Source organism: Malaclemys terrapin, chromosome 17 (assembly GCF_027887155.1).
Source record: "Malaclemys terrapin pileata isolate rMalTer1 chromosome 17, rMalTer1.hap1, whole genome shotgun sequence".
NCBI lineage: Eukaryota > Metazoa > Chordata > Testudines > Emydidae > Malaclemys > Malaclemys terrapin.
Window position 1 is genome coordinate 10,153,406 of NC_071521.1, and position 129,172 is coordinate 10,282,577.

The window sequence follows — 129,172 nt, forward strand, 5'->3', positions numbered from 1 at the left end:
AAGGGGTGGGGGAAGAAAGCGGATCTGAAAAACAGGATGCAGACCTGGAAATACCATATGAATAGGTGAGACATCTGCATATTCTGTTACCCCCCCCCCCAATTTGTGCAGTGCCAAGGCTCCCTTTGCAACAAATTAACAGATAAATAAAACAGCTTTTAGAACTAGCTGACACAGCACTTTGCATCATGATGTACAGATGAGAGGACCCTAATTTTCTTCTTCTTAGTGAATTTGGTGCTAGATGGGCAGCAGCAGCATATGCGTCTCCTGCCAATGTGCCACAACTTGCAGCGTGAATGGAGTTCAGGCTCCATGGCCCGTTCAGTCCTTGGCTTCTCTGCAGCAACTGACAATAAAGGCAGGAGGGTGGGAATTGGTTCAAACTGAAGTGATGTGGATGTGTGTCCAGGAGGACCTGGAGTGAGGTGCACCAACTTTCTTTTGAGCAGGCCACCAGATTGCAGCAACTTTTTGCCCTTGGATTCAACCTGGCAATCTAGAGGTAAAACACTCCACAGTCCATTACCCATCCCCTGAGCCAGCCAGTCCCCTTTAACACTCTCTTTTATTTGACTCAACCATTACTTCTTCTTTCCCTCATATTCTATGTTTGGCATCTGATACCCACCACTGTAACAAGCTCAGTATTCCAGCTGGTATAGTATAGTATAATATAGTAGGCAGAGGTAGCTAAACCCCTTTCTTTTCACAATTTCATATGGTCCAGCCTTGCAAGGTGTAGAGATTGCCTAAACCCTATTAACTTCTATAGGAGTTGAGGGCACGCAGCATGTGGGATCAGACCCCTGGAGCTTAGTTCTAGTCTCCTTTTCACCATACTGACTTTCTGTAAGCCCACAGCACTCAAAGAGCATTCGTTAGGGCCATAGAAAGTTTTTTTTTTTTTAGCCCGGCTCTAATGAAGCCCTTCTAGGGAGAGAGATGTTATTACCATGGTCCTTTCCCCTTTCACCCAGCCTTCCAATGAGCTGACAGGTCACTTTACGTGGCCAGGGAAGTTGTTTTCCTGTTGTTGAATGGCAGGTTGTGTATGAACCTAATCCTAGTGTATAGATGACAGCCTGTTGCTAGGGTTTATTAGATGCACAGTTGCTTGGCTCCAGGATTCAGGTTATAAGCCAAGTCACTTTTTAGCCAAACAAGACATTTAAGGCCCAGCATTCTTCCTCCCCAGCGTGATGGGAAAGATCTCTTGTTACACCCAACTTCTCTCAGCACATCACATCTTGCTATTAGCCAGCCAGCTACTTCAAATCTGCTCTATTAAGAGACCCACACTAGACAGAGGGAAGTATATAGAGCACCTAGCTCAGGAACTGGCCTTTTATCTCTCTTTCCAGGCTTAGCTGGGCTCAGGTGTGCTCAGGGTGGAGCCGTGAGGCAGACACTCCCTTATATGAATGGGTAGTTAAGCAGCAGCTGCCCCTAGGGGCAGGACCACTTAGAAATCTCAGACACAACACACCAGGCCTAGCTTGCCCCAGGGAGCTGCCAGCGTAATGGACTCATCCCTCCAAGGTAAGAAAAGTGCTTGTTTATTCCTAATGTCCAGATCAAAAATCCTCACTATTCATGCAGGACTCTGTCCCATTACGCATAGGTTCAAGAGGTCAGGCTGGAAAGCCTGATATTCTTAGGTGGAAGTCCTGTGCTGGGCACCAGTTCTGGAACCATCCATTTGATCTCTTGGCTGGCTTCACGCCCACCCAGCTCTCTATTAGAATTGTACACGGGGCTCGGTGCTGTGAGGATAAAACACTTGAATGATTGTGAGATGCTAAGGAACTACAATGATAGGACCTAGTTTGATAGGGCCACTCAGTGAGAAAAGAATGATGCAAACAGATGTTTAAAACATTGTATTTAAATATATCTGGTACAACATGAGACATGTTAATAGAGCTGAGAAGCAGAAAACACAGGAGTAATTCATTATTCAGGGAATAGTTTTTCAGAAGAGCAATTAATAAGAGCATTATTCAGAGGCACTTTCTTAAGGTGATACATCCCACTGGGAGTGGCCTTTTTTTAACTTGCCAGTGTAAATGCTGCTCTTTAGGGGCAGGTCTGGGTCTTCATATGTGTTTGCACAGTGTCTAGCACGATGGGGCATCTAAGTGTGTTACTGTAATGTGTATAGGAAATAATAATAATAGTCATTACTCGTACTGAGGTTGGGTGAGCTTGTAAATTCATTTGGCAGGCCTGTGGAAAACAGACAGGCCTGATTGCTACAAAGAGCCAAGAGTTAATCATGTACAAATGTCATCATTGTCTGGCTTCAAGTAAAGAGTTACTTTGCACTAACGCCTCAATTCAGCAAAGTATTTAAGCACGTACTCAAATCCCATTGAAGTTAAACACACCATTAAGTGCTTTTCTGAGGTTGGGCCTACCAGAGGACATATTTATCAATTGGAACATATTGGAAAATATTATATAAATGATGATATAAATCAGGGAACACGGGACTGTTACTCCTGTCTAATGTACTATGAAGGAAAGAAGAGCTATCTTCAGTGTAGTCATGCTATATAATCAAGCTGGTAAGGGTGGCTTTGTGCTACCATTTTGAATCCAAGGGAGAAATGCACTGTAGCATTATTAACCTGACCACAGTAATGAATTTTTTTCCTGTTTGCCAAAAGCTGGGAATCGGCGACAGGGGATGGATCACTTGATGATTACCTGTTGTGTTCATTCCCTCTGGGCCACCTGGCATTGGCCTCTGTCGGAAGACAGGCTACTGGGCTAGATGGACCTTTGATCTGACCCAGTCTGGCCGTTCTTATGTTCTTATTTGATATGATCAGATTGGTTAAAATGCATGCATATGCTCCTAGTGACGAAATGTATATGGAAGCCGGAAACTGGTAAATGTTCTGATTTATTCAGTTACATCAACATGAATGTAGCCTTTCTAAACTTGAAAAAAGAATTGTACATTAGAATAAAAATCTATCTTATATTGCTAACACAGTACTCTAACATGTTACATTGTTCAGTAATTGACTTCTGTAGAGCTTTCAGGCAGCTGTATATATGCCCTGGGCAAGGGGACCACATCTCACAGGTATTTCTGAGTGGTAGACACTGAACGCCTTTTTATGAGCGTCACGGTCTGGAAAGGTACTGAGATGAGGACCAACCTACAATGAAAGAAGCAGATATATGATTGGTTACAGCGAGCAGAAATTCAAAGAGAAGAAACTTGTAATATAAATTGAAAACAGATTACAGTTTAGCTCATCGGCTTCAGTCTTTTTCAGAACATTATTCCGCACTCTAAAGAAAGTTGCTTCTGAAGAAGTGGGTTTTTTACCCACAAAAGCTTATGCCCAAATAAATCTGTTAGCCTTTAAAAGGTGCAACCGGACTCCTCGTTCTTTTTACTCTAAAGAAAGTCAATTAACAACTTTAAAATTAAGACTAACTCTCTGGTTGGCTGATGAGTATTTAATCATGGAGATAATCTTGTTAACATTCCAGAAACAAGTCCTATAACCTCATTACAACAAATCACTCATTTAAGCTGACATTTTCAAATGTCCCTGGCTAAAGGTTGGCACCTACATAAGTGGGCTCATGGTCAGAGGTGTGGCATGCATTCCACTCCTCACACTGAAGACAAGAGGAAATACTGTTGTTGTTATGGTAGCACCTAGAAGATCCAGTCAGGATCAGAGCCTCCTTGTGCTAGATGCTGTACAAACGTACTTAAGAGACAGCTGTTGCCATGAAGAGGTTACAGCCTAAATGGGCAAGAAGACATAGAGTGGGGGAAAGGGATGGAACAGATAAGAAGAGTGATCAGGGTGATAGTTGGCAGATGACATATTAGTTCCCATGACTTTTTTGAGAGTGGTGGTGGTGTTTGTACATATACATACACAGCAAATATATACAATATCTATGCATGTATGTGTGTGTATGAGATTGCCTATTTAGATTATAAATCCTTCCGGGCAGAGACTAAGGCAGACAAAGGGTGGGTTTAGATTATCAGCAGCTCTGAAAATATGGCATTTAAGTGCTTTCGTATGGATTTAAGTGTCTAAGTGCAGACACTCAAATTTGAAAAATTTGGCTATACTAAGTGTCTCAGCATCACAGTTGTAACACAATAAATCTCTCTATGAAAAGAAAATGTGTCTGAGAGAGATATCCAAGAAGCTAATGTGTTTTCTCTTAAAATATTTGATCATTTTTTCAGTTTCTTTCAAGAGTCAGAGCTTGGGATTCTCGAACGTGTTTATTGTTGGGCTAACTCTGCTCCTTTGGAAAACCACGAGAGTTTTACCCCTGCCTTGAACTGAAGTAGAACTGAACCAGGGCTGTGTGCTTTTTGAAAATTCCACTCAAATACTTTAGGGACAATGACATCGCTTTAATGTACTTGTTATTTCACATACAATGGTATTCATTTTCCATTGGACTGTGTGAAACTGGACGGAAGTGCTACATTTTGCAACAATTCTAGTTTATATATAAATACTTGTTGTATTTCTCTACCACCGCACTTCAAGTCCGGAAGCTCAGACGCCTGACTTGACTTCCTCCACTCCAGCTCTTTATTCCCCAGCTGAAGTCATGCTATCATTTGTGACGTTGGCATTGCATACTGTGAGAATGGCTACCACTAGCAGAACACAGAAGCAGGGGAATGCATAAGCGGGGGAAAAATCCCTCTTTTCATGCAGGGTCCTTTGTTCATAAATATAAAGATGACAGAAGAGAAATAAAGTGTTATTTAAGCAGATTTGTAAGGATCTCCTACAAGTGAACAGCAGTACTCTGGTGTCCAGTGTATAAACGACAATAAAAGTGGATGCATTCTATTAGCATTACCCAGGGTAAATGCTGATTATGGTTGAATGCAACTAGGCCTAGAGTCAAAATTCCTACATTAGCTTCCTGGCACAGGCTGACACCCTAAACTTGGACGGCTACTTTTCACAGGGGTAATAGTTCAAGTTTAGCAGCTTCCAGAGCATCAGAACATGTTGCAGTTAGGTGGACCTGGAACTAGCCCTCCTGACCTGTAACACATCAACTCCTGGTTGCGTTTGAGGCCCTAATGAGAGAGGCGGGCTGCTCATTCACTAGCTCACCTGGGAACTTTGCACTGAGATTGCGCCCTAACACCACCCAAATGTAGGAACAATGGGCAATAAGAACAGTTAGAGCCCTCCACAAACTTATGAACAGCCTAAGGGGTCTGACCTCAGCATGTATAAGTGGGGAAGCACCAGGTGTAAGTTAAAGCAAAATTTGCCCCTAAAAAATGAGAAGTCCTCTGATAACAAGGGTCATTTGAGAAGTATGGATTAGTCCCAGGACAGTAATTATAGTCAAGACTGGGATGGCTTTATGTCAGAGGTCATAATATGACAGAGGTTGGAACAAGAAGTCAATGCTAAACTGGTGAATCCTAATCTCTGGCTGTTCCGCTTCTAATTCTCATTTTAAATGATGGACCAAATAACATTTTCTCTAGAGAACTCTGATAATCTAAACCAATATTCTGATGGTGTTTGAACTGTAATACCGAAGTCTCACATCTGATACACAAATTGAAGCAAGTCATGTGAGCAGGTGCTAATGTACAAAGTGCTTTTTTAAATGTCATATGTTGTAGGGTTTTATAGTTGTAATTACTTTCAACTCAGCTCATTAAAAGCAACTTTTAACTGAAACCATATTTTAATGTCAGATCACACCAAGAATCCATACAAGCCTTTTGTAGCTGGATTGTATTTAACATCTGACCTCACATTCAAGAATTACAGGGGAAAACCCTTGTTATGAAAAATCAGAGATGCATATGTGTGGGTTACTTCCACATACATTTCTCAATTACACAAAGTCCTTTTAGTTGAGAAAGGAGAATAATATAAAGAATCACCTACCGAGCATTAGCATTGTTGTGCAAAAGTCATTGCAAGTAAAGGCCGATCTATCTTTTTAATGGAGGGTGGAATAAATAGTACGAAAGACACAAAAAGGCAATAAATACTGAGTGAGGGCCTGATCCTCAGCTGGTGAAAATTGGCAGAGCTCCACTGGTGTCAATGGAGTGACGCTGAGGATCTGCTCCGAGACTTTTATTTTGCTCCAAGTATATAGGAACTAAATTTGTTTGTTTACTAGAAATCTACATTTATATTACCACTTTAGCCCTTTGCATGTATAAAGTGATTAGTAGTATTTATTAATGAACAGGGCTGCATGGGAGACTGGCAGAATATTTGATTGACATAACTGGATTACATTATTTGATATGATTTGCTTTTGAGAATGAACCTGTCAAGGGATGCTAGGTGGGGAATGAATGGGGTCATGGCTTTTCTTGCCTCAGTGAAAGGACCTGCATCCAGTTGCAAAGAAATGTAGTTTTACCTATTCCTTTTGTAAGCTCTAGCCTCAACTGTACACGTATGGGGAAGTAGCATCCATTCCTTGTATGACTCTTCATTTTAACAACAGGGATGCCCCCAGACTCCCCCTCGTTTCCCCATCCCCACTTGATTTAATCCCTTTAGCAGGTGACAAACCCCTTTTTTAAGTTTCCATCACAGGAAAACAATCTTTACTCCCTTTCCAAAGCATCGCTCATTTACAGGATCCTAACAAAGGCAGGCCCTTTTGAGTTTTCTTAAAAAAATAATATAAAAAAAAACTACACAAGATAACACTGTCATATTTATAGATTTCTTTCCAGTGGAGAATAACACAATATGGGAGACAAGTACACACGTGCACTCTCACCTATATATACAATATCCACACACACACACACACACACACACACACACACACACATATATATATATATATATATATATATATATATATATATATATATATATATATATAGATGCAAATGATTTCCGTGAAGCCATCACTTGTGAAGCTTGACAGAAAATAATGAGAAACACTAAATCTTTTATAAGGTCAACACTCGAGCAGCTGTCAAACAAGAAAAGAATTTAGCGAAAGAGCCGCAAAAACTTCCATCGCCTCATTAAACCCAACAGGGCCCGGGCCTGGCGTGGTGAGGAGACGCCGGGGCGCCTCCGTTTTGTGTCAGTAATTTGTGGCGGAGGAGGAGTGAAGACGAAACAGCCAGCGCCGAAGGGGCCTAGGGGGAGGCTGGGGAATCGTTAGCACGCCAGGAGCGGCCTCGGTTCCTAATTGGAAGCATTGGGCATTATCAACGGAGGATTTGCCTCAGCTCCCTGACAGCTATCTGGGCCTGGAATGATAGCCCACTTGTCAGTGTAAAAGACCATTAAAAACAAACCATTTTGATTTAATTGGAGGCGGTGCGCTGGGGGCCCAGGTGAGGCGCCTCATCAGCCGATGCTGGCTGCTGATGCCTTTTTCCCCCTGTATTGATGGTTTCCCCCCCTCACCTCCCTTTCAAAAACTGTCTGGGAAAGAGAGAGAGGTACTGAAAGATCCTTCACAGTCACATTGAGAGCTGCTTTCAATAGGGTTGTCAACAAATGCCATGACATGTTACAGAGCAGGAGATATTTTTAAAGCAGATGTTATTCTGTCCACAGCTGAACCAAACTTAGAGGGTTTTGCATCTAGATTATTAGGGTTATAAATACTGTGGCTATTACTGTAGGTAGAGTGGTTAGCAAGTTAAATAAATGGAGGGTTATTTCCCTCCTCATACTCCACATTTTCTTTTCTAATGAAAAGGAAAATAAAGAGATTAAAATGGCTTGTGTATGTGGGAGGGGGAATAATTCTTATTTTGCTTCAAAAACATGAAGATATTCAAAAGTGCCTTGTGATTTTTTTTGTTTGTCTGTCTTGAGACACTTTAAAAGGGGCTGATTGGCCGAATGCAGGTGCTGAGCACTTTCTGAAAATTAGGGCCCTTTAAGATGTCTTAAGTTGAGCACCAAAAGTCACATGGCCTTGGGAGGGTATAGGGCAGTGGTTTTCAACCTTTTTTCATTTGTGGACCCCTAAACATTTTCAAATGGAGGTGTGGACCCCTTTGGATATCTTAGACACAGTCTGCAGACCCCAAAGGTCTGTGGACCAAAGATCGAAAACCACCGGTCTAGAGGAATTCATCCATTTGGACCTTCATCCAGCTCACCTTGACAAATGATCCCACTGGATTCATATAACTTTTACGTTGGCTGTCAGAGCATACTGGGGAGTTAGCACGCGTGAGGTCCTGGGCCTAACTGGGAGCCTATTCTCTAGACCAACAAACCTATTGGTAAATGTGTCCTGTGTTGAAGGTAGAAAGGGACCCATGGTATGAAATGTCAGGTGATTTTTAAAAAGCATTTGCATGTGCTTAGTTCATAGTGAAAGTAGTGGTGGAGGTACCCTGCAGTGCATGCTGAGGACACGATTTGTATTACATTTGCAAAAAGATGTTGAAAGCAAACTGGTCTGAGTCCATTTGCTCATGGATAAGTGTCCCCAGCACGGGAAACACCAGCAGAACAGGCATCAGCTGCCAACCCTTGTTGGTAGCCAATGAGGGGGACAAGAATTGGAATGAACATGGATACTGAGTTTACTCTCTCAGCCCTGGAGGTGTTAGTATGGGGAAGATTACACATTGCCTGTGCTCTACCTTATCCTATGGACACTTTGAGGCCTTCAGTCTCCAGAGCTGTCAATCTGGGATCTTCCACCAGCACTAAAATCACTCAATTTATTTTTAACAAAATGTGGAGGAAAAGCAATTTAAAACATAGATTTCCCCCCCCCCCATCAAAAACAAGAGCTGGTCTGAGCTGCAAAGTTCAGTGTGTATGTCTGGATCTCAGATTTTGGCTTGGTTCATTGAACGTATAGTGGAAGTGGACCAGTTGCAAATCAACTTCCAAATGGTTCTGAGGTATTTGGGTTTAGGTTTTGGATTGGGCCTATCTCTGATCAGAAGGTAACCCCTTTTAACAGAGAACTTCAGGACCCGATCCGGCTTTCCCTTACATCAGCGTCAATCAGGAGAAGTGGAAGGAGTTGGAAGAGTAGTTGAGGAGGTCAGAGGGAAAAGCACCGAGGGCCATCAGTTCACTGGGAAGGAAGGGTAAACTGAGGATTGCTGAAGAGGGCTTAGAGACGCAAGGGGAGAAGTTACTAATTACACTGTAGACATGGAAAGGGATACTGGTGAAAATAGGATTACTGAGGTTATTAAATATATGGGAAGGGGAGTATCAGAGGCTGTGATCAGAGCTGCCATGCTGAGTGAGGTATCGGCCACCATTATGCAAAAGTGTTAGTGGAAACCAAAGTGATTTTAGTGCTGGTGCCAACACTGGAGACTGAAGTCCTCAATTTAGCCATAAAACAAGGATTGCGCAGGCAGTAGTAAGATTCCCTCATGTTGCCCCAACCCAGATCTGGAAGGATCACCTCTAAGGGTAAAATGGTAGTTCCATTTTCCATAGCCCATTCAATCTTTGGTGCCTCTGCTGAGATTATCTGCCTTAGGATTTTATATAGCGTCTATTACAATGGCATCTAAATTGCCTACAAGGTGCCAATTGCTCTGTCCACTAGGAACTGGACTGAGACCCACCAATTCATTTCACATAGGCCGCAGAACAACCCTCAGATGATATTGACTCTTGGTCAGTCAATATTCTGACCTGAGCTAGATTTCAACTGGCAATTTAGCATGGAAAACTCTCTTGGCCATTTCTCTATTCTCTAAGCATGATCTAGATCTCCAGGAGATAAATTTTATAACACCCTGAATGTGTGAAGTTCTTTGCTGTCCTCCTCAAACTTCTGAAGATAAATGCCATATCTAAACAGCTAGCCCAGTGTGTATTACATGTATCCAACACTGGTTATTTAAGCTCTGGCTAAGGCTTTTCTGACAAGACAACAATTGCAGGATTACATGAGCTGTGCTTGTCAGTTCAGTTCCTTAGACAGAAATAGAGGTGCAGCATAAAAAAACAAACTCTACTCTTTTTTTTTTTAATTTTTTTTATTAAACCTCAACTGTTAATTTTTGCGAAGGATCAGGCTGTGAGCAGATATCAGATCCCTGGTGAGAATCAAATACTGGAGCCCAGAATTTTGCTGCAAAATTTATACAGTGGGGATTCCTTAATTACTTTCACTGGAAATTTACCTGACAGTGCTTTCTCAGGTAATGCAAGGCATATTCAAGGAGAGCTGCTCATCCGTTGACAGTGTCTTTGATTTTGTGCTAGGTTGCAAATTAAGTCTTTTGCCAAGGTATCCTAACACTTGCTTGTCAATTGCTTATCGCTTATTCATATAGCGTATTGAGTGCAGCTTATTTCCTCTGTTTGGGAAAGCAGTGTATGTTGACAAATGTTTTGTCCAAAGTTGTTGTGGGATTTCTCTTTTTTCTTTTTCTTTTGTGCCCAAGTAAACAAGAATATTTTCCCTGGAAAGCGAGCCTGCATTCCTATGCGAGTTTAAACTTCTAATGAGTAAAGAGACACTAATGCGTGTCAATGACAGTGTGTAGGTTTATTTATTCTGACAGGGACCAATTCTTCTCTTTTATATCAGTGCAATCTGGAGTAACTCCACTCAAGTTGACAGCCATTCTGGATTTATACCAGTACAACTGAGACTAGAAGCTAGTCCGGACTGTCCAATTTTGGCTTACTGACATGCTAGATTATTATTATTATTAAACATTTATGTTTGAATAGAGCCAAAAGGCCCCAATGAGGACTGGCGCTCACTGTGTTTGGTGCTGTACAAATGCTACATTTCAACAGCAGCTTCTTACCAGAATCAGAATTGACACCTAAGACTAAATTCTGGTTAAACCAAAACAGGCAAATTGTGACCCTTAAACAGATAAAGGGTCAGATACATCCGTGATTGAGCTATGAGGTCAGAAGCCAAGCTGGCCCAGTGCATTGTAGAGAGCTAGTCATCTTTGGAGTTGTCACTGACTAGATTGCTGTGGGTAAAAACTTACCCCTTTCATAGGGTTTGGTTTTAGTTGCAAAAGAAACTCAAAATGAAACACAAAAATCAAAGCCAAATCCTTCTCCCTGGTTCTGGCTGTTCCAGGGTTCCTCCCCCAGGACTGCTCAGCCTGCATCCTGGGTCTTCTTTCTAGAAAGCCACTTCCTCCTTCCTTATATCTAGTGCATATCAGGAAAACACAATTCTTTCCAGCAGGATCCTTGCCTGTTAACAAGGTGATGTTTTAGGCAACCACTGTCAGATTATGCCAGCATGATTAATCAACTCACATGGTAATATTCAAGGAGGTGAGTCCAATTTATTTAGGTCTCCAAAATTACCTTAACCTCTTTTCTTCTTCTGAAGCTCAAGATTTTCATGACCTCTTCCTTTTCAAACTATTCCATATAGCAGCACGGTATTAAAACAATAAAAGGTATTAAAACAATAAAAAAGGCTTTGTGAGCAGCCCCTACAGCATAAATACAGAGATGTCATTGTGTGCTCCTAACGTGGGAGCACAAGGTTCGTTTGTATATGGGGGACACACAAGAACTGTGTGGTTCTGTTTGCTTTGACTTGCAGTTCGTTAGCACTGCAAAGGGTGGACTGGTGCCGAACTTCTTTAAAGCTTGGGAATGTTTGGATCTGGGATTTTGGTTTGGGCCCCAAATTTCCTCCTTATACATTTAATTATCTGGCTGCTGCATGGCGTGTTTGCAAAAAGCGCATTGCTGGAATCCTGACCTTCAGGTCCACAAGGAAAAACATCCCTTATAAAATAATCTGAATTTGGTTGATTTAGAGGCAAAACAAATTTATGGCCAAATTCTGGGTGGTCATGGGCATATATGTGCTAGCCAGTGAAACAGCTCACATCACCCCCAGTCCCGGCTCCTCTGATAAGTTACAGAAGAACTCATTCTGCACATCCTGTACGATCAGCATTGCAGCGGAGCATAACGGATGCTACCAATGGGTAAGGGAGGTGGTCTGCGAATTTATGCACGTGCCCCTTCTGAGTGGCTGGCCACTGTTTACAATCCCCTGTGTATTTAGTCCCATGTCTAGAAGGGACAGATTGTCTAAAGGGGGCAAGGTGCATTTCTCTGGGCTGTACATAGCTGGAATTCCCCTGCGTTCTGCAGCATATGTATGTAGCTATATCTACTAATCACACACAGGTTTGTTTCTCCCTGCACTCCCTAGAATGTGGTCCCTCAAGGCTAAGTTTTAGCAAGGAGAAATAAAATGGGTCACAAAGGAATTCTTGGACACACAAGAGCTACATTAGCAAAACCGGAACCCAGGAACCAAACCGAAACTAAAACAAATCAACTGAAAAGTGTCCTTTCCCTTCTTTGGGTGGGTGGGTAGAGGCTTCCTGTTGGGATAAACAAGGGGTTAACCCTAGAGCAACTGCCTGTTGTGTCTTGTAAAAATACCACAAATCAGCAACTTTCACTAATGAACTGCACCTTGGTGTGTCACTGGCTCCCCACTACCCTGTTATATCAGCGAGCTGGGCAGCGACTGCCGAGCTGGGGGGCCCAGGAGACAGGAATCAGGGTTAGTCTTCCACAAAGAGCTGTTAAGTAAGAACAAACTGTACAGTGCATGAAAGCTTGTAAATCAAATGGTTAGCTTAATAGCATGTGCCATTATTCTAAAGCAGTGGGGCTGAAACCTAAATCCAAATGAAAATATAGTCAATTTGTCTATACTTTAGTGACTGAATGACTATGTAATGTCAAGGAACCGTGGAGCTGTGGAGAATGGACAGAGGCAATTAGTGGAAAAGAGCAAAGCTCCTTCATTTTCTCCTCCTCCCTCCCTCTCACCAGGCACTCGTTTGAGGTCAGGTGAAAGTCCTAGGTGGATTCAGACTCCAGTCTCAGGGCTGCTGAAGATCTGTGTGCCCAATTTCTGCAGCTCTCTGCATGAGACCAGGGCAAAACGTATAAGAAATTTTCCTCTCGTTTTCAAAGGCTTAAAAGAAGAATGTCATTACCATAGGGTTTATTCTTCCATTACAAGGATGTGGCGCTACAGGGCGCTCAGCACTCTCATTTCCCATGGAAATTAATGAGACATCATGCCCGATGTTTGTAAAGCACCTGGAAGGTGACGTGCAATGACAAAGTCTGATCATTAAGAGAGAGGAAGCTTCACACCACTTGCTCTCCCACTGCCGCGGTCGAATATCCTTCTCTTCTCTGTCCCAGCTTTGCCGCAGGAATAATATCCACCTCCTAGCAGTGCTGAGGCCTGATTAATGCTTGTCAAACTCTATGTGAGAGCTAAGTATTAATACAATATTGGTGTCCACTCAGGGTGTCTTCCAGAGGAGGGTCTCAAAATATTTTACAAACATCAGTTGAACCTTACAACCCTTCCACCCTCCTTCCTCCCCTCACTGAGATGAGAAAGCATTATTGTCCCCATTTTACAGATGGGGAAACTGAAGCATAGAATTTGCCCACATGTCTCGGCAAGGCTGTGGCAGACCTGGAGTGGAACCAGGATCTCCTGCCTTCCAGGCTTGTATCATAGCAACCCTTCTCCTGAATCCCAAATTACCATTCACAGTTAAATAACACAAGACAGTATATTAAGTGCCCTGTGTGTTATGGGGCACATTAGACCAAAACATTATGCTCCAAGGCCGAGAACCATTTGCTGCACTGCCATCACCCTCTCTCCTTGCCATTCCCTGGGCTAGTGTGGCTGAGAAGAATACGCCTTACCCGTACGCTCTAGACAGCTGCCATAAACTGGCTTTAAATGCTCCCCCTTCCTTGGGGGAAATGTAGCAGTGGCCAGGAGGTGTAGGGGTTCTTTTGAGTTTCCCCTGGGTAATGCAGAAGCCCCCAAGAACAGAGGGTGGAGCTGGAGAGCCATTATAGTTAAAATCCAGCTGTGGGCTGTCTGATTTGTGGAACTCCTTATCTCTGCTGGAGTACCTCCCTGCTCAGCTGGACCTTAGGAACCATGCAGGGCTGGTTTCTGCTCCAGAGGCAGAATTCTGAAGGTGTGCGGGAGTGGGGCATGGCGAGACCAGGGTGGGCTGGCTAAGGAGCAGTAACGAAGATTGCAGGAACTGGTGCTTGGGAGAGGGTTTCTTGAGAGAAGTAGGAAGCCTGGGAGAAGGGGGTTGGGCCAGGGGAGCCATTAGAGTTTAAACGGGTCTACAAACAGTTCTGAGTGCATAGAGTTTCTTGCACTAACTGATAGGATCCAGTCTAGATGCCGCTTAAGCCTTATGAGAAGATTCTCCTAACCTCTTATGGGTTGGAAATCTAATGAGAAGAGACTCTTGAGATTTACATTGTTTACTAACTGATTTTTTTATTAACCCCAGCACCGAAGCATCAGGACATATGTATAGATTAAAGGTAGCATCATGTTAAACTGCCTACAGTGGACAGCACTATCTGCTCCCCTCCCTGTGCCATCATATTCAGTTTTCACTAAGACCGGAGCCAGTTAACCACAACCAAGAAAGTGCTTGAGTAAAAAGATATCTTGCACCATGCCCAACAAACGCTTAGGTTCAGTGTGGTTCAACTGTTGGACCAGTTCGTATTTTAATGGAACTGTTTCACCACCCCTTATCTGAAGTTATAACTAAGGGAGATATGTATGAAGGCCAGGGATTGGAAACCATTGAGTAGAGGTACCTGGCCATGGAACTGTCAGCCGTAGGACCATGCATCTCCTTTGTTTTATTATTATTGCTGTATTAACTAGGTAAATAGTTTCATGGCCGCACAATGGAAATATTTAATTTCCCTTTATGGGAACCATGCTCTGAAGCCCTGTTGAGCATTGCCTTTCCCAATCTAAGTTCTCATATGGACTGATAGCAAATCATATCCGCAGCTGGGGAGAAGCAACACTTTCCAGATGAATGTAGTAAGGAATAGAAGGATGATGGGATCGATGGGCCTCTGTAGAAAACTGGCTAAGGCCTGGATCCCACAGATGAAACAGTCCCAGCGGACCAAGGGAAGAGCGGAGAGAGAAGAGCTGGGAAACGAGAATGCATGAGACTGCCTGTGTGGGCAATATATAAAAACCCAACTACTCTCACAGCCCAAACAAAAGGGAGCGAGTGAAAAAGAAAAACAGAGAGAGATTGAAAAATGAATAGTGATGGAAAGGTCCAGGGTGAGAGGAGCTATAAAGCAAAGGCTTGCCCCAGTATCTCGTGTGACTTACACAATCTGTTTAACAGCGATCGGTCATGTTCTTTCCCTGACATTAGCTGCAGCAGCAGCTCTGTGCTGACAGGCAGCTGGGATAAATTATTACTGACATATGCTAATAGGACAGACTTAGGCAGGACGTAAGAGGCATACATCAAGGTGGTGCAAAACATATTTCCTGGTCGAAACTCTGCAACTTGTTCAAGTAGATTAGCTTCAGGAAGCCACGAATCCTCTTCGTTGTTTAACCTGCAGTTTAAATCAACGTAGAGGCAAAAACTACCCCTCCCCACCCAAAAATGTTGGCCCATGATGAGGGGTTCTTTATAATAGTATCTATCAATGCCAGATGTGATTTGGGCCATGTAAACTCCCCACAGGTTTTGGATATTCAGTCTTTCAGTTGTTTTCCCCCTTCAGCCTAGCTCCCTTCTTCCCTTTCTTTGTAAAATGCCCCCTGGCTCTGTACTTGCAGTTTCTTTATAATTTACACCACAAACAAAGATCCCAGAATTCAAAAAAGCACCCAAGAGTGCAACAGGGTGCATAGATTAATACAGCGAGGTGTTTAGATCCCATGCTAGGACATGAAACCTTAACCTTGACTCTTACCTGGATCAATTAGGTAAGTGTCATGTGGTTCTATAAACCTCAGCAGACCCTTCATTCAATCTCAAGGAGACTATTGTCAATCAGACAGTTTAGAGAAATACCAAGAGTGCAGACTTTCTGGAAACCTGTGATTCTCAGGGTAACAATACTTCTTGAACCAAATTAACCCCATGTGATATGAATTATTTATAGAACAAAGCAACAAAATGGCGCACTTTGTAAATGCCTGTTTTCTGTACAGTATTGCATGCTCCTTTCAGGGGTACGTTTGAAGTTCAGATATTAATGAAGAATAAAAGATCAGTCTTGTATTAAGAGTGAGGCATAAAAAGATGTGTTTCTAATCTGGCGAAGCTGTTGAAAGCGTTCACAAGAATTTGGCAAACAAATAGGAACCTCCAGGTCACACCTTCCTTCCAGCTGTCTCCTCTGTATCTGTCTTCTAGGCCCCTATGCTGCAAACATGCACATTCTTAACTTTACCCATGTGAGTGGTACAACTGAAGCCAATGGGGCAATTCACATGCTTATCTTAAAATGAAATATGTGGCAGTGTTTGCAAAACTGGGGCTTTAGATTGCAAGCTCGTCAGGGCAAGGGCTGTCTTCATTGCTTGCTTTGTACAATAATACCAAGGACACTGTTGTATAGTGTTAAATGGGGTACACATGTATCTGTGCAGGTGCCCAATCATACCTTCTGAAAGTGGGGCATGTGCCAAAGGGAATCCAATTTCACAGGCGGTTGTTGTTTTCTGAGAAGCGTGGTCCGAGTTTCATAGACTTTCTTTTTCTGCAACTAAAGGCAAATAAGATGTGGGAAATAACCACCTAGGAACAAGCTTACTCCAGTGAATAGATGCCTTCCTGGATAAGGTGATCTCCAATGTGAAATGGCAATTTAGACCTCATCCCGACAGAATTATAATAGTGTGAATTAGACATTTCTTGATAAATCATTTTTGGATCGATGGTAGATGAGGCAGCCTTTGGGTAAAGGGGATACTCATATTTAATTGATCTGGGTCTTCCTCTCATATTAACTTTTAACTCTAGCTGGCATTTATACAGAGAACATTTTGCTCAAGAAAACCTCAATGTTCCACAAATGTAATAAGCTGATAAAACTATGCAGAAGCATCATTTCCCTTCTCACTGTGATGCAGCCACCTCTGGAGTGAAACAGGGCAGCTGTTCCAAAGAGAAAATTATCCATATTTAATTGAATTTCAGAGGGATTTTAGATAAGCAGATGATGTAGTTCTGATCTAAGCAGGGCAAAAATGTTAATGGGCCTACTCTTGCAGAACCGGTTATGGGATTCTTAGTGAACAAAACCTCTATTTTATACTCCATCCCAAAGGGACCAGCACAGAGCCCGATTCTCCATGCTAGAGCAATGGTTCAATACTAACCCAGGAGAAGAGTCCACCCTGCAGGGTGGGGATTTCTTGACTCTTGCCCATTCAAGTACTATGCTAGCATGACCATGCTTAGCTTGTAGCACCTGATAGACTCATCACACAAAGTGCTACAGGTTTTGTGAACATTTTTGGCTCTATGGTGAAACTTGGGATTCTGTATCACCTAAGTGCCGTCTAGTATTTAGGTTTGCATTCCTTAATACAATAGGAGATGCCTACAGATTTCAGGAACTCTTGATAAAATGGAGGGAAACACAATAGTCTCTCTCTGATTTAAAAAAAAAAAATCAGTCATTAATAGATCAGGTAGCAATGTATTTTCCAACATTCCAGACAGTGCAGCCGTAAAATAGCTGCTAATTAAAAACACTGTATTCTTGCACTTCAACTATAAAACATGCTTTGTAATGGCAATAATACCACTGAAATTGGTCATTACCATATTAACTCAACTCTTCCTTGAGCCATTAACTAATAAACCAGTCATTGGCTGCTTTTAAATGTTATTACAATATTGCTGCATATAATGGTGCTGTGTTTCACACTCACACTACCACTCTGACTGCTGGAGACAGACAAGCAATGCCTAGATCAGGGTTGGTGCCTTTACTCATTTTAATGTATGTTAGGATGGTCACTGGTCCCAAGTAACTTGCAGAGAGTCCATCTCTAGGGGTGACATTGTTCTGAGATCTTTCACTGGGACTCCCGGGGTGAAGATAAAATTCCTTGGAGGACTCTTGAACCTCAGAAGACTTTGGGCCCAATTGTCATTTACAAAAAGGCCGCTTCACACAGCAGCGGCAAAAAAGAGGCCTTACTGTTAAGGACAATCAAGCCCATTCACCTTAATTGATATAAGGGTTTTAAATCAAAGTGGGAACCTTGAGCTTGATTTTAAATGGTATTTAGGCAACTAAAGATGCAGATTGGTACATAGTAGGCTTTTCAAAACTGCCTAGGTAGGTTAGATTCCTAATTCCTATTGAGTCATTGGGAGTTAGGTGCCAAGGGGCTTTTGAAAATCCCATGAAGCATCTATCTGCTTCTTTTGGTGCCTAAATACCTCTAAAAATCTGGCCCCCCCCATCCCTAAAATATATACTCAGTTGTACAAATCTTGAGATTTGCACTGTGGTGGTGTAAGATGACATAGAACAATGCTCTAGATACCTGCTAGCTGAAGCCAAGCTGACTTTAATGGAAAGGAAAAAAGAGAAATACAGACATTTCTGCAGAGGGAAAATGCTTTGCCGCAGAAAATGCAGTACTTTAAGATCTTTTTGCTTTGTTTTGATGGCGCTATTAGCAGCCAGGGAACCAAAGCTTCCTCTTTAAACTTATCATTGATTTTATAGCAACTGACATTTAGGGCATTGCCTTTTGCCCTGAAAAATTCCGCAGGTATTTATAAAAATAAAAAGGGGATGTAGGGGCTCTTGTTCTCCAAATGCATTGCCTACATGAAGTCGCTCTGTAGGAAGAGTCCAAGCCCAACCATGGAATCGTTTTGAGCCGCTAGGGGCTGAGGCGTAACCCTCAAGCCCTACATTCTTAGGGAGTGAGGTAAAAGCCCTGTGCCCTCCAGCCAGTATCATCTCACCCTTATTGAAATGTTTCCAACTCTGGGGAGGAACAAAGCAGTGGCTTAACAGCGGTCAGCAAAGCCACACAACTTTATGACAGCAAGTGAGGGACACTACGTCCAAAGTGCTGTTACCTTTTTTTTTTCCACTTGCTTGGCCATGGCTACTGCCCTCTGTTGCTCCATCCACACCTCCTTGTACCTGTGCTGGAGAAGGTCGAAGAAGGGAGTGGAAGGCCTACAAAACATTCAGAAGATAATGTCACAATGGGCCAAAGCACCCCCCCGGTACACCCATTCGGTCCCTCTAATAAAAACTTTGATTTATATCCGCAGAGGATGGAAAATGCGACTGGTGAGAATGCTACGGCTCTATCATCTCTGCTGGAAACACGAAAATCTGTTTTGATGAGCGGGCCCAGCTGCAGAAAGAAACAGTATCATGTCCACTCACACAGCACTAAGTGCCCCAAGTATAGTATTTTATAGATTCATAGATTCATAGATTATAGGACTGGAAGGGACCTCGAGAGGTCATCGAGTCCAGTCCCCTGCCCGCATGGCAGGACCAAATACTGCCTAGACCATCCCTAATAGACATTTATCTAACCTACTCTTAAATATCTCCAGAGACGGAGATTCCACAACCTCCCTAGGCAATTTGTTCCAGTGTTTAACCACCCTGACAGTTAGGAACTTTTTCCTAATGTCCAACCTAGACCTCCCTTGCTGCAGTTTAAACCCATTGTTTCTGGTTCTATCCTTAGAGGCTAAGGTGAACAAGTTCTCTCCCTCCTCCTTATGACACCCTTTTAGATACCTGAAAACTGCTATCATGTCCCCTCTCAGTCTTCTCTTTTCCAAACTAAACAAACCCAGTTCTTTCAGCCTTCCTTCATAGGTCATGTTCTCAAGACCTTTAATCATTCTTGTTGCTCTTCTCTGGACCCTTTCCAATTTCTCCACATCTTTTTTAAAATGTGGCGCCCAGAACTGGACACAATACTCCAGCTGAGGCCTAACCAGAGCAGAGTAGAGCGGAAGAATGACTTCTCGTGTCTTGCTCACAACACACCTGTTAATGCATCCCAGAATCATGTTTGCTTTTTTTGCAACAGCATCACACTGTTGACTCATATTTAGCTTGTGGTCCACTATAACCCCTAGATCCCTTTCTGCCGTACTCCTTCCTAGACAGTCTTTTCCCATTCTGTATGTGTGAAATTGATTTTTCCTTCCTAACTGGAGCACTTTGCATTTGTCTTTGTTAAACTTCATCCTGTTTAACTCAGACCATTTCTCCAATTTGTCCAGATCATTTTGAATTATGACCCTGTCCTCCAAAGCAGTTGCAATCCCTCCCAGTTTGGTATCATCCGCAAACTTAATAAGCGTACTTTCTATGCCAATATCTAAGTCGTTGATGAAGATATTGAACAGAGCCGGTCCCAAAACAGACCCCTGCGGTACCCCACTCGTTACGCCTTTCCAGCAGGATTGGGAACCATTAATAACAACTCTCTGAGTACGGTTATCCAGCCAGTTATGCACCCACCTTATAGTAGCCCCATCTAATTTGTATTTGCCTAGTTTATCGATAAGAATATCATGCGAGACCGTATCAAATGCCTTACTAAAGTCTAGGTATACCACATCCACAGCTTCTCCCTTATCCACAAGGCTCGTTATCCTATCAAAGAAATCTATTTGCTCAAGATAACCATGCAATATATAGTGTAAGCTTCCCTAGTGCATTCACTACACTCCGAACACCAAATATGCCTTTCTTCACAATATTGGGACTGCTTGATCTCCAGCAATAAAGTCTCTAGTATGGTGGAAGGATCGCAGCAGCACCTTGCATGACAACTTAGTCTGGGACCCAGCTAAGACTTAGAGACAACACATTCTAGCCTTCTGGACTCGGGGCATCCATTTTGGAAACCAAGTAGCTCAGGGGAAAATGACCAAAGGCTGTGCTGAGCCTTCACATCAATATCTGAGAGCTCTGAACTGTGATTCTGGCCCTGACAAGCCTCCAGAAGTCCTCCCTTTGTCAGTATGTTCCCCATGCAACTGAGTGGTAGTTGCCTCTGAATTAACAAGGGGGCACAAAGAGTGAGGTGGTGTGACGAGAGGATCTGAAGTCCATCAGAGCTCCCATGTGCCAAAGAGGCTTGAACAGGCAACAGCAGGGCTGGCAGACTGGGCCTGGGAGGGGCTTCTAGCTGTAGTGGGACAAAGGGAAGATGCTGATAAACACCTTGCCCATTAAGCAACTTAAACGAGAGTTGAAATGTTCCATCAGAAAAATGACCCATTTGTGCTCAGAGAGGAAGATCTCGAAAAGCAAAACCAACAGACTCCTCCTCATTGATGAAGAAAATGGACATTCAGGCCAAGGTCCCCCAATCTCATCGTTCACTGACCTCGATCCCTGCAATCAGTATACAGAGGAGCCAGAACTCATCACACAAGCTGCACAAAGATTCACAGATTCCAAGGCCAGAAGGAACCACTATGGTCATCTGGCCTGATCTGCTGTATATCAGAGGCCATGGGGCTGCCCGCGTTTAATTCCTCTTTGAACTAGCTCAGATCTTTTAGAAAAACCTCCAATCTTGATTTTAAAATTTCTAACGATGGCAAAGCGACCCCACCCCCACCCCATGAATCCAATCACAGGCCTTGCATAGAGTTTCACACCCTGATTCCTTGCATGGTAGGTGCTCTTTTAGTTTTTTGTTTTTCTTTGTTTTGTTTTGTTTTTGTTGTTGTTCTCTCTCTCTTTTTTTTTTTTACCTCCTCCCCCCACTTCATACAAAACGACGACAACTATATCAGGGAAGGAAATACAATTAAAACAAAAGAGAGAGAGATTCCGGTATCCCTGACACTGCGGTTTAGTGATCATTACAAGTGATGATGGCTGAAGTGGTGGTGTACTCAGGCCTAAGTTTTAAGCCCAACCCAGACCTAAACTGGATCCAAGCCCACATGAGCCAAGCCCAAAAGAGTCGAGTTGTTTTCTGACCTGACTCCGACTTTTCCCCCTAAATTTAAGTCAGTGCAGCTGCCACCTCTGGCCTATGGGGTTGGCCCAGCGGTGGCTCCATGCTCTGCTCCTGCCAGCCGCTGCCCCCGCCTGGGCTGTGTGTGTTGTGAAGTGAGAGGTGCTGTGACTCCTTGGCGCGCACACTCTGCAGTGCAAACAGCAAGATGGTGCTGGCTGGCAGGAACATGGCATGAAGCCGCCCCGGCACCACCCCCAGGGGCAGAAGGAGAAGAGCTGACCCGAACCCAGCCCTTGTAGTTGGGTCCTGTTGGGTTTGGGTTGGGTTGCAGGGCTCTGCTCTGAAGCTCATACAGGATTTTAATTTGTATAACTACTGACAATAGGCCCTAACTGAAATCAGGGCCCCATTGTGCTAGGCCCTGTACAGACATAAATAAAAGAGCTTAATAGATAAGACAAAATGTGGGAGCAGGGAAGGATTATTATCCCCATTTAACAAAGGAGGAACTGAGGCACCGAGATTAAACGAACTTGTTCAAGGTCATGTAGGGAGTCCGTAGCAGAGCTGGCAACTGAGCCCAGATCTCCTGGGTCCCAGTCCAATGCCTTCTCCAAGTGCATCAAATACATCCTGCCTCTTAAAATAAAGTTTTTAAAATTGGCAAATAAATTGGAGAACCTTTTTTTGGGCGGTGGGGGGAAAGGGAGGGATGGAGTCTTACTAGTAAAAGTCTGACTTTAATATCGCACTAAATACACCTCTTTTGATGTGGCTTCCCAACGGGCTCCAATACACTAGCTGTGTGACACTGGATACAATGGTGAAATGCTCCAGCCAGGAGACATGTACACTGCCTGTATGAGGCCAGAGGTAACATGCTCAGCTAGGCCTCGAGGAACAGAAGATAAAGAGAGTAAAAAGGCATCTGCTTGTCAGCTAGTCTCCGGGCTAACCAAATCGAGCTGATAGTAGCCAGAGCGGCAAGCTGTTAGAATCAGAACCGTGTGTGTGCGTCCGTCCGTCTTTGTGCCTTTGGTCCGAGGTGGCAGGACAGGTTTAATTTCACCAGCCAATATGAAAGACGGGGACAACCAGAGCAACAGCAATAAAGCAGAAAACATCCTTTCTGTGAATACAGCTCGTTTCCTCAAGGTGAGTTTCATGATGGAGAAATAGTCAGAAGTAAACAGGATGAAATTCAATAAGGACAAATGCAAAGTACTTCACTTAACAAGGAACAATCAGTTGCACAAATGCAAAATGGGAAATGACTGCCTTGGAAGGAGTACTGCAGAAAGGGATCTGGGGGTCATAGTGGATCACAAGTTAAATATGAGTCAACAGTGTAACACTGTTGCAAAAAAAGCAAACATCATTCTGGGCTGTATTAGCAGGAGTGTTGTGAGCAAGACACGAGAAGTAATTCTTTTGCTCTACTCTGTGCTGATTAGGCCTCAGCTGGAGTATTGTGTCCAGTTCTGGGCACCATATTTCAGGAAAGATGTGGATTGATTGGAGAGAGTCCAGAGAAGAGCATCAAAAATGATTAAAGGTCTAGAAAACATGACGTATGAGGGAAGATTGAAAAATTTGGGTTTGTTTAGTCTGGAGAAGAGAAGACTGAGAGGAGACATAACAGTTTACAAGGTGGTTACAAGGAGGAGGGAGAAAATTTTTCTTTAACCTCCGAGTATAGGACAAGAAGCAATGGGCTTAAATTGCAGTAAGGACGGATTAGTTTGGACATTTGGAAAAACTTCCAAATGTCAGGGTGGTTAAGCACTGGAATCAATTGCCCAGGGAGGTTGTGGAATCTCCATGATTGGAGGGTTGTTGTTTTTTTTTTAATGATTTTTTTTAAGAGCAGGTTAGATAAACACCTGTCAGGAACGGTCTAGATAATCTTAGTCCTGCCTTGAGTGCAGGGAACTGGCCTAAATGCCCTCTTGAGGTCCCTTCCAGTTCTACGATTCCATGATGGTTTTTCCAGCAGCAAATGTTAAACTATAAAAACCCTAAACGATGAGTAAGTGAAGGGATCTTGATCTAAATATTTGTATAAATTCTCCTCCCCACACACCCTTCCGATGAGGAACTCCTCCATTGCAGCAGTAGTAGCCTATCACAATATGTAGCTACCAGACACCCTGCTCTGCCTACACCTGTAGCATAGTCCTAGTTGCCACTACTACAACAGCAGTGCTCTCTCTTCCCTGCCTGTCCAGGCCAACTGCTAGGTGGCATTAACAGCAAGAAACTACCACCACTGGCTAGCAATCAGGGCTACTACTGCATTCTCCTGCACCAGGAGATTGTCTTCTGTGGAGAGAGCATGTCCTCTGGTCCATAAAGCCACGCCCTTCTTGCGCTTCTAAGCTTCCAGCAGGACTCGGTCTGAAATCAGTAGCAACCAGCTTTTAAATGCCACTCGTGCTTGGAGAATCTTTTAATAGTGCAGAAGGATGCCAGCAGTGCATATGCAAATAGTAACTCTTCTGTTTCGGTTTCCTTCACCCCTGCGGTGACTTTTATTACTTAATTATTGCACGCCACATGGTTCAGAACAGCCTAATCTATGGTCGTGTTTTCTAATGATGCTGGATGCCCCATCTAGCAATATATACCCCCAGAGGCCATTTGTATGAGAAGAGACATCTTTCTACAAATCTACCATTTCATAGATCACATGCTGCCGGGGTCGGTCTTTTCAAGCATTTGCTTACAAACCAGCTGCTGACTCCAACCATTCACCAGCTGGCTAGCAAGGGGACACCATGACACAAAAGATTACACTGACTTGTCCCTTGGTTTCCTTTTCTCCCTCGGATTTGAATCTACATTCTGCTCAAGGAACGTGGCAAATTAGATAATTTTTTCACATCTTAGCTCATAGAGCCGAGAAGCGATAAAATAATTTACTAAAAGAAAATGCAAAACGGAGGTCTCATTGTGTGAAGTGCTGAGTGCCCTTTATCCACAGAGAGGGCCCCCAGGGGAAAACCGGCAACTCTTAAGCAGGTAACTTCAGTTAGACAGCCTGGTTTAGTAACTCAGTCTATCTGGGTGCATCTGTTTAGTCTTGGCAAAAACACAATACAAAGTCACACCCATTAACTTGTTTGCTGCTTGGCTGATCACCCTTTATTTACTGTTTGGATGGTATATAGTGCAAGCCACTGTCCCACTGGTGTGGTGCTTGCATATTGTGTCATCAGAAAGCGGCTAATACAGTGCCCTCCAGTATGACAACAGGAACAGAAAGCATCACTGATCACAGTGGCTTGCAGTGTGCAGAAAGAAAAATTTGGAACATAGAAATGATCAAACTGGGGACAGAGCAATGACCCATCTAATCCACTCCCACAGGTGTGTCACTTCATGGCCATTATCTTCCTGGTTGACTGGGATTCCTTCCCCGCATTCATTGTTCAGAAGGGTTGCTGCTGTGTGATGTCCCTACCCACCCTGCCCCTGCTCCCCATCGGACAGAGGGTGCTGCCCCACTGTATATTCAACTCCTCTCAGCCTGTATATGAAATCCAGGAAAGGGTCAAAGCACAAGACTGAGGGTGGGAAGAAGCTTGTGCTGCCAGTGCCACTGCTCTACGTGTTAAGAAACAGAGGGATTTAGTCTCCAAGGCTGTCAAGACTTCACCTTCTACCAGCACTAATTTCACTTCCACATGGTACATAGGGGATAAAGGTGTAAGTGTGGTAGGTATTCAACTAATACAGAGGGTGGTTATTCATTTTGCAACAGAGGCATATCTCATAGCTCCATGGAGGTGACTATTTAACTGTGTTGAACGGAGTGGTTGAAAGATGAATTTGGGTTTGATCCTCTTCTTCAGAGATCCTTCCCTCTTGTGATTGATTACACTGGGGTCCTGATCCTGCAAGGCTCTTAAGCACATGTGTAACTTTAAATCTTCAATGGGATGACTCCCGTGTTCAAAGTTACACCCATGCTCAAGTGCTTGGCGGGAGCAGGGGCTTTACGATATCTTTTCATTGTGGATGCTCCACCTTGTTTCTCCAAGATCCTCTATGAGCTAAATGTGGAAAAGGGAGTGGAGGAGGGGGGAAAAAGAACAGTTCTGCAACAATAACTTTAATCAGAGACACTTTAGAGGGAAACCCACTCTTTGTGGGTCAAATCCTGGTCCCACCAAAGTTGATAGGAGTTTTGCCATTGATTTCAATGGGCCCAGGATTGGCACTAATGCAATAACTCTCATCTGCAGCAGACCCAAGGGGCAATTCACTCTCATATTAGTGATACTGAAGAAGAGGCATCTCTCTTCCTGTAGCCCTGCCTAAATGTCTGGAAACAGATGCTATCGTTCTAAATCAGGCAGACTTTTCTGTTGTTGTTTTGGGGAGCAGCCAGTTAATCCATTTATTATGGATTAAAACAAAGCTCCTTCACAACAAGCGAGATCTTCTTTGTTTTGGCACAAGGGCCCTGCCATGGGAAGGAGAGGAAAGAAAAGTTTTGATATGATGTAACAAATTATTTATACCTGTGGAAAAAACCCAGCCTCTTCCGTTTATAGTCACCTTGTTCGAGCCATTTCCAATGTTGACATTTCCTACAGAGTTTAAAATTTATTTATGCACATTTTCAAAACTATTACCCTTGGAACATTTTCTGTGTCTTTAATAGACTCTTCTGCTAAATTATTTTCAAGAGACAGGATTTAGAACTACATTCAATAGAAATGACAGGCTCCTGCTAACTTGGTTATATGATGTGGTAGACTCTCCTGCCAGAAATCTCTTGGAAAAGAAACTTTCAGCCTTTTAATGGGTTCTTTTTACTGTACAAATAATGCTAAATATAATAAAGTATTAACACGCATTAAAATAAAATGGTGTAGACCTTAAATGAGCTACAAACTAGTTAAATCTATTCCACTCAATGCGATCCTTCAGTGCTTTGCAATTGATACCATGGAGCTGGGATTTATCTAAAATGAAGGCACAGGGGACATGCAAGAGAAATGGTAATTATAATTTGCAAATATTAGTCTGACACTTTCTTTGTGTATGTGTGTATAAATCCTGACAGCTATGATTCGTGCGTTCTGCCCAATAGTGCTCTACCGAGATTAGACGGGATCCTTTTACGGCAGGCCATCATCATATCTGCAGCTCATTAAAACTTTGTGGAGAACGAGAAGTTGCAGAAAATAGGGAGCCGTCAGAACCTTCTGAGGGACTTTTGGTACACGCTTGTTGAAAGGTGTTTGAGAAGGGAGCCTTGGGTCTGACAAACTGGAATTTTAGTACGCCTCTCCGTTCACAGTGGGGCAAAATAATTGGTCATCAGTGACTACTAATTTGGTTTAGTAGCCAGAGGCATTTTTTTTCTTCCCAGAAAATCAATGACAGCGCAGAGGTCTGTTCAACGTGATTCAGCTCAAGACGGGTCCTCATTTAGCTCTTGATGCACCTTCCAGTGGAGACAGCAATTTTGTTACGCTGAAATTTAAATCTATCCACAATACTCGACTCTGAGAGTGGCACCACTGTAGTCAAGGTTGTGTCAGTTTCCCCTCAAACTTATTTTCAAAGATTTAAACATTGTCCATAAAAAAAAAAAATCACATTTTGGCAAAAAGTTGGTCTAAAGGACTCTACTCAGGAGGAATTTTTTAAGGCCCAAGTGGTTTGATCACTGCTGTAAAAGGGTAAAAGCTATACTGGTAGATGCTTTTCTGTGCTTAGTGCAAGTCAAAAACAGATCAGATATAAACATTTAGGGCAAAATTGAGCTCTTAAATTGTCCTGGTCTACCTGAGCTCCAATATACTGCTTCTCCTACATTACAGGTCACCCACTGATAATCAATCAGATAAATTGGCAGGCGGAGCAGAATGACAGAATTTACCACTGGATTCACCCATAGTTAGGATGCAGCTGATAGGGCCTATTGCAAAAACTGTACATGACAAATGGGGCTTTAATAGGAGCAGGAACTAGCCCTACATGGAATTTATGCTATAGACCATAATAGTGCCAAACAAGTAGATGAGTTATGGTGTCACCCCCTTCCTGATGACTTAATCAATTAATTTTTTAAAAATGGAAATGTCTACAGAACAGATTCTATAAGATTAACACGGAGTTTAGCTGAGTTCTTTTGGGGACTGGGTTGCTGCTGTTATTCATAGACTTCCCATCAGTACAACTGACTTAGGATGTCAGGGAGTTAAATGCACCAAAAGCCAGGAAAACTTAGATTTACAGATGACCGTTGCAGCACAAGAGCTACATAAAACCACATCCCGTTTAGATGCAACAGGGGGCAGGCAAAAAATGCAGGCCCAGTCCTATTATTTTTGGTTTGTGTTGGTTTGTCAGACCCTAGCTGCTGTTTTGCTGCAGTAGATCAGTGCATGAGTAGATGACTTTTTCAGCTTGACACTCATTGGAAAAATCTTTCAAACCAGTTCCTCTTGCTTTAGAACTGAGCATTGCATTTCCTCACTCACAGTCCAATTGGCAACGATCACAGTAAAGGACACATTTCCAAACATTGCTACAAATGCAAACTTGGCAAGTACAAACTCAGGCTTTTTTTTTATGCCTATGATGTGCAAAATGCCTTGCAATGGAGGGTGCGCTCACCGATTTGCAGATTTTTCTGAAAATTCAACCCTAAGGGGACTGGATTGATAAAACCAAAGCCCAAGATAAGAGTTAGGGTTGAAACTTTATCCATAAGCTCATGTCAGTGGGTGATTTCATTTGCTGTACCATATGTGCTATACTGGAGCTTCTGAAGGACAATATCTAACTCCTGCCCTAGAGTATACGCTGGTTTCTGGGAGCAATCAATGTTTACATTAAGGTCTTGCTTTTTACTGTTAAAATTTGGCATGGCTTAGGCCCCTTGTACATCCAAGATGCACTAGATCCGTTTATTCTTAACCCCACTTTTTGCGATTCTCTGACCTGAGGCTGCCGTTAATCCTATATGTAGGAGTCTGATGGAGCCATTTTCTTGATGTTGTCCCCATTTTGTGGAATTTGTTTCCTGTTGATATCAGGAACTCTGAATTTCTCACTGTCTTTGTAGACAAAGTCTAAGAAGACTGAGGTCTTATTTTTATTGGACAGGCTTTGGGTTACTGTTTGTTTAGCTTCCAGCTTTGTTGTTTTTGTCGTAAAGTGCCGTGAGACAGTATGTGTGGATAGTACCATATAGGCCTTTTATTGTATCTTTTCTGTGACTATTCTCCTTGTTGTGGGGAGAGTTTGTTTGCATTGTGGTGAGATGAGTTACCTTCCATGTTGATGCAATGTAAATATCTGATGGCAATTGGTTTTTGGGAAACAGTCATTTCTGGTTACATGGTGGGACATGACATGTTAAAAATTTGCTGCATTACATCAGCCAGGAAAATGTCCTGGTCACAACAGTGCAACCAATACTGCAGGCCCATGGTATGATCGGATTGGCTTAAATATCAACCTCCATTTCTGTAGTATGACTCTCAGGGGGCTAATTGCTGGAATCGTCACACTGCAGAGAAGTAGCTGCTTCTCCCAGTGGGAGAGAAAGTAACACATTTATAGAATGACCTCTTAGCAAGTTGCCTGGATTTACTTTGTTATCCTCGTATTATTATTATCCATCTGGATACCCACTGAACAACTTTCTCCCTACTGAACTCGTCTGTATGTCCCATTAACTGACCAAGAACTTGTGATCTGTAGCTGGCTTCAGAATGTTAACTGGGGAACTGGTGCTACGATGAATTTCTCATCGGGAAATCCATCATTTCCTGGAACTCTCCAAAGCAAAAGTTTCCTTAGCAAGGCCATAGACGGCAGCAAATTGTTTTAAGCAAATGGGGTTTTCTGTTTATCTCCTCATTCCATTTTTCTTTTTCTGAAAATAGATGGAACTTTATTTTCTTGCCATTAGGGTGAGCCTAGACCAGTGGTTCCCAAACTTGTTCCGCCGCTAGTGCAGTGAAAGCCGCTGGCGGGCCGGGCCGGTTTGTGTACCTGCCGCGTCCGCAGGTTCGGCCGATCGCGGCTCCCAGTGGCCGCGGTTCGCTGCTCCAGGTCAATGGGAGCTGCTGGAAGCGGCGCGGGCAGAGGGACGTACTGAAATCAGGAGATGGGGAAGGGACACAGAGACAGACATTTGCTCTCTAACAGTCTGGACATGGAGATGTAAAAATGTGATCTGACATTGACAGTTATCACAATTTAATGACTACAGTTCATCATATGATGGGCCCTGGCCACAGACACGCTGTGGGTCTGTACAGCACCTAGCACAATGGGGTTCTGGTCCTATCGAGGTCCCGGGTGCGACTGCAATTTAAATAATAGCAGAGAGCTAATGCTTTATCCCAGGCTGCCCGGGCAGGTGTACAGCACAGGAAAATGCCGACTACACTAGCTGTATTCTTATGCTGTCTCCCTACCCTTCCTTGTTACTGATGAGCTAGAACTAGCTATCTGTCCACCATTAATCTGTCTCTCTGTATAGCCCAGCAGGAATCTGGGGCATGATTACAGCTATGGCCCTTTCTTGGGAGGCAGGCAGAGCCCAGCCATCCCCCTGCACGCTGCCTGCCTTTCGCTTGCCTTAATTGTTCCCCTTTGGCCAGCAGACCTGTCTGTTCTAACAAGGACAGTCAAGAGGAGGGGGAAGTAATTGGGGCACTTAACCACACTCACAAGCGTTGACTTCTGCAGCTAATTAGGAAAGAGGGCCGTTGGGCTTTTTGTTATTTTTTAATTGTGGTTTATGCATAAAAGCTAACGGCAGAGGAGGGACGTACATTTAACAGCAAATTCTTGACTTCTAAATTTGTATAAAAGGTCATTTACAATTTGTTAACATTTTCACAAGGGTGAATTCAATTAGCCGCTCCAAAAGTCCCTACACACGTGCACACGTATTCCTAATGAGAGAGATGGAAAAACTAGCAGGGCATTAATGTCCTGCCTCTTTATTTTCCTAAGGAGCTTGCAGAGCATACAATAAAGTTACCCTTACAGCTTCATAGACTCTAAATGGGCCCTGGCAATAAACCCATAGAGAAGCCTGAAAGATCATTTTGAAATGCTCTCCACTTATCCTCACTTTTCATTAACCACTGAAGTAAATAAGGGGAGAGAAATTGGTTAAAAATTAAAAAATGGGGACCAATTTTTTGCTGTCCTTATGCTGGCAAAACTCCCAGTGAAATCAGTGGGTATTTTGCCTACACAGGGACTGCTGGATGTGTGCTGCTGCAGATCACTCGGAATTTCCGATGTTTCTCTACTATTTTTTGGAATCTGGATGAGGAAATAACATACATTATTTCACCGTGGGCAGCCAATGAGAGAACCACTTTTTTTAAGTGTTGGAGGATCTGTTATTTTGCTCAGAGGGCTCGTACGTATAGGACAGTAAAAAGAATAAAATCCATTGTAAACATACACTTTAAAAGATTTATCAGATGCTCATAGCTGTACTTAGGAGTACACGTAGTTACAAGAGCACCAATTTGCTTTACTGGTCTCTCCCAAGCTAAGAATATGAGAGACACCCTCATAACAGTCATAAGCGCACACACAAGCACGTATCTTATATACAGGAGACTAAGTCCAGCTCTTACTGTCCATTAAATAACTGACTTCACATGTTGAAAGTTGTGCATTGGCTGTTAGGCAGTTCAGCTGTAATTGTGGCCAATTTAACCTTTTGAGCTTTACAGAGGGTCAGAAAACGAAATATCTATATTTTCCCGTCATAGTTGCATGAAAGCCTCCGTGTCATGTGCTCTGAAAAACGAAGGCAGGAAATGGTCATTATGGAAGCTGGCCATTACAAACCCGCTGGCCCTGTTGCTAAAGCACAGTTTGAAATGCAGGTTGGAGTGCTCTGCTCTGGCTGAGTTCTAGCCAGCTCCAGCATTCAATGGGCAACCATCAACATCAACTAGTGACAGAAGAGTTGAGGAAATCAGTCGTAGGGTCCTTTACTTTCACTCATTGTTGAAAGAATAGTTACAGCAAAAGGAAAGTGCTTGAATATCTATATTAGAGCTGGTAGGGACCTTTTGTTGTGAAACAGTTTAACAAAAAAGGTTTCCATCAAATTTTTTCTTCTAAAATTTTCAGGTTTTCATTGTAAAGTTATAATTTTTTGACAAAAAACAATTTTTTGGTGAAAATTTTCATTTAACCCAAAAAGCCATTTTCTGTTTTAAAAAAAATCAGTAGAATTTTTTCAACCAGCTCTAATCTATGTACAATCAAAGCCCACCCAAACCACATAAGGGGATTACATACGTATGAGGGCAAATTCTTTTCCCTTTCTTTTGCTATTCAGGATGACCTATTTGATAAGAAGCAATCTAGATCTTAAGTTTAACACTAAGGCCATATGCTGTTCCCCTTACTCATCATGCCTTCCATAATAAGTAAGATAAGCAAGACTTGGTTGTATGTTAACAACGATATGACAGCTCATTTCCTCTTAAAAAGAAAAATATCCATGAGCCTGAAGAAGTTGAGTAGAAACCATAACAACAACAGCAAATATCCATATTTTACCAGAACCAATGTTTGCATGAGAACACTCAAAATTATTTAAAAACAATAACAATACTTAGCTTTTACAGAGCACTTTGAATGTTCAAAGCACTGTGCAGACAATTAGGAGAACTGCCGTGTGCTATAAAAGAGATTCAGCCTCTAGCTACACTACTGCTAGTTAGAAGGAAGTGTAAATTGGTATAAAAAAAATAAAATATCTCCAGTATAATAAAAGAATTATTCTTCAAACAGAAGTTTCTCTCTTGACAACATGAGGATGGTGGTCAGGACACATGTTGCCTTTGGACTGGATTGGAAAGCTGATTGTCCAGTTGGGGTTAGTCCTGATTATTTTTTTTTTAAGGTTAATTTCACAATAGCAAACCAGTGTAATCATGTTTATCTTACAACAACTCTGGAAATGCCTAATTTCCTATTCGGTCCAATAGTGAAATGCATTTCTTGTGTCTCAATCTACTTCCTGACAGGAACGTTGAGGCTAGTGGAGCACTGGCGAAGTGTGAGACACTAACACCAGTCACAGTGATGGTCACAGAAACACTTGTCACTAAAACCTGTGGAAATGTGGCCATGTGGTTAGGACCCTGGCCGGGACTTGAGAATTGAACCCGTCTTCCTGCTCTCCCACAAACTTCTTGCATGACCTTGGGCAAGTCACTTAGTCTGATTTTTAAAGGCATTTAGGCACCTAAAAATGCAGATAGATGCCTAGTGGGATTTTCAACAGCACCTACATGCCCCTCCTATTGATTTAAACAACAATCGCCCTAGATCCTATCTGTATCTTCAGGGGCTTAAATTCCTTTAAAAATCTGCCCTCTGTCCCCTGTAATGTGGGGATAGCAGCATTTTCCTACCACACAGGGGTGCTGAGGATAAATATATGAAAGATTTGTGAGGTACTCAGATACTACAGGAATAGGGGCAAGAGAAGTACCATGGTTGGACAGAGATGTTAGACCCATTTTTCAGTGCTGACACCACAGAGCGAGGTTTTACTTAAAGTGAAGGTGCCAAGGGAATAAATGCAAAGGAAACGGTAACCGTAATTTGCAAACATTATGTAGGTAGGTTACACTCTGTGTAGGAAATTCTCATCCCGCAAGGGTGTATTTAGCTGTTGCAGGAGGTAACACTGACTGCCGTTTTCCTTCCGAGAAAGCATAGAAACCTGTTTACAATTCAGAGGGGCCTGAGCATGTGCACAGGCAGAGCCCAGCCATTACTCCAGCGCTCGTACTCAGCGGACACACGCTCTGTTGCAAATCCTGGTTCACACAAGGTAGCTCTTGTAAAGATCAGAAGCTGGAGCATGAATCCAAGAAATCTGATTGGAGGATGCCCCATGGGGGAGGCCGGGACCCTACCACATCCTCGTTAGTGCTGACCTTGGCACAAGCACTGCCTGCTGATGGATAGGCTACGGAGCTGGACAAGACCCTGGGGAACCACTGTATTATCTATTATTGTCCCATCAGCGCCTCCCCTGACCCCTCCCAGCTCTGAATGCCACAGGCATCAGGGAGAGAATAAATCTATGTCTGATACTAAAAGAGAGAGAGAGAAAAGGAAAAAGGAGATGAAAAATGTCCTTTTTATGACTCTTACAACAAAGCTGGCCACATGGTTTGTAGAAAACAATTCTCTGGGTGGGGGAGGGGTGGAATCAGCAAAAAGCAGAGTGGCTAATCAACCCAGCCCCCAGTAAACTAGTCTAAAGCACTCATGACCTTCCAAGGTAACATCCATTGGAACAAACAGGCCCCATAACTTCAGCCTGGCCCTAATGCTCGCAACTCTGTGCGTACAAAACGAACTGTGGAATATGCATCCACCAAGAATGGAAAGTGCCATTTTCAAAAGCATAAGACGATCTGCCTTACTATGGGCAAGATTAATAAGATTCGGACAAGATTAATAAGACCTGGATAGCAACCAAAGCACTATGTTCACATTTATTTTTATTCTGGATGAGCCAAAATGGTAGGTCTGCTGTCGGTGTCCGTGGAGAATGCCTGACATTAGTGGCTGGGGGTAGCCCTGGGTCATGGCAGTGGGGCTGACACCTGAAATGTAGAGAAGCACGTCTCTAGTTTGAAAAGGAGTCTGTGCATTATCCATAGGCAGCAATATCATAATATAGAATATGTGCAAGTGACAGTAAAATTGCTTCCCCCGCATGAATTTGCCCTTATAACTCCTGCTGCTGTACTGAAATGGGAACGAGAGAGCTGGATTCTGGCCCCTCTGGGCAACCGCGGTGGCGTAACGTGACCACAACAGGCCATAGGAGATTACCCCCGTCCGGATGCAGAGCAGGGCCAGCAGAAGTGTCCCTATGCTGCCTCCTCTCACAGTCTACAAGTGCTCATAGTCAGCCCTACGTGGGATTCTGGGGTGCTGTGCAGCCTATAACTGTGCACCAGTTTAAGCAGAGGTCCTCCATAGGGTTGCCAACTTCAGCAGGAGTGCCGGAATCTCCCCTGCCCCACCTATTCCCCCCAAGGCCCTGTCCCGCCTCTTCCCCTGAGGCCCTGCCCCGCCTCTTCCCATAAGGCCCCACCCCTGTCTACTCTTCCCCCTGTTGCTTGCTGTTTTTCTCCTCCCACCTCCCACCACCTAGGTCAGAAAGGACTTGCCTGCGGAGCCAGGGCCAGGAGGTCCTGGCTGAGTAGGGGCCGGAGCGGGTGATGACCTGGTGCCTCCCTGCCTACCCCACTCACAGTAATTGGACTTTGGGTGTCCGGTCAGTTGATCTGACCGGACACTGTCAGGTCCCCCTTTCAACCGGACTTTCCAGTTGAAAACCAGGCACCTGGCCACCCTAGGAGTCCTGCAGCATCCCAGAAAAGAGGCAAGGGTGACATAAAGTCATCTTTGCCCCTACTCCTCCTGAATTGTGCTGTCTGCTGTACCTCAGAGGATGAGGCACAGAGTATGTCCTAAATAGTCTGATGTAACTTTGCTTTATTTGAATATGATGTTCACCAAAGCAGCTTTTTTCTAAAGGCATTTGAGTTCCCAGCTCCTGGAGTCCATGAAGGTACCATATGTTGCAATTCTCTCTGCCCTTTCACCTCCAAACTCCTGTCCCCCCTTAGCTGAGAGTGCTCTCCCAATGATCAGCAGCCACAGTTGAGATGTATTGGTAAGGCCCTACCAAATTCATGGCCATGAAAAACATGTTACAGACCATGAAATCTGGTCTCCCCCCATGAAATCTTGTCTTCTGTGTGCTTTTACCCTATACTATACAGATTTCATGGGGGAGATCAGCTTTTCTCAAATCGGGGGTCCTGACCCAAAAAGGAGTTGCAGGAGGGTCAAAAGGTTATTTTAGGGGGGTCGCGGTATTGCCACCCTGATTTCTGTGGTGCCTTCAGAGCTGGGCGGTCGGAGAGCGGCGGCTGCTGACTGAGGGCCCAGTTCTGCAGGCAGCAGCACAGAAGTAAGGGTAGCAATATCATACCATGCCATCCTTCCTTCTGCGCTGCTGCTGACGGCAGCTCTGCCTTCAGAGCTGGGCTCCCGGCATGCAGCTGCCGCTCTCTGGGCACCAAGCTCTGAGTAAAAAGAAGAACAGGAGTACTTGTGGCACCTTAGAGACTAACAAATTTATTAGAGCATAAGCTTTCGTGGACTACAGCCCACTTCTTCGGATGCATCCGAAGAAGTGGGCTGTAGTCCACGAAAGCTTATGCTCTAATAAATTTGTTAGTCTCTAAGGTGCCACAAGTACTCCTGTTCTTCTTTTTGCGGATACAGACTAACACGGCTGTTACTCTGAAGCTCTGAGTAGTACCACAACCCCCCTACAATAACCATGTGACATCCCCCCCCAACTCCTTTTTGGGTCAGGACCCTTACAATTACAACACCGTGAAATTTCAGATTTAAATAGCTGAAATCATGAAATTGATGATTTTAAAAATCCTATGACCATGAAATTGACGAAAATGGACCATGAATTTGGTAGGGCCCGATGTATTGGGCAATAGCTTTGAATCTGCAAATGGAAATTATTTAAATGTACCAATAATTAAGTGACTTTTTAAAATGTGTAGTTTTGGCTGCCTGACGTATCAAGGCGTAGAAATCTCCAGCATGAATGAACGAGGCTGTGCATTTTGGAACTGCTTAGAGCCTTCTGACTGGGGTCTGTAAATAAACATTAACAGACATTACAAATACAGTTTAGCATGGCTAGAATAATTTTCCAAGCCATAATCCACTAAACCAGGAGGAAGCTAAAGCAGAATCTCCAGACCTAGAATAAACTAATGACAGGCCAAATTCCACCTTGATTTACAACCTCGGTAGCCCTGCTGAAATTAATATAATTGAGATAGAATCCGACCCAATAGCTTTTGCCCTTGCTGGTGGTATCTTTAACTCACTAGTTGTGAGAAGTAAGTTAAATACCCCGCTTTTATCAAAGTGGCCATAACAACTCCTTAATAATCCTAGTAATTTGATTTTGTCTATAACCTGCTTTTAAAGTAAGGGGATAAATACAATCAGTCTGCATAAAAGGTGGCTATTAAAGAACAGGCAAGATGTGCTCCAATAACTTTAAATTAAAAGACCGGTGCCTCTTTCCCTGATGCTGTGGGGCCTGTGGATTTTCAGTAAAACTTTTGAACCAGGCCTAGATCTCTCTCAGGCAGCCATTTAACCTCCCGTTTATGAAGAAATAAAGCAAAATTGATGTTGATTTTGGTCTGCGTTAGGGGATACTTTTGCAACATAAAAGCCCTTTTGCCTGCAATTTGCTGAGCAGCCCTGTCACATCAGCAAGGGCTGGTACTGATAAAGATAAAGCTTTATAGCTGGGGCATTTGCTACTAACAGCAAGCTAATGCTGCATTTTCATTTTGATGCAATTAATGTTAATGTCTGCTACGAAAATTGTCATTAAATACCATTTTAAAATCCATTCAATTTGCATATGCAAAGCCCATTTACTATCACGTAAAATACACACCACGGCTCATCATGTCTTTTCCCTTGAATTTGTAGCTGCTATTTATTTCTTTGGTTAGTGATTAGATTTCATTTTAAAAGCTAGATAGTAATGTCTAGCCCAGCCCCTGGCAGAGCACAAAAAACCTACAAGATACAACGACAGAGGCAGTTCTGTGCCAGGTTCAGAAAGTGCACCTGAATGCTTGTGATTTACAAACTCTTACTGGCTCTTAGAGGCTCCCCTCTTCCCACCCCTCCAGGGGAGAGAAATGTGGGGAAGGCCACAGCAGGACAGGGCTGAAGGCAAAGGGTGCTAAGCAGGATACTTTCCACTCTTCCTTGTGGCTGACTAACTCCCCGCTGCAAAAGGTGGAAGGGGAAATTATCCTGGTCAAGATGCAAAGGGAAGAGCCCCGTGAAGCTGTGGGGCTTGCCCCGCCCACACAACTTTACCCCCTCAACCCCCGTACAGTAAAACAGGTGCAAGTTAAGGCAGCATTTATGCCTGCTGTGTGCTTCGTAAAATCTTTTTGAAGGTGTCACAAAGTGCAACGGACAAGCTCTTCCGCCTACGGCAGCACAGCTGGGGACTGAATAAGGTGAGCGGGGTCCCGTGTGGCTCCAACTGGAGCCACACCATGGCCCTGTGCCACAACTGGAGTGGCAATGTTAAAATAGTCCTCTCCACTCCCGTAGAAGCAGAGGTACAAGCCCCTTTCTCTCCCCAAGGAGTGGCTGCAGGGAGAGCAACAAAGGTCCACTTCCCCTCTGGAGAAGCAGGAGTACAGCAAGGGGTCACCTTAATATTTACCCCAGCAACCAGCATGTGTGTGCTTGGGTAGGTGGGCCCACTACACTCATCTCCTCCTGCCACACTCAGAACTCTCCTACATCAGGTTAGTGGGTCTCAGTGTTAACTCCCCAGTGAGAGGCAGGGCCCAGTTTGTACCTGACAGAGCTATTGTTTCAGGCTGTCTGCAGACTCAGGCAGGAATTATTGCATTGGTCACACTTAGGTCTCGTTTTCAAAGTTTGCTTTGCATCCATGAGGGCTAGATGTTTACTTTTTTTAAATGAAAGATGAGATTCTGATGTAATCACATGATTCAGGGAGCTGGGGCCGTAGGCATGAGCTTATTGGGCCTATGCTTTAAGGCATTCCTGGGCCTAGCCATGCTGATGTGGATGAGCAGGGTCCAGGGAAAGCATACAGGGAGGGTCCCTGCATGCAGCTGGCCAGGATCCCTGGAGTTGGGGCACTGCTGTCCTGCAGATTTCTGGCTTTCTGCACATTTGTGAGCCAGCTGCTCCATACAACCTTATCCCGTGGTAGAGAATATGCTGACTCCGCAGCTCTTTCTGGGCCACGTAGTTCTTGTGTGCATCCCGTATTTTTGCAGAGGAGAAACACATGGATCATAGTCTTCTAATTACTGACAAATATACGGGTATTAAACTCCTGCTCTAAGGTCTGGATTTGACTGAAACAACCAGTGGGCTGCCTGTGTAGAAGCATCATGTCACAGTGCAGGGAGGTATTTATCCCTCTCTGTTCACCTCTGATGCAACTGCCCCGAGATAGTGCAGTAAAAATACTAATGAATTGGAGACTGGAGAAGAGTCACAAAAGAGATCAGGGAGTGAAGGGGCTGTATGAGAGCTACATTTGCATAGCTTAGCTAAGAGATGGCTAAGGAGGAACATAAATACCAAGGAGGAAGAGGAATGATTTAGGGTAGTTCATGGAAGTATAATAGAGGCATGGGATGAAAGTAAGACAGAGACAATTTAGGATGAATAATAGGAAAAAATTGACGGCAGTGAGTTGTGTTGGGTTGTTGAATAGTCTCATCAGGGAAATGATGGATGCCCCACTGGTGGGAACAAACTGCACAAATGCACTAGAAAATAGGAACAATCCTAAATTGAAAGGGAGAGGAACTGGCTGACCAACAGGGTACCCCCATCCCCATCATACAGTATTGCCAGCCTCAAGCATCCAGAAACCATGAGTCACCCCCACCCCCAAATCATGAGACTGGTTTAAATATGAGCGTTTTAAAATGTTGGGTTCTTTTTGTTTGCCCTCTGGTGCTGGAGCCTTTCAGAGTCACGTTTTCAAGCTTTTCTCCAACTACAAGGGCTAGAAACTTTTTTTTTTTTTAAATGTTAGCTGAGAGTCTCACACATTCACATGATTCTGGGAGCCGGCACTTGAAGAAAAACACCCCATATTGCCAGACTTGTGATAAAATCATGGGTAGAAGAGTTGCTTTGGAGACAAAAAGGAATTTTAAAGTATTAGTAGCATAGTAATATGGAAGTCAAGTGGAGAGACCGCGACCAAAACCATTAGCATCCCAGTCACCAAAGACAAAACACAAATTTTAAAACAAGCCACTCCAGGTACTAAATAGAAGACTCTACATGTACTAAATGAATAAACAAAGAGGCATAGGTGAAAGGGATGAAAAGCGAATATTCTGTGCTGCTCCATACATTATTGTTTGCATGATTTTATTGTTCATTAAAAAACCCAATAAATTAAACCCCTCTGCAATAGGCTGTTATGATTTGTATGTTAGTAGAGGCTGACCCAGTCTGCAGCTGCTTTGTCTCCCTCCCTGGATGACTTTTAAATTGAGCTTTCTAATCTCTCAGCCCTCTTCGCTGAGACCCTGAGTTATTTTGCTTTGTTGTTAAACCTCTGAAGAGTATATGTTTTATTCCTGATTATATTTATATACATATATGGTTACACAGGTGCAGAGAAATGGAGATTCAGGCCCTATGTTCTTTACTCATGCATATACGAAGACTATTTGATGACCTATCTATTTGGATGTATATCTCCAAACATAGAGGTCAGCACATATGCATGAATAAAGTATGTAGGGCCTGATCCTCTAATGCTCTGCACCTGTGTAGTCATTTATACCAGTAGAGAATAGGTAGTTAGACATCTAATGCTAGCCTGCATGCCTGCAATTAGCCATGCCTCTAATTCACTGCTGGTGCAAAATTGCATCCACAAAATGAGTGGCCTGACTGAAGCCCCTTTAAAAAATGCATTTTAGCACTAAGCCTTTAACTCCTATAACTGAATCCATCTAATTGAGGCTCTTTGAGATTATGGGCTAGATTCTCCATTGCCCAGCACCTCATGTTGTCATTTACCTCAGTGCAAAGTGGATGCCAAATGCTACCAAATCTGAATTTTATACGTATTTTGTACTCGTGTAAATGGTTACACGGCTGCCGGGTGATAGAGAATCAGGCCCTATGTACTATGCTGTGAACCGAAGTGCTCCGGCCTAGGAGTCTCCTGCAACATACTGACCTTCGTCATGCACATCTCCAGCATTTCAGATATCAGAATCCCAAAAAGAGCAGTGGCCTGAGCCTAGACTGGGGTGGGCAAACTTTTTGGCCTGAGGGCCACATCGGGGTTCCAAAACTGTATGGAGGGCTGGGTAGGGAAGGCTGTGCCTCCCCAAACAGCCTGGCCCCCACCCTCTATCCACCCCCTCCCACTTCCCACCTTCTGACTGCTCCCCTCAGAATCTCCGACCCATCCAACCCCCCTCCCCCGCTCCTTGTCCCCTGACCGCCCCCTCCTGGGACCCCCGCCCCTAACTGCCCCCCTGGCACCCCACCCCCTATCCAACCCCCCCGTCCCCTGACTGCCCCGCCCCCTATCCACACCCCTGCCCCGACAAGCCTGCTGGGACTCCCACGCCTATCCATCCCCCCTGTTCCCCGTCCCCTGATCGCCCCCCCAGAATCTCTGCCCTATGCAACTGTCCCCTGCTCCCTGTCCCCTGACTGCCCCCCAGAACCTCCTGCCCCTTATCCAATCCCCCCGCTCCCCTCCCCCTTACCATGCCGCTCAGAGCACCAGGACTGGCAGCTGCGCCGACTGGCCAGAGCCAGCCACGCCGCCGCGCTGCCCAGCAGGAGCTCGCAGCCCCGCTGACCAGAGTGCTGGTGGCGGGCGAGCTGAGGCTGCGGGGGTGGGGAGACAGCAGGGGAGGGGCCGGGAGCTAGCCTCCCTGGCTGAGAGGTCAAGGACCGGGCAGGATGGTCCTGCAGGCCGTATGTGGCCCACGGGCCGTAGTTTGCCCACCTCTGGCCTAGACAAAGCACAGATTAGCCACAGCAGCATTTAGATGTCTTGTTGTCTGATTGCATCAAGATAGTTAGGTCGCATTTTACACCCTCTTTCTACTGATGTAAATGACAACACAAGGTGCTGGACTGTGGAAAAATCCAGCCCATAATCTCAGAGCTTCAATTACTTGGATTCAATTACATGAGTTAAAGGATACGGACCAAATATATTTTTAAAGGGGAGTCAGTCCTGCTACTCCTTTTGTGGATGGAATTTTGCACCAGCAGTTTACTGGGGGCATGGTTAATTGCAGGCACACAGGCTAGCACTACATATCGAACTCTCTGGGTGCAATCAGACCACAAGACATCTAAAGGCTGTTGTGACTAATTTGTGCTTTGTCCTGGGTCAGGCCATTCCCCTTCTGGGGATTCAGGGGATGCGCATGCTGGAGTTGAATATGTTTTAGGAGACTCCTACGCTACAGCACTTCAACTCACAGCAAACTTCCCTTAAGTCACTGTTTGGAGACACAGAGAGGAGAATCTAGCCCTTAGAGAAGCCCAGGTTTTCTCCCTCTTACCGTGCTAGAATTCCGTAGGTCATATCTGGAGGTACTTTTGGGGGGGCTCTCTTAAAACGACTGTCATTATCTTCATTGCAGCGGATGTCCTTGAGCTGGCGGTACAGGTTGTATTCATGTGCTGTGACATAACCAGCCTTAAGAGCCTCACGGTTCATGGCAATGTAATTCCGAGGCATCTCCCTTGGGGAAGGGGGCCTGGGTTTCATTGAATGCCAGTGGCCTATCGCTAAGGACAGAAAGGAAGACAAGAGCCAGAACAAAGGAAGTTACTAGGATTTCATTTTGAATAACCCAGCCTGGGTGAATCTCATTCTGGTGCAGCGGGCCAGCTCAAGGCCTATGTACTACATAGGGGGAATTAAGCGATGCATAGGCCTTTTGCTAGTCCTCTACTCGGAGTGAAATTCAAACTGCATTCACATCAGTGCGGTTCAAACAGAGACCAGCAAGAAAATCCATCAATCTTAAGCACAGAGTTTCTCAAGTAAATTGTTCCTGTTTCCCACAATTTCCCCACCTCCAATTTGTAATGCTCAGCAATTTTGACAAAGCCGTCCATTTTTTTTTCCTCACTGAAACTTATGTGAATTTTCACAAGTGTCCAATGCAAAAGCCAGCTCTGCTCATGAATGTGGGCCAATTCGTGCCCATCTTTGCTTGGATTTGGGCCCATCTCTGCTCAGTTTTCACATACATGAGCAAAAGTTTCTGCAAAGGTAGGTCAGCTTCAAAAGTTGTAAGTTGTAACCATGACAAACCTTGAGTTTGTGAGTAGCTGTGCATTTCCTTAGAAAAACTTTGTACACTCTTAGGAAGGCCTCTGCTACAGGACAGAAGGGTCACAACAACCTGACTTGGTCTTGATTGAATCACATGGTTATTTTCATACATTCCACGCTATCTATGCGAAGCAGGGTTTTTCATGTGTTTGAGTACCAGGCTCAGCAATTGGGTACAGGTCAAAGCAAAGGCCTTGTTAATATTTGGAATTAGCCCTGATCCAATCATCGGAGCCCGGCCACTGGTGTAGCTGCACTAATACGAGCCCCGAGTGTAGAAAAGGAAAGCTGCGACTTGCACCAGTTGACCTTACACTGATTTCAAACAGGAGTAAGAGCATGTTACAACTTTCCTGGTCTACGCTTTTGGGGCTTGCACTGGTGCAGCTACGCCGGCTGCTGGCCATTGATGGTTGAATCCCAAATATAGACAAGGCCAGGGACTCTTGCACACAACAGTTACCAAATGCCACAGATGGTGTTCACGTGAGCAGGTAAAATGCTAGAGTTCTTACTCTCCCCCTTCAGCTCAATGAGAGCGTTTTCTCCCCCACCCTCCTCCATTGGTATTAAGACTTTAATAGGTACAAGGCATGTTGTTACACTCAAACCTGCAGGTCGTTTGGTGACATCCAGGTGGGGGGAACCTTTTAATAGCCTCTAATGGCATCTCTAATCTTTACTTGCATTGTCATACCTTCAGGTACTCCTCCGTCAGCCCCATGAAGGTATAACCCATATGCAAAGTCATAGCCTGGAAGAGTGTAGCAGCTTCTCCGAGGTTTTCCTAGTTCTGCCTGCAAGGGAAAGGATTGGGAGTAAGAGGGTCAGAAAAGTAAAGATTTTGCTTAACATGTTAAACCCTCTCAAAATAGGGATTTGTAATAAAAGCTCGGACAGTTAAGCCCTGTTTACAGCAGGGAAACTTCTCAAAAAGTCCCTCATGTTGCTAACACCAGTTTGGTTCCACTAGTGTCAGCAATGCTGGGAGTTCTAGCATAGCTGAGTTGCTGGTGTCGTTTTAAAGCACTGTGTCAATTTGACTTACTCTGAGGAGAGTTAGGCAACACAGTTCTTAAAATGGCAGCACCTGCTTGGAACCTTGTCTTCATATTGCTAACAAAGGTGGAGCTCGATTGGTCTTAACGAGACGTATTACACTCTCAGGAATGGTATGGAAACAAGTTTGTCCCATCTACATCAGCACCTAAATTGTTGTCATCTCCAGATGAGGCTGGGCTAGCAGAGCCTGTTGGGGTCATTTCCTAGTGTAGACAGTGTGATGGAATCCCTGGGGTGCAGCCTGGGACTGTGGGACTCCTGTGCCCCCTTAACTCTCCAGCCTGGGCTGTCTCACAATGCCTTGCTAGTGACCGGCAGCAAGCCCCTCCTGGCGCTGTGATAACTCAGCACAACAGCATGTGGAGCTCCACACCCAGCTAGTTTGCATGAATGCTCCCAGAGCCACTCATGAATCACACAGAGTAAGACACCAGCCAAATCCTCCCAGCACTGTACCTCAGGAATATACTGCTCAAGATGAGCAATGCAGATTTATTAATTGGCTCACCGCTTCATCAATGGAAAGTGAATTTACACGAGGCTTTGCAAACCTGAGCACATTTACCACACACTTCAGGCAAACTCTCTGGGAAAGATAAACAGTAAAACAAATGTATTAACTACAAAAGATAGATTTTAAGTGATTATAAGTGATAGGCAAAAAGTTAGTTAGTTATCAAAATAAAATAAAATATAAGCACACAGTCTAAACTCTCAACCCTATTAGACTGGGCAAGATCTAGATTAAGCAATTTTTCCTCACCCCACTGGATACTGCAGTTCATAATATACAGGTTTGTCCCTTAAACCTGGGCCAGTCCCCTCTGTTGGAGTCTTCAGTCTTCTTCTGAGTAGTGTTGCTACTTGCAGCATTGGTGGGGTCAGGAGAAAGGCGAAGCATGGGCTCCCTCTGTTCTGTTTTATACCCTTAGCCCATGTGCTTGGAGAACACAAGTCCAGGCGTGTCTGGTGGGCATTGCTGAGTCCCCAGGCAAGGTTGAGCAATTCCCCTGGTGTGGCCTTATGCAGGTGAGTCATTGAATTGTAGCTCCCTTGCTGGACAATGGCTGCCGATGGTTGTTTGACACCCCACCTGGATGTTGGTTACTTTCCTTGCTGTTGTCTCTGGGGAGCTAATATCCGGCTGATTCCCCAACTTACAGCATGTTTTAGTGACAACCGTACAACACAATTCTCATAACTTCATATGCACTAAAGATATACATATTTAGATAGAACAGTGACTTTCAGCCGATTATAACATCTCCTCTGATACCTCACATGGCATGCTTTATCTGCAATATCACAATTATATACAGATGAGGAATATGGAGGTTAAAAGCCGCTCCCCCAAGGTATAGCAAGTCACAGATGGGTCCCTTGAAGTGTGGCTACTGTCTGAAAAGCAACTCTATAAAAATGGCACCTTCAGAAGGAGAGGCTCTTGTTTTATTGAAGGAGGCAGGAGCAGAACTTCTGCACATGGAAACGCTTCATATTTTCACACTTTAATTTTTCATCTATGCAACATTATTCTATATTGCACCAATAAGGGGTTTTCTTCAGCCCTTGTTTATGAAAATTGCCTAGACTCTCCAGGTCCTTCATTACTTTCAACCCCTCTTCTTCAAGTATTGCTTGCAGCTGTAAACCAGTTTGGACTGGTGGATGGGAATGAGGCGGGGATGTGGTGGGGGTGGGGAAGCAAACTGACCATTCTTACATTGTGTCAGAGAAAAACAATACTCAGCAGGTTTGTCCACAGGGGTTTGTGCCAACATTTGCTTTAGGTTTTTTTGATCCATGTGCGTTTGAATCCCCCTCTCCTAGATTCAAATGAACTCCAAATCTCAAAACAAAACTCAGTCAAAACCATCAAGGTTCACCAGAATTTTGCATGGGTTTGTCCCAAAATCGTAAACCAACCTAGATTTACTGGAAAAGTGGGGTGAGGCTTGCTTAAGAATACATGGATTTGAAATATTAAAATAGTATATGTTCAAATCTGCTTGGTTAACTCTGAGTAAATCCATCTGTTTGAACAAGGTTATTGGAGGGCTACTTCTGCAGATTATACCTTTGCAGTGTTTAAAAGTCCTTAAATTTCCTACAGATCTGGGTGTCTTTCATTTACAAGTTGTGCATCCCTTTTGAAATTTGGAACTAACCCCAGAAGAGTCTGTCATGTTCTCACTCATGCCCAGAATGATCAATAATCTCTGAGAAGCCAAATCTAAGCAACCACAGGGGGGAAAGAAAACGAAAAATATTACTGACTGGTGTTCGCGGCTCGGAAAAGAAAGAGCATGAACACAATCACTTTGTTTTTATTTAGTTTTAAAATTAACTCCCCTTTGCTCTCCTGTGTGTGTTCCAGCTTTGTGGAATCTGTGGGATTAACCGACCTCACTTCCCTCCTTTATATTTGGACCATGATCTCCATGGCGAAGTCACTCTGAGATTTGTGTGTCTTGAAACCTTATTGGCTTTTGAAAGGGAGGGGGCAAAGGGGTGATGACCGGCTGCCCAAAAGCTTATGTCTAGTGAGGTTCTGCTCTTGGATGGCTGGAGCAAGATTAAGCAGTGAGCTCCCAAACCCTCTGCAGTGGACCTTGTTCTTTCTGTGGGGCTTGGGACAGGATATTTTTCAGTCCAGAGAGGGTATAAATATGAGGTTGCCAGGTCGTGTGTATCATAGGGTCAGGCAGGGCCACCCGGGGCGGAGGAGGGGGGGCAAGTGGGGCAATTTGCCCCAGGCCCCACAGGGGCCCCCACGAGAATATAGTATTCTATCGTATTGCAACTTTTTTTTTTATGAAAGGGGCCCCCAAAATTGCTTTGCCCCAGGCCCCCTGAATCCTCTGGGCGGCCCTGGGGTCAGGTTGGTAGGATGGGTGTGCAAATTCTTAGCTCTAGCCACATGTGGATGTTTCAAAATCATCAGCAGTGAGACCGTGATATTGAAATGCCTGTTTTTACACTCCAGGGTCAATACCCTTTTGAGATACAGTAGGCAATTCACTCCTCTCTGGACCAACCGCTGCCCTATCTGCAAAGCCTGAGGCAACAGGATGAAAGAGTTCTTTGGGGGGGGGGGAATAAAACCATCCCCACTCTAACCTGACACCTCGGTGAGCAGCAGCTGTATAGACGCTCCAGTGCTTCTATAATAGCTCAGTAGCTGCTGTGAACCCTTATGATGAGGATTTAGCCCTTGGATTGGTGCAGTGGCAGATACCTTGCGCCCTGCCAACAAACCCATCCTTCTGTGCAGCCTCTCTCCTGCTCAGTGGAACAAGAAGGGCTGTGATGCATTGAGAGCAGGTGTGTCAAACGGGTGGGCTGCATCCGGCCCGCAGAACGGTTTAATCCTGCCTGCAGACTTCCTATGAATCTTTGGGCTTGTCTACACAGCCCCAGAGAATGCACTAGAGGGTTGTGTTGCATTCTAACTCCCCTGTGTAGACCCTGCCAACATGCACTGATATAGTCCGGTTCCAAACAGGGCTACATCAGCTTGCATTAAGGAGCACATAGCATGCGGCAGCAGGGTCAGCATGCGGGTGTGCTCTACAAATCACCCCTCTGTAGTCCAGACTCCAGCACAGCAATCCAGCAAAACCTTGCGTATAGGTGTCAAACCACTTGGTTGCATTTAAGAGGTGCTGGAGAGGCATAAGACTGGTGGAAGCTGGTATGTGTCCAGGCGAGGGGAAATGGCACAGAATAGTGCTTACCTGCAGGCTGGAGAGGCCCCTCCCCCCTCCCACCCACCCCCCCGCAACCTGGCAAGTCAAAGAAAAGGAAACTTAACATAAGTCAAAGGGTGAATGCTGACTGTAGCCACAAGACCAGCAGACGCCCCTTTAAATGAAAATAATAATAAAAAACCCCACCCTTTCTTCTACCCTTCCCTTTCTTCACTTCTTTATTCAGCTTGTGACAGGTGGCCACGATGTCTTTATTGGGAGCAGCTGTCACTAAAATCTAAAACAAATGTAAGTCATTACTGCTGGGGTTTATTTTTATCTCCCTATTTTACAGGCGGGGGAAACTAAAGCACCGAGAGGTGAAATGACTTGCCCAAGTTCACACGGTGCATCAGTTGCAGGGTTGGGAATAGAACCCAGGTTTCCTGTTACCCAGCCTTGAGCTTTAACTGCAAGATAAGCCTCCCCTTTACCTATTTTTCCATATGTTAGTGATTTTAGGTATATTTCTAGTAAATGACCAGGACTAGTGATTAGTTACAGTGAACGGAAGGAGGAGGAAATGTTAGCAATGAATAAGGCTGGAGTTCGTACCAATTTTCCTTGCTATTATAGAATCACAGGACTGGAAGGGACCTCAAGAGGTCATCTAGTCCAGTCCCCTGCATTCATGGCAAGACTCTGTATTATGACAGGTGTTTATCTAACCTGCTCTTAAAAATCTCCAATGTTGGGAGATTCCACATCCTTCCTAGGCAATTTATTCCAGTGCTTAATCACTCTGACGGTTAGGAATTTTTTCCTAATGTCCAACCTAAACCTCCCTTGCTGCAATTTAAGCCCATTGCTTCTTGTCCTATCCTCAGCAGTTAAGAAGAACAATTTTTCTCCCTCCTCTTTGTAACAAACTTTTATGTACTTGAAAACTGTTATCATGACTCCTCTCAGTCTTCTCTTCTCCAGACTAAACAAACCCAATTTTTTCAATCTTCCCTCATAGCTCATGTTTTCTAGACCTTAATCATTTTTGTTGCTCTTCTCTGGACTCTCTCCAATTTGTCCATATCTTTCCTGAAATGTGGCACCCAGAAGTGGACTCAATACTCCAGTTGAGGCCTAATCAGCACAGAGTAGAGTGGAAGAATTACTTCTCGTGACTCGCTTACAACACTCCTGCTAATACATCCCAGAATGACGTTTGCGTTTTTTGCAACCGTGTTACACTGTTGACTCATATTTAGCTTGTGGTCCACTATGACCCCCCCCCTCCCCCCCAGATCCCTTTCTGCTGTACTCCTTGCTAGGCAGTCATTTCCCATTTTGTAATCCTTGAAAATGTCCCCACAAAAGCAATGTGTCTACCTTTTATAAAAACGCCAGATTAATAGCAACAATAGAGAGAGGCTGCATTAGATACTGCAGATTACTGCAAGGTTTAATAATACACATCCTGGTTCCAGAGACTGCCTATTCAAAGGGTCTGCAGGGAGTCTGTACGTGATGCCACCTCCATGCGATTACATATAACCCAGAACCAATAAACAGTCTCCTCCTGAGTAGCAGGAAAAATTTGACATAGAAGGCAAATTGTGGTTTTATAGCATTTTTCAAATACACGAGCACAGGCTTTTCCCTGGGATCCTATCCTGATATCCTGATGATTTGCTGTCAGAAATTAGTTATTAAAAGGAAAGAGATGTGTTGTGGGGGAGAAACCCCATCACAAGCCCAGCAAAGGCAGAGGCCTGTAACACTCTTGCAAATCTGTTTGAGAAAGCTTAAGTGAGATTTTTAGTGTGTAGGGTTTGAATTTTTCCACAAACGGAGCTCATTTATTTCATAGTTAAGAGGCCTGATTCTCTTTTGCGTTGCACCTTGTGCAGTCATTTACACCACTGCTCGGTGAGAGCTCAGTTGCATCTGGTTGCATTTTACAGCCCCATGGTGTAAGTGACAACACAAGATACAGGGCAACGGAGAATCTGGCCCAATAGGCCAAACCCTGAGAGAACCCATGACTGCCACTGAAATCAGTGGAACTGGGAGGTTCTGAACACCTCTCAGAACTTCATCGTATGCGTCCTTCCACCCAAGGGGTCACTTATGTAAGGAACTCTCTTATCAGCTATAGAAGGAAGACAATCTTTGTAACAGACATTAAGGATTAAAGTTTGCCTAGTTCATGAATTAGCAAAAAACTATTATAACTTTATCAGTCAGTTTAAGTTGTTTGTCATCAAGTGATTAGATGTGCTGCATTACTAAATGCTTCAGAGAGGCACCCAAAGTTGATGCAAAGCCTCCTGTCTGTTCCCCCCACTCCACCAGCATTGCCTCCTTTCAGGTTTAGCCTGTCACAAAGCTTCTTGGCTGGAATACAGATCTGTCTGACAGCTGTCCCCATCAGCAGACAACTTCATTAAACCTCATTAAGATGTCATCTCTCCGCCTTATTTCCCACCTCTCCGCTCTAATTAAAACCATCTCGCTCTGCATCCCAGGCGGTCCTAATTTTCTCTTGGTACCTTCTGCAAGTTTTTTCCCTTTATGATGTTAGCAAGGAAAATCAGGCATCTTAAATATTGTTTATACAGCCCATTCAGAAAAGACGACCCTGTTTTTCCCCCCTGAAGCATTCCCAATGCATTTAATCAGCCTGCAGAGATCACCTTGAGACCCAAGCTATAACTAACTCTTTCCATATATTCATTGAGGAATCAGTTAGAAGGGTGGTAAATGTTCTATTTCCTATAAGAAACAATGAATTCCATTTAAATCTGAGTACACGTGTCCATTTTTTTGTTTTGTTTTGTTAATAAGACTCAACTAGGGGTTGTGCTTTGGGGGGTGGGGATTGGTTTTATTTTGAAAATGGCGATTGTGTATGTGCCGCACTGCCCTCTGCTGGGTAGAATCAGAACTGCTCAGCTACATGTCATAAGCCATATACTCCTAATAGCGCAAGGCGATCGCCAAATCTCTCTCGGTGGCAAAGAAAAGAAATCTGCTTGGAAATGGGCCTGTTTCAGTGTGGAAATGGGACTGAGTTCAAATTCTCACCGAAATGCAAACATTTCAAGCATTTCCTATTTTGTTGCAAATATGTTGTGCACCTCCCATTTCATATCTACTTATAGTATATCAACCCCCCACCTCCTACGTTCTCATCCAGGGAGATTTAGAATGAGAGAGGGATAGAAAAGGCCTGCAAAGAGAGCTACAGAGAGAGAGAGGGAGGCATGTATTTTTAATCCCTGTATCTAACACAGCTCTTCACTGGGAGGGGGTGCTCTGGAAATTCATGAATTCTCTCTGTGTTTTTATTCAGCTGGGCATACCCAGCTCCTTCCCAGACGATTCTGTGGTCTTTGGAAGCCTGCAAACCCCATGCCTGTGCCTTTTCAATCCATATGACCCTGTTCCTTTCCCTACCTTCTGTTCTACTTTTCATTACACCCCCTTGTACAGTAAAGCCTCCCATCACGCTGCCATTACTATTATTACTGCTGATTTACTGCACTTACAGAGTGAAGTGATTGCAGTGACACGGCCCAGCATTTTTCCCCCCTTCCCCCCGCGACAGCTTGAAATCAAGCCCCTCATTTGCATTTACATGATCTTGCTGTGCAGCTTATGAGATCGGGAGATTTATTTGCTACTTAGCTTGATGTTTGATTACACTCTAAGAAGGCGGTGAGCTACAAAGTGCAGGGATACATCAGATCTGAGCTACTGAGAGCCTCTGGGGGACGGTAACTCAACATCAGGTTTAGGTAGATGAGAACAGGAATGTTTGGTGTTTTGAAGGAGGCAAATTTGATGAGCTTAAAAAAAAAAGGGGGGGGGGGGAGGGAACTTGTTTGCTCCCCTCCTGCCCAAAAATGATTAGTAAAATGTGGATGCTGTTTTCTAAAGACAGCTCCAGGTTTGTTAGCTCTGGAGAAATGCTACCTGGCAGCTAGTTACAAGGAGTTTGCTCCATATAACTTCCATTCTCGAGCAGAGGAGTAATAACACTCAGCGCTTACCATCCTCAAAGCTTTTCATAAACATGAAAGGTCAAATTCAATGGCAGTTTTGCTTGCTGAAAGACCACAAAATTTGACCCTAATTTATTAATCCTCACAACACGTCCTTAAGTAATAATCCCTATATTACAGCTGGGGGAAGAGAGACAGAGAAGCTCATTATCTTGTGCAAGGCTGCAGAGGAAATCAGGGACATAGCAGGAAATAGAATTTATTGGTTCCTGGCTCATGGGTCTTGTAGTCAAATCACCAGACCACAGACTACTGCCACAGAAGTAAGTCAGAAAGAGTGAAACTGCACGGGGCTGTATATCAATGGGTGTTGCATCCTGTCTGAAAAGGACTGATTGGATGTGATATAATGTCTATGAACCTGTTATTCATAATATGATGCCAGTGGGAGAATGAGCTATGTATGTTGGTACATTAGACACAATACAATGTCAAATTAATGTTAAATGCAGAAACCTACTTACGCTCAACATCAAAGACCGCATGTTAGGGACCCAACCTTTACACAGGACAATAAAGCTACTTACGTGAATAGTCCAGTGAATTCAATTAAACTACTCTGGTGAATAAAGTGATTCACGTGCATAAGTGTTACATATTCAAAATCAAAAAATGCAATGGCTAATATTCTCATAATAAGCTTAAACTCACCCACATTGCACATATTCTAGATAAAGCTATTACACTCAGTGGAATAGCTGCTAATCCAATAATGTACAAATCCTAATTTTTGCACTTCCTGATTTCTGAGTGCTCAAAACCATAATCTTAATGTTACACAAGGTAAGATTTTTTTGTATTTAATTTCTCTCCCTTTTAATAAAAAAAAAAAAGTTACTAAATGCTCCTCTGAGCCAGGATGCATCCGTCATTCTATAGCAGGGGTGGGCAAACTTTTTGGCCCGAGAGCCACATCTGGGTGTGGAAAATTGTATGGCAGGCCATGAATGCTCATGAAATTGAAGGGTGGGGTGGAGCCAGAAATGAGGAATTCAGTGTGTAGGAGGGGGCTCCAGGCTGGAGCAGGGGATTGGGGTGCGGGTGGGGGGGTGAGGGCTCCAGCTGGCGGTGCGGGCTCTGGGGTGCAGGAGGATGGGACTCAGGGGTTCGGAGGGCGGGAGAGGGATCAGGGCTGGGGCTGTGGCAGGGGCGCAGGCTCCGGACAGTGCTTACCTCAAGCAGCTCCCGAAAGCAGCGGCATGTCCCCACTCCAGCTCCTACATGGAGGCGCGGCCAGGTGGCTCTGCGTGCTGCCCTGTCCAGAGGTGCCACCCCTGCAGCTCCCATTGGCCACTGTTCTCGGCCAATGGGAGCTGTGGGGGCGGCGGTTGGGGCAGGGGCAGCATGCGGAGCCCCCTGGTTGCCCCTACGCATAGGGGCCGGTGTGGGGACATGCTGCTGCTTCCGGGAGCTGTTCAAAGCCACAGCATGGGCAGAGCGGGGCAAGCCCTGGACCCTACTCCCCAGCAGAAGCTAAAGGGCTGAAGTTTGCCCACCCTGATCTAGATTAATACAACAGGGGTTAGGCTGAGGAGTTTTTAGATACAAGTATTACAGCATCTGAGAATAATCTGTTTTTCTCAGACACTGGGCCAAATTCACCCTGGTGTAACTCCACTCTTCTCATCGAAGTTACTCTAGGGATGAATTTGAAGATGCAGCACATAAACCTGGGCCAGGCTGGGGGAGGGGTGGCTTTCTGCCACCTTTGTCCCTCCTGAAGTTCCAGGCTATTGTAGGGGCCAGCATGCCACCCGATGTAAGTTAGAGCAGCCCCAGGGACTATCCCCACAGCTGCCAGTGGGCTGCTCTGCAGTCCAAAATAGCTGTAGTGCAAAGCACACTGACCATTTCTCCTCCTATCCGTGCACTTCTTTGCCAGGGTCTGCATGGGTTGGGCTGCCTACATTGGCCTTGTTCTAGGTGAATTCCCCAGAAGGCCTTTCCAGGCCTTTTGGGCTGCTAGAGCGAGGACAGAATCTGGCCCCTAGTTTACAAAGTGTGGGGCGGGGGAAGAGGTATTGCTCATTAGATTTCAATAGCGTTTCTATCCTGTAACAATTGGCCCTAGCATCAATACGTTTTGTGCTAAATCTTGCCATTGTGGTCATGCAATGTACTTCATTGGGTTGCATGGGGGATGGGACTGTGATAAGAATTCAGCTTATGCTGTTTCCAAAAGGATGACATGATGCTTTTGTAGCACTGAAAACGAGTAAAAAAGTCGATCTCCAAGTGACTTACAAAGATCGGTGGGCATCATAACCCCCATTGTACAGATGGGGGCGCTGTGCCAGAGAAAAGTGACTTGTTCAAGGTCACCCTGCAAGTCAGTGGCAGAGGAGAGACTAGCGCTCCATTTGGTGCCATATCCCATAGCTTCTGCTGTACAGGTGATATTTTGGATATAAAAATGGGATGAAATAATAAATAGCTAGCAGATGTGTGGCACGCTCATTTGGCAGGCTGATCAGTGAAGGGTCGAATATACTGGGCAGTGGAGTTAGCAAGTTTTGGAGTGAATCTTGAGTAAATAAAACAGTGACAGGAGTGCTTCAAAAATAGAAATCAAAGCTACTGAACTGTTTTAAGTTTTGACGAGTGCAGGGGTCATTCTCTGTGCGTTTGTTTTCATTTCTTTATGGATTCATTGAAAATCCCTCCATGTAAGATGGAAGTGAACATGATTAATGTGCTAGTTCCTGTGCATACTCCTGGCTCTTCCCTACCAAAGACCAGATGAAAACATTGGCTCTAATGACTTGTACATGGACATATTTCATTATGGTGGTTGGCTTTTTTAATTGTTGTTGCAGTGTCATGTTATGGTTGTTAGTCACAGGCAGAGCACTAGTGGTGTAAGTCCTGGACCGGGAGTCAGCCACTTTTGAGTACTGGCTCTGACAGAGATGCTGCCTGTAACAGTCAAAGGTGAGAGACATAACCCCCCCCCCCGCCTTAATTGCCCAATTGGTAAAGTAAGGATAATATTTAGCAACTTCACAGGTGGGGGTTGCAAGTTTAACTGAGGTGTGTAGAACTTGAAAGTGATACTGAAGTGCTAAGTGTCATTATTTCATTTGAAAGATTTCCCCCATTTAAGATGCTGTTTAAGAAATGAAAGTAGCAGAGGCTGGTGAGGGTAAGCAGGACGCAGGGCTGGCGCAACCCATTAGGCGACCTAGGCGGTCGCCTAGGACACTACAATTTGGGGGGCGGCAACCGCGGCGGTATTTCGGCGGCGGGACCTTCCGCCGCCTCTGTGGGGGGTGGCATTTCGGGGCGGGACCTTCCGCCACTTAGGGCGGCAGAAAAGCTGACTGTACTCCTGGCAGGATGGGCATCATCTGCTCTCTGGCACGGTCTTTACCCACTGCTATAAACTGGCTTTCGTGCCTCAGTTTTCCTTACAGTGTCAGATGTCACCGGCCTCCACTGAGCAAAGGGTCTCTGCCTCACACTAAGGATGGTGTGCTGGCAAAACGTCAACATTTAAGATGATGTTGAGTCAATCCAAACGTGCAATCACCAGACACCCTAGTGGATTGACCTTGCTGAAAAATAACTGATCTGGTTTAAAAGACTTGTACGCTCGGGTTGCATTAGCTTTTGGGGCAGATTTTAAAATAGGTGGCCAAGTGAGGGGGCACAGAGAGAGATAACGCTTGCCCCAACTCGTGAGGGAATAATCTCCAAGCTTGGATAGTGACTGAGAAATGCAACTCTGGCTCCTTGTATGGCAAAGTCCACATTTAACCAGGTTGGGCAGAAGCACAGTTAGAACTATTTTTCTGAAACAAAAATCCCTCTTTATGGTGACGTGCTTTATGCTACAGCTCATCCTTCTATGCTCTCAGATGATAGCTAGAAAGTGAATTTAATAATACGTGGCAAATATACCGTTTGGTATAGCAGAGTTGGGGCAAAGGGCCTTAATATGCGATCGAAGAGGTCTACAATTAGAAAACAATGCTCTCTCTTAGCTGCTGTAGAGTATGGAAGAGGCTCAGTTGGAAACTTATTTCAGTTGCCCTTTCTGAAGGGAAAAATACTGTGGCTCGCAAGCCTCCCTTTGAATATAAGCAAGTAAAATTTCCGAATAGAGCCCTGAGATAGGATGCAAACTAGTCAACAGGTGACTGAGTTTGCTGGGTAAAGTGTAGTTATGAACTATCCACTACCAGGGGATAAAAAGGTAGGATGTTCCTGTGGTTAAGCTATTGGAGTGGGGCTCAGAAAACCTGGGTTCAATCCTCCGTTCTGCATCATACTGCCTGCATGTCCTTAGACACGGAGCTTGGAATCCTAACTCAGCTGAAGATAACGGGAGTTTAGCTATCAACTTCACTGGGGCCAGGATTTCACTGAGAGAGATTACCATCTGTAATAGTGGGGATGATAATACTTGCCTTCCCACATCTTTTGTCTGTCTTGTCTATTTAGTTGTAAATTCTTCAGGGCAAGGAGTGTGTCTTACTATGGATATGTACAGCGCCTAGCGCCCTTACCTCCACTGGTGCCACTGAGCACTACTGTAATACAAATAACAATAAAAGATTGAATGGGAGTTTTCTTAGATGGACTATGAGTGCATCTCCAAGGGAAAGAAATGCACTGTCTGGTACAAGAGCTAGACCATGCGAGATGCTAGTACATGCAAAAACTGTTTGTACTTAGCTTTTAGTCTTGAAAATTACCATGAGATATGCTATTACAATTAATTATTAAAGACTTAAGAAAGAGGCTACCCTATTATATAAAAGACTCCAGTGATGATCTTTATCCAACTTGTAAAATGGGTAGACTTGGTGGGACTGAATAATTTTCTTCTCTTCTGCACAAATCATGAATGCTAGTCATACTTCGAGTCTGAAGCGAATACTGTGAGGCTGGTATAGACCAGCTTATAATTACCAAACTAGAGAAAAAGAACAGCATTTCCTAATGAATGACAAGCCACTAGGTGGAAATCTAATTTGGTCTAATTAAGCAGCCTTTGTGAGGATTTGTCTTTAGATGAAAAGAGGGAGCCAAAGAGATCTAAATGCAAATGAACTCTATCTTTTTGGTTTTAAAGGGCCAGTCAGATATGAAAGTATTTACGCACACATTATTTTCATTCTTCTTCATGGGAGTATTTACCAGCCTTTTAGTTTTCACTTGACAGCTACATTTTGCTCCCAACTTCTGGCAATTTGTAAATGCTTATTGTACTGTTTCTTGACTTAGCAGATATTGCGTTCTAAGTATTCTAGGTGGACAGTTCTAGCACCAGAATAGCACAAACACAAAATTGGTTTTCCATATAACAAGGAAAGAAGAGGCGGTTTGCTAGGGAATGAAATTCCAAGTTTGGTATGCTCCAGTCTGTTCATGGTGTCAGGTAACCCTGGAGATTTGTGGGGGTTCCTTAATGGATTCTGGGCTCTTCATCAGTATTTATATATTTATCTTTCTGTCCCCAATATGAATTATTTTATCACTGATAAATCAACAACATCTTGTCCAGTTTTGCTCTTTCTGCTGATTCTGCTAAGATGGCATTAAGTCTATCAGGTACACACCTGAAAATTGAAAGTTCTTAAGTGTTTAATTTAGATCAAAAGGAAATATTGAAAATGAGTTTCCCTCTGTTATTAAATCTGCTCTTGACTTTAGGCCAAATATGAGTCTTGTGCCAATGTACAGGGCCAAAAAAGCAAATTTGTTCTCTATAAGGGAGGTATAGTTGGTGATGTGCACACCAGAGCAATTCTGCCCCAGAGTTAGCACACAAGCAAGAAAAGGTAGAGAAACTGGATTGTCCATATTATGCAAGGCTGCTAGGCAGGAAGAAAAGGGGGCACATGGTCAGAGCAAAAGTGGGGGTGGATAGAAGTGGGTCTGAGCGGCGAAGTTCAGATCTCAATTTTCCAAATTTTGAGGGGTGTTCAGATCCAGGGCTTTGGCTTGAGCCCATCTCTAAACAGGGATGCCCAAATTCATGCTCCTCACATGCATGACACCTAAAGCAACATAGACACTGTGGGTGGAATTTTCAAGGGTCTAAAGTGACTTAGGAATATAAGTCCCTATTGGTTTTCAATAGGATTTATGCTCCTAAGTCACTTATTCTTTTGAAAATCCCACCATACACCAGCTACACCAACCACTCATTCCTACGAGGTGAAATAAGACTGTCAAAGGTGGAAGGTGAGCAGAGGAAACAGCATGGAGGCGTTGATGGAGGGGTGCCTCTGCTCTGCTGGCTTTGGAGTGGTTCCCAGAGCAGCCTCTATTGATGTCGGGTAACCCTCTGAATTGTATACTCATGTGAGTCATCTAGACAGTGTGGCAGAGCAGAGCACAGAGATGCCTTTAGAAGGGGGCAAGGGGAAAGCAGAATGAACTGTTCTGTCTTTCCAGCATATTATCAGACCCTAGAACGAACAGGCAAGAACATGGGCAAAATACTGTACATCCGTTCCGCCAGTGGGAGCAACTAGTATCAATATCTGCATTTGGCACCCAGGAAACTTTGACCCCTTAAAGTAGAAAAGAGAGGATGGAAAGGTTAGCAGTAACTGGGTCATTGTTCCCAAAACAACAAGAGCTTTGAGAATATTCATCTGATTAAACCAGATTCTGCCCTCAGATACTTGTGCTCAACTCCCATTGCTTTCAAAAGGAATTTTGAGTGCCTATTTGAAGGTAAAAAGAACAAGAGTACTTGTGGCACCTTAGAGACTCACAAATTTATTTGAGCATAAGCTTTCGTGGGCTACAGCCCACTTCGTTGGATGCATAGACGATGAAGTGGGCTGTAGCCCACGAAAACTTATGCTCAAATAAAATTTGTGAGTCTCTAAGGTGCCACAAGTACTCCTGTTCTTTTTGTGGATACAGACTAACACAGCTGCTACTCTGAAACCTATCTGAAGGTAGAATATGACTCATTATTTGGGGTTCTTGGTGGGGAGAACATTGTCTAGTGGTTAGCGCATGGGACTGGATGTCAAGAGTTCTGAGTTTTATTCTTGCTCTGAGATTTCCCATATACAAGATGGGGATAATACTTACCTACTTCATCACTCCTCATGAATCTCGCTGGTACCACTTTCTAGAATCCTTCTAGAACATTGAGGTCAAATTGTGTCGAGATTTACATCCACTCTGAGCCCAATGAGTCAGGGGAGAATTAAGCCCTTGGTGTTCACACCCTGAAGACACTTTTGTAACCTGTCCCCTGCTTTAGCCGTGCTACGTGTATTTTGCACTTTCGGTCCTTCCTCATAAATCAGCTGGGGCTCAGTAGAACACAGTGGACTCCGTGCTCTCAGTGAGATCCATGCAACGACAGTGATGTCAAGGGAGCTGAAAATTTGGCTCAATGCCTTTCTGTGGAGGCAATGTTACTAGACCATGGATACGGTCCAAAGCAGACTTCCGTTGGCATAGAACTCAGTCTTGGGGACCAAAAGTTGACCCTCTGATATGTATCTGTTGGCTGCATTGAGGGCTGCACACGTTAATTCAAGGGAATTGGTATTTGTTGTATACATATTCGTCAATACGATCACAGTAACGTCCAGAGCCAAACAATCAAATATCAGAGATTGGCAAGCAGGGTGTTACATTCAGGCAACCCCTCCTTATTTATGGTACTCAGACCTCCCATAGGAAGACACAGGGCTATGATAATTGCAACAAGAAGTTACCAACTTCTGTACTACTTGGACTGAAAAATCTCCATTTTCATCATAGAACAGTTAAAAGTTTTTGCTACTAAAAAGGATGCTGTTTCTTTAATGTAATAAAACCTCAGCAGGACAGAACATCTTTACTAGACTATCCCTCACAATTCCCATAAGAAATCAAATATAATCCTATTTAAGAAGCTTTAAATAATTTTGAGCTTTCATATTGACTTATTAAAATGCAGCTTAAAAAACGCCTTCACTGCAATCCCTTTACAAGGGTCAGGGATATAAAATTTGCAGAAATATGATTATTAGATCAGTTGGAAAGACATAGGCAGCAAGTTCCAATTTTACCATGTAAAGTGCCATTCTGCATCAGAAAGACACTGTAAAAATGGCACCTTCTTACTAAATGGATCTGGTCCCTGTGTCTCTTTAGTCAGATCAGCTCCCTTTAGTGCTTTAAGCTTTTACACTTAGACCTGCAGAGCCAACACAGCTAAGGAGGAAAGAGCTAGATTCTACTCCTTGTGCACCACCAGAATATATGTTCATTAACTTCCAGTTATGGGACAAATCAGTTACACTTGGGCAAACACATTGGATGTCACGCAGAACATACATTGAAGATAGAGGGGATGCAACTATGTCATGGAGTACAATGGGGTTTCCCAGATGTCAATGAGGATACAGTTTGGCCCACAGTCAGCTTGGCCTGCTGGTGGTGAGTGAGAAGACAAGAACCCATCCTGACTTTCAGATTCTGAGGCGTGGGGAGGGAAACAACAAACATCTTTTTATTTGTAAATGGAGAACAGTTGCTATGGAAATTATTAGGAGACGATCATGGGATCCCACAACACACTTTCTACAGAATTACATTTCACACTGAACCTTAACTTTAAAGCAAAGGCTGAAATGGGCTCCTCAAAAGGTCTAGGAAGAAATTCTAGCCCCACTGATGATTTCAGTCCCAGAATTTGAAATGTATTGGATGTTGCAGCTGCCTGAAAGAAGAAATGCCATAGGACGCACTTACGCTATTTGTAAAGTCAGGAATATAAAGCTTAAACGCTTCAGGTGCATCACAAATTGACTTGGTAGCACTCAATCTAGAGAGAGTTGTGTCAGAAAACATGCAGTGAAATATCTTCACTAATATTCACCCTGTGTCTGTGCATATGAGCTTCAAGTGTGGGCTTCTCTCTCCTTCCTAATGATGCCCCGAACCAGTAAATATGTCTGTCTTGTCAGCGTCCAAGTTTGGCTTTTTCCACTAATATGTTTTCATGATTTGAACAGGGCAGGATTTGCTGTTTTGAAGTGTATCACAAGACTCACTTCACTTTTTCTCATATGAGAACGGCAATATCACTCCAGGGAGAAATATATGCTATAATAATTGCATGCTTCATTATCACCATGTGAATGCAGGGGTGTGTATCTGTGTATACGATGGGCCATATTCAGCTCTATTACACATGTGCAACTCCCACAGACATCAAAATCTTTGCATGTGTAACTGAGAGCAGTTTTCAACCCAGGCTGTTAGAAAAATTAGATAAAAATTACTAACCAAACATAGGGGAAATCAAGTTGGTTAAATGTCTCTCTTCAGGCAAAATTTTGTCCTGAGTTACATCTGTGCAATTCCATTGAAATCAGTAGGCTTGCAGGGATGTAAATGACAGAATTTGTCCCCATACCTTTGAGTATATAACATATAATGGACCCATTTTGTTAGCCAGTGATAAGTAAACTCAGTGGGGCTTGAACATGAGTAACTGAGAGAAGATTCTGGCCCATATTGTTTACTCCATCCCACAGCAAAATGTACTTGGCACATAGAAATTTAATAGCAAAACCAGGCAAGCAAAAATCATACCCTCCTCATTACATAATGGCAGTTACTGTGAAAGCTTAATGTGTCAAACTGTTTCTCCAGGCAATAATATGACTAATAACTTTACTCCTGCCTAAGGTTGGACTTTGGTCATGGCTGTCTCAGATACTATGATTTTTGTTGTGTTTTTTTTTTTCCAAAAATATCCATGATTTTGACATGTTGGGACTCGTGTGTGTGTGAGCGAGTGGGTTGGGAGATGTAATGGCTCAACAAACTGCATGGAGAGCTGTGGTGTTAAACCTGGGGCTGTACGGGAGGCAAACAGAGAGAGGCTGATGCCACGAGGGACCAAGTGCCTTCAGTTCCCAACTGAGGTTAGTCAATGGGAGCAGAGTAGAGCATGCTTGATACCTTGCACAATCTCGCCCAGGAGTTCATGCAGAAAAACTGCAGACACACCAAGGACCAGAACAGTGATCACTTGGTGAGATCTTCAATTCCCTCCTGAGTTTTCTTCCTGTCCTGCTTTACCCTGCTAAATTTTTACACCTAACCTGGCTTTCCAATTATTGCTTTGGGTTTACTAAGGTAGCTCTGGTTTGGTCAAAACCGCAATTGAAGCGCACAGACTGAGAACATAAACTAAAAATATGGGGGGGGAAATAAGTTAAGTAATTTGGGGTACATATTAATGCTAGTTATTTTTGACTTTATTACTATATTTCCTTTAGTCTTGCTAGTGATTCCTTGTTCCTTTCTTCACCAAATCGTTACAATAAAATACCAGCCCTACTCATGTTTATCACTTTGTCTTTATTCATGGTTTTTGTTGAAAGTCTAAAACACCGTGGGTCATGCTGCTTGTCTAACATACACGAGTAATGCCATTGATTTCCAAAAGGGCTAATTGTGTGAGTAAGACCAGCAAGACTTGGCCCTAAAAAGCCAGTATTTGCTACATCAGATGTTTTATATGCTTCAAACTTCTGTATGTTCCCTTATTACTCAACTCTTACAAAAGGATTCTGCTCTGTTAGAGTTCTGACCCATATTTTCAGTGCAGCAGCCCAAATTTGGTTGCTAAAAGATAAAGATATATGCGGCTCCTCATATCTCTCCCAACCCCTGTTCAGCTGCTGTGGTATTTTCCTTCATTATTCTGGTGCCTCAGACAGTAAACCTCTCTAATTTCCTACATTGCAGCTATTTATTTAAATGCTAACTCACATTATGAAGTGATAATCCACAAGCGCAGGAGATAATTTATGAAGCATTTAAATTAAGAGGAGCAGCTAATTGGGAGCATGTGTCTTATAAGCCCTGCTAACACCAGAAAACTACAAATTAGAGGGAAATGGAAGATATTTTTATCTTGCCTTTTTCTTTTGATAATGCACTAAGGAAAAATATTACCATGCATCACACAAATACTACTGCTCACAGAAGTCTACTATTCCTTTTCTGTCTGCCTTATAGCCAGTCAAACACGCAATGCTTTCATTATTATAAATACCTCATTATAACACACACAATAATCTTTGTTCCTGAAGAAGGTGGAAAGAGGTTTTTTTCCCTTCTAAATAAGGTGGAATAAATTTTCCCATAGAGGTTCCCTTCTCAGCCACACACAGTAATTTAAAGACCAAAGACTCACTGGTTATATAGGGATGCTGAAATGCATTTAATTTAGGGCTGCATTGTGTTGTATGAATTTTATAGGTTTCTGCTGAAATTAGAATATAAATGGCCATGAATCAGAGAAGAGTAAATTTACTATGACCACAAAATTCTGCAGAATGGTGGCTCAACATATTTGGAAGCAGACTATATTTGGGAAGCTCCATTTGGGTTTTGATACCAAAGCTGAAAAATGTAAATCTCAGCAAGGTTGAGTGGTGGCTTTGTTCTAAAGGGCCACGTTGTCCAGATTAAAATACTTATGCACCCCAAGTACATACAGTTCCCAGTGGGACAGCTGTACAGTAACTGTTTCAGTGTTTCAAGTTACCGTGACCATCAATCACCTGTAATAGTACATAAAATACTGTTGGGCTAGAGCTGAACGCACAGGACAGGTCTCAACACAGCTGCTCGGAAAGACTGTGAATATCAAGATACTTGCCAAAGCTCCAAACACAGATACCCGAAATTTTCAAAAGTAATTTATTACCACAAACAGGAGGCTGGAATACTCAGTGTATTTACAAAGTTAGTTCCTGTTTTCATGGAGCGCAACGTACCTTTGGCCACAAAAGGACTGACTGTTACTTGCTGAGGTTAGGAATTTCAGCCTCTTTGGTTGCTGGTGCTTTGATCGCAAAAAGGGCTGCAACATGCTCCATTACTACACGAGGGGGATTGCTTTGCATCACTCCCTTAGCGACCACCTCTGGCTAACAATGGAATCTAGAAGAAGTGACATGGGTACATAGATAATGAAACGTGCACTAAGGACCACACTCAGATGCAACCACTAGTAGTTAACAGTACCATTTTGTTTGATCCGTAGTTAAAAGACCACCTGTATTAAGCAACCAATTCTTGTTAGTGTGGTTACTTGAGAAAGGTTTCACTGGTTGTGTAAAATATTACACACCCATCCCTACCTGTCTCAGGAATGTCTGTAAAGCGCATTATGGTCCTTGGAAGGAAGGTGCTATGGAAAGGTATGTGAATTAAACACACGTGTGTGTCCATACTGTAGATTATAAAATATAGTTTTAATCTTTGCATTCCTATTTCTGCTCTTACACATCCCCCTCCCTATACCTTGTCAAATGAAGTCACAAAACAGGCTCTGGCATTACCAGTGTTCCACTTCAATCCAAAGGAAGCCATAAATCTGAAACTTCAATCATGTCTTTATGATCATTCAGCAAACACAGATGGAGGATTTATTCAACGTGGGACAGCAAAGAGGAAACTGCAGGGGGTTATTGCAGGAGATATTGGTTTAGCTAAGGCAGAACTGCTCCCATGGGCCTCTCTAGGGGCCAGCCGATGAACAATGACAATAACAAGGCAATTACGGGGAAGAGGGTGGGGAGGGTCAAGTGCTTTGGTAACGATAGGTAAGTTTCCAGCATGGCAGCCAATCCAAGGCTGTTTCTGCTCTTCAATACTAAAAGAGTGTGTGTGTGTGTGTGTAATTTTATCAGTAGCCAGGGTCCTAAGAACCCAGCAAGTGTTTACAAAGCTAGGTGGGTTTCCTTTAGGAAAACCCTCCCCCATATTATATTAATAGCTAAAAGTCACATAGCTAAGGAGGATGTGGTTTACTCTATCGATTTTCATGCATTTAGGACTAAATCCCTTGTTCCCAGCAGCCAGGCTCAGGGGATCCCAGCTTGGGCTGGGGACGTGGAAACCTCTGTCTTGTGCTGCAGAATGGCTACGGAGCAGCACCATGGCTGCTACTGCAGCCTTGGATGTGCAGGAACCCCTGTGACTCGTGCATGCCACCTCTGTAGGGGAGAACGGCTGGTGGATCTATGCGCTCAAGGGGATGCTGGTCCTACACCACGGACGATAGGGACCCCCCCACAGAAAAAGCTTCACAGCACACATGGGTGTGGGTGAGAGTACTGACCTCCCTCTGGAGGAGAACAGAACCATGTCCAGTAGGTTAGGGTCTGCCATGGCTGCAGAGGAGGGCGAAGGGTTTGGCCAACACAGGTTATACCAGTAACAATGGGGTGGGGGGCGGTGGAGAGAGTGAGTGGAAATGCAGGAAGAAGCAGATAAACTGGAAAACGTTCTTTGTCTCTGTCTCCTATCTGGTATAAGCAGAGCTCTGCTGGGAGAAAATCTGCAGTAGCTCTTAAACCAGCTTGACCCTGTGGGTCCTCCCGAGATTGCTCACTGAACTGGTGTCCAGCCATCGCAGAGCTAACTAGCAGCACGGCTGGTAGGGGAGCATCATTTTCTAATCTTACAAACAGGACAGAGACGAGCTTGTGTCCTGCATTAGGTGAACTATAGACAGGGGCCCAAATCCTGCTTCCCTTACTCATGCAAGCACGCCCACTGAAATCAGGGACACTGTACACGTAAGTAAGGCCAGCAGGATTTGGCCTGGAATAATTCACCTCAATTCACGAGTGGGCGTGAGCATGTTGCTGATTGATAAATGTTAGGTCCCTGGCTAGTACTAGTATTCTCAGCCCCTCAGCTTTTCCTTTTCTTTTTTAACAGCAATGGCCATTTTCAAAAGCCAGAGTAGAAAACAATAAAAGCAAAAGAGCAGCATTCTTCGTTCTGCTATACAACGCACAAGAGGTGAGCTAGACAAATAAGCAGGCACCACTCCACTGAAGTGAATGGGATTGTGCCTGCTGTCAGAGGGGCGGAATGTGACCCGGACTTAGATGGGGGCTATTTAGTCAAGTCCTAAATCTTGGGGTAGGGCCTGCTTTTTCATTACTCAGTTTCATGTAACAGCCAGGACTGAGACCAGGAGGAAGCATGGACCTTCCTCAGCAAGATCCCGATACAGATGATAAGAATCATAAGGGGGGACATTGATTATTTATTTGCATTACCGTAGCACCTAGGAGCCCCAGTCATAGGCCAGGACCCCACCATGCTAGGGGCTATACAAACACAGAACAAAAATGAGGCACCAAAGATTTGGCTGGAAGGGATCAAAGCTGTTAGGCCCCTGGGAGAGCTGGACCCTACTATTGCCCCCCAGAGATTAGACATTTGCTTGAAATCTGCATGTTTCCAGCATGTATTAGAGATGCGATGAAACATTTTTCTTTTTAAAAAGAGGCAGTATCACAAAAGCAAGAACGAAAACGATTCATCCCCACCTGTCCTACCTTCCCTCCCACGGTACTGCTGGCTTCCCTTCCAGTGCCAGCCCACGAGCTGTTTGTGTTAGCCTGCAGACGGAGGTTTGAAATATTACAAAGGGGGTGCAGGCAGTGCTCCCTGCGGCCTTGCCCCCGATGGCACGAATGCAGACATAAAATAACCAAGCAACATCAGTAACCTGTCGCGAAAGCCCTGCTCCAAGGCGAGAGTTTTCCTCCCCGCCGTGGCTGTTAGCTGCAATGTATTTCTCCCTGCACTAAGCACCGTCTTTCCCTGGGCTGCATTACGATGATTTATAAACCCCATTTCTGTGGAAAACTAATAGATCAAAGTGAGGAGAAGGCAAAGGAGACACAAGCAGCTGGAGGAAGATATTGAACCATGAAACAAAAACACAAATGAAAAAATAGTTTGTGGCACAAGCGAACTGGTCCGTGTTGCACTTTTACTATAGAAAAACAAGAGGGACATCTGTATTTTAATCTGCTCTTTTAAAGACATTCCGTTCTGTAAATCTCATTCTAAGGCTTGCTTATGTTTGTACTCACACATCTATATTATTAAATCAAACATTTATTCCAACATTTTAGCCCCTCTAGACATTTAGCTCCATATTTTTGATACCTTCCACATTTTGATCAACATCCGGTTTTCAGTTCTCTAGGACCAGATTTTCAGTGAATCCTAATTCACTCTGAATCTGAACTTTAAAAATGTTTGTTTGCAGATGGAAGGTTGGGACTGCATTTTGCAAGGGGCATAGTTTAGTGCAGGCCTGGGAGCCAGGAATGGCTGAGTGTCAAATCCGAGCTCTGATACTAACTTGCTCTGTGGCATGGCTTGTCACGTACCCTCTCTACTTCAGTCTCCTCCCCATTTTACAGATTTGGAGAATGGACTAGATTCATTGATAGTGTAACTATCAATTTCTAGCAAGATACATTAGGAATTAATTTGAGCCAATAATACATACCAATACTCACTCCATGTTGCAATGATTATTTAGTGCATTAATATTTGTAAGAGCTTTGGAGATGTAAAACTAATTGGGGCTTTTTGTGTGTTCTGCTTGACTGGTTCAACCATCTGTACTCACCAGACATCCTTTATTTCAAACAGAGGTAACTGTAGAGAATTATTATCAAAATAACCATAATCCTCATGTATAAGTGCTGCACAAACATTAACTGATACCTACAATTTCCCCACGTGGAGCATGCGTAAGTGCAAATGGTAGGACAATGGATTAAATGGAGTGAACTAGGGCAAACAGCAGCATTGATGTGAAACCGACATATGTAGGAAGGCTTTAAGGGGGTTGTAAATAAGTGTAGAGACGCACAAGGTGGAATTTCGCTGTATTATGTGGGTGTGTATTTGTCATTTTTGAATGTTTGCATTTATAATTTTTTTTAACATTTTTTGTGTATTTAATTTTTTGTGGCGTTTTTTTTGGTGGCAATTTCCGGTTGCTAATTAATATTGCTGCCTAGTATCACAGTAACTCCAGGGGGGCTATCTTGCTCGAGCTCCTATGTTGCTGTTGCAGTCTCTAGGGTGCCTTGGTTTCCCCATTTCCAAGGAGGCCTTGCTATCAGTCACACTCTGAGAGACAGGCCACTCATGCTACTTCACATAGATATGTACATTGTTGAATTAAGGAAGTGCCTGTGAAAGGTGCCAGCCCTGGAGAGTGACGTCCTATGTTCAGTAACAGGACAGGAACAACATGGGCAGCAGAAGAGTTCATTTCCCTCACACACTGATTTGCAAAACTTTGGCGTGGAGGGCCCACCTCTAGGGATGTGGGGGAGTTGACTGCCCATGACACACTTTGGTTCTGTGTTGAGAGGCTGCCAACGAGTGGGGGCTAAATAGTGCCATTTGTGATGTGGACAATTGCCCATTAAGGACCAAACCAACTTCATTTCACATAGTCCTCCAAAGAGCCATGCGGTGGGAGTAATTTGCAGCTATTACTGACCTGGACCAGATCTGAATCAGTATCAGAAGCAAAAGTCCATCCCCGCTTTTTCCCATGCCCTGAGCAATCCAGTCTCCTCTCAATCCGCTGGAGAGGTAACGTTAATGACATAAGACAATCACCTGTTTTCTCTCCCTGCCCCATCTATAGCGCTTCCACCATGTGTTGTCTACTGAGCACAAGACCAGCAGTAATATAATTAATATTTTAGGTGGTCTGCTGCACGATAGAAAGATTCAGCAAACACATTCTTTTATTTCTATAGATTCCTATAAGATTGCTATATATATCTGCACCACTGGATGGAATCTGAACTGCTCAATTGTCATAGGCTCTATGCTGAGAGCAAATAAAGGAGATTCTTCTTTAGCTGAAAGGACCTCGGCTTTGAAGCAAGAGGATCTGAATTCTCTCCTTCCTGTCACCATGAAGTTTGGAATGACCGTGGTGTGCAGCGTGGTGACAACTGTGAAGTCCCCCCCTGCTCTAGTCATTTGACCACACTCCCTATTACAGCAAGAGAAGATAGTCATCTCTGCACAGTTTGTTGTTACCTAGCAGGTATTTTAAAAGTTCCAGGACTCTGAACAATATTCTTCTCCGAGATCCCTGTGGCCTGACAGAACTTGATCCTGTTGTTCTGCTCCCTGAACATGCAGAGAACTGTCGCCTTCATCTATGGCTGTACAATGAATGTAGGGAGAACAGAATCTCAGAGCTGAGATTTGCCAGGTAATGTGAGAGGAGTATTTTGTCCTATAACTTTAACAAGGTGGTAGGTTAAGAGAAATGCAGCTAGGGAAAAATATGGGGAATGTTCTCTCTCCAAACAGGCAGTGCTCCACTTTGCAAAAGCACCAGGGATTCCCCATGTGGCTTAATTTATTATTTTCCCAGTCGTTAAATGCCAAAACAATAAAGCAAAATCTATTGTTAGCTTTAAAAGGCAGGTGATTTGCATATGGTTGTGTTAGCCCTACGGCTGCCTTCATTTAAACTCAGTAAGCTGAGGTACCTTTATAAATTACGACTTGTTTTACATTTAATATACTGAACTATATTAACATAATATTAAGGGGCTGACTTCACAGCTTAATTGCTGATCACGTAGAAGGCTGGTTTAGCAAAAGCATTAGTCTAGCACTGCTGTTGAGGTCTGAGGTGACATCAGATCGAATGGCATGCTGCACAAAGGGACTGTGAAATGCTCGTTGTCTAGCATGGTCAGATGCTCCCCCTGAGAGAGCTCTTGAAAGCCTGGGTGATTTTTATTCCACTGTTGGTTCACCCCATTGTGCTAGAAGTTACCAGCCTACTTGGACCTCTGTCACAGAGCATCAGCAAGACAGCACAGCAAGTGTATGACACTAGCTGTACAAAATCCCACTGACAAAATCAATCCTTCTTTTTATTTCAGGAAGATTTTGCATAGTTAAAATAATACGTCGTGCGATATCACTGTCTGGCAGAGCCATGCTCTAATCATGCAAGCCACCCCAGCAACTGGACCACCAAAATTACCTTACAGAGTTACCTTCTGATGTCACTATCACCATAGTACCTCATCTTCCCTGCTCGCTCTCCCCCTTTTTTTCTGTTTGGCCCTCACTTGTGTCATGTTGAATTTAGACAGCACATGTATTTGGGCAGGGACAGTAATTGATACTGATAATATTGGTCTGATCCTCAGCTACATTCAAAGACCGTTTGCTGCAGCTGAAGAAGGGTATAGGCAAATCTTGCTGGTCCACCCCCTGGATCCTAGGCTGGCTGAAGGCTGCTCTAAGTTACTCTGTCACCCAATAGCACCAAGATGATGACGTGGCAGCTGGGCACTAGGTAGGCCTGAGGATGTATCGGCCTCTGATCTCTATGTTGCTTTCAGGCAGGTGGGTTTGTGTGGGAACTGTTGTCAGCTCTGCAGCACTAGAGAATCACGCTACCTTGGGGAATCGTGAGTGGCTGAACCATCTTTGTCGCAGAATCCACCAGATGTGTGGTGGAAAGTGGCATACTGCATGGGTAAATCAGGCCTTGCATATCAATGGTGCAGTAGCATATTACAAAAATCTAACATTTTCAGGACCAACTCATGTCTTGAGTTGTGTTCGAGACAAGAGGCCCTCAGCTACTATCTGGCAGCCACAAATACAGATGAGCAGACTGAAGGGGTATAAATTCTCTCATGCACACACGCTTGCATATACCTCTGAGCACCACATATAGCTCTACATTCCATGGGAGTTTTAGACTCTGAAAGACTTTCGGGCTGGGGCCAGATCTTAGTTTTTTAAAATGTATCTGGGTTGACAAAGTTGTATGTCAAGTTTCAGACCAATGAGATTTAAAAGAGCGGAATTATAGACCCCTGAAAATTGCGGTTTATAGTGGAAATACTGGCAAATTCTTAACTTCAGAGAAGCTACCAGGCGGCATTGCTACAATAACTGGAAAGGGAGGGGAAAAATCATACTGTTTTTCAGTGCTTAGCTAAGAAATACAACAAGAGAGTTTATTGCTTACAAAACACAGCTGCACCACCTCAAATTGGATGAAAAAATGAACTCTGATAATTTATTACACCCCTAAAGTCACAAGAATGTACCCATAAATTAGTTTTTGGAGGGTGGAGAATGGTACCACTGTTACCATTCTGTACAACTTACTTATTAGTATCATAATTTATTATTATTATTATGCCCTGCTGCAAATACAGAGGCAGATAAAATTCAAATCTATTAAAACAACAGCTCCACTTTCTCTGAGCCACTGAGGGACACCATTCCAAAGGAAATGAGATAAATTACTAAGATGAATGTATGCATCTTGTATTACAGTATGTTGCTTGTATATATGCAAGTGTAGAACTAGAAAGATAATTTAACCAAAAAAGACGGAATTATGTTAAGTTTTACCATTCAGAATTCAGCACGGAGGACTTGATTAAGTGTCAAATGGTCAATTAGGTATTTTTTAAATGGACTGATTATTTGTGGAAGAGCATATAAGTTAACTTTGCATAAATGAATGTACATAATTGTTGAAATACCTACCTTGTTTGTAGTTCAAATGTGCCATGATTCTACGTGTATTTTAAAATAACTTTTAGCCAGGTGTTGCAGGGAGGTGAAGATTATACTGATATGACTGGCTATTATACTGATGGAATATGTATCCCAATGTGAAAGAAAGATGGGAGGAATAGTAACAGGCCAATATAGCTCCATCAGGAGCTCTTTAATGACCTAAAAATCAAAAAGAAATTTTACAAAAAGTGGAAACATGAACTAATTTCTAAGGATGAATACAAAAGAAGAGCACAAGTATGTAGGGACAAAATCCAAAAGGCTATGGCACAAAATAAGTTACACCTAGCAAGGGACATAAGAGATGTTCTATAAATACAGTACATTAGAAGCACGAGATACAAAAAGCAAAGTGTAGGTCCTCTGCTTAGTGGGGAAGGAGAGCTAATAACAGATGTCATTAAGAAGGCTGAGGTGTTTAATGCCTATTTTGCTTCAGTCTTCACTAAAAGGTTGACTGTGATCTTGCTCCCACTGAAGTCAATGGGAGTCTCCTATCCTCTTTCCTCCTCTTAATTACCTTTTTAGGTAGTTAGCTGAGCTGACAAACAAAACTGTTAATATACTTTATATACAGAAACAACTAAGGAACCGAAGGGGGATTTTCCTTTCTTAAGATTCTAAATGAAATTCTCTCCTTCCCTGATGCACAGATGGCTTAGCACAGGTGAAAACTATGCAGAATGGTTTATTGTGCAATACCCACTGTCCACTTCTGGAGTCATAGGGCTTGTCTCCACTTACTGGGGAATCAACGTGCAGTGATCGATCCATCGGGGGTCGATTTAGTGGGTCTAGTGAAGACACGCTAAATCTACTGCCGATCACTCTCCCGTCGACTCCGGTACTTCACCGGAATGAGAAGCGTAAGGTAAGTCGACAGGAGAGTTTCTCCCGTCGACCCAGCGTGGTGTAGACACTGCAAAAGGTCGACCTAAGCTACGTTGACTCCAGCTATGTTATTCACATAGCTGGAGTTGCGTAACTTAGGTCGACTGAGCCCCATAGTGTAGACCTGCCCATAGGTTCAAATCCTTGTTAGGTCACGACAGAGTCAGTGAGTTTGGTGGTCATGGCCTAATGGATATATGTCCCCATCACTATTCTGCTATACAGTTGGACACGGCTGATATTCTCTGCTCAGAAAAGGCCTGTAACCCAGACATAAAGGGGTGTATCAGCTCAGGACTAGAGCGCGTTGAGAGGTCTGTGTGTTGAAGTTTGCACTGCACCTACCCTAAAATCTTAGGTGTATCTTTAGCCTTCTATTCAGCCAATTGTGGTTGTTTTTTTTTTTTTTTTTTTTTTTAAGAATTTTGTGTTTGTGATTCAAAATTCACATTATATCTTTCAAAGTAATCTAAGAGTCATGTGGGTTTAGACAGCTTCACTTTTATGAATGTTGGGGGTCTTCTCACAGCAGAGTACATGAAATAGAAATCCAGCTAAATCTCAGTGGTCCAAGATGTAAACAAACTTAATAAGAAGAAAAGAGTTGGCAATCATTTCATCTTGCCTACAAAGTCTGCCACTCTGATCTTGAAAACAACATCCAAGTCATACAGTAGGACAACAAGACGTCACCAGCTCACTAAAGAAGCAGCGGAAAAAAGGGTAGATTGGTTAAGCCAGGAGATGATGCCACAAACTAGCTATGATCCTGCAGATTCAGATAGATCCATGGGTGGCATGCATCCGTCTAGGGATCGGATTTTTACTCCTGTACTTGCACATTGATAGTAACGTGTATTACTGTATATATATCTAACAATTTGACACATGCTTTTGTACTACATGCATTTCCCTTTTTTTGTGTGGGGATTAGGTTTCATTGTAAACTAGTTGTAAATTCTGTTCTTAAAGTAAAAACTGAGAAACAATTTAAAAACAAACCCTATAGGATAGGGACCTGCTGCCTTGAGATTTGTAAGATGTATGAAATGCAACTGCATATGCACAGGTGTGGATTCATAAAGCTCCATTTAACACTCTACCAAATCTGGGCTCATACATTAATTGCCTCTCCTCCCTTCTTAAAATAAAACACTAAAGTCAACTGTGGGGGATAGGAGAGAAGGATGGTTGCAACTTGTTCCTCCTTCATTTGAATGTCAGTTGCCAAATCCAACTATTTTAATGGATTTTCTTCTTTTTTTTACTGGCATTTGTTCAAACCATAATTAGCAAAATTCTCGGAGGAGACTGAATTTTCACTCTCCAAATGACAAACTGGATTACATGGATATTCCTCCAGATGTGGCATTTCCCTTCTTGGCAGAGAGTAAAACAGTTGTTCAGGTGGCTTTGGATATCGGCCTTTGTTCAGTGTATGGTAAAACTCCTCCTGAGTTGTTGTATTTTCTAACACCCCATTCTTCCATTGAATCCTCTTGATTGTAGCATTCAGCTCCCCTTTTCACATGCGAGAGGAATTTAAGGAAGTTTCTTGTAAGATTTTGGTGTAGTGAGTTAACTAGATGTAGGAGACGAGGTTAGGAAAAGACACCTCTTCCCATGTTCAAATAAATGCTCATTACACTTACACGTTGATATTAGTCTCTTGGATGAGGGTCTCAGCCTGCTGTTTCCCATTTAATGAAATGGGAAAACTGCAGACAAATTCTGTAAATCAGAGAGACAACCTAGTCTCCCCACAGCATTAAAAATGTGCATTTTTCTGGTGGCAGGACATGGGCAACATTACTGCAAAACTCGGGGTCTTGTAGTTCATTGACTATGGCTGAATTACAAAATTATGATGTCTGTACAGAAATAATTCATTATGATCACCAGTGTTAAATGAAAACTAGGGGCCCATTGCATTCCGCTGCTTTTTTGCATGGAGAGGATGACAGACCCCCATAAGCAAGTGCGGGAGAGAACTCCAAGTGACACTTCTCCTTCTTCCTGATATACCACAGATGCCCCGCTAAATAAACTGTTCAGGATTGGGATTCCAAGAGGACATGGGGTAAAGCATTCAGTGGCAGAGTTGGCAGTATGGCTGCTTTACATGGCGTTATCCCTCTTCAACCTCAAAGAAATTCTGAGTCATTAATTCTGGTCACAGCAACTGAATTTCCTCATTTATTAACCCTGCACCTTCTACACCCGGCCTCTGGTGATTTTGGTGATCTCATGTTCTGGCATGGCTGACTCTTTAGGATCAAAAGAAGAGCCTCAGAGTAGCACGCAGGGATGGAGGGAATTGCCTCTACATACAAACGCCCTGAGATCCTCATGTATCCTGGGATATCCCATGCACTGGAGAGCCATACCCCCATCTTCTACATGGGAAGGAAATGCCTTCCTGTGAATGGGAGGACACCTGGCAGTCAACAAGTTTAAATTCAGGGAGCCCTTATGTCCTGCTGCAGGTTACGGGCAGCTCCATTGAAGCCAGTGTTTTTCAGGCACCTTCCCCTTTCAATGTGGGAGAGGATGATGTGAGCCTAAGTAAAGTCATGATAGTGAAACTCAAAGTATAATGACCACGCTTATCTTTAGTGTTACATCACATATAAGGGAACAAACCCAGATAATCCCAGTATTACAAGATGAACACTGATCACACATGTTAAAAGAAGTCACCTCTTTTAATGCTTTGTGATCACTGGTCCTTTGTTTACAGTTTTGGTTCTGCTTTGTTTTTGAGGGATAAAGACCCTACCAGCTGGAAGAAACATGAAACTTTCCATTTTTTATTTTCTAGCATGTAATTTCTTTTGATTCACAGCTAATAAATAGGTCATCTTGTACTTTAAAAATGCCAACATGCCGTATTTCAGTGAAATAGCGACTCTACATTAAAAAGCTGTCAACTTCACTGCAATTTTCCTGCACCCTGCACTGTGGAAAGATGTCTTGTCATTCATGGTTCAATGCTGTGTTCCTGAAATATCTCCGCTTCTGCATAAATAATGAATGTTGCATGAAAATATCTGGCACAAAGTCTGATTTTCATTCCACTCTAAGGAGCTGCTGTACATACTCTGTATTTATTGGTTGATCTTCTTACAAATCTTATTGAAATCACAGCTGTGGTGATAGCAGAGTCCCTGCTAACAGCTGCATGCAGGTGTTCTTACTGACTGTAACCCATATTGTCTGTTTTAAGTCACCATAATTGCTGCCTGAAAAGGACCCTGTTCCATTTAGTGCTGGAAATGTAAAGACAAGCTGGGTAAAGAATAATTTAGAACATTGGTTTCCTTTGAATATTCTTTCATTTTTACTACATGATGGAGTTCTGTTTTCCCTCACATGGTACAGGCCGATCTTGCTTTCTTGAGGAGTTCTTAAAATGGCGTCTACTCTGAAAAGTGAGAAAAGCATTTTCTTACTCAGCCGTTCTTCGGTGTAGCCAGATCTGCTTACTTGCCTAAGGTTTAGCTCCGGTCAGCGCTCCAGAGACAACACAAAGATGGGGGGACCTGGATTCTACTCCAGATCTTGTATTACCAAGAGAATTGTTAACTTAGGTTCCAACTGCAGAATTTTTATTGCTGGTGGTGCTCAAACAGCAAAGAGCCCAGCTCAACCTTCAGATTCCTGAGTTTATTCATAGATGCATAGATTGTAAGGCCAGAAGGGATCACTGTGATCATCTAATCTGTCCTCCTGCACAACACAGCCCATAGGACTTTCATGAATTAATTCCTGCTTCAAGTCTAAGAGCTGTGGGTAAACTAGAGCATCTCTTTTAGTAAAACATCCAATCTTGATTCAAATATTTCCAGTAACAGAGAATCCACCACAACTGTTGGTAAATTGTCCCAATTACCCTCACGGTTAAAAATGTGCACCTTATTTCTAGTCTGTATTTGTCTAGCTTCAACTTCCAGCCATCGGATCTTGTTATATCTTTAGCTGCTAGACTGAAGAGCCCTCCATTAGATTTCTGACCTTGCAGTATAGCAAGTATATTACACCAATAATATTACCTTTATCAAAAAACCCATGTAATCTCAGAAAAAATACCAAAGTTAGACAACATCTATTTTCAATAAACTCATGCTGATTAGCATAAATCATGTTATCCTCCATAAATTCTTTATTAATAGAGTCCCTTATCAGTCATTCCATTATTTTGCCTGAGATCGATGTCAGGCTGACAGGCCTATAATTATCCAGGGTCATCCATTAACCCTTTAAAAATACTGGCACAATATTAGCTTTCTTTCCGTACTGTTCAGAGAGCTGGCTTTTAGAAAAAATGGGCCATATCCTCAGCGGATGTAAATTGGCATAACTACATTCACTTCAATACAGCTATCCTCAATTTACACCTGCTGAGGATGTGATACCTCTTTCACAGAGTCGATTTTCAAAGTAGAAGCATGCTTGAAGCTTGAACAGATGATCCTGATACTGTTTGGTATTGGTTTCATTCTGTTAAACTTTTGCCCACATTAAAACTGGGTAACATGAGCATGCTGGAAGAGAGATATAATGTAGGTACACTTTAAAACAGTGACTTCCAGTTGATATACAATTGTAAGTAGCTTTAAACCCACCATCCGGCTAAACTGCCTGAGTTCCAAACTAAAGATCTGATTTTGTAAACAGTTACTTAGGTGAGTACGCTTTATGCACATTAATAATCCCATTGAGTGAGCAGTCCCTATTTTTGAGTGAGTTTTAGGTGCCAGAGAGAAGATAAATGGTTTCATGTGGAAATCACTGGCCCACAACTATGCAAAATTTGGCAGTTTCAGTTGAGTTTCTCTCTGTTTTTGGGTGCATCTGGACATGAAACTCAGGGGATGCAAGCCCCATACAAGCTGAAAAATGGGGTGTGGGGAAGGAGTTTGCACAGAAATCCCCGTGAACCAAATTGCTGAGTTTTGCAAGAGTTGAATGTTGGTGAGTTTACATATTGTACAAAAATCCGGATCCATTAGGTTCCACAGTAATTTAATTTTTAGTGTGTGCGGGCTAATTTCCCCAGGCCTGTTATTGCTAGAAGCATTAGCTGGGGCAAGAAGTCAGCGGACTGACCCTAACAAGGAAGAGGCCTGGGACACGCTAATAGTATTAAAAGGTTAGGGCAGGGAGAGTTCTATTAAATGGAATATTAATTGAATTCCTGACATCTTAGCTGACCCTGTGACACATTCATGGGATAAACATTGCATTTAATAGAGCATCATGACTAAAGCCTCTAAATACCATCAAGCATCAGTACCAATTCTTCAAGATATATTACAGGTTCAGCCCTTGGGGCGAGGATGCATTGAAAATAGCCCCCCTGGAAGTCTTGGAAGCAGCGCATTAAAATATGTTTCAAATGTCTTTATTCTCATGTCAGTTCAAATTCAAAACCTGTCCCCCTATGCACCACCAACAACACATACAATGTTTGTTGTTGGCACTTAATATATACAGAAACACACACTTTAAAGGCCAGACATTAAGATTTTAAACCTATCAGCACTGTACAAAAAAGATTTAAAGAAAATTCTTCTCAATCCTCCCCCCGCAAAAGGAGATTAAAACATTAAAAAGACCAATTAAAGAAAGGAATCTCATGGCAACATTTTCATTAACCCTCCCTAGTTCTTCTTTCTGTCTCATTAGCCATTAGAGAGAGGAAGGATCATTTTAATTAGCAGCATTGTAAAGCTTTATTTAAGGCAGCCGTCCCTCCTGCTGCTCTCTGGATTACCCTGTCGGCTTATAAATACAATACCAAATCATTACAGCCAAAAACAACATCACTGAAGGGTTTGAAAGAAAGGGGATCCACTACGGTCAGTGTTTAGGGCTCTTTAACAATGTCCTTTCTCCTTATTCAGGCATAATTCAAACGTAATATTGGGCTTTATAAAAAAAAAAAAAACCCTCATCCTCTTACAGCAAAGCCCTTTCTAGTTTGAGACTGCCATGTGTTCTCTTTCTTTCCTTTTGTTTTCAATGCAGTGAAAGCACAGAGCCACATCTGATAGGATCGACATGCTAGATAGGATCACAGGTTTTCCAAAGTCCCAAATTAGAATTACTTGTTAAATTCTCAACTCAAAAGGACTGATGCACACAAACAGCCCTGCGGGGAGAAGAAAAGAAAACAGTGCAGGTTTGTATTGCGTGGCACAGTTTCATAAATAGGCTCTTATGAATTTTGGTGGCATAAAAATAAACAATTTACACAGATCTTATGAAAAGGCAATTCTCTTTTTCTAGTCATCGCTTGGTGGATTTCATTTTTGCACAGAAATGACCCCAGGTAACACAGCTGGTCTTGAAATCATATGGTAACGTTTCACCAATACTGAAACAGCTAACTGAAATGTGGTCTCAGAGCTAATACAAGCATAAAAGGACAAATTCTGCTCTCCGGTACACTCATGTGATGCTAATGGAGTTGCGCAGCCGTAATTAACCCACAGACTATTATTTGTAAACAAGAGATGGGTCCAAATCATTAGGTTCTGACCTGGAATCAGATCGAAATCCAAATGTCCTCATGCTCTGAGGAATGTTTTTGTTCAGCACATTATAAACAGACCCGAGCAGTGATGTCTGGATCCATATCTAAACTTCCCGAAAGTTGGGGGGAATTCAGTTGCTGTGTTCCAGCTCAGGACTATCTCTAATTTTTACTAACCAACGCAGTCCCTCTTCCTTTGGGCCATATTGTTGCAATTTGTCTCTTGCATCAATGTCCTGTACATTACAAACAATTCATTTCTTGAAATGGAAACTGCACAAAAACCTCATCCATATTGAAGAAATTGTATTAAACTATTAAGATTCATCATTCAGACCTGTGTCCTACTTTACTTGACCTGAATAGCTAAATATAGATTCTTCTGTTTGAATTAACATTATCTCTGTTCATCATTGAACAATGGAGTTGCCCAACATTTTCCTTAAAGAAACATATTGTTTGCTTATGGACACTTAAGCAATTCTTAATATGTCATTGTGGAGTTTTAGGCACCAATGCCTGTTTGTTTTGGAGTCTGTTTAGTTTAGATTCTCAGCGATATAACATCAAACAGGTGAACTAAATTGGAAAGTTTCACAAGTGTTTTTGCCAGACCTTGTAATGGTTACATCTTACGGTAAGATGAACAAAAATTATTGGACTTCATCTAGTGGCCTCAAATATTTAAGAATGTTGATGACAGAAAACATGCAGTCCAAATCTGCTCCTTCTGAAGTCAATAGCCAAACTCCCATTGACTTCAGTCAGCATGAGTAGACCAATAATTTTAATGAGGAGTGAGACTGAAGACAAGGATGTGTGAAATACCCAGTTCCCTTAAAATGGTGATTCATTTTACTACACTGATGCTAAGGAAAATGAATACAGTTAAACCTTAGCTAGCCAAATCATGAGAATCCACAAAACTAATTTATTTTAACCAAAGTCAAGTTTGTTGTGTATAACATATGCTGAAAAATGACTTATCAGAAATTCTGTTACCTGAATTATTTCATATCCCGCATCTTATTTGGATAAATGAGGTTTGACTGTACATACATAATGATATGTAATCTAAGAGTCTCAGAAAAACAACTGAAGCAATTTTCTCTGTGATGCAGAAGAATACAGGTGAAAATTAAATACACTGAAGCATTAGCTCCAGAACGACACTAGTGGAATAGCCATCGATAATCTGTATCCTGGAATTTTGGTTTGGCATTTCCCATGATGTCTTGCCTTCGTCTACAGCAGTTCTTGCTATTGACACTGCTTTGCGTATTTCAGGTGCTTCAAAATGGCATCCTGGTCCTGGAAAGGGATGCGCTGGAGTGGCAGAAGGAATAATTGACACTGGGCACTTAGATTTTTTTGCCCAAGCTTTGGCATGCTTTTGGTTTATCTCTAGAAAATCTGCTCTAATTAACATGATCTAACTAGACGTGTCACTGGGAAATATATACCAGCTTCCTTCTTGTTTGATATTCCTTGCCAGTCTACAATGGACCCTCTTCAAATGTTAGAGATACCGACATCCTGGTTAGGTATGAAAAAGTACCCCCCTGTAAGGAGGATAAATCCTAGACAACCTATGTAGCATTTCTAGAGGCTGTATATACGTTTACTATATTGGGAACTGCACCTCTACATTAACTATAAGGTTTGTCCTGAGCCTACATAAGATACTCTGCTTAATCTGGGTGTGATTAATTGGGAAATCCGTTTAACTGGGTCAGTCCCACAGGGAGCATATTTAAGAGAATGCTAGTAAATGGCAGTGACTGCTGTTTAAATGGGACAGTTACCAAAAATTCTGCTTAATGGGGACACATTCAGTTAGACTATGTTGACGCGACAAGGCCTATGCCCGCAGAGCCCCCTACCGTAGATGCAGTGTATGCTGACAGGAGTTCTTCTGCCTGTGTACGAATACCATCGCCCTGCGACACTAGCTGTGTTGACAGCCGCACTCTTCTATTGGCATAGCTGTGTCTACACTGGGGTTTTGTCGGCAGAGCTATATTGGGCAAGGGTGTGGTTTTTTTCTCACCCCGACAACATCGCTATGCCGATATACATTAAGTGTAGCTCAAGCCTTAGTGTCAATGAAGTGGGGCTTAGCAGATTTACATTTGTTAACTATAGGGGAAATACATTTCACCCACGTATAGCTCAGCCAGTCAGCCTTTGTGCACTGCTCTGCGTGGGGGCTGAAGAGTTATCTACCTCCTCAACTCACGGAAACCACATGGGCCCCCATGGCGGCTGCGGTGTTCCATATACAAGATTCCTGGCCACTGATTTGCATCTGTCCTTCCCACAACACTTTCTTGTGTGGTGACACAGACGCAATGTACACTGACAGGAGGAGGGATTCTGCTAACATACCACCCCCACCCCGCCCCAAACAACGCTAGCTATGCTGACAGGAGCACTCTACACTGGGGATTCTGTTGGCATAGCAATGTCACTGGGGTGTGGCTCTTCCACATCACTAACCAGGGTTCTGGCACACTTTTTATAATGGGGGTACTGATGATGGAAACCAGGTATTTGGTGCTTATTATTACTTCAAGCCAGGGGGTGCAGAATCACCCCTATTTCCAGCACCACTGCTCCTGACTGACATAGCTGTGCCAGTATAAATTTTAAATGTAGACCAGGCCAAAGAACCAACTTCCCTGAAGTGGCGGGGGGTCTGTGAAGGCATCTTCTCACAAAGGGACACTGTGGAGTTTACAAGACACAAGGAATGAGCATTGCCAGCAATGAGTTTCACCCAGAAGAGATTCTGTCAAGTGAATTTCGTCTATTTGAACCCAATTCTGCTCCCACTTTTGTCACTGGGAGCAGGACCAGTATTTTGAAGTTGATTTGTTATATATAAACTCAGTACTTTTTCCAGAGGACATGATGGCTCAAGAGGTTGGGAGTGGGATAATAGAACCTTTCCGCTCAAATCAAGCCTAGATCAGTAGTGGCTGAAAGAGGTGACCCTCTGATGGTTCTTCAGCAGCCTCTGTGAAATAAGCTTGGGCAGTCAAGAAGGGCACACAACGAGGAAAACTGAATTACATCCCCTTCTTCCTCTAATTTTCCACTCTTTCTATCTCCCAAGACTCTACCCCAACCCCAGAAAATGTTTAGCTTCCCAATAAAGATTTTAAAAAGTGAATCAGAATGGTTAAAATAAATCAAGCTATGGTTTTGTTTAAATAATTTGAAAAAGGGCAACAAATAATGATACAGCAATGTACAGGCAATAAACAATATGCTGTTAAATATTCATGCTGTAATAAGATAGGTATTTATACATGTCAAGACACTGTAATTGAAATATTTTATTGTAAATGAGCTGAAATCAATAAATAAAATATTTTCCTTAAAAAAAAGTGAGCTTGGTGTCAGTCTGCTTCCCAGTGGTCAGTGATCGCATCACAAACATCCCCACCCCAGCTTGCACTAATTGGCAATCTCTGGAGACAGACCAGGGACTGAATGGGTCACACAACCTGAACTATTGTCACTAGAGGTTGATCATCAAAATTAAGGTATATTTGCAGAGGCCAATGTGAGGGAAGCTTGCACTGCTGATGCCCAAGCTGCAAGCCTCCAATTTCAAGGGCTGTCCATTTCCAATGAGTACAAGTGCTAAATTCACCTAAAAACTGAGGGTGGTGATAAATAATAACTTTGTGTAAAAACTTTAACTTAAAAATTAGATACATCCACTCAGTAATTTTCCTATAGCATCTTTTCAAACATTATATGGCCTATTTATTTTCATAGAGTCAAATGCTTTCCTGCCCCCATAACCTGAGTAAATGAGCCTTGCACAGAGGAATTACATACGAGCTGGAAGAGACAAAATCCTCTCCCTGGCGGCAGGACGTGAGAGAGCTGTTTTGCAGCCACTACTATAGTCCATGGATATCCTATCTCCTAGAACTGGAGGGGACCTTGAAAGGTCATTGAGTCCAGCCCCCTGCCTTCACTAGCAGGACCAAGTACTGATTTTGCCCCAGATCCCTAAGTGGCCCCCCTCAAGGATTGAACTCATAACCCTGGGTTTAGCAGGCCAATGCTCAAACCACTGAGCTATGCTCAGCTAATTGAGAGAGAGGTGCCTTAGAGTAACAGCTCCTGAATGCCCCTTTGTACAGAGTACACTGGACAGACAAATTATGGAGATCCACTGGCCACACAATTTGGCCCCTTTTCCTCAGTGGGTGACATCACAGATTCACTCTTGCATGGCTCTTCTCTGATCTGCCTCTCTCCCTGTGCAACTAAAGAGGCTGTGCTTTCGGGACCATTCATACCAGGGGGGAAACAGTGGGTGGCATTTGACTCCTGGCATATATTAGAGAGACAAGATGGGTGAGTTAATATCTTTTATTGGACCAACTTCTGTTGGTGAGAGAGACAGGTTTGTCTTTCCAAACTTCCAAGTTTGTGTCTCTCACCAACAGAAGTTGGTTCAATAAAAGATATTACCTCACCCACCTTGTCTCTCTAATATCCTGGGACCGACATGGCTATCACATCATGGAATATATTACAGATGCGACTGTTACAAAATGACTAGTAACGACAGCACACGTTTATACTTAGTATCTCCATTTGCTGTTACTGTGTTCTAATTTGTTTAAAACACAAAATTAACAAAACTTTTTTGAAGTCAACAAATCTGCAGATGCCACCTTAAACTCAGTTATTAGAAAGTTATAGTACAGCGACACAAACAATAGAGCTAAACAAAAGTAGGGGCCGGTTATCCTCTGAAGTGGCAGTTTTTCACATAAAATATAATTAATGTGCTAAGACATCATCCATTTTATATACACAGGCTGATTGCTTTATGATGACTAGAACCAGAGTGGATACTAACTCTACTATATTTTTAAAATCGTTATGTACCCAATATTTGTTCTGACTCTGCTTTATATTGAGATTAATAACTATGTAATCACTTCATTAGTTTATTTAGATTATGTCATTTTAGGAAATTATTGTTTAGATCAGTCTTGTCTTTCCCTTCCATCCTCCTTTCTCTGAATTAAGTAATATCTGAGGAAACCAATTAATTGCAACTCAACCACTGTAATGGGGTCTGCAGTACAATTTGGCAACATCTAATGGAGTTTTAATTCCCCCATGGTGAGTCAACATTTGCTTAAAGAGAGGAAAATGTCATTGCAAACTATTGCCCCAAATGAGGTTGGTAACTGAGAGGCTAAGTGAGGCGCTCTTTCAGGTACATAGTGACTAGGATCCATGGGCCACTTCCTGTTTTATTATGGGCGAAATTCATTAAGGGCCCTATGCCGAGTGCTCTCAACTCTCATTGAGCACTGTGGGAGGTGTGGCACTTGGGATTTCCAGGGAGCAAAATCAAACCTTAAAGGCTTACAGGTGCAGAGGGCCTAGCATGGAGGAATCTACAGTTGCATGCATGTCTCCATTGGAGAAAATTCCGTACAACAGGAGAGATTGGAATCCCAAAGAGTGACATTTGCCCTGGTGTGGAAAGCCCATGTTGGGGGTGGGTCACTGGATCAGCAATTACAAGGATCCAGCAGCCCTAACCTCCTCTCACAAGAAAACACTGGAAAGCTGAAAGATTAAAGCTTGTTGTAAGATATGTTCTTTAATGTTTTTTTAAATAAGTACATTGGTTCATTTACAAACTTACTTTGCAATAGCATTGAATCTTTCCAATTTCTGCTACTTTCTAAAGGGTAAGCAGGGTCCTTCCTTCCTGCATCAAATGGGGCTTTGCTGGGAAGTCTCTTTTATAATGACAATCACCTCAGTGGCAGAGATGACAGACCTATTTACAGGGGGTGAAATTCACCATCTGCGGAGGGCTCATTTGAGGCCCTCCACAACATCCAAAGGTGGACTCCTGTGGCGACACGTAGCTCATGCACGATGTGGTCCTAAGCTGGTGAATTTGGTACTTAAATGGCAGGTAGGACCTGGTGTGGGCCCTGTGCACTGGGATGAATCCAAACCTCAATGGAGATATTTAAACTCTGATAGGTGTTTCTAAAATGTGGTTCTGACCATTCCTTTTTAAACACACATTTGTCTTTAGTAAATATTTAGCTATCTAATCTCTTATTATTTATGATTCCTATTGCGGTAGCACCTAGGAATCCCAGTCCTGGACCCCATTGGGGCTAAGTGCTGTACAAACACAGACCAATAAGACAGTCCCTGCCCCATAGAGCTAACAGTCTAAATTACAACAAGTGGATACATACAGTTGGGGGAGCACATGGAAACAATGAGACAATAGAATTTACCACTAGACTTTTCCTCTTATGGGATTGTTCATAGTTCTTACTACAGCCAGAAATTACAGTTGGGATTCTCAAAGGATCCTAAGAGGGTCAAGCACCCAGATTCCATTGCAATTCTATGGGATGTGGCACCTAATTTCCTCAGGCACCTTTGAATCTCTCATCTTTTACTGCTATTGATTAATGAACCTTCTTCTTGGTGAATGCTGACACATTTCTGAAGTCAATCTGCCTTTCCCAACCTTTTGACAGTTTAAAAGATTTGAAACAAAGCCACATTATCTATGATGCAACCAATTTCAGCAGCATCTGATTAGCACAGAGGGGCTGCACTTTCCTGACTACGTTTTGGGGTGATTTTTTATTTCTAAAACAAATTGATGGCCGCAAGAAACAATGGTACATTTTTTACAAAATGTATTATTTCCAGGATTTTCAGGATCGTGTAGGGAAATAAAGTTTTGCAATCCTTCCCCTCATAATAAGTCTGTCCAAAAATGATGTTGCTCATTCTGTTGAAAGATGGTTTCATTTTCTACTCAAAATTGGTATGAAAAATTTGCCTTGCCAAATGAACATTGTGTACTGAACTTGTCAAATCCTCTCTCCTGACACAAATAAAAGATAACATTGGGTGGCAGCATGTAAAACAGTTCTGACAAGACAGCTGGGATGGAAGCAAAGAAATACATGTTTCTCTTTTCCTTTTCTTAAGAAAGGTAGGGGAAAGAGCTGTAGGAGTGAATGGCCACTTGTTACAACTAAAAATACATTAATAATTGAATAAGCCATTTCTGTGTGGGTTTTAAGGAAGATCATAGTGATCCTATTTCCAACTAACAAAAACATGATGAACTTCAACTTTTTCCAGGTAGCAAAAAGCTGCCAAAGTGCAGAGTATAGCTGAATGAAAGGACTATTCATTCAAAAGTTTAGAGCAGCACAATGTAGGCTGTAATTACTAGTTATAACACTGTGGAAAATTATTCAAAGTATGTTTAAAAATAAATAAGGTAAATTATAGCACTTTCATTAGATCTGTAGTCATACTATGTGAGTGACTTTTTTTCCTATTAAAATTGTTGATTGAAGGCCGTTAGCTGTTTATAAGCTCAAAATTACATTTCTTCTCTCTTAGGGGTTGCCTCCGTTAAAAATCACAACAACTGCCTAGTTAGTAACAAGAAAAGACTCCTAAAACTGCAATTTTAGGGGGGAAAAACACAAGCATGAAACACAGATTGCACCTTCAAATCCCCAAAGGCATCACGCTTCTTTGTTCTGCTAAGAAAAATTAACCTCAATCTTGGCTCAAGGTCCCCCGATTGATTATCATAGTCATTTAAATACTGTAATCTCATTTTCAGCATCAGGGAAGGGGAGCGAAAAGAAGAAAAAGAGAGAGAGGGGGAGAGCAAGGGGGGGGGAAGAGAGAACAGAATAAATTATCTGACAAAAGGAAAAAGGGCCTTTCTGCTTACGGAGCCTATTTCAGATCCTTCCACTTGATTGGAAAAGTTGATGAAGTTTAAATGAAGCAGAATTAGAGGCTCAGGCCACTGAGTATTGACGGGGGCCCATGGAAGAATGTGCAATTCAATAGGCCTGATTTCTGTGGAAAACAGGGGAAAGGCCTAAATGGTATAATCTTCAATCAAATCTAACATCGACACTGACAAGGCAGGGTAATGAGATAGGCCAGATCAGGCATGTTGGTTAAAGAAATTAATCCCTCTTGCTGCACCAAGAGTTCAGCTTTGATGCCTATTGTACAGACCCCTGTCCCAGCCTATCTAAATGCTAACTAACTGTGAGTGTGATCTGGGACTGTGCTTTTCATTGCTGGGGCTAATCTGATAACAATTTTATGTCTCTGATTATGGAAGCACAGATAGTGAGGGAGCCCATAACAGTGGCTCTGGGTGGAAAAGGAAAGGAAGAGAGGGGTGGAGACAGACAGAGAGAATAAGATACATTTTTTTTTTTTTTGGATGTGAGAGGAAACTTACATTTCAGTGTGTATTAGTGCTTTAACACACAATAATACATGGTAATTATTGGCCTTACAATCGCCTCCTGGCCAGCTGATCGGTGTCTCATGGGACTATGGAAGGGGACACGTAGCAACCATGGAGGAAAGCTGAATGAATCATAGGAAAGCAAACTTAAAAGGGACATTGCCAGCTTAAAAATCATACTGCAAACACAGAAATCTCTTTATCTGTGTTACACAATAAGCATAATGAAAGCAGATTTAAAAAAAAAATCCAAATTGCTCTTCACTAAATAGTCTTTAGCTCACTTTGAACATTTGCCGTTCTCTTAGCTTGAGAACTTGGTGAAGGCAGTTTCACTTTTCCTTTTAATCAAGTTTCACTTGCAGGTTCCAAGTGCTCTGATTTTGGGTTGCAACCACAGAAGGGGATGTCTGTTTAAAAATAAATATTTCCACTGGTATTAAAATATATGTGTATATATATATATAAAATAAACATGGTATGGAATATATATTTCTACTGATTTATTTATCTAAAATTTTGGTCCAAGTTTCATTTGACAGGGTTGCTTTAAATCAATTCTAAATCAAAACAAATGCAAACAAAAAGTTACAATGCAATGTACTTTATTTTAAAGAATTGGAAAAGTTAAAGTCAGAACATCCTTGAAAATTCAGGACTTTGTCTAATCTATATAGAGTGAGTGGCCAAGGTGAGAACTAAATCATTACTGCAAGATTACAAAGATTTTAGATACAATAAATAAACATAATACCTAGCCTAAGGGAATTGGTATGGTAAGGGGTTTTTGCCTTTTAAGAAAGTGTGACTCACTCTCAAAATGTTGAAATAAAAAATTGGTCCCTAAGACCTTTGTAATGGCATTTGGTTTGATCTATCTTCTGCCATCCAGTACATGGAAAGATGGACAAATTATTTTCACTGTAGTAAATCCTCTAAAAATAAAGAGATGCTCTTATGACTTTCCTCCAGGAAACTAGAAATATACCTGTGTGCTTGAGAATTTTTCTTGCCTTCCCTATTGTGTAGTTCTTATTTCTTCTGGATGTTGCAATTCCTTATTTGAGCCTCTTCAGGTTTTTTTTTACTGTATGCTCAGCCTGCTTTCTTCCGGCTCTTCCAGAGGTGCTGGGGTTTTTTGTTCCAGTAGGTAGGGCTGTTATTGTGTTCTTATGAGTTTCTTTTAGTGGAGTCTAAGGTGTTGCTCTCAAGCTGCTGGGTTCTCTGCCTCTGGAGAAAGGCATGTGAATGAGGTGGTATCATCACGTATTTGGTTGAACTAGCAGAGGGGAATATACTTTAAAAAGAACTGTGAGAAACTGAGTGGTGCTGGCCGATTTTGAAGACCTCTCTCCTCTATTTAAAAGGGGCTGACTCCCTCTGAGTTTCACTTGGAATTTGAATTAATCTGAGAACACCAAGAAAACAACAATCACCCTGGTTTGGCATGGTTTTGGGTCCACGCCATAAACTGGTTGCTAGCCCAAAAGCTTCTTCAATCTTTCAAACGACACAGTCCAAGTCTTAGGTTTGTCACAAAACGTTACAGCTTGACACTGCTCCAGCTGCACTTAGTGGCATTACAGCCTCATTTTATGCATGGCTCCATTTGTGACCTTTTTTCTCTTCCAGCTACGTTCTGTCCTCCTTTAGCTTAATTTCTTTGAGATTTCCCAGCACTGAAGGTTCTCACAAGAGGCAGTGTAGATGTTCTCTGCTATGACAACACTGCCATTATGATTACACTATTACAACAATCCAGTCTAATGGTTATTATTGTACTGCCTAACTTTAATACTGCATCTTTAAATCAAAGCATCTTTGAGTCTTTATTTCCATTGTATTAGACAGAAAAACAAAAGAGATTTTCATCAACATAAAGGCTTTCACCTTGTGATGTCTATGGGTTTATTGGTCTCACCAATTTGTATTGTTTGGTTCACATAAAGGATCAAAACTCCCTCTTGCTCATTCTTTTATATACTCTATGCCAGTGATTCTCAAACTTTTGTACTGGTGACCCCTTTCACATAGCAAGCCTCTGAGTGCAGACCCCCCCCCATATCAATTAAAAACACTGTTTAATATATTTAACACCATTATAAATGCAGGAAGCAAAGCGGGCTTTGGGGTGGAGGCTGACACCCCATGTAAGAACCTCACAACGCCCTGAGAGGTCCCGACCCCCAGTTTGAGAACCCCTGCTCTATGCAATCCTTTTGGCTGAGCAACTTTCCATTTAATGTGCTACTAGTAACTAACTCCTCTGTCCACTGACCCACATTTGTCAGTTTCTAGCCTGAACCCTGATGTGCCTTTAAATTATTGTGAGAAAAATGCAGCATTTTCATTTGTAAAGAATATTTATTTACTACTTTGAAATGCCTTATTAATCTCAACAGTGACCATGTAAGATGTGGGATGGCACTGAAGCACACTGGGAGTTTAACTTCTTGGGTACCAAATAATTTATGTTTTAAAACTTAGATCAGTTCATGCTGAGAAGAGAACCCTTAGAAGTCAGTGAACTGGTGAAACAAAGCTCAGAAACCAGTCAAATGATTACTCAACGACCCAGCCCTACATTAATGTATTTATCTAATTAATTATTGAGCTACACTTTACAGATTTCTTGGAACACACTTTTAAAAATGTAATGCTGGCCTTGGATGGCAATAATATAATCATAATATTTAGGACTCAAAATGCCACACAAACACTAATTAATCCTCAGTGTCCCTGAGTGGTAGGTACAGAAGGCACTACATGCAGAGAATTTGGGTAAATAGAATAATTAACATCAAATAAACAAAGACTTTGGGCCAAACCCTGCTCACTCCACTCATGCGTGTAGTCTCATTTAGATAAGTGGGAATACTCACATTACTAAGGCAAGCTAAGATTTGGCCCCTTAAGATGTTTTGAACAGGAGATTTCTTGGTTCTGAATAACTGAGTCAATACAGAAATTGGGAAAGAGAACAATAACTTTAATCCAACAAAACTGATAATTAAGGGGAAGTTACTTAGAGTGCCTCTGGATTCCAGGTCATGACAGATAAACAACCGCCACGTCACATTTGGCCCTCTCCCTGGCAGCCGCCACAGAGAGGTCAAAGGCTGAATGGGCTCTGAAGTCTTAAACATCTTCCCAATGTGCAGCGGCAGTCAAAAAAGCTAACAATGTTAGGAACCATTAAGAAACTGATAGATAATAAGACAGAAAATATCATCCCGCCACTACACAAACCATGGTACACCCTTGAACACTGCACAAAGTTCCAGTTGCCCCATCTCAAAAACACATATATTAGAATTGGAAATGGTACAGAGAAGGGCAACAAAAATTATTAGGGGTATGGAACAGCTTCCCTATGAGAGATTAAAAAGACTGGGACTGTTCAGCTTGGAAAAGAAACAACTACGGAGGGAACTGATAGACATCCATAAAATCATGAATGGTTTGGAGAAAGTGAGTATGGAAGAGTTATTTAGCCCTTCACATAACACAAGAACCAGGGGTCACCCAATGAAATTAATAGGCAACAGGTTTAAAACAACCATAAAGAAGTACTTTTTCACATAACGCACAGTCAACTGTGGAACTCGTCACCAGGGGATGTTGTAAAGGCCAAAAGTATAACTGGGTTAAAAAAAGAACTAAATAAATTCATGGAGGACAGATCCATCAATGGCTACTAGCCAAGATGGTCAGGGACACAATCCCATGTGGCCGGATGTCCCTAAACCTCTGATTTCCAGAAGCTGGGACTGGACGACAGGGGATGCATCTCTTGATAATTGCCCTGTTCTGTTCGTTCCTTCTGAAGCATCTGGCACTGGCCACTGTTAGAAGACAGGATACTGGGCTAGATGGACCATTGGTCTGACCCAGTGGCCATTCTTATGTTCCTATGTTAACTATCATTTCACTCCTAGATTTGGTCACTCCAGGCCACAGAGGAGGCATGTATATGAGGCAGTGTGTAAAACCTTGAACTGTTGCTGAATATGCTATATCTGTTCGGTAGTTAGAGTGATGATTTTACTGTATGTCAATCTGTCACCTTTCATAAAGACACTATGTTCACACAATTTTTTAACATGCATATGAACATTAATGTGCTGTGTTATTGTTTATGAACATGTTGGTAAATTTCAGTAGCGATGATCCTTTTTAAAAGGAAGTCCTTATTTTAGTAACTTAAGGTCCAATCCTCCAACTCACATAAAGCTGTGTACGGATTCCCTACATGAGTTAAAATTGCAGGATTCCACCCTAGGTTAGTCTGAGAAGGAGGAGGAGCAGGGATCTGGTTATTTTACCAGTTACTAGCAATCATGTTTTATAATTTTTGTAAATGTGCCCTGATACAATTATGGAGAAATGTCTAAAATAAACAATAGTGTGAAGGTGTAAATCTAGTAGTGTCACTTTAAATCTCAGTGCACTAAATAGGCATGACTTACTTATTAGGGTGATTGCTCTAACCAAGACGATGGTGAGAAACCAAGTGGCCAAAGGTAAAGCAGAGCATCTTGGCTTTGTAACACTGGCTCATGCAAAGACAGAGGGTGTTGGTGAGACTAGTTGACAGTTGCAGTTTTACCGTGGCACATGGATATAACTATGCAGTGAGTGCTTAAGAAAAGAGAATGATTAGGGAAGAAGGTTGAAGATATGAAATCGGATTTAACTATAGGTACAAGAAACTAATTCATGATTAGTTACATTACAGTACATACAAAAAACTGTTAAGAGGAAGATGCTGGATGCACGTGTGCCAACAGAGGCCCAAACTGCAAATGAAGGTGGGTAACCCAACAATAACTCATGGGTGTGCTTAGAGATAGCCTTGATTAGTGCATTTTATAAGTTGAAATAAATAGCCTTTCCCACTCGCAACACATATTTATAGCTAATGTCTTTCCTTAACCTAGTTTCCTGGGTTTCTGCAGGGTGTACTATAACTTGATGCAATATGCTTTTCTTTCTTGTCCTCTTCCTCCCTATCCCTTATGACCCTGAAAACAAAATTACTTCTGTGAGTGACTTTCCATGTTGCCTTAGTTTGTAACCAATCAGATTGTTCAGGAGTATCTGATAGCAATATTACTGATGCTTTTTGAAAAAATAAATCTGAATGCCATGTTGGTGAAAGGTTCCGGCCTGTTCTATACCTACTTACCAGGTGGAGCCCCTGCGAAAGATTCTGGACTGATGATCCTTGAAATTGAAGTACTCTGTGTATCCACAGAATTGCCAGAGCAAGGGCAGCAGCCGAGTTAGCTTTACCCACCCTATCTCACTTTGACTTGGAAGGAATGGAAGTTCAGTCTCCCTGCCCTACTTAATCCATTATTTCTCTGCTGCGACTGCAGGGCTAATGGTGATGGGATCAGCATTGTCATCGCTCACGATTTTATCAGGAGTTTCGTGATATATTTTACTTGTTTTTAAAGCTTCAGCTCACGTATTTAAGTTATTGCCTGAATATCCTAGCTTGCATTTTTTGTTTAAAGGCAGTTTCTAGCCTTTGTGGCTATGGATAAAAGCTTAAAAATGTGACTTCCCCCTGCCCCCCAAATGCTACAACAGAAGGCAAATAAAAAGAACCTGAGATCTGTTGCTTTTAAAATGTCATGTTTTTTAAGCCAATCTGATGATCGTAGGGAGGTTGACTCATGATTCTGGTATGCTTAGAGGGTTAGCAAACCTCTGGTGTTTTTTTTGTGGTGAGGAAGCCTGAGCTCTGGGACCCCGACAGACCAGCCCATTCATGTAGGCCAGCATATTTAGGCATTTTTAAAGTAGCTCTGTCAAGGCTAGTAGGCCCTAGCTCCACAGGGCTCCTGTGTGGCAACTCTGACCTATCAACTGAGCGATAGTGACACATGTAACTCTAAGCCCAGTTCTGTAGTTCTTAAATTGACTTCAGTGGAAGCTTTGTCTCTATAATAATGTTGTGTACTGGGTAACAAATGCATATCAGTTATGATATATGATACATAAGTGGCAGGATTATCCCAATTTATATTTTTTTGTAAACATACAATTTATCCAGCAGATTGGTTGTTTATATCTGTTTTGATGTAAAGCAGGTGCATTAATTGTGAGAAGTGCTTTTACCCAATACACGGTAGCTACTCCTTAACTGAGCATGACCTTAATTCTCAAATAAATACATAATTATTTAACATCTTTTTTAATAAAGGGGGAAAATATTGACTCATTTTAGTTACAGAAAAATCATAGTGATCTGTTAACATCTGTCCTTATAAAAATCCTTATAAAATTTTAGTTGGAGGGAGGGAAGGAATGTAGTACAAGCTTGTCCCAGGCAAATTCCACTTATAACAAAAGGAACTGTCATTTGATAACATAGCTGAAGGATCCGGTGAGTTAACAGCCTTCAGATTTTCAGGTTATAAAATGAAGTTGGTTTTGAGATACAAGCAAAAAAACCCCAAAAAACCTACTTTTTTCTTTGTACTCCCATTATATAATCACCAAGTTGATTTTTAAAGAAAAAAAATGTAATTGCTGAAAGGCTGGAAGTTTTTATATCATGTTTAAAACTCTGAATGTTTATGGCTAAACTATAAACCCATGGAATTGGGGTGGGCGAGATTATAAAAGGAACTCAAGCCCTAACTACAGTGACACAACCTGAACTATATTGGTGCCAATGGCAGCACTGTATGGTGTAGGAAAATGAGGAAATTAAGCAGGAGAGGCTGCCCCCAAGAGGAGAGAGGGAAAAAACACAGACACAGTCAAACTGCTTGCGATTTGCTCAATGCTGCTGACTCAAGAGAGGCTTGGCATTGACTGAGGTAGACCTTGCTTCTCCTCTTCATCCTCTAACAAGAAGCAATCACAGCCCCACAGTACTGCAGGGAGGAACACTAATAGGTCAGCATTTTTTCCCCAGCCCTTGGCTGAGGATTGGAAATTGAGGAGTTGGTTGATCCTTGAGGCTATTCTGCGAGTGCCATCAAGAGGACAAAAGCTGTAATTCAAGTGGCTGCCAGGGGGAAAAGCAAATCAGTTACTCTTTCATACCTACAAAACTGAGGTCTGCTCAGGGCTGAGCTTATGATGTGCAGGGCCCCAAAGTTCCAGAAAGGCTGCGGAGGAGAAATCAGGCTAAAAAGCCCCAGTGCTGAAGTGTGCATGGGCATTTGGTGGTGAGTGGTTTCCTTCAGCTCTGAATCCACTGCCAAAGGGGTGATATTGCTAAATTCATACAGGCTGCGGAAGCCCCTCAAGAGTAGGGTCCCAGAGCTGCTGTTTGCTTATGTTTATGACAAGCCCTCAATTTACTCATACTGCTTTGATGATATTAAATATAACTTCCATTTAAATTAGATGCAAAACAGGAGGAGAAATGGAGCAGACACTCACTGAAATCACTTTAAAAAAAAAAGGCATAAACAGTAATTCAAACAGTGTTTATGAAAATGCTGAAAGACTTGGAATGCCCCCCAAAAGTCAGGCTTTGGTGATTTCTGTGCAGAAGCAGAATTTTACTGGCATGAATATGACTGAAGAAAAAGGTGACAGAAAAAGGCTAGTCTGAAATGTCGCATTCAAAAGAAGAGATATACAAGAAGGTTTACAAGGTGCTCAGATCCGGCAGCGATGAGTGTGTATAAATATATGCAAACATATATTTAGCAAGAGATTACTATATTACAGCAGTAACATGAGAGGAATTTAAAACAGCCCCAAGTCCCTCTGAATACTCAATGGATGAAGTCTGGTTACCAAACTCTTCCTGAGTATTGCACTAAAAGGAAAGCCTAGAAGCCAGAGACTAGAAAAACATCACAAACACCATTTTTAATCATTTCAAATTGCAGTGAATTTAGTAACCAGGAAGCAAGAGCCTAACTGTACAGTCATCCTGCCAGAGGACGCTAAGCATCCCTGTTTATTGTTGCTAGGTGTTGATAAACAGCTACCAAATCCAGTGGCTGCATCTTAGCAGTGTGTGATCTCTGTCACCCTTTGAGCTAACTCCCAGGGGTGTTGTACCTCAGTCCTGAGGTGCAGTCAGCACCCATTGTTATTCTAGTCTTGATCTTGAGAGCATGCCAGCCATGCACAACATTGTGGTAACTTATGTGGATATGTAAGTAAGATGTAATCAGCAATTCATTTTTCACTTGTAACTAGGGAAAAGCTGAGCTTGGGGAGTGCTCTGCTCTGGAATTTTGATTTGGGCCCATTTCCACTTCTGACGTAGGCTGTGCCCTTCTCCATTCTATTGTTTTTAAATGAGAAGTAACAGTTCACAACCCCTTCTTTCCATAAGCACATTCCTACTTTACAAGTCCCAGATTAAGACGTTGCTACACTGTTTGATATTTACTGCGGGATTCCCATCTCCACTGCCCCACAAGCCCTGAAAAGCTGCAAACTTGCCACGTTTTCATTTTCTAACACCTCCCACTCCCGACTGATTATTCCCCCCCTGAAATCCTTTTCCTGCTATCATTGGCGACGTTAAATTGCTTTTCAAATGAACGATCTCTCTCTTTTTACAATTGCTGTAAAGAGATGCCTGAGGCACAGTGTAGGATCTGATCATTGAGACAAGCTTTGTGGATGTCCTTCTGACTTATTTCTATTTTAAGATACTGGGCGGGGGGACCCAAAGCACAAATTATGTATGTACAAGAGTACTGAAATGCAGCCAATTCTAGGATGTAAGGTAAGTAACAGACACACAACACAAGGCACAAAAGGAGAGGGAAATGATACTTTACCCAAGGACACTGGGGCAAACCTTGCCACAAAGAGTACCATAGGATATTTAGTGTCCACACAGAACCTCCATTTCTAAGGTCTAGTCTGAAAGGCACTCACAGGAAACTACATGAAGCTCAATTTATCCACCTCAGAAAGCCATAAGCTGAGCTGATATGGCCAAGAAGACTGGAGGTCTCAGAAGTGGTTTTAACCCTTGTTCTCTGGCTAAAATGTCAACTTAGGGCTTATACCAGGCTAAGCTAAATCCATCCTCTAAATTTACAACAGGATGCAGGATTTTTCTTCACCTCTTGCCCTCCATTATTGTTTAGTGTTGCTAGGTGCTGATAAACAGCTACCACATCCGGCACCTGCATTTCAGTAGGTTACGATCGCTGTATGTTCTGTAACTACCTTCCACGGATGTTGAGGCTCAGTTAATATTTGTAAAATGCTTTGAGATCCTGAGATGAAAGGTATTATAGAAAGGCAAACTATTATTGCATTACTATTTTTGGACCACTAAGCCCTGTTCCTGATTATTAATGAAAAGATACTAATCTCCTTGAGTGAGAGAGAGAGAATTAACATTTTCTGTCACTAATATATAGATATGGGGGTTTCTTTTCTTTTAGTCTCCCCCTTTCCCAATATTTCATTCTGAAAACTGTGTTTGTTTTACTAGTACTCTTGTAATTGTTATTGTTATAGTGTAAATTCTGTTTATTGTTGAAAAATTAACAGATCTAAAAGTGTTTACCCCAATGGAAAGCTTGTTTCAAAATACCAACATATATTAGTAGGTAACTGTATTTTAACAAGTATTTTCACAACTCCTCTCTGCCTGGAAAGTTTATTTTCAGAGATCACTTGCATCTCAGCATTAGTAAGAGCAGGACACCATTTCATGATATAAATGTATTAAATGCTGCTCTCTAGCGTTTAAAACTGCACCAGCAAGCACTGCTCTTCAATACTTACAAACATGCTGTCACTGCTCAACAACTTTACTATGTCAGGGAGATCAAGGTCACTGGTCTTTATCATAGTCATATAGTAAACTTACCCTGCTACTACATAATCTGGCATTTCTATTTACCCTTTCTTGGCGGCGGGGGGAGAGGAAGAGGGTACTTTGGTTGTGGTGTAATCTGGACCATTTTCTGCTGAGCTGGGGAACTCCTTAGTAGGTCTTGGGAACTATGGAGCCTCCCCTCCGGTAATGGAAGTTCAGGAACTAGCTCTGTGTTCCCCTGGGGAGAGGTGTGTGACTCTTTCTTTTTCATGGGGCTCTTTCTTATCCTTGGGGGACATGGATGGAGTGTCTTCCAAGGAGGTGGGCTCCCAAGTACCTTGAAAACAAGTTGATTCTGCACCATACTGTCCCCGGAAGTGTGAAATCTACTGGAGGAGGGGTTGCTCACTTAGGGTGGAGGATGAAGTGAGGAGGGTCCTGGAGGGCTCTATGATGGGGGAGGATTGTATCTAGGGGCTCCTAGGGAGGGTTGCCCCTCTCCTTGGCTCTGAGTGGGGTCTTCACTGTGCAGTCTGGGGGAAGGTGGGTATTTGGGACAGGGGTTCACCCCAGGCTGGGTGGGGTCTCCCTCTGCCCCGGCGGGGGGTGTCTATGGGGGATCTCTGACGGGGGTGCCCCTCACCTTGGCTACGAGCAGGTTCTGTACCATGCTGTCCGGGGGAAGGTGGGATGTTTGGGGTGGGGTTCCCCCCATGCTGGGTGGGGTCACCCTCTGCCCAGGCGGGGGGTGCCTCTCTCACCTTGGCTATGAGCGGGTTCTGCATCATGCTGTCTGGGGGAAGGTGGGTGTTTGGGGTTGAGGTTACCCAGGCGGGGGGTGTCTATGAGGGATCTCTGCCGGCAGTGCCCCTCACCTTGGCTATGAGCGGGTTCTGCACTATGCTGTCTGGGGGAAGGTGGGTGTTTGGGGTTGAGGTTACCCAGGCGGGGGGTGTCTATGAGGGATCTCTGCCGGGGGTGCCTCTCTCACCTGGGCTATGAGCGGGTTCTGCACTATGCTGTCTGGGGGAAGGCGGGTGTTTGGGGTAGGGGTTACCCAGGCAGGGGGTGTCTATGAGGGATCTCTGCCGGGAGTGCCCCTCACCTTGTCTATGAGCGGGGTCTGCACCATGCTGTCTGGGGGGAAGGTGGGTGTTTGGGGTAGGGGTTACCCAGGCGGGGGATGTCTATGGGGGATCTCTGCCGGGGGTGCCCCTCACCTTGGCTATGAGCGGGTTCTGCACCATGCTGTCTCGGGGAAGGTGGGTGTTTGGGGTTGAGGTTACCCAGGCGGGGGGTGTCTATGGGGGATCTCTGCCGGGAGTGCCCCTCACCTTGGCTATGAGCGGGTTCTGCACCATGCTGTCTCGGGGAAGGTGGGTGTTTGGGGTAGGGGTTACCCAGGCGGGGGGTGTCTATGAGGGATCTCTGCCGGGGGTGCCCCTCACCTTGGCTATGAGCGGGTTCTGCACCATGCTGTCTGGGGGAAGGTGGGTGTTTGGGGTAGGGGTTACCCAGGCGGGGGATGTCTATGGGGGATCTCTGCCGGGAGTGCCCCTCACCTTGGCTATGAGCGGGTTCTGCACCATGCTGTCTGGGGGAAGGTGGGTGTTTGGGGTAGGGGTTACCCAGGCGGGGGGTGTCTATGAGGGATCTCTGCCGGGGGTGCCCCTCACCTTGGCTATGAGCGGGTTCTGCACCATGCTGTCTCGGGCCACCCCCAGCCGCTCGTTCTCGCTGCCCGGCTGCACTTCGGCCAGGGTCCTGGGCCGCCGCGGCGGGGGACAGATCTGGCTGGCGCTGCGGCGCCGGGGGAGCTCCTTGGGGCCGCTGGTGGCCGCCGCCATGGCCGGGGTTCTGCTTCGGCGCTCGGGAACGCGGGGCCGCTGGCTCCCGGCGCCCTAGACCGCACCAGGCGCGGGGGGGCAGGTTCGGGAGAGGGAAAGCGGAGACACCCCCCCACCGGGGGCAGGGGCACCCTGCGGGCGCAGGGACAGAAGAGAGGCAGAGACCCCGGCCCTGAGACCCACCCCACCGGAGCTACAACTCGAGGGGGGGCCCAATAGGGACCGCTATGAGACAACCCCCCCCGCGCAGTGATGGAGCGGCCCGTTGCCAGGACAACGAAGGACGCTAACCGGCTCTGTAAAGGCTATAGTAAGGAAGGACTTGGGGCGGGAAAATTACTAAGGGGGGTGTGTGTCCCCAGGCACACCCGGCCTCCTCCCTCCCGAGCAAGCTTTGACCCCGGTGCCTGCCCTGCTGGGGAACTGGCCCTTTCACAAGCCCTTTGCTGTTCCAAAGCAGCAGCAGATAGAGGAGGAAACCTGGGTCATCAAAGTACATAAGAACGGCCAGACTGGGTCAGACCAAAGATCCATCTAGCCCAGTATTCTGTCTTCTGACAGTGGCCAATGCCAGGTGCCGCAGAGGGAGTGAACAGAACAGGTAATCATCCAGTGATCCATCCCCTGTCGCTCCTGCCCAGCTTCTGGCAAACAGAGGCTAGGGACACCATCCCTGCCCATCCCGGCTAATTGCCACTGATGGACCTGTCCTCCATGAACTTATTTCGTTCTTTTTTGAACCCTGTTATGGTCTTGGCCTTTACAACATTCTCTGGCAAAGAGTTCCACAGGCTGACTGTGCGTTGTGTGAAGAAATACTTCCTTTTATTTGTTTTAAACCTGCTGCCTATTAATTTCATTTGGTGACCCCTAGTTCTTGAGTTGTGAGAAGTAGTAAATAACACTTCCTTATCTACTTTCTCTACACCCGTCATGATTTTATAGACCGCAATCATATCTCCCCTTAGCCATCTCTTTTCCAAGCTGAAAAGTCCCAGTCTTATTAATCTCTCCTCATACGGAAGCCATTCCATACCCCTAATCATTTTTATTGCCCTTTTCTGAACCTTTTCCAATTCCAATATATCTTTTTTGAGATGGGGTGACCACATCTGTACACAGTATTCGAGATGTGGGAGTACTATGGATTTATACAGAGGCAACATATTTTCTGTTCTATTATTTATCCCTTTCTTAATTATTCCCAGCATTTTGTTCGCTTTTTTGACTGCCGCTGCACATTGAGTGGATGTTTTCAGAGAACTATCCACAGTGACTCCAAGATCTCTTTCTTGAGTGGTAACAACTAATTTAGACCCCATCATTTTATATGTATAGTTGGGATTGTGCTTTCCAACGTGCATTACTTTGCATTTATCAACATTAAATTTCATCTGCCATTTTGTTGCCCAATCACCCAGTTTTGAGAGATCCTTTTATAGCTCTTCGCAGTCTGCCTGGGTCTTAACTATCTTTAATAATTTTGTATTATCTGCAAATTTTGCCACCTCACTGTTTATCCCCTTTTCCAGATCATTTATGAATATGTTGAATAAGACTGGTCCCAGAACAGACCCCTGGGGGACACCACTATTTACCTCTCCATTCTGAAAACTTACAATTTGCTTCCCCCAAAACCATGCAGAGATTAAAGGGCTGCCTTAGCTCAATGTTACAAGGGACACTGTCCCCCGGAAACCTAGCCAATTATGGGGGGAAACGTATCATGTAGTACCTGGATCCTGTAATATGGCTTATTCCCCCCCACCCCCAGCCAACTTTGGTATTTTTATAATCCTCTTTTTTCAGTGCTTTCTTTTCCATGTGAATGCCTCAACAAATGACAGGGGAAACTGATTAAATCCCAACCTGACACTACAAAGTGCTAACAGAGAGACAAGGTGTATGAGGTAATATCTTTTATTGGACCAACTTCTGTTGGTGAGAGAGACAAGCTGCTTTCCAGCAAGCTTGTCTCTCTCACCAACAGAAGTTGGTCCAGTAAAAGGTATTACCTTATCTCTCTAATATCCCAGGACCAACAAGTCTACAACAACATTAAGAAGTTTGAAATACAGGAGCTGAAAATATCTTTTTTCAGAGTAAGAATTTACATTTTACTTTTAATCTGAAATTATCTTCTGTCAATATATTACTGGGGATTGAGTCAGGGAGAGTTACAAGACAGGAACACATATGTTTAATGTTTTAAATCACATAGTAGAGAGGGAGACACATACTTTATTATAATTGCCAGAGTTGATCTTCCTTTATCAAGAGTGATTTTATGTTCCCTTTGCTAAAAATGCCAAGGAAAGCTTGAATTCTTTTTCTTCAGTTTCATCCAGACTGAATCATCTTGTCCCTCCTCTGAACTCTATTTTGAACTCCTAGACAAATGGGAAGCTGTCAAAGTAGACTCATCAGGATTTGCTGGAATTCTGTCTGCTGTTAGCTTGCAGCCAGACTGTCAGAGAGGGAGGGACAAGAGGAGAGCCATCTGATGCCTGAGTTGAAGTTGTAACTAGTAAAAGAAGCACACGTGGATGATTATATTGAGGAACTGCTCACATTACAACTCTCCTTGAACTGAACTCTTACTATGATCTATTGTTAATATCTGGTTAAATATTGTTGGGTGGAAAAACATGGTCCACACCAATTTAGCAAGCTTAATCAATTTCAAAGCTTTATTAAGAGAATTTTAGGACAATATACTACCACCTTAAAGCACAAAATATAAGTGCATAAGTAAAACAGGAAAGGATAATGATCAGTTACCAATCCAGGTGCACCTCAACTGTGCAAGTTCTTTTTAAAAAAAATCAAGTCTTTGAAACTTCTATACTGCATTAACAGCCGTGCAGGAAAAAAAATGCATGTTACAATGCACAAACAAGATCCCTGATCCTTAAGAGCCCTGTGCAGATACAAAATCTGTAACTCTTCCCACGCATGGACATCCACAGATTTTCAGGACTCTACTGATCCTATAATTTACTGCAGGCAGGTGCACTGTGTCCGGGTAAAGTGATTTGCAGGATCAGGCCTTCCCACCACCTAATTACATGGTCGCTTTAAAACATTTTCTCACCTGTGTTGCTCACACAAACCTAGAATTGGAATATTTGAAGCACAGTTTTTGGCCACGTTTTTACTTTTGACCTTCCTGCCAACCAAAGCAGCTTCCCAGGCAGGTTTCCAGGAAGCTGTAGGCAGGGTCCCAGGCCGGTTGTACAGTGAGGTACAATCGGGGGCGGGCATGTGTACTGAGGGCGCAGTGGGCCGTGTCGGGCTGTGCAGGTTTCCCCTTGGCCTGGCCCGGGGGAGCAGGGGATTGGCCGGGCTCACCACAGCCCCAAGGCTGCGGGGGTCGGGGGGTGGGCCCAGGGGGAGCCCAGGCCTAGTCGGAAGATGCGAACCAGGCCAGGCCCAGCCCGCTGAGGAGCAGGCGCGACGAGGCGCCGCGTTCTCCCCTCCCGAGCGGAAGCACCGTAGCCGCTAGCCAGTGACAGAAGGACTCGGATCCGTTCCTCCTCAGGTCCGGCAGGGGACACTTCCGGTCCATGGGGCAGCGGAACTCGGCTGAGACACTTCCGGCCCGGCCGCCTGGGGGAAGCGGGATGGGGACGGACACTTCCGGGAGCGAGGCGTGCGCGCTGGTGGTGCTGCTGTGTCCTGCGGAAAGCTGAGTCGGACAGGTATGGGGCGGGGGGAGCGGCCTGAAATCGGAGTAGGGGGGAAGTGGTTGGTAGGAGGAGTGACGGCGATGCGGGACGGAAAGCGGAATGATTTTGGAGAGAACGAGAGGGTGGGGGAGGAAAGAATGGATGAAGGGTTGGGGGAGTGGAGGCGAGGGATGGGTTAGTGAGTGGGGGGAGGAGGGAGGATTGGGGCAGTGAGGGGGGCGAGTGGTGGGAGGGTTGGGGGCAGTAAGGGGGCGAGTGGAGATGGATGGAGAGTTAGGGATGGGAGTGTGGGGGGGAGGGATGGAGGATTGGGGCAGTGAGGGGGGCGAGTGGTGGGAGGGTTGGGGGCAGTAAGGGGGCGAGTGGAGATGGATGGAGAGTTAGGGATGGGAGTGTGGGGGGGAGGGATGGAGGATTGGGGCAGTGAGGGGGCGAGTGGTGGGAGGGTTGGGGAGTGAGGGGGCAAGTGGGGATGGATGGAGGATTAGGGATGGGGAGGGAGAGGGAGAGTGATGGGAGGGTTAGGGGCGGGGAGGGAGGGAAGGAGGGTTGGGGGCAGTGAGGAGTCAAGTGGAAGGAAAACGGGGCTAGTGGTGGTGGGGAGGATTATGGGCAGAATGATAATGGCTTGGGGCAGAATGTTATTGGGACACCAGAACCAAGCTCCTTTGTGCGTGAGTAAGTGCGACTGGGGATGGTATTATGGGAAGAATCGCAACACTAGCGTTAACTTGCCTCCCTGGGGTGGGCAGGTAGTTCAGCCCTACCATTCTCTTATAACTACTATCTAGTCACGGAATGGCTATCGGTGTGAAATTAATTTAGGGGTATCTGTCAGGTAATGAGATGACAAAAACTATTACTGACTAATCAGTTCCCTTGTTGGCAGACTCAGTAGAGAGGCCAGAGAGTCAATGGTTCATGGCAGCATGCTTGATTTCTTCATGTAGTTAATGTACCTGCAGCTATAAATGGTGTACTGTGTGGCTCGAAACTTGTCTCTCTCTCCAACAGAAGTTGGTCCAATAAAAGATATTATCTCACCCACCTTGTCTCTCTCAAATAAAAAAGGGGGCAGGAATAGGGGAAGCCCTCAGAGGGTTTGTCCCTACTGAAGATTTTTAACTGATGGCTAATTAACTCAAGAGCTTTAACACTTTTGTACGCTAGTCTTGATGCTCTCCAAAACATTTTCTCAGCTACACTAGGAACAAACCTTTGGAATGTGTCTAGACAAGCCTTAACCTTTACAAAGATGTCTTGGGTTTAATTGATCAAGGTATGTGGGATTGGAAAGGAATTTCCCCCCAGGTCAGATTGGCACTGGCCTTTGGGGAGCTCTGCCTTCCTCTGCAGCATGGTGGTTTGCCAGGTTCATCTGGGTACATCTCATGTAATCAACTTCCTGCTATTGCAGGGTCCTCAGGTATTGGTGCACCTCAGTGCCTCCTGTTCTCTGCCTGTGGCACATAATAGTTTAGTCTCCTGAGGACTGTAATACTTTGGTCTAATTTCAGATGTTGGGTTTAGTGTGTGGCTGCAGGGTGGTGTTGGTGGCCTGTGATGTACAGGAGGTGACAATAGATTGTCTAGTGGTCCTTTCTGGCCTTAAATTCTATGACAGTAACATCTCTAAAAATCACGCTACTTTTATGTAGGTCCCTAAAAATGGCTTTAGGTGTTGATCTTTAAGTATCTTTTTTGAAAAAGTGGTCTTCTTTGATTTTATATAAGGGTCGTGTTCTAGTCTTAATCTTTGTATGATCTCCTGTTAGTATTAGTAGGAAGTCCATTGTGGACTAACTTTGTAGTTTCATCCTAGTTGCTGCTGTTGTCCTCCATGGCTGAAGATGGCGCTGATGACGGTTTTACCTATTGCAAGTATGGCTGTGGCTAAAAAGACTGGCAGTCCTTTCCACACGAAATGCATAAGTAGCTCGATGATGAGGAAGGGATTACAGTCTGTGTCTGCTGAGTCCGATGCTGTTTACGATTCAGCCTCTGTGCTTTAAAATCCATATGGTGGTTAATCTTGAACTGGGTAACCCCATTGTTGACTTCTGCTTGCCAGCATGATCTATCTGTTGCTGACGACTCCCAGCTGTCAATTTCAATGTTGTACTGTTTCAAGTTATGCTTTAAATGTGTCCTTGAAGTGTTTCTTCTAGCCACCTCATGTGCAGTTGCCCACTTACAATTGGCCATACAGCAACTGGTTTGACATTCTGGTGTCACCCCTCCGAAACACATGACCAGCCCAGCTTAACTGTGATGCGATTAGCATATCTTCAATCCCTGTAGAGTGACTACATTCCAGAACCTTATTATTGGTAACTTATTCTGCCATTTGATGCCCAGTATAGCACACAGATATAGTAAATGGAACTTATCTAGAAGCTTAATGTGATGCCTGTAGCATTTCCAGGTCTCACAACCATACAGCAAGTTGGACAGCACAACTGTTTTTATACCTTGTTGCTGCCAGACTCTGATAGTATGCCAGATGATGAACTGGCTTTGTTAATATGACTTGTCAGCCCCTTGTCTATGGTAATATCATTAGACAATATACTGTCAAGGTAACAGAAGTTTGTACCAGCATCCAGCTTTAGTTTTGAGTTGGGTTTCCCTCGCGCAGAGTGATAAATTACCTCCGTCTTTTTTAGATTGTCAGCCTGTACCTTTCTGCAGACTCTGCAAATCTGTCCATAATCAGTGTACATCTTCTAGAGCACTGGTTCTCAAATTTTTTTTTTCATGGACTCACTTGAAAATTGCTGAAGGTCTTGGCGCACCACTTAATGATCTTTCCAAATGTTGTATCTGAAGAAGTGAGGTTCTTACCCACGAAAGCTTATGCTCCCAGTACTTCTGTTAGTCTCAAAGGTGCCACAGGACCCTCTGTTGCTTTTTACAGATTCAGACTAACACGGCTACCCCTCTGATACTTTCCAAATGTTGTTTGTGCCGTAAGCTAACTATTGTAAAGTGCTTTGCATAAAAGCGCTATATAAAAAAACCCTTAATAATAATAAACTTTTTTTGTTCTACAAATAAAAGCAAACAACTCATATTTTAATATCAGTAGTCTTATCTTTCTAATGCAATGGATGTGCCCTCTCTCCCCCGCCGCAGCAGCCCCTGAGCCTGGGCTAGGAAGGAGGGGGGTCTCTCCCCTGCCACATTGCTGAGGCTGGGAGGGAGGGCCATCTCTCCCCAGCAGTCGCAGCCCTGGAGCTGGGGAAAGTCGCCTCTTTCTCTGGCAGCCGCAGCCCTGCACATCCCAATTCCCCCCATCCCCTTTTTCTCCCCCCACTTCCCCCTCCCCCCTACTTCCCCCAAGGCCACCACCTCACCTTACATGTGCATCTTCTCCAGGGTCCAGGCACCTAATTAGTGGAGCCACACCGGCGAGGTCCACTACTTAGGTGAGTGGCCCTTCATTCTCTTGTGTGCGGCCGCCCAGGTGCGCACCTTAGAGGGAACTAACTGCGGACCCCCTGAATGGAGCTTGCAGATTCCTGGTGGTCCACAGACCACAGTTTGAGAACCTCTGTTCTAGAGTATGATACTTGAGCCAGGATAGAAGTCAGCTCTTTTCCGTAACTCTGTTGGTCTTAGGCAAGTTAGAGCTGATAGTAAATGATCAATAAAAAAATATTTTTGTCACTATAGTAAGGAGATATAACATGAAATGAATAGAACCTGGGAGACCTCTTTTGAGTAAGAATGTGCTACTTTTATCTAGAGAGAGACAAGGTGGGTGAAGTAATATATTTTATTGGACCAACTTTTACCTAGTCACTTTTCAACGTAAAATTGCATTTGAAAGCACAACAGCTTAAATGTTTTGGGTCTTTAGGAAAACTGGATGACTCTGAAGTAGTGCCAGTGGTAATTTTAAATATCCTTGTTTTTCCTCCATGTAAGTCTATTTAATGGTGTTAATGTAGAGATTATCAAGATAGTATCCAATTGTATGTTGTTGACTTTCATGAAGTTTACTTATGTAAATTATGACACTTGAGTAAAACTTCTTTTCTTTTTATTATTCCAGGAAAGTGAAGCAGACATAAGAAGCAAGTACAAATTATTTGCATATCCTGCACTTTATAAAGATGAAGAAGAAAAACAGAGAACATAGCGAGAGCCTTGAAAGCAACAAAAAGAAATGTATGCAGAGTGTGGAAGTTTGCCCTCATTCTCCTTTGCTCTTTGAAGATCAATCTTCCCAGGACATTTATGTTCATAAAAAGAAATCGAAAAAAAAGAAAACCAAGCAAGAGAAACAAGACTCTTGGCTAGATAATTCTTGTATTGGTGGGACGTGTGAAGTTAATAATGAAACTGTAACAGATGCTTCCAAAAAGAAAATGAAAAAAAAGAAACGGAAACACAGTGTTAGTGAGCAGGAGCAAAATAATGTACTCTGTATCCATGTGAACCAAGAGATGGACACAACTTTGGAGAGAGTTGATTATACTTATGTAAATGCATCTGCTAAGAAGAAAAAAAGAAAAAAGAATTTGTCAGAAGAGCAGGATGAGGTAAACAAACTGCCTGGCTTGTATGCATTTGGAAATGATTGCAGAAGCCAAAAAAAGAAAAAAAGAAAACAGTCCAGCCCCTGTGAGACACAAGAAGCCAGTGATGAAACCTTTGCATCATCGTCTTTGTCATATTCAGGACAAAATTCTACGTCCTCTCAAGAAAGGAATGATGAGGTTATGATGTCAGGGTCATCTTCTAAAATGAGCATTCCCGTAGTGCCCAAAAAACGCCACAAAACCCATAAAGGTGGAAAATCCTCCAGAAAAGACAAGACTGATATGAGAGAGATTTCTTCAGTATTTGATGAAAATCCTCTGGATGTGACTGCTGACATTTCTATGATTACTTCAGAGGGTAATAATGGCTGTTCTGAAGAAACCATAGTACCAGTTAGAAATATTGATTTCCCTTTCCAATCACACTCTGAACAAGCAACCTCAGAAGCTAAGAGAACGTAAGGCTTGAATTTTCTCTCTCATCATTTCTATTGCATCCATCACATAGTTATCTGAGCTACTGCATTTGGTGAAGTAAAGTATGTTCTAAAAATTATTTCACTTTGAATAATCAAAGATATTAGTATCAGAGAGAAAGGGAAATGTTATAAGTCAACAGCTTCTCTCTTACTAGTGTCCTCCATCAAAACATCTATGGATATAAGCTACATTTACATGTTGGGGATTTTGATGACCTTGACAAACCATTTGATCAGGATTTGGTATCAGAATTCCTTAATGGAGTTACAGCTATATTGTAAGGGTTAGAAATAGGTTGGGGCGAGGCAAGGAGCATAGTTCCTTACCCTTTGCTTGTAGAATCATAGGGAGGCTAATAATCATCTACACCATTGAGCTATATAATTCTTCTCTTTACCAGGTTACCAGAGTCTGTGGCATCTGAAACTGAGGAACACCAGGATGTTGGATTTACAGAATCGGAAAACTCTATCATGTTGAATAATGAAGAGTTCCTTGAAAGTTCCAAGTGTTCAGCAATGGATTTGGAGACTGTCAAAAGGAAATTGGAGGAGTTCATTCCTCAAGTGTGGACATTGTCAGAAACATCAATCCTAAAGATGGCTGGGAGAGACCTGATCAGGTTTAAAAAGTTTAAAGAACAAGGTGAGCCCCCAGGAGGACACTGTACTGATTGAGGGACTGAAAGTAATTGGATAGAGGAGAATAAAAAAGAGATTTTATATAGTGCCTTTCATGTCCAAAATATCTGGCTTTTAGAAATTGAAATGCAGGAGACTCTATCACAGCTTCCAATTCCAGTGGAATAGCAGCCGGTTTAAATTATTTAACAGAAAGACAAAACATCTGACTTAGCTCCAGCTAGAGTGTTTCTTTAGAACAGTGATCCCCAAACTTTTTGCCCCCCACCCCAGAGCCAGGAGCGGGGCTGTGGCTCTGAGTGGGGGATCGCGGACAGGGATAAGGAGGCCGAGGCAGGGGCCACAGCTGTGGGTGGGGACAGGAGCAGACCCGAGGTCTGCAGTGATGACTGGACACAGAACCCCGGGCGCAGAGCGGGCAGTGGGGACCCCAGTGTGGCAGCTGCAGGTGGGACCCTAGGCGCGGGGCCGGCAGCCAGGACCCCAGGCACGGATCCCCGGGAGTGGAGTGGCAGCCAAGGCAGCAGTCATGAGCAGAGCTGGGCAGCACTCCCTCCCCACCCCCTGTAGGGGGCTGGTCCAGGTTCCAGTCTCCCTGCCCCCAAACATTACTCCGTGCCCCCCTCAGGGGGCATACCCCACAGATTGAAGGCCTCTGCTTTAGGATGTAAAACATTTACTGTCTGAATATTGTTTCCTTATTCTGTGTTATATTCTATTGAAAATGATTGTTGCATTCCATCTGTGAACAGCTCTATTATGTCTTTATTCCCAATTCCATTTTTCTCTTATTTCAGTCTTTGTTGGTGCACATTATCCTGGCACCCAAATTATAATCACGAGGGTACCTCTGAATCATCCATCATTGCTCCCTTTCTCTGTTAATTGCTATCTTATCATCTGTTTGCCAAAATTTCCTGTAAACTTGTCTTTTCAAGATGTAATGCAAATGACGTGTTTGAGTTTTTGTTTTCCTAAATCTAACTTATTGTATATTCCAGGTATGCCTATCAAGTTTGGCAGGTTTTCTCAGAAGGAAAATACTCAAATACAGAAGAACATTGAAGACTTTTTATCGCTTACAGAAATAGAGAATGCAGAGAAACTCTTATTTACCTACCGGTACCCAGAAGAGCAACAAGCCATCACCAAATTGAAAACAAAATATGCTTTTGGTATGAAGATTGGTGAGTATTAATTATAGTTCCACTTTAGGTAGACGGATCCTGCCCTCCAGTATATGGTGGCATCATTTGCATGTCTTGTAAAATGATCTGTTGTTTAAAAATGTTCAATTGTAAATCTTACTAAAATGAAAGAAACACAGTTTCGAGATTACATATAGTTGGTAAAATATCTTTTATGCTGTTGTGAATAGCTGTGTTCATTTGTGATGGGGTTGGAGGTTGGGATTCAACTTCATCCCACCTAGCAAGATTAATTGATTTTTAAGGCCTTTATGATCAAAGGTGCAATTTATGCCATTTCTTACGGGCTGGGCAATAAGTAAACTGACTGGCTGAAATTTTCAAAGCAACCTAGGAGGCTTATTAATGAGTCTAAATCCCTTAGGCTGCTTTGCAAATCTTAACCATTGTTCTCAGTGTACATAAGCTGGCAAATTCCGTGCACAGTGTTGGCCTAAACCAAAGGAAATTAGATTACTAAAAGAGGCAGTTAGTCAAAATGTTTGTGTGTAAAATTCTATTTGCTTTGTTCCTATCTTGGAAAATTAACTATTGAACTTGTGATAATTTCCGAAATTACTTGCTAAGTCCCTTTTTCATGTGTGCTAGAAAACAGGATCAAACCATTTTTTCTCTTCAAAAAGCAGATGTTTCAAATAACATACTTGTTCCTCTGTGTCTTTTATCTATTTATTTAATGCACTTTCAAAATTACTTTTCATACTATGTTTATTTTGTGTTGTACTAACTGTTTGACAAAACTATTCAGGAGATTCAATTCAAATTGGTCCCAACTCCTTTTTTTTCCATTTTCTTCAGCCCCATAGAATGTATTTTTACACTGATTATATAAAATCACTGATCTTTTTCCCATTACTATGTTATGTTACTTTCTTTAGTATCCTTTCCTCTGTGTCTAATATATTTTAAAACTGTATTATTTGTCTGTCTTGTAGCTGAGGGGATTCCACGGCCCTGGAAACAGGTATATTTTCGGGCAAGAAAGATGTTTGACCCAAACAACTATAAAGGGAGGTAAGAAAATAATTCAGGCAGCATCTGAATTCACAAATTGTCTCAGATGCTCACACGTTAATTTATTTCAGTTTTAAAAACATAGATACTAAGAGGACCACTCCCCTCCCCTGATGTGAGAAAACTTTCCAATTATTAAAACAAAATAATGAATTTACACTGTTCTGCTGACCAGTCCTAATTGATTCCAATTCCATTGCTGTTACATTGCAACTCCCATGTAATGAAACACCCTGTCCTGCCCTCAATCTAACCCTTACACAAATATCTGAGCAAAAAGTTGGACCTTGTAGCATGTCTGGAAGGTTAAAATCTGGGTTTTGGCAGAATGGGAAGAAGTGCATTTCCGAACTGAGGCTCTCTCAGAGAATGCTCGTTGGTGAGTTTTGACTCCAGAGTTTCTGTTGTGATAGCCCCTCCCTCCTTGTTCACACAAAGAGTAGCGATCTTAAACAGCACACATCTCTTGATGAGTTTGACACTGCATTAGAAAAAGCTCTCTTATGGGTGCAGTCAACTTGGGTTCATTTTAAAAACAAAATGTGGCATGTATAATTCATTGCTGATTGGTTTTTTCCTTTTAAAACATAAATTGTTGAGCCCTGTAGTCTGAAAATTCCATGACTGAATGAATAAAGTTTAGTACTCTCCAAGTACTGCCTATGTCAGAGTTCCTCTGACAAGTCTATGGGTTTACAATCACATTTTTCTACTCTAAAATATTTTTCTCTACCTTGTTGCATCATCCATGTAAACAGGGAGACTGACTGTACAGGGAAAATGTGCATTTGACAGTGAATAAAGCCAAAGTAAACAAACTAATATTCCTGTAAGTATAAATAAATAAATTAATGGAAATATCCATTATAAGACTAGAGAGAGGAAAAGGTCTTTTTCAAAGTACTACTTATAACAGGAGCGGGTATCTTTTCAGACGTTTTAAAGGTGATGTTCATCTATAGCAACCTGGGTTTTTTTGGATTTGCAATTGAAGCTACTTACTTTTTGCTATCTTAGGTATTCTGAGGACGAAAAAGAAAAATTAAAGAAGTTTTATGCTATACATGGCAACAACTGGAAGAAAATTTCTGAGATGATGTCTCGCAGTACCCACTCAGTTGCTATGAAGTATTCTCAGATTAAGTCCCGTAAGGCATAATATGCATCATTTAAAAATAACAATTCACATTTTAAGTTACTACTCTAGCAAGTATTTTTAGTATCGTTTTTGGATGTTATGAATTAAATAGTTCAGAGGGTTGATTTCTTTCTGGGGGTTGCATGGGTTCTTGCTTTTCCAAATCACTGTTTTAGGTGCATAGAATTTTAGAAATGTAGGGCCAGAGGGCATCTTGAAAGGTCATCAAGTGCAGCTCCCTGCACTGATGCAGGACATGTAAACCTTAGACCATGCCAAAACATTTCCCGGACCTAAAGAAGAGTTCTGTGTAAGCTCAAAAGCTTGTCTCTCTCACTGACAGAAGTTGGTCCTATAAAAGATATTACCTCACCCACCTTGTCTCTCTAATATCCTGGGACCAAGGCTACAACAACACTGTATGGACCATTCCTGACAGGTGTTTGTTCACCTATTTTAAATCCACCAGTGATGGGAATTTCACAACCTTTTTTGGAAGCCACAGCCTGACTGAACAGATTTTCCTAATATCTAACCTAAATCTCCCTTGCTACAGATTAAACTCTTAACTTCTTGTCCTACCTTCACTGGACGTTGATCACCACTCTCCTTATAACAGCCCTTGACATATCTGAAGACTGTTATCAGGTCCCCACTCAGTCTTTTCTCAAGACTAAACATGCCCAGTTTTTTTTTTTTAACCTTTCCTCATTGGTCACCTTTTCTAAACCTTTTAACATTTTTTGTTGCTCTCTTCTATACTCTCTGCAATTTGTCCACATCTTTCCTGAAGTGTGGTGCCCAGAATTAGACACAGTACTCCAGCTGAGGCCTCACGAGCGCTGAGTAGAGCGGACAGTTACTTCCCTTGTCTTACATATGACACTCTTGTTAATACACCCCAGAATGATAATTAGCCTTTTTCACAACTGCATCATATCATTGACTCTTATTCAATTTTAGATCCATAGCCAGTCATTCCTCATTTTGTAGTTGATTTTGTAGTGAAATATACCCTTTGCAAATTCATATTATATTTAAGACAGGTTCAGTTGGCTGTAGTCCCTTTAGCCAAAGAAATGGCTAAGTATACTTTTTTGGTTTGCTGTTTCTCAAAAATGAAAAGACTTTTTCTTTTTGGTAACTCTAATCTGCAGAGAGGAAAGATTTTCCCTGCTTCATGGAATGGCAGTAAAAATATTCACTGGGAGGCTTTTGTAACACAGTGGCTGGTGTTAAAAAGTAGACGTATTAGTATGGGTCACTTCCCCATGCTCCTCCATTGCAAAAATAGGAACATATCTCCAGTTAGCACAAATAAGTAATGCACATACACTAGGTACTGTACAAGTATTCCTGTTACATTTTCAATTTAGTACTTATGGAAAGTCAAGTAAACTTGTTGTTTTCTGGAGAAATTAACTTAGAGATTGAAGCCCAAACAGTGCATTAATCTAATCTCTCTCCCCTTCCACCCACCCACCCACCCACACACACACACTCACTCACTCACTCACTCTCTCTCATTCCCATATTCTCATATAGAATGTTTGAAAAGTTGCCATTGTTTGAAACGGCATTGTAATTTAAGGTGAGCTATATTTCATCAGCAAATATTGAGAAAAAAATCACTGTTCTTTAAGAGGTCCATTTCTATTTTTCCAGCTGTTACTACAAGAAACAGATGGCATTAGTTTGTAACAGTTTTTTCTTGTTTTCCTAATTAGTTCTTTGCAGTGCACTTTGAAAATATAATGTGCTATATAAACAATAAGTGAATATCACAACACTCCTGTGTGATGTAGGCAAGTATGATTTGCATTTGTCAGACACGGAAATTGGTACAGAGGCCAGTAATCAAAAATGGATGCCTAAAGTTAGGCGCCTAAGTCCATATTTAGGCATGCAACTAAGAGGCTCAACTTTTCAAAAATGCCAAGTACCCAGCAATGTCTACTCAAGTCAATGGGCATTGCTGGGGTGCTTGGCACTTTTGAAAATCAGGCCACTTATTTGTATGCCTGGATATGGATTTAGGCTTCTAATTTTTGGTATCCTTTTTGAAAACTTCAGCCAGAGAGGTTAGATAACTTAGCCAAAGTCTACTGAAGGAGTTAGTGATAGGTGTGGGAATGGAGCTCTGGAGTTCTTGGCTCCTGATATTGTCCTTTGTTCACTTGTGATGCAGGATCAGACACTTCTTTTTCTCTTTATTCTACTCACTTGTGAGAAGTGCTATATAAATCAATAACTTTATTTAATAATATAGAGGTTAATTCTGGTCCTTGGAGTAAGGAGGAGACACAGAAGCTAGTTCAAGCAGTGAAGGAGACCATTCAGAAGAGGGCTGATTTGGAAGACATACAATTCTTGCTACAGGCAGAGAACTCAGATGGAACTCTCTCAGTTGAACGTGAACAACTGTACAAGAACATATCTTGGACCGAGATAGAAGCTAAAGTGGGAACCAGATATTGGCGACAGTGTAAACAGAAATGGTAAGGTTTATTTTGGGTCTGGCTACTAATACACACTTCTGGAGTTACCTCTGTTACTTCTTGTTCCCTTTCCTCAAACTAGAGGTACTGTGGCATATGTTTGCATGATTAAACATCTGGTCATAATAGATACGTGTCACATCAGTTGGTTTTAAAAGACTTCCTTCTTTTTCAGTTCCAAAACTTGCGTTTACCTGTACACAGACTATGGCCCCAATTCTACAAAGACATAAGAATGTGCATAACTGGAAGTGGGGCTACTTTCACGGGTGAAGTTACACATGTGCTTAAGTCTTTGCACGGTCTGGGCCTGTTCTATTGTTGTCTGTGACAGTGTGGTGTTACATATTATGAATTATTTTTTGAAAGAAAAGAGGCAACTTCATAGGCACAGTTGGTGGCTTTCATCATAGTAATGAAAAGAAATGGTTAGGGAAATGATGGAAAAGTAAAAGTTTTAAGAAATAGGAGATCTAGAACCAAAGTTTGCCCTTACACTGGTGCAAATTTGGAGTAATTCCACTATAGTGAGTGGAATTACACTGATGTAAGTGACAAGAGATTCAAGCCCCTAGATTTGAATCTTGCATTAGACTGAGCCTCTTGGATCTGAACAGTTTCACTTACAAAACATGTTAGCAAGCTTATAAGAGAGGTAAAACCATTGGAAGGTAGGGGAGAAAGGGTCTTGGAGGGAAAAGCAAAGCTATAGAGCCATATAAGACAATTAACAAAACACATAACTCTCTAATTTAGTGGGGAACAAAAATAGATCTTTTTTTAAACCCTAACCCTGATCCTCCTCCTTCCCCCCGCCCCCCGACGTGGTGGGAAAATGCTCTTTTCTTATCTTTGTTTTCCCCAGGATTTCAATTGTAACAAAGAAAATGTCCAATGGGCAGAATGTATATAGTGGGACTAAAGGTTTACAGGCCAAAATCAAGCTTATTAAAAGGTATGGATCATATTTGTGCAATGTTCTGTGTTTTTTGTCTAGGGATCATGGGTTATGTTATGAAAGTGTCCTGATTGATAAGAACCTGCTAGTAAAGTAAAAATCTGGAGTACATGTAGGGGGAAAGTGAAGAGTGGAAGGTTTCTGGATTATTAAACTCAAAGGACAGTAACCTCCATGGTGTTATATTCCACACTTAGGTTTCTGTAATGTTTATACAGGCGTTCTGTAACAGAAAAACAGTTATAAAGCACCCTAATAATTATTCTGGGGACTTAGACTGTGGCTTGACTATGTAAAAACAGTACTTTCGTACTCCACGGAGCTGCTCCTTGTGTATGTTCAGATTCATATTTGTTCTCCATTTCTTTTTATTCTTGTTAGTCCTACAGAGCCAACATAGCTGATATTGAGCAAGTAGTATATTCTTTTCCATCTTGTGCATCATCAAGAAAATTACTTAAATTCCAATCAGTAACAACTGTGTAATCCTGTTGCCTTCAGTGGCTTTGCCACAGGTGAATGAGAGCATGATCTGAAGACAGGCAGTTGCATGCATGTTAAGTATTATTGAGGACCTAATTTGGCTTTCAGCACCTTTATCTACTGGTAATGAAGCATGAGATGGAAAGAGCGTACTCTTGTAATCAGAGCAACACAATCTGGAAAATTTTAGTGCAAATAGATTAAACTTTCAGAAAGATAGGAGCAGTTCAAAATAAGGACTTTAACTAAATGCTTCTACTTTAGCACCTTAACTTATTATTATTATTATTATTATTATTTATTTTATTATTGTAATTTATTATTCATATTATCATAGTACCTAAGAGCCCTAGTCATAGATCATGACCACATTGTGCTAGACACTGTAGAAACACAGAACAAAAAGGTGGTCCCTGCCCCATGGAGCCTAAAATGTGTAATACAATAGACTAGACAACAGATGGATATAGACAGTGTAAGCCTTGTCAGTGCGCATGAAACAATATTTGAAAATGCTGTTGTGAGCACAAGGAGTAGAAGATATTTTTATATAGCTTTGTTTTAATTTGGCAACCTTAATGTTGCATAAACACAGTTTATGCACTTAACACACAAGCACACTTACACGCAGATTTTACCAGCCCAAAATGTGCTGTGTCTTGTAATGGGGAGAAGGAACATAGACTCAGGGTTTAGTTAATTGCCGTCTCAGATCTCCCTATAAATTCCTTCTGTATTTTGATTCTCAGATTGTATGAAATGAAGGTGGAAGACGCTAATGAAGTGAACTGGGAAGAGCTCTGTGAGATAATTGGGTAAAAACATTTGTTTATTATATGGCCACAAACAAGTAGCATTTATCATACAACTTATCTGGCTTGTGCTACAAAGGAATCCACAGGTTTGGACCCATACAGCCTCATGTTGTCCTGTTAAATTCAATAGGATTCTGCACTTGCAGAGATCTCCGCAAGATTAGAACCTAAAACTTGGGAATCAGTGTTGAAATTTAAGATGCCGGAAAGCTATTTCTTCTACCCACCCCATCTTATAGCCATACAAATACTGCCAACATTCTGAGGCTGACTTGCTGTTCCCTATATGAAAGACTGTGATGAATAACACTGGGGACATTTTTATTTCATCATTATAGTATAATTATTTGATAATTGAACTGTAATTTTGCAGAATGGATGCTGTATGTAAAATTACCCAGTACTGTTGACTTCGTGTACTGAATTTTCCGGATCATACAATAGAGCTGATTTGAAGGGAAAATATTTTCCACTGTAAACCCCACTTACTGTTTAGTGCACATTCAGAACATACAGTGTTTGCCTTGATGTACTAATGCTAAAGAGACAAGAATGTCTTGGCCAATATTTTTTATTTATTTGGGATATGTATTCAGTGGTCTAAAGACCAAAAAGATTATAGCTAACCCTGCGAGAGGTTGGTTAATTGGAGCAAAAAGTGCCATTCCCATGATTGGACGCCATTCTAATAGTGAAACTTCCCGATAGTATGTTGTATCACTAATTTTGAACTTTTCTCTTTTCAGAGATGTCCCTGAAGCCTATGTTCAAGCCAAATTTTACAAGTTAAAAGCTACCAGCGTCCCTTCTTGGCAAACAAAGACTTTTCCCGGTTAGTGTATTTATGGTTGCATTGTGTGTCATTCTGTCAGGTTTGTCCCTATATAATTAGACTAAGATCATACACATTCTATCATCGTTTAATATTTTGGATGTATAGTTACGCAATAGCACCCAATCACTGATGCAGTTCACAGTGTCAGTCTGCATTGCCCAACCACCCTAGACTTGGAACTTTTAGTACTACTTTTGTTAGAAAGCATTTATGTGTGTGTGTATTGATAGGATTATCAGTCCAAGCTCTACCCATTGGAGATGCTGCTCCTAGTAGATATTCAAAATATGATCATTCATGGTCTCTATGCTTGGCATCCTCTCGGTGAGACCAAATATGCCCATGGGCTCTGCTGGGAAACTTGGACCTGACTTGCCCTGTATTAGACATGTATGTCCCACTGGGCTTCTTGAACGTGGCTCCCATAAAGGGTGGCAATGTGGTTTATATGCCTCGTAGAGCTCTGCTAGTCTCTCTGGGCTTGGCTCTTTCTTGATTTGAGGTGGGAAGAAGTGGTGCTTTTTCCAAGTCAACTTGCTCCTGGTGCCAAAATGATCTGTCATTATACATTGTGCAGGTCTTCATATATTCTCTCCCCATTCCTTTCTGGCATGCTTTGAGGAGCCATGAAACTGTTAACAATATTGACATTTAAAGTATTATCACTGGGTGTCTGAATTAGCACCTACTGTATGAGATGAATAGGGCAGGTCACACCAATCAGAGCTATTGTTTTGGGTACCGCAAATGCAGTCAGACGTCAGTGTATCAGTTATATGCTCAGTTCACATTTTCAGTGCTATCTCAGCAACCATAACAGCTAGAAAATTAATTTAAAAATAAAAAGCCTAGGTTCTGGAGAACAAGGAGGCAGCATGAAAAAGGCATTGGTAACCAATTTGAGCCCTGAAGGGTATAAACAGATTACAGTGGTGGAATACCAAGCTGTGAAGGGTGTAGGGCATTGAGGTTTCCCATTACAAGATTATATTAAATTATTTACTCAAGTTCACAAAGTGAATTATTGACAACAAGTAAGAGGACTCAGGAGTCTGAGCTCCTAGTCCCCTAATCTACCACTCAACAGCGTCCATCACATAATACCTTTCTGATATTAAACCAGAAAAACTTCCTTCTTGAATCTGTGATTAAGACCATGCAGAACAAATTCATGGTTAGAGCAGAAGACCAAGAGACTCAGGATTCCTGGGTTCTATTTCCAACTTGCTGACTTGCTCCCTAAGCTTAGTCAATTCACTTCTCTTTGTCAAAGTTCTGATATCAGTAAAACAGACCTTATGCTTATGGGGGTACATTGCAAACATTAATGTTAATATGGTGCCTTGAGATTGTCTGTCTGGAAAAAGTGCACCATATACTCTTAGCACATAAATGCAATTGTTAATTTAATCAGCAAAAAAAAAAGTAACAATATGTTTAGTTTTGCAAACCTTTCTGAGAGAACACAGTTTGCTAATGAAAAGACCAAGATGAGATTAAAACTAAACTGCGTATTGTTCATTTTTAAAGAAATAATCGATTACCTTTATGATGAGACACTTCCATTGCTTGAGAAAAGATTAGAAAAAAGGCAGAAGAGGCCTCAGAGTTGTGACATGTCGCCTTCCAGCTGCGAGAGAAAGGTTTTCCAGTTCAGCGATATCTTTGACTACAATGAAGATGATGCTGATGACAATGACTGATTATCCTCCAATATGTTCCCTCTTTGCACACCCCCAATATGAAAAATGGATTTTGATTAAACTGGGTTAAATCAGAAACTGAATGTATATGGCCATGAAATAATGGGAAGAATGAAGACACGCAAGTCTGCTTCTATTGTTTTGTATTGAACAGAGAAGTAAATACAGATTATTTTTTGCAGTATCTTTGTTATTAGAGACTTTTAACCTTATCTTCAGATTGTTTGAGGAAGCTAAAGGTCACTTTGTATTGGACTTGTGGAAACACTGAAAAACAATATTTTTTTCTTAATATTTCATTCATTACAAATTTGCTTAAAGTCCTGGGTAAGCCTGTCTGAATGAATTTAGGTTTTCAGCATTCTAATTTCAAGTTAGGATCTTCTTTTAAAAAAAAATCGGCCTTAAAAAAAAAAAAAAAAAAAGTCTGTGTAAGGAGATTTTTTTTTTTAATTTGCTGTGTTCAGTATGTATTTAAAAAAATGCAACAAACTGTTTAGGTAAGTAGAGGGTACCACCAGTCTTCAGAGATAATAACAACTGTGGATAAATCAACTTGAAATGTAATGACTAAGATTTTGTAGATTCTGTCAAACATTTTCCACCTAATTGAAACATTGGAATATTAATGAAGCCAGTGTACTGTTAGCCAGACTGCAGAGAATTGATTGCTATATGGCTAATTTAAGCTGTTACACTGGTGAGTCAGTAACTGCACAGTTGCCCCCTTTCTCCTTGCGCTCCCCTTTGCTCTGACTGGCTAAGACAAATCCATTTCAGTATAATCACTTATATGACCAAACTGATTTTGATACTGTAAAAATGGTCAAATAACTGAAGTTTATAAACAGACTATTGATCTGAAGAATTTTTTCAGAAAAGTATGCTTAAGAATCTTTATTACATAGCCCACATTGGGCACTGTAGAAGTATTAGAGTAATAAATTTTTGAAGAATTATGGAGCATTTCTGGGCCTCTGGTTAAATAGTATCAGTTTATAAAATGTCCAAATTCATAGAGGAGCCATAGTGAGGTCTCTTAGGTGCATCATGTGTTTTTATTGGCCTGTGCATTTTATATTTTTCTTTTTAATCAAAAATATTAACTTTTATGAGTAAAAACTTTTAGGTTTGTTTCCTAAGGGCTTGTCTACAGCTGAAAACTGTTCCAGAATAAGGAAGGGTACAAGTTTAGTTCAGAAAACTGTATTACTAGGACTGCTTATTCTAGTGTCAAACTCTGCATTTATGCTTCGTGTATGCTCAGTGTGGTGGTATGTTGCCAGTTCTTCAATATAGAATGATCTATTCATAGTTGTTAAAACCAAACGATGCCACTGTAGTCATCTAGTCAGACCTCTAGCAACACAGGCCATAGGACTTCCATGAATTCAGTTTAGAAAGCTATTCATCTGCTGAGACCTGAAATTCGGTTATTTCTCCAGCAACAGTTGATGACCCAATAACAACTAAAAGAAATCCAGGAGCTGCACTGTTTTAGATGATTGTGACATCTTGTGTTGCTGCAGGGGAATCGCAAAAGCCTGAATTGTAGTTTTGGCAGTTATTTTGTTTTAAAAACAGCTGTAATATGTCCTGCATAAACTGTTAATAGTTTTGGAGCTCGGGTTACTCTGTTTTAATCTTTTATACAACAAAAAAGGGCATATGTGCCTTTTCCTTTGACTACTTTTTTACTGTTTCTATTAAAACTGAAGTGATACACTTAAGATTTTCTTATTCTTTTTTAATATAATGCAGTGAGAAAATTGTCAATAGATCATATATTCCTTTTTTGTAGGGAAATATTTCTATGTAAATATTACAATAATAAGAATATTGATGGAGAAGATGAAAATTGTACATATGTCTTCATTTTATGATTTCATTCTTGTAAGATAATGGCAATTTTCTGTAAATAGATAAAGAGAATGTAAATAATTTGGTGTGACTGCAAGTAAAGTTTGTCTTTGTATAGGGTTTGTTCATTGCATTTTCTATAAAGACTCATCAGAAAATGAGGATACAAGCAGTATTGCAACCTGTTATGATATTTAGTGTATTACTTAAACTTCCACCTCCTGGAGTCAGGTTGTTAGGTGAGAATCTTATCTCTCACTTTTTAAAAAAGTTTCCCGTTTGAAAACTGTAAACCCCAAAGGCTCAAACACCAGAAGGCAAATAAAAAGAATCCAAAATTTATTATTTTTAAAGTCTCATTTTTAAGCCAATCATGATTTTTTGGGAGTCTGACTCATGATTTTTGAATGTGTGGGATTAGTAATACTGTACAAGTGGATGCTGGCTAATCCTGGCCTACAAAGATCACATTTTAGCATCTGAAAAACTGAGATGCTTGTTCCGATTGTATGCACTCAGCCAGACACACAAGTAGTGATGTCAGTTGTTGGTTCTGTGTGTGTTCTTTCTGTGTGATGCACCGGCTCTATCCAGATAGCCAGTATAGCAGATTCTGATCAGACTGCCCAAGAAGACAACAGACTCAGATCAGTGGTGAAGGCACTCAGCCAGGTTTATTGCCAACAAAACACAATACTAATGCCCCGGCTCAAAGTACACTAATACATGTATGCCTGTGACAATGGACCAGCTCAGTGAGCAGTAGGATTTTCCACTCCCCCTCAGCCAGACAAAGACACCCCTTCTGGGACCCCTTTCTTATACACTGATACAAACAAGTTACGTATTGCTCCTCTGATGTGGTTAGTTACCACCCTTTATCTTGTATTTGTTGATCCAATCAAAACATCTCTATCCATCAGGGCCGGCTTTAGGCCGATTCCCCCCAATCGGGCCCCGCACCTAAGAGGGCCCTGCGCCCTAAAGAAGAGCGCCTAACTTAGGCGCCTTTTAAATTTTTTTTACTCACCTGGCAGCGGTCCGGGTCTTCAGCGGCACATCGGCGGCGGGTCCTTCACTCGCTCTGGGTCTTCGGCGGCATTTTGGCGGCATGTCCTTCAGTGCCGCGGAAGACCTGGAGTGACGGAAGGACCCACCGCTGAGGACCCGGACCACCGCCAGGTATTCGAATCGGGCCCCGCCCTTCCTAAAGCCAGCCCTGCTATCCATCACTGTGTCATCCTGACCTTATCCTTAGGAGGGGTCAGTGTGCCCCTGTATCATCTTTGGGGAGTGTATTTACACCATAACCTTGTATCGAGGTGTTCTGGCACAATCCTTCTGGAATGTGTTTACGTGAATACTTAGTGCCTAAGAGTGCTTGTGTTTTTGCAGTGCCAGGCCTGTTCTTGCCAAGTTCATGTATTGGATAGTGAACTTGCAAGCAAGCATCTGCTTTTGCTTGTAGCCTGATTCTTGCTAACTTTGCTTTATATCAGCAGGGCCTGACTTTTGCTCACTTTAGTTCAGCCCTTAGGCCTTGTACCAGGCCCCATGTTTCAGGCTCTTTCTTTCTACTACATTCCACCACTTTTTATCCTTTTATGGGGAGAATGTTTTACCCACCATCTTGGAAAAGCACAGTGCATGGACTGAAGATTACCCAGTGGGCTAAACACTGTTGTATGACCACCTGACATTACTATCCACACATTCATGCCTCTCTGTCCCTTGGTCTGCACATTCCCTTGTATGACCCTTGGACAGATTTTATTTTCCAAGTGTTTTTAGTCTCTAATGGTGGGCCTGGAAATGTCAGATTCGGGACTTTGAGGAATGTAGTTTTATAGTTCTGAAATACTGGGTTAGGCACTGTTACAGTATGTTCCACAATGCTATGCATATGAGGAGTAAAACAAAAATTCACACATGAGGCCTCCATATATAAATTTCTTGTGATTAGTTACTACACAGTAGGTCCATCCATGTTACAGATTATCCTTACTGCTGGTTGTTACCATCTGGTAAGCTTTTCTGGGCAGGAGACTAGCCTGTGTGGCTAGCTTCTCTGTTCCAATGGATTGGCCTGAATTATTCTGGCCACACGTTGGAGTTGCGAAGTCAATAACATTCCTGGCATAACAAGCCATGGTCAAAGCTCTTTAGGTTTGCATTGCTCTATGACAGCGGTTCTCAAACTGTGAGTCAGGGCCCCATTTATGGAGTTGCCAGGGCTAGCTTAGACTTGCTGGGGCCTGAGGCTGAAGCCGAAGCTCGAGGGCTTCAGCCCTGGACAGCGGGGCTCAGGTTACAGGCCCCCTGCCTGGGGCTGAAGCCCTTGGCTTCGACTTCACCCCTGAGCCCTGCTGCCCCTGGGTAGCGGGGCTTGGGCAGGCTGAGGCTTCATTCCTTCCTCCTGGGGTTGGATAGTAATCTTTATTGTTGGGAAGTGGTCGCAGTGCAATGAAGTTTGAGAACCCCTGCTCTATGATACATGAGTAGTGGATGTTGATCCAGTTGTTTCTTGTAGATGCTGTCTTCCAGATAACCTACTGAATGGACAGTAACCAATTTATCAAATATTGCTATGCTGGGATTCACTATTGTTAACCAGATACTGAACAAAATTGTTTTAAATAACACGTGCCTCAGTTAGGATGCACTATCTCTATATTAGAGACTAACAAATTTATTAGAGCATAAGCTTTCGTGGACTACAGCCCACTTCTTCAGATGCTGTAGTCCACGAAAGCTTATGCTCTAATAAATTTGTTAGTCTTTAAGGTGCCACAAGTACTCCTGTTCTTTTTGCGAATATAAACTAACACGGCTGCTACTCTGAAACCTATCTCTATATTATGACTGGTACTAACAGGGAATTTGTCTACATAATTTGACATATTGCCCATTTACCATTGTTTTTGTTATACACTGAGGACAATACCAGTTAGCTGTTTATTACTAATAAGATCAGGTAATTTTTCTTTTTTAATGTTCCCTAATGAGTTGGGTATGGTAGTGACTATGTATGTACCTGACATAAGCAGTACAAGTAACTTCTTTATTAATTTGTTTTTTCCTTGTCTTCATGTTGTTTGCTGCCATTAGTTTATTAATTTTTATTTGTGTTTGATTAAACAGTGTTTGGAATGTTATGCACATTGTAAATGATGTACCGATTCTTAATACCATGAATTATAGACTTAGAGACAGTTTCCACTGCCCGGTTGTCAAAATAGTTAATGTTTTGTTAAATATATATATTTTATATTATTACTCTGTTCCAAATAGATCTTCAGAGTTAGATCATTTTGAAATGTAATTCATAATTCTACTTAGATTTTGGAGTCTTCTATTTTGAGAGATACCAGACTATGGAATAGTCATTTGCCCAGCCCTTGAGTCTTGTGTACGTTCCTGATAAATGCTAGGATATTAGTTAACACGAAGTATACAGCAATAATACAGTTGCTTTTACACCATAGCCAATCTCATCCATATTTCAGTTCTAAAGATTTAAAACCACAGGCACATGAGCTTACTTTGCTTAATAATATACAGTTTAAATGACCGTTAGACCTGGTTCAACTAGTGGTTTCTAGCTGATTGTCTACTTAATTGTCTATATATGGTAGACTGAGGTGTAGTTGACCCAGTCTGTTGTTTGTAAAGCACTTCGTTTTTCTTTTCTTGATGCCCCGGGTTTCTTCACAGTGCACTGATATATTCTGGTGTCTTTGTTGAGTGACATCGTCTGGTGTCATCGGTCTGTGGGATGCACCCTTAAACAGCTTAAGTTGGTTAACATAATACAGCTTTTGCTTGCTTATCTTTTTACATTTCTCGTTTTCAATAACCAATATGTAATACACAGATTAACCTAGTTTGTTTACAGTGCAATAGGTACCACGTCTCTTATAACACAAGCTATGCTTTTGTTCTCATTTTCCCAATTCTTTAGCACACATAGATCAATTTTAGATACTTTCGCAGTTACTGCACAAACATTCTCTTTCACTTAACATGGACATCACTATTTTTTTCATAATAAATATTGTGCTTGACTGCTAAAATAAATGCTCACAATCTTCTGTGAGAAGGCACACTCCTATGCTGAGCACTCTGTTTTAGCAAAAGAATTAGTAACAGAATTTTTACCCAGGCTTTCTTTTAGAGTTAATTTGCTTGTGATACCAATTCCACTTTTGTTAACTGTTTAGAAGCACAAACTTTAACCACCACGACTTCTCTTTACTTTACCACACCACACCACTTAAACCAAACTAAATTTTAAATGCAGGTCTATGCAAACACTTTGAGAGTATTTCATTTTCATGACGTTTTGTTTTGGTTGGGAGATGTAACAAAATATATTATATTCTTATAACTATATTTCAATAATTAATAAAGGCACAGACAACTTTATAAAAACCCAAACAAGAAATTGACATTTTATTAATATTACCTTTACATTCATGTTGGTTTCCCCTTACATTTTTCCCTTTGAATAAAAAACTTTGTGATTAATAAAAGATAATTCTTTTCGTTTGCAAATGCATTATTTGTTGAGGCAAAAATATATGCATATATATTTGTAACAGGCCTTTTTGAGCTTTTGCAAAAAAAAATTGGTTATTAATAATAATATGATGGTTATATCTAGGGCCCTACCAAATTCACGGTCCATTTTGGTCAATTTCACAGTCATAGGATTTTAACAATTGTAAATGTCATGATTTCAGCTATTTAAATCTGAAATTTCATGGTGTTTTTAATTGTAGGAATCCTGACCCAATAAGGAGTTGTGTGTGTGTGTGTGTGTGAGGGTTGGTTTGCGAAGTTATTGTGAGGGGGCTTGTGATACTGCTACCTTACTTCGGCGCTGCTGCTGGCGGCGGTGCTGACTTCAGAGCTGGGCAGCTGGAGAGAGGCAGCTGCTAGCTGGAGCCCCAACTCTGAAGGCAGAGCCGACATCAGCAGCAGTGCAGAAGTATGGCATCGTATGGTATTGCCATCCTTACTTCTGAGCTGTTGCTGATGGGCACTGCCTTCAGAGCTGTGCATCTGGCCAACAGCTGCTGCTTTCCCGCTGCCCAGATCTGAAGGCAATGCAGAAGTAAGGGTGGCAACACCACAACCACCTTAAAAGAACCTTGCAACCCCTCCCCTGAAGCTCCCTTTTTGGTCAGGACGTCCAATTTGAGAAACACTGGTCTCCCCTGTGAAATCTGTATAGTATAGGGTAAAAGCACACAAAAGACCAGATTTCACGGGGGGAGACCAGATGCATTTTTCGTGCCCATGAATTTGGTAGGGCCCTAGTTATATCCAACCATGATATTAAAATAACGTAGTATCACTTATATTTAAAAAAAAATTGACATTCGTTGCAACAAAATTAACATTGATTTGGTTATTTGGTTCGAATCCATAATTGTTAACTTTTAATTTGTTGATTTGATTTTAATCTGACTTTAATTTGACAATTGTATTGTTTTATCTTTAGTAGTTTTTTTGTAATTTGTTATATGGCTTCTTGATTTTATTTTTTATTGTTTTAACTTTAATAAAACTTAAGTTCATTATAACATTGAGTCATAATAAGCAACTGGTCCAGAACCATTGAGAATCTTTGGGCTTGGCTACACTTGCGAGTTACAGCGCAATAAAGGAGCCCCGGGTGCCCTAGCTCACTAACCATCCACACTGGCAAGGCACGTAGAGCGCTCTGACTCCGCGGCTACAGCGCTGCTGATACTCCACCTCGGTGAGTGGAATAACGTTTGCTGCGCCCTGGCTGGAGCATCATGGCGCCAGTGTGGACGAGGTGTTGCATTACTGCACTCTGATCGGCCTTTAGAAACATCCCATAATTCCCTTAAGTCAAGTGGCCACTCTTCTCATTGTTTTGAACTGGCTGTAGGAATGCAGATAGGCTACGTTCCTGACAGCCGGCTGCTTATCTGCTCCGAGACAGATTAGTGTGGAATGCTGGGGGGGGGGGGGGGGAGAGGTCTGCTGCTGTCTGAACTTACAAGACAGCATGCTGACATGCTCTCAGCCCCCCCAAAACCCACTCTCTCTCCCCCCACATACACACAACATACTCCCTGTCACACTCCACACACACACATACCCATTTGAAAAGCACGTTGCAGTCACTTGCACGTTGGGATAGCTGCCCATAATGCACTGCTCCCAATGCCGCTGCAAGTGCTGCAAATGTGGCCATGCCAGTGCGCAAGCAGCTATCTGTGTGGACAGACTGCAGCGCTTTCCCTAATGCGCTCTCCGAAGGCAGGTTTAACAGTGCTCTACATCTGCAAGTGTAGCCATGCCCTTGGTGAATTTCAACCTTCCTCCCGCCCTCTTAAATTAACCCCTTTGGTTCTCACAAATGCCTCTTAAGGAGGACACACAATTAATTAAATCAATGGAAGTTATGAGGTGCTGAGCATCCTCAGAGTCAGGCCCCGTGGTAGTACAATAAACCTTGTTTAAGCAATCACCTAAATTGTTTTTGTCCAGTTTATAAAGAGGAATAGCTCCCTCTTAAAAAAAACAAAAAATAGAGTAGGTGTGAAGCCTGTAACAGTAGCAAGAATTGCTTACTAGAGCCAGTGTGCAATGGTAGCCTTCAGTACAAGCAACTGCTTGGAGTAATGTGCAGATATCCTGTATCTATGAGGGAACAAGAGGAAGACAGCTTGCAGAGGGAATGGGATAGGGGAAGTAGCTTATCACTCAAGATTCCTTTCCAGCACTGGAACCAAAGAGCGCAGTAATTCTGACTGCCTTACTTATTTTGACATTTATGTTTCTGGTCTCTTTCACCAGCAGGACTGGATGAAGAGAAGTCTGCCACTCGGGAGAGGGATCTTGGGGAGAGAGGTACTTACTAACTCTTTCATGTCCCCTATCAATGGGACTTGAAAGGGAGGTAACATAATGCCCAACTTCCTCATTCACTTGTTTATTTCGAAGAAGCAAAACATCATAGAAAACAGAAGGAAATGCTCTCATCTCACAGGTGGAGAAGGAACATGAGGGAGAAACAAAGTAATTGTAGGTAGAGGTAGAAAAACAAGTGCCACAAAAAAAAAGTTAGGCCAGAGCTAAGAGAGAATCAACACTGACAGAGCTCTGCGTAGCAGGCTACGTTATAAATGAGAGCACAAGGCTCAAACAGCACTAAAAAACAGAACTGAGTCCCCTAGAACTCCAGTGATTCAAACAAATATGTAACTTAACATACATTCATGGAACATTAATGGTCTCAGTGGTGGTGTACAGAAAATCCTTGAGTATGCAAACTTATCAAAGGCTGAGACAGCGAGGTTACAAGGGGATGCATCTGCAGCTAAGAGACACTTTAAAGTTGGGGAAGTGTTACAGTGGCAGCAGCTAAAGATCAAAAGGGGATTAGCTGCTCTTTATCAGTAAGGGTCTAAATGTGCATATTACAGAAAAAGGCTGAGAGGAAAGGCTGTTAAACTTTATGGAGCTCTCCTAATGCTAGGTGTAGCCTCCACTAGTTACCCACAAAGCACCTTTTACTTGAATTAGTGCAGCCTAGTGGACAGAGACAGACCACGGGCAAGTCACTTCAGCTCTGTGTTTGTTTCCCCATCTGTAAAATGGGAATAATGATACTTAGCCTCCTCTCTTAAACACTTTGAAATCTGCAGATAAAGAATATAATAGCTGGATGATGATATTCCTCCTTCAGAACACAACATCAGTCATGCTCCATGGTGACGGCAGTTACATATTGGACCCCAAGTGGGATAAATCATCCCCAAAGGCCTTGTCATCTGAGGTAAAGAGTTCCCTTAACTGCCACTGGCTTCACAAATCACCACGCACAAATTAGGGGCAGACTTGAAAATCAGATAAAAACACCAATGTGATTTATTAGAGAAAAGATAGGTGAGGCAATATCTTTTATTGGACCAACTTCTGTTGGTGAGAGAGACAAGCTTATACAGTACTCTTCTTCAGGTCTGGGAAACTAACTCACAGTGTCACTGCTAAATACAAGGTGGAACAGTATTTTTTTATTTAAATCTTATGATTTATAACCAATCTCGAGATTTTAGGATTTGGTCTCTGATTTCACTATGCTCAGCTCTAGCATCACTATCAAACCTCACAGCAGCCCCCTGAAAGAGGGGAGTGTTATCAGCCTGGCTCTGCCGCTGACTGACCGTCTATGAGTAAATTCCTCAATTTCTCCAGCTGTAGATTGGGGGCAATGATTCTGATCTGTCTCAGGGATGGGAGATAGGATTGTGAGAAAGGCTCTGAGTTGCTGGAGTGGCAGAGGCTAGAAACAGGCTAAGTAGGAGATAATGGCAGTGGTGTTATAATCACCCTGAGTGTAGGACAGGTGGTCACTGCCCAGCCAAACTCCTGTCAACTCTCCCCTTCCTTTCCAATTGCTCCCCCAATATGTTTTTAATTCTCCTGCCCCACTTCCCCTTCATCCCCCTTTCCCTTGTAGCCTCATCCACTTCTTCCTGCCTACCTAGGGTGGCCACTCACCTGTTCCCAGAATAGTGGTCATTCTGGGAATAGTGTGGGCCCACCCCTGGCCAGGGTGAGCTTGTACATAGGGTGCATGCAAGGTCACACCACAAGGGCAGCACCTGCACTGGCATGACCTCATATGCACTGTGCGCATGAGGTCACACTGGTGGGGGTGGAGTGGTATGTTCAAAATGGCATATTCCCTGTCTGCTGCCGGATAAAACTGTCTGGATTTGTCCCAGTTCAGGATGGGGGGGGGGGGGGGGGGGGACACCGTCAGTTAGCAGCTGTCAGTGTTGCTAACTCTCCTGATTTTGTCACGAATCTTCCCCTTAAA

The 129,172-nt window shown here is 42.7% G+C and overlaps 2 protein-coding genes across 5 annotated transcripts; one reads left to right on the plus strand and one right to left on the minus strand.

The window, feature by feature from the left end:
* Window positions 1-1,868: 1,868 nt before the first annotated feature.
* Window positions 1,869-98,593, minus strand: CFAP77 (cilia and flagella associated protein 77). 2 transcript variants are annotated; one of them, XM_054007590.1, is made up of 6 exons: window positions 98,267-98,593; window positions 43,536-43,635; window positions 42,057-42,285; window positions 18,941-19,043; window positions 16,494-16,595; window positions 1,869-3,173 (listed from the first exon to the last, which is right to left on the minus strand). In XM_054007590.1, exons 1-6 carry the CDS (start codon window positions 98,435-98,437, stop codon window positions 3,051-3,053), a joined length of 828 nt encoding a protein of 275 aa, XP_053863565.1. In that variant the 5' UTR covers window positions 98,438-98,593; the 3' UTR covers window positions 1,869-3,050. The 2 variants fall into 2 exon arrangements, with proteins under 2 accessions (XP_053863565.1, XP_053863566.1); XM_054007591.1 differs by lacking the exon at window positions 98,267-98,593 and adding an exon at window positions 97,811-97,842.
* A 3,467-nt stretch (window positions 98,594-102,060) lies between these two features.
* Window positions 102,061-120,648, plus strand: TTF1 (transcription termination factor 1). 3 transcript variants are annotated; one of them, XM_054007843.1, is made up of 11 exons: window positions 102,061-102,138; window positions 106,184-107,131; window positions 107,554-107,798; window positions 108,796-108,981; window positions 109,938-110,016; window positions 111,034-111,164; window positions 113,424-113,652; window positions 114,518-114,607; window positions 115,843-115,908; window positions 116,655-116,740; window positions 118,274-120,648. In XM_054007843.1, exons 2-11 carry the CDS (start codon window positions 106,245-106,247, stop codon window positions 118,444-118,446), a joined length of 2,172 nt encoding a protein of 723 aa, XP_053863818.1. In that variant the 5' UTR covers window positions 102,061-102,138; window positions 106,184-106,244; the 3' UTR covers window positions 118,447-120,648. The 3 variants fall into 3 exon arrangements, with proteins under 3 accessions (XP_053863818.1, XP_053863819.1, XP_053863820.1); XM_054007844.1 differs by lacking the exon at window positions 102,061-102,138 and adding an exon at window positions 102,749-102,804; XM_054007845.1 differs by lacking the exon at window positions 102,061-102,138 and adding an exon at window positions 102,750-102,800.
* Window positions 120,649-129,172: the final 8,524 nt, after the last annotated feature.

Bases quoted from the DNA above. Each gene is read 5' to 3' on its own strand.
- CFAP77 (XM_054007590.1), bottom strand. From the start codon at position 98,437: ATGGCGGCGGCCACCAGCGGCCCCAAGGAGCTCCCCCGGCGCCGCAGC. The intron at 19,044-42,056 runs GTAAGAGGGAGA...AATGTTTTGTAG, and splicing joins ACCTACGGAATTCTAGCACG to GCCTTCCACTCCCTTCTTCG. The intron at 16,596-18,940 runs GTAACAGCACTT...ATTTGCCTTTAG, and splicing joins AGCAAGTGGAAAAAAAAAAG to TTGCAGAAAAAGAAAGTCTA.
- TTF1 (XM_054007843.1), top strand. From the start codon at position 106,245: ATGAAGAAGAAAAACAGAGAACATAGCGAGAGCCTTGAAAGCAACAAA. The intron at 114,608-115,842 runs GTATGGATCATA...TTTGATTCTCAG, and splicing joins AAAATCAAGCTTATTAAAAG to ATTGTATGAAATGAAGGTGG. The intron at 116,741-118,273 runs GTTAGTGTATTT...TCATTTTTAAAG, and splicing joins GCAAACAAAGACTTTTCCCG to AAATAATCGATTACCTTTAT.